This window comes from Silene latifolia, chromosome Y (assembly GCF_048544455.1).
Source record: "Silene latifolia isolate original U9 population chromosome Y, ASM4854445v1, whole genome shotgun sequence".
NCBI classification, from domain to species: domain Eukaryota; kingdom Viridiplantae; phylum Streptophyta; class Magnoliopsida; order Caryophyllales; family Caryophyllaceae; genus Silene; species Silene latifolia.
This window is the reverse complement of record NC_133538.1, coordinates 218,089,122-218,233,300: the sequence shown is the minus strand read 5'-3', so window position 1 is coordinate 218,233,300 and position 144,179 is coordinate 218,089,122. Positions and strand designations below refer to the sequence as shown.

Sequence of the window (144,179 nt, the reverse complement as noted above, 5' to 3'; positions counted from 1 at the left end):
ACTTTGTACATGTGACGAGGAATACCAAAAACATTTGACCAGTTCTTCTTTAACTGAAGATCTGAGTGAATAAATATGTTGTATAAAGATTGTTGTTAATTGGAAATGAGATGGAGCAAAGGGTAAGGGAGGTTTGGATTGTTGTTAATTGGTCTAGTCCAACTTTCTTGTGCTAGTTGTTTAGCTAAACTTTTCATCTTATTTAGTCCAATTTTTCATTTATAGAAAGCTCATTATCCTCTCTAAAGTAATTATTATTGTTAGACTACAAATTACATGTTATAAAATTAAATTGGTCCATTATACCTTACTACTTTTTCTCAGGATGACAATGTGGGCTTTTCATATGTAAGTTTACGAGAAGCTCGCCCATCGTTGTAAGTGTATACCATTGCTTACAGTTTATTGACTAGCCTCATCAATGTATAAATGTATTTGTTACCCTCACAAGTGTTACTCTGCATTGACAAGCTACCGTATTTTGCACAACCTCAAGGTCATATAACTTGTTGGCAGTAAATTATTAAGTTGTGTCTCTAGAAGGTAGTTCAGTCAAACTGGAAACTCAAGGTCAAAACTTATTGATGCAGATACTCATTAATCAGATTAAGGGAACACATTAAGAAAATGCCCACCATTAGCAACATCTGAAAAGGTTCAACAAGTTCGTCAGGGTAAGTGTGTATGTAGATGCATTTTGTTTGATTTGTGTATAAATTTCTGTGGTATTTCAATGTCATTTCTGATTCTAAATTGTACTAAGTTGTAGATTATTTTATCTAAAGACAAGAAGTTATAGAAGTATTTCAATTTCATTTCTCCTTCTAAATTGTTCAAAGTTTTAGTTTATTTCTCTTTCTAAATTGTTGTAAGTCATAGTTTAGTTAACAATTATATTGTTTTTGTTTACTGTGTGTTTCAGGTTCAGTAATAACACTTGAAGAAATGAACGAGGTTCAGGAGGCTTTGTGCTTTATGTTGTAAAAAAAATATGTATGATGTAGTGAACGGTTGATTTAGATAATAGTTAAGGGTTTATATGTATGTGATTTTGTTGCTTATACAATTCGTTGAATGGTTGTATTGGATTTGTTGGTATTGAAGTTATGAAATTTGGTTTGTTCAATTTATAAAGAGATTATCGAATTTTCAATAGCTTTTAGAAAATAAAATGCAGGTAGTATAATTTGTTTATTGGCTAGGTACAATTTTTTTTTAATGGTGTAATTGATGATTGACATCGGTTCCCAAGTTAAAACCGATGTCAATAATGCAAAAATTGGCATCGGTTCTTATGGTACAACTGATGCCAATATGTGTAAATTACCATCGGTTATGAGACGATGCCAATTGAATAAAGACCGATGCCAATATGTGCAAATTGGCATCGGTCATTAACCGATGCCAATTCAAAAAAAAGGTCATTTACATCGCCTGGATTGGCATCGGCTGGGAACCGATGTCAATCACTGTTTACAACCGATGCCAATTGCATTAATTATACTAGTGATTTAAAGTGTTTCTCTAGGTATTATTTTATTTCAGGTAATTTATTTGGTTAAATAAGCTACTCCTTTTGTTTCAGTCAATTTTTGTCCTTTGGTTTTAGCACAAAAACCAAGGAAAGAGGAGGGACCAATTACTAAATGACAAGTGGACCAAATTGAGTGTTAACGATCAAGTTGCTCATTAAGTTCATTTTTAAAATAGAAAGGACAACAATTGACTGAGACACCCCAAAATGAAATAGAACGACAAATGACCAGAGCAGAGGTAGTACTCGTCAAACATTGCCAAAAGAATAAGTTACCTGAATTTTTGGGTTTTTTTGTCAAAAACTACCTTATATTTAGGGGTAATTGTAAAAAGACTACCTTACATTTTTTTTTTGTTTTCTACTACCTTTGTTTTCTTTATTCTTGGTCAATAACTACCTATGCTAAGAATCTAGACATATTTGGTCAGTTTGTCGACTTAAACCTATCTCCCTTGTCCCTTTTATGTTTTAATCTTGCTTAGGCCCGACTTTGGGAAGTCGTAATGTGCTTACGGTTAACTTTAGTAAATCTTCGTAGTTATTATTGAAATGTGAAAACATAAATTTTGCTTATGTGAAGTTAAATTGTGGGCTGGACGCAATTGATCATTGTTGTTTGATGTTAACAAAGTCATGTGAGATAGGTTAATGTCGCTAAATTGGCCAAATCTCACCATATTTTCAGCATAGATAGTTTTTGACCAAAAAACGAGAAAACAAAGGTAGTCTAAAGCAAGAAAAATAACATAAGGTAGTCTTTTTACAAATACCCATAAATATAAAGTAGTTTTTAACAAAAAACCCTGAATTTTTTGATAAAAAAAAGCTACTTCAGTCAAAACAGGTATCTGAAAAGGCATGTTAAACAGAGCCTTATGATAAGTACTCCCTCCAATTCCTTATTATCTTCCATTTCTTTTGGGCACCAAAAAATAAGAAAGAGGAAGAAAGAAAAAATAAAGTATTGTAATTGTAAAGTTTATAGGAGAGAGATAATAATAAAGAATGAATAATGAATAAAGAATATATATAACGAGAGTTGTTGATTTTCTTAGGAGAGACAAATTAATAAAAAAAATGAATAAAACTTACCAAAAAAGGAAATATGGGAGATAATCAGACTTGTATGAAAAACGAAAGAGGGAACATAATAAGGGAGGAAATATCTTATAAAGTTATATCACTTATATGTAAAATATTTCTCACAACAATTTAAAAATGACTGAGCCCGTTTGTTCTGAAAAATATTGATTTCTTTTTTCTATTAAAGTTTTATGGAGTATATATTTATGTCGGATATAAATGTTATGGAATATATAGAAAAGCGAGGTTATAATGCGCAGAAACGGTGGATCAAGAAATCATATACCAAAAGTTTATTAAGAGTAATTTTACTTGTTTAATTAATGTCACATTTTACACGGGGCATCTTAAAATAAATGAAGATCATGTGCTCCATACAAAAATGAACCCCGAATATAAATATAGAAGTGTGTTATATACTTCAATTTTTGAATTGAATTCTATCAATAAAACTTATAAATTTGATCATTAAAACTGAAGACGCGGTTCCCACGTAAGACGTTTATCGCTAACTGATCTTAGCCGCCCCTGGAAACAAGATAAATAATAATGTAGGGTAATTTCTCATAAGAAACAAAAAAGGAACCTACATCGATGTACTATCTCAGATTTTATTTGTTTGTTCTTGAGCATATGTGTATTTTTTTTTTTGAGCTTATTACCTCAAACTTTATTTATTTTTGAGCATATGTGTATTTTTCTGAGCTTATTAAAGTTTATAAGTTAGATTTTAATTTTTTTTTCCGTCAAAACTCAAATTAACTAAGCTTATAGGTAATATTTCTGAGTTTTATTGTAATTTTTGAGCTTAATGTTTGAGTGAATGAATTCAGAAACATTACATTAAGGCCCTGTTCTTTTGGACTTAAAGTCACTTAAGTTAAGTTCACTTCAGATCCTATAAGTTCAGTTCAGTTCAGATCAGATCCTATAAGTTCAGTTCAGATCCTATAAGTTCAGTTCAGTTCAGATTCCATAAGACTATAAGTTCAGTTCAGTTCAGATCCTATAAATTCAGTTTAGAAACGTTATATACAGAGTATTATTTTTAAAAACCGACGCAAAAACATTCGATATTATTAATTATTCGATACATATATACATTATTATTTAAAAAAAATAATTATCACCCTTCTCATTATTTTTTTACCGTAATGTAACCATAGTATAATGTATAAACAAACCAATGTATATAAAGCGGAAAAATGTTATTATCTTACCTTGTGTTTTAGACTATATTTTCTTATAAGTGTTTTCTCTTAACTGTCCACTAATTTCTTGTAAAATTTTTGTTTAATCTCAATAAAAATTTGCGTTTTTATAATAATAATAATAATAATAATAATAATAATAATAATAATAATAATAATAGTAATAATAATAATAGTAATAATAATAATAAATAATACAAAAGTTGCGATTTTATAAAACAACAATAATAATAATAATAATAATAATAATAATAATAATAATAATAATAATAATAATAATAATAATAATAATAATAATAATAATAATAATAATAATAATAATAATAAATAATAATTAATTAATTTAAGTTAATTTAGATTCGGATCGTGTAAGTTCAATTCAGGTCCTATAAGTTCAGTTTAGTTCAGATCCTATAAGTTCAGTTCAGTTCAGATTCTATAAGTTCAGTTCAGATCCAATAAGTTCAGTTCAGTTTAGATCCTATAAGTTCGATTCGATTCGATCCTTTAAGTTCGATTCGAGATCCTATAAGTTCGATTCGATTCGATTCGATCCTATAAGTTCAGTTCAGTTTAGATCAGATCCGTTTCAGTCCAAAAGAATAGGGCTTAAAACCCATAATTTTTAAAACAAAACTCAAGGGAGTGTTGATTATTATGGTTGTGATGGTCAGGCTTGTTGATCCACATGGCCAACCTTTCTTCCGATTCTCCGCCTTGTCTGCGCCGGTCTTACATGCAGCCTTGATCAGGGAGTGTTCCCCTTCCCCTCGCCCCTTTCCCCACCCCCTGGTAAGGCCCTTTGTCCATGTTTTTCGTCTGTTTTTCGTGGTCGTTTTTGGTGTTGTTGGTGTCAGGCCATCTGTTGTTGAGTTTTGTCGAGGTGCTTGCTTTTCGGGTCTGTTTTAGGACCGATTGGTGATCCCCCCATTTCCCCCACCAATCGGTCCGTCGTCTCGTCTGGTGAGACCTTGTGTCAGTTGCAGTTTGGGACCGATTGGTGATCCCCCCATTTCCCCCACCAATCGGTCCGTCGTCTCGTCTGGTGAGACCTCGTGTCAGTTGCAGTTTGGGACCGATTGGTGATCCCCCCATTTCCCCCACCTTTCGGTTCTCTGCCTTGTCTGTCACTTGTCTGGTTTTAGGTAGATGTTTTTCGGGTGTCTGGTTAGTTTCTTCGTTGGACATTGTTGGTCTTGTTGCATGTCAGGTTGTGGTCTCGGGAGGCTGCCTTTGAGAATGGTGGTTTGGTTTGGGTTTTCGTGTGGTCCCTTTGTCTAACCGATCAGTTTGTATTTTTTACTCTAATCAGTCGACATAGAAGCAAAGGGTGATGTTTGCATAATTGAATTGGTGGCTAGGCTTACGTTAGCTTCTTGTCCTATTCAACCTTTGATAGTCCGTATGTGAAACGCACTGCTTTCTGTCTGCCTTGCCTTGGTTTGCCTTCCTATCAATTGGTCTTGTTGTGGTCGTTGGGTCCGTCTGTCCTTTTGTTTTGAGTCTACGGTTGGAGGTTCTTTTTGGGTATGTGAAGTGTCATGGTTGGGATGAGTAGGGGCCTGGTAGCTGTGTTGGTTTGGTCGGATGCGGTGGTCTCTGTTGCAGAATTATGGTGTGTAAATTTTCTTTAAGTTGTTTTATATTAGTCCAAATAATTTAGCCGTTCATTCAAGGATGTTTTGGGTGTCCTATCCCTGTATCCTTGGGTTTTTGGCTATCGCTGGCTCTACACGGATGTCTCGGGTGTCCTGTCCCGTTATCCTTGGGGCTTTGGTTATAGTTCAGGAAGATTGGTGTCTGGTTCGGGTTGGATCTGTCAATAGACATAGCTTAAAAGCAAAGATGGACAAAAGATTGGATGTGGTGTATTCCTTGATGTGGTTTGTGTGCATGCTGGGTTTGTTGATCCGCCGGTCGTGTGATGGTCGAGTACGTTTGTCTTGGTGTACGAGTCCATGCTCCATCGGAAGCAGCCTGTTGTCTGTTATCCACCTTTCTTTTCTACGCTCTTGTGGCGTAAGTACACCACGCAATCGTCATTTTGCTACTCACTCGCTTTGGGGGCTTTCAGGAGATGTTAGATGCTTGCAAGACGTGGATAAGGAGACTCGCTCCAACTTTTTCGTACTCCACCAACCTGATTTTGCTTCCCGACATTGTCTTTTGCTAGTTTTTAATAGTTCTATCGTTGTGATGTTTACTTACGAGTGTAATAAGGGCATTGCATGCCCGAACATTATGTAGGTTTACCTTTCTTTACTGCTGTCAAAAAAAAAAAAAAAAAAAAAAAAACTGGTGGTAGTACATCGGATGTATAATCTACTTACTGAACCACGCAAATTCTAAAATAAGATAAAGTTTGTTTATTTAATGCTAATAAATAAGTTGTCTTTTTATATAATGGAACATCTCACACAGAATTACGGAAAGAACAATAAATAAATAATACGTTGGCTAATTTTTTGGGTAGGGACAATGAATAGCTTGGATTGGAAGATTCGAATGCCAATTTAATTTGAATAGCAATGGACGTACAAATGAGTAATGACGATTGGAGAAAAGAAGAAGGTATTTTGAGACAACAATTCTCTTGTGCCATTTTTTTTCCGCGTTCTTTTTAGCAAAATTTTTACGGTATTTACCCAAAAAGTGATCACTATTTATCAAAAACTAATCACATTTTCTTAGTCGCATGATAAAGTTGCACAAAGAAGATGGAAAAGTTTTGTATTCAATTCAGTAAAGAGCACGAGGTTACAACAAGCAAATATATACATCTCACAACAACTAGCTCAACCAAACTAAGTCAAAACCCTAGGTAACCATATCCTAGTTAATAGGAGATAAAGATACCAACAAGAATAATAAACAATAAGGATAATACATTATATACACATATATAATTTCCATACTCCCCCTTAAGTTGGAGCAGTTGGTTCCCGAATGCCCAACTTACGTTGCAAATAGTGGAAAGCTTCCCGACCAAGTGCTTTAGTGAAAAGATCCGCTAATTGCTCTTTACTTCGAACATGGCTGGTAGAAATATTTTTGGTAAGCAAATGTTGTCGAACAAAGTGACAGTCGACTTCAATGTGCTTTGTACGATCATGAAAAACAGGATTCTTTGCGATATGCAAAGCCGCTTGATTATCACACAAAACACGCATTGGCTGATCATGATGAATGCCGAGGGACTGTAAAAACGACTTAAGCCAAATCAACTCGCGAGTTACAGCTGCAAGTGCCCTGTACTCCGCTTCAGCGGACGATAACACCACTGTATGCTGCTTTTTAACCTTCCTTGATATCGGAGTATTACCAAGTGAAACGAAATACCCAGTCAAGGAGCACCGTGTCAGTGGGCACCGTGCATAATCCGAGTCCGAATACCCATGTAATTGAAAAACAGAGTCCCGACTCAGCATAATACCCTTCCCTGGACACCCTTTGATGTAACGCAAGACACGCATAGCAGCATCCCAATGGTTCTTGCGCGGTTCTTGAACAAATTGGGAAAGAGTATGAACCACATAAATCAAGTCGGGTCGAGTTATAGTCAAGTAGACTAACCTTCCTACCAAACGCCTATATGCCATGGGGTCTTTTAACACGTCTCCGTCCGCCAGTGCTAACTGATGGTTCTGCTCAATTGGCGTGCTTGCTGGTTGTGCCCCTTCCATTTTAGCCTCTTTTATTATCTCCATTGCATACTTTCTTTGACTAAGGAAAAGACCTTGTGCCAAATGAGCTACTTCTATGCCAAGGAAAAATTTGAGTCTCCCGAGGTCTTTGATGCCAAATTTTGTATTAAGAAAAATCTTCAAAGTATCACAATCTTTGTCATTATCGCTTACAACGATCATATCATCAACATAAATTAATATAGCAATGAAGGAATGTCCTTTATTCAAGGTGAATAAATAATAATCCGCCAAAGATTGAGTAAAACCGTATCCAACCAATGCTTCAGTTAATTTGGCAAACCAATTTCGAGAGGCTTGTTTGAGACCGTACAAGGATTTTATTAACTGACATACCTTGTTTGGTCCGGTTGCGTTAAAACCCGGTGGCAGCTTCATATACACTTCTTCCGTCAAATCCCCGTGGAGAAAAGCGTTGTTCACGTCTAATTGGGTAATGTTCCACTTCTTAGCCACAACAACAGCAAGTAGACATCGAACGCTTGTCATTTTGGCGACAGGTGCAAAAGTCTCATGGTAGTCAACTCCCTCGACTTGAGTAAAACCCTGTGCTACCAATCGTGCTTTATACCGTTCTATCGTCCCATCTGCTTTATATTTCACTTTGTAAACCCACTTGCAACCTATAGGTCTCTTCCCCTTTGGTAACTCGACCACTCTCCAAGTGCCATTCTTTTCTAGTGCGTCAATTTCATTTGCCATAGCGATTTGCCATTCCTTTTTCTTAATGGCTTCAAAGTACGTTCTGGGCTCCTTAACACTGTCGATTGCGGCTATAAAATTCCTGTGACACACTGAAAAACAACCACTTGTGACATAATTAATTATTGGATAACGAGTACCTTTCATGGAAGACGGAGTGGAGACCTTGGACGGGTGGGAGCTGCTATTAGATATGACATGGGCTGTTTTACAAATGTAATCCTTCTTCCATGCGGGTTCAAATTTTTGTCGCTCACCCCTACCAAGTTTTGTCTCTTCGTCTACAACTTCAATCTCCTCCTGACTTGATGTATCACGTGCCCCTGTACTTTCAGCATTTTGTAGAGGACTAGCACCAATATCAATGGTAATGTCCTCTGGTTGGTCTCGGTCAGTAGGAGCTGATGATGGCTGATTAGAACTTTGGTGGGTATCCAACTCATAATAAATAATGGGGTCAATATTTGAATTCTGTCCCTGTTGGAATATGTGTCCTCCGACAATAATGCGATCACAACTGTTGATCATGATGATCACATGTTTAAGTCTCATTATAAAGAATACAATTGGGAAGTAATATTTTACTGTCAACTGATCAACATATATCGGTAATGATTGGCTGACTAGAGTTTAACATTACTGTCGTACGACGGTGGTGATCAGTTGACCCCCTAGGTCATACCTATTGGGCAACACTCTTAATTGATCATTTAATTAATCGTATAACGTTGCGAGTTAATTAAATTACTTGAAAATTGACAGACGATTTTGGAGGAAAAATTTACGTATCACATTGAAATTTGATTAAATGAGATACGGTCTGAGTAATCGAATTGTATCATTACTCAGATGAAATTATTGTTTAAGGAAACAATTAAATTTGAATGAATTATTATAAATACAATTTATTGTGATTTATAATTGGAGAAATATTTTGGTACAAGTAATTATGAATTACTAAGTCGATTTTTGTATATGACGTACTTTATTAATACGTTGATTTTTAATATGTTAAAAATACATAACAAATTTATGTAACATATGACATGTGACATATTGACAAATTTGACAAAAATAAAATGGGTTCCATTTTATATGTGTACCGAAATTAAGAGGGGATTAGGCAAAATATTGTGTTGTTTAAATTAGTGGAAAACACAATCATTTGCATTATAGACTAGCCTTGCAACCTATTGCTTATTGTAAATAACAACACAAGCATGCATTGGCTCCCCAAAATCCCCCCCTTCCACCCGGTTTTTGAGATGGAAAAACCATTATGGTTTTTCATCTTATTTACCTAATAACACACTAAATGTTGTAGTGTATCATTCATTCTTTACTCATCCAAAATAAGAATTCTAGAGAGACAAAAAAGCTCTCTTCTTCTTCTCTCCCAAAACCGAAAATATTAAGTGTTTTATGATATTTTTGGGTCATTTTTCTACAAGATTAATATTGTACTAGTAACTATAATATTAATTTCAATTAAGAGTAAGCTTTGGGTATAAATCCTTGGGAGAGATCCTATACTTGGGTCTTTGTTCATCCAAAAGGGAAAGCTCAAGAATAAAAGAGAAAGGTGATCTCTTTTGTGCCCATATTAACCAAATTTCCAATGTAAGAACAAGTTTCTTCTTTATTTTGTTTAAATGTTTGCATGCATAAGATCATTAGTTAATTTTATGACAAATTAAATTAAAACATATATGAATATGTAAGTATATAGATCTACTTTTCCTTCAATCGGTATCAGAGCCATGGTTGTTTGCATGCAAATCTGTAACACTACGGATTTTTATAAGCTAAGTACTCGACCGAGTAGAGCCTACTCGGCCGAGTAGTGTCAGGAGTGTAGTTTGTTTGAGTTCTGCTGAGGAATACTCGGCCGAGTATGGTGAATACTCGACCGAGTAGAGGATACTCGGCCGAGTATACACCTTACTCGACCGAGTATCCGGCCTGACGGGTATTATTTCCGCGATTTTGGTTATAATGATTAGAGGTTATATATTATCGTTCGTCAGTTTCTAAAAATCATTTCTCCCCAAAAACATAAACTACGTTCATTATCCTCTAATCATCTTCATCAATTCCAAGTCAAAGGTTGTCGATTGTGGGTTCTAGCATCTCATTCCGTGTCAATCGCCGTAGTAAGTGTCTTATACTTATTCATCTATTGTCATTCTTATAAGTTAGCAAACCCTAATTTGGTTAATTTGGGGATTTAGGGTTTTGGTCATCATATGTCGTTGATTGTTGATTATCGCTGTTGTAGGTGATGATGTGTTACTAGTTGTGCATTTGTATGATTGATTGCAGCGTAGCGGATTGCGAAAAGGTAGGGTTTCTCCTACTCAGTACTGTTAATTGATTGAGATTGCATATGTTTTATAATTGTTGTTATCTGCTGATCATCGGAGGTTGGGTGTTGTGGTGACGGTATTGGTGTGGTTGTGCTGTGACGATTGTGGTGTTATGGCGACACCGTGATGTTGTGTGTGTGATTGTGGTGGAGTCACTTGCGGGAGTGGCTTCACACCCTAGTTCGCCCTCCGTGGAACCCGTCACGGGAGGGGATGTGCACATTAAGGGACAGGGATTGTTAGTCGCTCGTTGATGAGCTGGACTAGGTGGGGATGGGCTGCGGTCACCCATCGGCGGCGAGGATTACTGTTGCGATGGGTAATCTGGCGGGCTACACACTTCGGTGTGTAGTCGGTTCTTGTGTGAGATCGATGATCACCTGGTTGTATTGTTGTTGTCTTATATTGATTGAGTAGTCGACCCCGTGTTGTTGTTTTGTAAAACTGCGCGGTGATCCATTCGGGGATGGTGAGCGATTGTGACAGTAATGCAGATGTTTAGCTATGGGACAGTCATGGGGAGTCATCACGTCAAGTCTAGCTTCCGTTGTTATGAGTTTAGATGTCTTGGATTTCATCTGTATTGAGACCTTGTACGTTTATTTTGAGTTGGTTTGAGATAATGTAATCTTTAACTTTTATACTTTAATAAATGTGGTTTGGAATTTGTAACTTTGATATACTAACCTCGGGAAACCGAGATGGTAACAGCCTTTCATGCTAGGGTAGTCCTTGGTAAGGTACCTTGGTATGAGGGGGTGTTACAAAATCGGTTAAAAGTTTTTCCGAGTTATAAGAATAACATATAAAACTTGAATAACTTGTGTTATTATGATATATCACGAAATTAATTTATGCATATTAAATTTATGGTCCTAAAATGTTTTAGGATATTTTGGTTAAATTTACGGATTTTTATTGTTCATATTATACAATAATGGCATTTAAATATGATTTTATGAGTAAAAATGTCATTTTCGGTCTAAAATTAGCTATACTTCGAATTTTCCAATGATTTTTGGATATGTTGTCACATATATTATTTTGAGATAACCTGTAAATTTTCATAATTTTTGGACATGTTATGCTCGAAAAATGGATTTTTCATTATTAAAATCGGTTATAGGTGAAAAATAGGTTAATATGAGATAAATTTCGAATCTGGTCATAGTAATTTAGTATGATGTCACATGCAATTTTACAAGATGTGTGTAAAATAATGGGTTATAGTGAAGTCTTTTTGCATGATTTATGGATTTTTGAAAAAAAATGGCATGAATAGTGACTTAATTAATGAAAAATTAATAAAACATACTCTATGACTAAAGAAAAACATCATATGTTGCATTTTATTATCTTTTTCAGATCTAAAATTGAAAAGTAGTCTGGAGTCGTGAACTCGGCCGAGTAGTCTCATACTCGACCGAGTAAGGTCTACTCGGCCGAGTATTCCCAATACTCGACCGAGTAATCCTTCTGCGACAATTGAGTTTGCTCCTGAGTCGAAAACTCGACCGAGTAATATAGTTACTCGACCGAGTACCTTGTACTCGACCTAGTATGTTATGTACTCGACCGAGTACCTCATTGGGCGGCCACTTTGAGTCGATGGCTATGTTCTTACTTTTGTTTTGAGTCGGTGGCTATGTTCTTACTTTTGTTTTGAGCCGGTGGATATGTTTTTACATTGTTTTGAGTCGTAGGGTATACACACATGTATGTTTTGAGTCTTAACGCATTCTTTTATATGTGAGACGGTCTTGATACGTAAGTTACCGGAAGTTATGACATGGAGAATGATGGCTTATGAGGGACATGTGTTGGGTAAGGAAGACATGTGTTAATGTGGTTGTGAAGGATAGTGGAAAAAGAAAAGGGAAGAATGATGAGCTAATCGAGGTAAAGAGCATGTTTTGTGAGATATGATGAGTGATATAGTTGTGTGTTGGGTAGTATAAAAGTAAGTCTATATGGGCAAGGGTGATGTAAGTGTAAAGAAGTATGAGAATGAAAGATTGAGATAAGGGATACGAATAGTGGCATATTTGGATGTGTAAGGATTTATTGAGGAAGACAGCTATGATAGAGTTGCTTAAGGATATATGTAATGGAAGGTTGTTGTAAGAAGATAGGAAAGAGAGGTATATAGTGAACTTAAAGGAAGTTATGTCGCGATGTGGATTTGTAGATAGTGGCTAAGTTTGGGAAGTTGGAATATCAAGGGGTGAGCCTAGTGTGTAATTCTTTGGACAAACGGTATGAAGTGAATTTTGGTTTCTAGAGATGCGAAAGGGAGATACGACTAATTGAAGAGTAACTGTTAGTGCGTGGACTTGATGGTGACAAGGGTGAGTGTGAAGTAAGATTAGAGATGATAAATGATAAGAAGAATGATAAGATATTTATATGAATTAATGGAATTAGAGTTGTGGAGCTATGGAGAAATAAACAAATTACTAAAGAGTTAGGTAGAGAGAGGAAGGCTATGAATTATTAATTAGTATTATTGAGTAAAAAGGGGGAAATAAGGATGGAAGTAAGTTGGGAGAATGTTGACCGGAGTTAAGGAGCATGAAGGTAAGAAATTATGGAAATGTACGATATCCCCACTAGAGGGTGTGAGTTAATGGTTATATAGGAGAGCAGGACGACGTGTTAGCCGTGAGTTTCGAGGTATTAAGGGAATAAGGAGCTTGTAGAGTGGTTACACGATCTGAGATTTTGGTGGAGAGTTAGGTAACGATATGATAAAGGATAGAATTGGGAATAGTGTTGAGGTAAATCTTGTTGATGGATTGGATGTTCGTTATTTGGGATGATAACCAAAGAGAGAAAACGGATTGTGATATTAAGAAGTGATAGTAAGAGAGTAGTCATATGAAGGATGTTGGTGCCATAGTATTGTCACTAGTGGTTGAGGATGATGTTACTTTAGGGAAGCTAGTTGATCTAATGAGGTTGATTTTGTAGAGACCAGATAGATATGTATGGTTGTGAGAGAGTATAAGATGTGGTTATATGAGGCGGTTGTTAGTAGATGAGTATTAATGGTATGGTTACATTTGGCAGGGGGTGATGGTTATGCGGATGGGAGAATATGTTATGAGGGGTGTACGAGTTAAGCTCGGGTGAGAGGTAACTTTTAACAGGTGGTAACTTACGTGATCAGGATTGACTGGTTGGATGTGATTACGGGTCTATGATATGTGTAAATGTTTGTGTGAGGTTCTGACCTCACAAGAAGTGGTATGGTGTGATAATTATAAAGTTGTTATATGAATGTTTTGTAATTTATGTTGGGTACGGTATACTAATGGAATGAGGTCCAAAAGGTAATAATTTGATTGATCTGGCATGGATAGTTAAAATCGTAGGTGTATTGATGATACATGTATATTCCGTGAAAAGGTATGGATGATATGCATGAGATTCTTGTATGTTTATTCCGTATAAAAAGTTGTGTTATGGTCGAGTAAAGCAGTTTTGAGTAGGGTCTCTTGTCCGGAGAGTTATACTGAGTCAGTGTTTGTGGGAATTATATGTGGGCGTGATGTTTATCGATGTGGTTGTTGTGCCTCGGGTGGTGATCCGGGCACGGTACTTACTCTTGTGATGCGGGTATTTTCGCACTGCGGTGCGGCTGTTGGTGGCGGTGTTGCGATGCCGTCACCGGTTGTGTGGAGTAGGTGAGATGACTATGATACGAGTTTTTGAAAGTGCATACCAGTTAAACATAGATTGTTATTTTGTTTGCTACTGTTCCTTGTGAGTTTTGGTTGAACATAAAGACTGTTGTTTTTGTTTGTTGATGTTTATTACCAGTTTCGGTTTGGGAATGAGGGTAGAGGATGATATGAAAGAGAGTTGTATATGTTTTCGTTGTTATCATGGTATAGTGATATTCTGTTGATGGGACACAGTTGTGATAGGTTTTACTGTAATTTTGATCTTGTTCTAGATGAGGCTTTGGTAGACATGGTAATGATCTGATATATGCAAGTGATTCGTAGAACTGTTTAGTAATGATCTGATATATGCAGATGGCTCATAATCCTTTGTTGAGACAGTGAGTGTAGGGTGTTGGGTATTTAGTGTCGTGTTAAGTTATGTATGAGTCTTGCGGTAATGAAAGAAAGGAACTTGAGGATCTAGTGTGAGTGTACGTAACAAGTGTGGATCGTGAATTATGCTTTTGGCGATAAGAGTTTTATATAGTTATATAGAGAGGTATGTCGTGTTGCGGTAATGTGGAATAGTTAGAGTGTTTGTTATGATCAGGATTGTGTGGTATTGGTTAGATGGAGTGCAGAATGAGTTGAGGTATGAGAACTGTTTAAGTAAGAGAGCCTTGGATATAGTAAGTGTTTAGATTATAGGCGAGTATCTTTCACATGTGGTGGTGATGCAGATAATGAGAGGTATAGCTAAGGATCTAGTATTAGTGAGTTACGAGGACGTAACATGGGTCTTAAGAGGAGTAGGATGCGGCAAAGAGCGTTTGAGGGTGGTGCATGTCGTAATATTATTGGACGTAGAGTGTTGGTGTAGCATAAGGAATGGATGGGTACATATAGTGGTTGATAGTGTTAAAAGGCCATGGTTGTGCTTGTAGTAGTTCGATGAGTGTGAGAATTTTTTCGATAGTGTTGATAAAAGTGGATGATGATATTTATGAGTTCGAGAGTTTTGGCAGCTGGATGATGATGTTGATGAGTGGGAGTAAACTTCGAGGACGAAGTTCCTTTTAAGAGTGGTAGAATGTAACATTCCGTTTTGATGGTTGATCTCCTTTTGTGGATTGTTTTGGTATTGAGTGCTATTGAGTGTTATGGAAGTGAGACAAGATTGGAAACATTATTTTGTGGTTATTCGATAATGTTATGAAGTCATTATCGAGAGGATATGTTATCTAGTAAGCGTGGTTAGTGGAGCTGGTGTTAGGTGTCCATGTTTTATAGGTTGGGTTGGAACTTCGGGGACGAAGTTCTTTTTAAGGGGGGAAGATTGTAACACTACGGATTTTTATAAGCTAAGTACTCGACCGAGTAGAGCCTACTCGGCCGAGTAGTGTCGGAGTGTAGTTTGTTTGAGTTCTGTTTGAGGAATACTCGGCCGAGTATGGTGAATACTCGACCGAGTAGAGGATACTCGGCCGAGTATACACCTTACTCGACCGAGTATCCGGCCTGACGGGTATTATTTCCGCGATTTTGGTTATAATGATTAGAGGTTATATATTATCGTTCGTCAGTTTCTAAAAATCATTTCTCCCCAAAAACATAAACTACGTTCATTATCCTCTAATCATCTTCATCAATTCCAAGTCAAAGGTTGTCGATTGTGGGTTCTAGCATCTCATTCCGTGTCAATCGCCGTAGTAAGTGTCTTATACTTATTCATCTATTGTCATTCTTATAAGTTAGCAAACCCTAATTTGGTTAATTTGGGGATTTAGGGTTTTGGTCATCATATGTCGTTGATTGTTGATTATCGCTGTTGTAGGTGATGATGTGTTACTAGTTGTGCATTTGTATGATTGATTGCAGCGTAGCGGATTGCGAAAAGGTAGGGTTTCTCCTACTCGATCGTTAATTGATTGAGATTGCATATGTTTTATAATTATTGTTATCTCGATCATCGGAGGTTGGGTGTTGTGGTGACGGTATTGGTGTGGTTGTGCTGTGACGATTGTGGTGTTATGACAGCTGTGATGCTGTGTGTGTGATTGTGGTGGAGTCACTTGCGGGAGTGGCTTCACACCCTAGTTCGCCCTCCGTGGAACCCGTCACGGGAGGGGATGTGCACATTAAGGGACAGGGATTGTTAGTCGCTCGTTGATGAGCCGGACTAGGTGGGGATGGGTCATGGTCACCCATCGGCGGCGAGGATTACCCGTTGCGATGGGTAATGGCAGGCTACACACTTCGGTGTGTAGTCGATTCTTCGTGTGAGATCGATGATCAGCCGGTTGTATTGTTGTTGTCTTATATTGATTGAGTAGTAAGATCGACCCCGTGTTGTTGTTTTGTAAAACCTGCGGTGATCCATTCGGGGATGGTGAGCAGATTGTGACAGGTAATGCAGATGTTTAGCTATGGGACAGTCATGGGGAGTCATCACGTCAAGTCTAGCTTCCGTTGTTATGAGTTTAGATGTCTTGGATTTCATCTGTATTGAGACCTTGTACGTTTATTTTGAGTTGGTTTGAGATAATGTAATCTTTAACTTTTATACTTTAATAAATGTGGTTTGGAATTTGTAACTTTGATATACTAACCTCGGGAAACCGAGATGGTAACAGCCTTTCATGCTAGGGTAGTCCTTGGTAAGGTACCTTGGTATGAGGGGGTGTTACAAAATCGGTTAAAAGTTTTTCCGAGTTATAAGAATAACATATAAAACTTGAATAACTTGTGTTATTATGATATATCACGAAATTAATTTATGCATATTAAATTTATGGTCCTAAAATGTTTTAGGATATTTTGGTTAAATTTACGGATTTTTATTGTTCATATTATACAATAATGGCATTTAAATATGATTTTATGAGTAAAAATGTCATTTTCGGTCTAAAATTAGCTATACTTCGAATTTTCCAATGATTTTTGGATATGTTGTCACATATATTATTTTGAGATAACCTGTAAATTTTCATAATTTTTGGACATGTTATGCTCGAAAAATGGATTTTTCATTATTAAAATCGGTTATAGGTGAAAAATAGGTTAATATGAGATAAATTTCGAATCTGGTCATAGTAATTTAGTATGATGTCACATGCAATTTTACAAGATGTGTGTAAAATAATGGGTTATAGTGAAGTCTTTTTGCATGATTTATGGATTTTTGAAAAAAAATGGCATGAATAGTGACTTAATTAATGAAAAATTAATAAAACATACTCTATGACTAAAGAAAAACATCATATGTTGCATTTTATTATCTTTTTCAGATCTAAAATTGAAAAGTTAATGAATATATTTTTCCATGTTTTTATGATTATTTTGTTAAAAACCGATAAACCGCAACATTGTTTTTCCGGATAAAATTCGAAATTTTTAACCTAAGTTTTTTAAACATTATGAGTGTCATGGTATTTTTCCAGAATGTTCATGAGTTTAAATTTCAAATTTTGTGATTTATTTGAAGTTTATAGCTTATTTTTGAAATTTTTAGTCCATTAATGAACAAATTTATAAATATGAGTTAATTATGGTCAAATTATTAGTGAAGACTAAATTTTGAGTCCTAAGAGGTTAGGATAATTAACTTATGCATAAATATGAATTTATGTAATTTTTGTGATTATAAAATGTTGAAATCACGCAAATCCGTAAAAACCGAGTAATATACGATATTGGCTAATTAAAGGCGATTTAGCATAAAATTGGGCATGTTCATACATATTATAATGCTGCATTTTCTTTATGATTGTCATAATTTAATTTATGTAATTTTTGAATTATGTAATTTTACTTAGTATGGCCTTAGTTTTTAATTGATATTTCCCGAAATGTATGGGAATATCGATTCGGTTGTAATTTTATTGTGATCTCGTATCACCGTTTTGTAATTTAATAGATTTATTTTACTTTATCTTAGTTACAAATGTATAATAGGAAATTATGTAATTTGCTATGTAATTTAATTTATCTCGGAGTTCCCAAAGACGGATTTCTTCAAGATGGCGATACATAAAGACGGTGTTACCTCGAGATGCGTGCCACAACCGAAGTTCAAGGGACCAATGGAGTTGGTTTCCGAATATGTAATAGTTAAATAGTTTTTCTATTTTAGGAAAGGCCATACTAGGATTTATTTATTTTATGCTTGCATTTTAGTTTTATGTCACATGCATCGCTAAATCGCCATAACTAAAACATGCATCATCTTCTTTCATCGAGTTTATCGACCGTGTCAATTTGAATTATCGTAGTTCACCGCTTTAGTTCACTTAAAACGTGATAGATAATAAATTGACATGACCTCTCGCTAAAACAATTAATTGAGACATAGTCTTACCAAATAGTAGAAACCATGAAAACCTATTTCGCGAGGGAGTGCACTCGGCCCTACCGGGGTACAAAACTTGTTACGTAGGGGAAGTGGGTGATAAATGTCTATCCACCGAATTCATGTTGATAACGGATGAATCGGCCCTACCGTGCCCGAGTTGATGTGGATTTGGATCATGGACACATTTATTCGAAATTTGGATTGAACTCAACAAAAGTTTTTCGATAAGGGTTTCATCGGCCATACCGTGCTCTTGTCGGATGTGTTTTGGGCTATAGATAATTATTAGAGTAATTTTATCGACCAAGAGTTCTAAAAGTAGAATCGATTAAACGTTAATCCACCGAGTTATATTGATAAAGGATGAATCGGCCCTACCGTGCCTAAGTCGATATGAATTTGGGTCTTGGAATCATTTATCTAGTTGGGTAGAGGTCACTAGAAAAATGCATAAAACTTGTTTAAATTATAATTTTTACGAGTATTATTATTAAAACGACATTTGTTTTACTCCTTCTATTTTGTTTTGTAGACCACTTTTTCATAACAAATGGCAACACCAACCCCTATTGCAACGCCTCTCGCTAGTTCATCATGGCTCCAATCCTTCATGGATCGATGTAAACTTGAAAAGAATGGGTCAAATTTCTCCGATTGGGATGCCCAACTCAAATTGGCCGCCCAAGGTGACGACAAGCTTCGTTACCTTACCGAGGCCTCTCCTCCCGAACCTACTACTAGGTCGACCGCCGCCACTAGGGAAGCATATGAGGCTTACCAAAAGGAGTCCGCCGCAATGAAAAATGTCTTGATATTTGCGATGGAGGCGAACCTCCAAAGGAGAGCCTTTAAAATGGGCAATGCTAATGAGATTTACTCCAAGCTTGTGACAATGTTTTCACAAACTCCGCGGATCGTCTAATATGAGGCGGCCGCGGCATTCTTTGATCTCGACTTCAAAGAGGGCCAAAAGGTTAGCCCTCATGTGCTCAAACTTATGGAGCTTGTCGAGACCTTGAAGATTCAAAAGGTTGAAATCCCTAAAGAACTCATTGTAGATAGTATTCTACACTCCTTGTCCAAAGTGAAAGCGTATGTTCAATTCCGGGTGAATTTTAACATGCAAGACAAGGATGTGTCTCTTGAAGAATTGCACAAGTTACTTGTGCAAGCCGAAAGGGACATGGGGTTAAATGTGAACCCACCTAAGGATGTGCTTAACATAAGCACTAAGAGTAAGGGGAAGTTCAAGAAGAATGGGAGGAAGGGTAAGAAACAAGCTCCCACATTCACCAAAGCTAGGACTTGTGAAGCTAGCACTTCAAAAATAAAGAAGGGTCCTCTTAATAAATGCCATTATTGTAATGGTATGGGACATTGGAAAATAAATTGTTCCAAATACCTTGGTGATATTAAGGCTGGAAAGATTACTCCAGTAGGTAAATGACTATCCTTTCTTTTATGTTTCTAATTCAACTATGGTATTATGATACAAAGTTGTGATAATGTATCTCCCTTTTTATTGTACATAGGGCCTCCACCAAGCAAAGACAAGGGAAAGGAAAAGCAAGCATAAGATACCATCAAGAAGCTAGGAATAGCTCTTATGGAGCTTTGCTTTTTATTGTCTTATTTTATTCATGTTATGGATTTTAGAACCTTAAGTTTCCGTGTTTGACATGGAAAGGTATTTTGGATAATGGTTTTTATTTTGGATAATGGTGACTTGGTTTGCAACCCAAGTCACCCGTTTTATCATCTTATCCTTTTGTTCTAAAAATTCATGTTTAAATGCTTACTCTTAGAAACATATAACTTAAAGTGATCTAATAGACAAATATAATGACGGGTTTCATTATATGTCCACATGCTTAAGGCTTATGTATGATCATTTACAAAGTTACCTTGAGTCTACGAAGTCTCTTAAAGGTATGTCAATCACCAAGTACACATCTAAAACTATTAGTCAATCTATGAGATAGTTCTCCTTATAACTTCAAAGATCATTATTTGTGTCTCATATGCTATCTTTGAATCTATAGTGTATTTATTCTAAAGATAGAGTGGGAGAAAAATGAGGACACAACACACGAGACAAGAAAAATTTGTGTACTTGTGTAAATGAGATCTACGCAAGGTAGAATGATTTGAATAAAGGGTATATCTATTCACATAGTAACCAAATAGATGAGATCTATGGTCTCAAGTAAGTTCTATATGACTAAAGAGACCAAGTGAAGTAATCATAAGAGCATATTCTTAAGATAACTACACGAGGAGACCAAAAGAAAGTTTTGGAACAAAATGACTAATGTAAAGTCTTAACTAGAGTTTTGACTAAGTTTATGAATTTTTGACCAATAGTTTCAACCTTGAGATTTACTTAAGAGCCTAAATGAATCAATGTAACATCCTAGTAATAAGCGATATTTATCACTAGAAGTTGCAAGGATTGATATACCGATATCTCCAATAGCCAAAGTTTTAAACCACGCAGATGTCATTACTCAACCTCATTATGAAAATGAATTGGTTAAACATCCTTCTAAAAGGGATATTTTGAAGGATGTGTATTAGATATTACTTATATTTAATAAATGACATTGCCACACATCATTATGACATGAGTGTGTTAGAGATTTATAATCTCTTTCCATAAGGTTAAAATGAGACCTCTTCAAAATAGGAATTTTGAAAGGATATGATGGGAACATATATGGTTTCATCTTAATAACTTTGCAAAGCAACATACATTCCAAAATTTTGAAATGTGTTCAATTGAGTAATCAATTTCGAAACATGTGGAATTAAGTGGGAGTTTACAAATTATCATGTGAAGACATGGGATTTAGTGGGAGCTGTCATCCTCTGAATGTTTACAACTCATTACTCATTAGGAATGACGAGCTAATATCTTCTTTCATAAAGAAGTATTTGAGTTTTCAATTCTGGATGAAAATGGACTATGATGAATCCAATTACATCAAGGGATGTTGGATTAGTATTAAGAGATACACATCGTATCAACATTCACATAGGTTATTCATGTAGATGAAAATGGAATTGCCATTAGCAGTCATGGTCGTTCATTGAACCTATGAACGGTTGATCTCATGATTATTAGTAACTAGTGTTTCCGCCATTAGAATAATCATGTACATGTCCAATTATGAATCATATGCATAAGAGCATGATGATTGATTGGTAAGCCATAATAGAAACGTCATGAATTCTCAAGTAGAATCCGATGAGCGATTTCGGTGTTTAACAGAATACTCTATTATGTGTTAAGTGGTTGCACATATTATAGAAAGTTCAAACACACGTAAAGATTTATGAAAATCCTAAACTTTTCAAATCAAAAGGATAAATAAGAGGTTATTGGAAAGATACTTAGTTGAATAAGAAGTTATTCAAAACTAATCCTTCCTAATATGCTAGAACTTGTGAGAAGTGCTAGACCAATCGTCTTGACAAATTGTTGTAAGACTCTACAAAACATATACCTAGTGCATTGTGTGTGGATGGAGTACTTGATCAGTACAAGTTATATCATTCACCACAAATTCGTTCGTTATGTGATAATCGATAAGGAAGTTCTTTCAAGATAAAGAACCAAAACCGAGGTCGGGAACCTTGATGTGTACTTGGTAAGATTCATGCTATGAGAGAGAACATGAATGTAAAGGAAAATGCGATTATAAGAAGTTTGAACACATGGACACATGGCATGTTAAACTTCTATTGCAATCAATAAGTGTTTACACTTACGATATACATCACAAGGTTGTAATATGGTATTGACTACCCGAGTGTGATGTCGACATTTGTCGTTTGAGTTATTATTAACTCACCTTGTACATTGTTATATCCAAACGGGTTGTGGAGACAATTGAACCCCGTTAAAGTGAACATGGATTAACATTGTATTTGCCCATAGTTACTTACATAAGGTGACGTCTCAAAGTGACTAGAGTGTGATGCGATTGATGGCAAGTTCAAGTGCCATAGAGTCATGTGAGATGACTAGTCGATCACATAGGCAGACGGTTAGGAACATTTTGTCGGACCTAATGACCGCTTATAGAGTTCTGGCAAATTTATATAGCCTGGTCATGGCGAGAGCTGCTATAGTATTCAAATGAGTCGATTCTTTTGACTAAAGACTATTCGCCTAAGATGTCACAGTTTCAGATTAACTTTGATTTGTGTTACTACGACCTTCGTAAATGGGGTCAAATGGGCATATTTTGGGTTATGATGGCTGTGGCTAGTCGAAGGGAATGAGTGCGATAGGAATTGTCCATCCCTAGTCAGGGTTATAACAATATCTCAGGGCCACTCAAGGAGTAATGAACTGGAAATGCGTGGCCACGCTCGGAAGGTATCTATGATAGATAAATCCGGTCAATCAGTTATTCTCCAGATCGAGGAAACCACTCTCGATATGATCACTTGCAAGTACGACCTGAAAGACACCTTGCATTGAGTGGGAGATAGTAATAGGACAAGAGAATTGGTGACGCACACTTGTCGAGGACAAGTGGGAGATTGTTGGAATATGTGTCCTCCGACAATAATACGATCACAACTGTTGATCATGATGATCACATGTTTAAGTCTCATTATAAAGAATACAATTGGGAAGTAATATTTTACTGTCAACTGATCAACATATATCGGTAATGATTGGCTTACTAGAGTTTGACATTACTGTCGTACGACGGTGGTGATCAGTTGACCCCCTCGGTCATACCTATAGGGCAACACTCTTAATTGATCATTTAATTAATCGTATAACGTTGCGAGTTAATTAAATTACTTGAAAATTGACGGACGATTTTGGAGGAAAAATTTACGTATCACATTGAAATTTGATTAAATGAGATACGGTCTGAGTAATCGAATTGTATCATTACTCAGATGAAATTATTGTTTAAGGAAACAATTAAATTTGAATGAATTATTATAAATACAATTTATTGTGATTTATAATTGTAGAAATATTTTGGTACAAGTAATTATGAATTACTAAGTCGATTTTTGTATATGACGTACTTTATTAATATGTTGATTTTTAATATGTTAAAAATACATAACAAATTTATGTAACATATGACATGTGACATATTGACAAATTTGACAAAAATAAAATGGGTTCCATTTTATGAGTGTACCGAAATTAAGAAGGGATTAGGCAAAATATTGTGTTGTTTAAATTAGTGGAAAACACAATCATTTGCATTATAGACTAGCCTTGCAACCTATTGCTTATTGTAAAGAACAACACAAGCATGCATTGGCTCCCCAAAATCCCCCCCTTCCACCCGGTTTTTGAGATGGAAAAACCATTATGGTTTTTCATCTTATTTACCTAATAACACACTAAATGTTGTAGTGTATCATTCATTCTTTACTCATCCAAAATAAGAATTCTAGAGAGACAAAAAAGCTCTCTTCTTCTTCTCTCCCAAAACCGAAAATATTAAGTGTTTTATAATATTTTTGGGTCATTTTTCTACAAGATTAATATTGTACTAGTAACTATAATATTAATTTTAATTAAGAGTAAGCTTTGGGTATAAATCCTTGGGAGAGATCCTACACTTGGGTCTTTGTTCATCCAAAAGGGAAAGCTCAAGAACAAGAGAGAAAGGTGATCTCTCTTGTGCCCATATTAACCAAATTTCCAATGTAAGAACAAGTTTCTTCTTTATTTTGTTTAAATGTTTGCATGCATAAGATCATTAGTTAATTTTATGACAAATTAAATTAAAACATATATGAATATGTAAGTATATAGATCTACTTTTCCTTCAGTCCCGTGGCTGTGCTACTTCCCGGTTCATTTCCCGAGACATCAAAAGGAAAAATATGTTCGTAAAACAATACATCACGTGAGACAAAAAACTTTCGGATTTTTGGGTCAAACAATCTCCATCCTTTTTGTGTTTTCGGATACCCTATAAATATGCATCGCGTCCCTCTTTCCTTAAACTTGTCTTTGGGTCGTTGTTTATTATGAGCATAGGCAAGGCTACCAAAAACCCTTAGATTATCAAGATTTGGTTGATGACCATGTAACATTTCGTAAGGTGTTTTGCCTTCTAGAATTTTAGTAGGGGTATGGTTTATTAAATAAGTCGCTGTAAGAACGCACTCCCCCCAAAACTCAATAGGTAAGTTGGCTTGAAAACGAAGTGCACATGCTTTTTCCAAGATGTGACGATGTTTCCGTTCTACCCTACCATTTTGTTGCGGGGTGTCAATAGTACTAGTTTGAAAAAGTATGCCATTTTCCTTGTAAAAATGTGTTAATGGTCCCGATAAGAATTCCGTACCATTATCGCTCTGCACAATTTTAACTTGTTTTCCAAACTGAGTATACACCATCTTACAAAAATGTCTCATTAAATCACCAACTTCTCCTTTATCTTTCATAAGATGCACTCAAACATTTCGACTATAATCATCAACAATAGTTAAGAAATAATGTGCCCCAGAAAAGGAACTAGCACGATATGGCCCCCAAACATCACAATGAATTAAATTGAAAGCAATAGTTTGGCGTTTATTATTCAAATGAAAACTTGTCCGGGTTTGCTTGGCACGGCAACATGGGTCACAAACATAAGTATTATCAAAGCACAATTTCGAACCAACCAGAGTTTGCAAAAATGGAAAAACATTATTAAAAGGGTGACCTAATCTACGATGCCAAAGTCGTCCTTCATCAAGCATCGTCCGTGCAGCCATGTCTCGAACCCGTGTCATGTAATAAACTCCATCACGCTGTCCACCCCGTCCAATCTCCGTCTTCGTAGATTGGTCCTGAATTATACAACAATTAGAATCAAAAGTCAAAATGCAATTGCTTTCACGAATTAATTGTTGAATGGAAATTAAATGGCATGTTAAATTGGGAACATATAAAACGTCATGTAAAGTAAATGATTTGTTGAGCATGACTTTCCCATGTTCCTGTGCTACAATAGTCGACCCGTCTGGTAACCCGACAAGGGAAGGCTCTCCTTTCCAAATATTTTATAACAATTCACGACATCCTGTCATGTGGTGCGAGGCACCACTATCGAGCATCCATTCACTTAATTTAACTTGATTCGTACCTGTGAGCTTCTCGTTACCGTCAGTTTTGGCACTAAGAAGAACACGCAACTGCTCAATCTCCTCAGGTATTAAGTCTCGTTTGGACGATTCACCAATTTCAGTTGTAACAGTGGCGTTGGCTGTCTGTTGCGGTGAACCAGTTCCCCTGCCTCCACCACGACTACTTCCTCTTCCTCCGCGACGACCCCTGTCGCGTCCACGACGATTGATGCCAAGTTTATCCCAGCAATTCTCTTCTTTATGGAACCATTTATTTCAGTAAGTACAGCGAGGAGGAATGTAATCCTTCTGATCATCAGTTGACGAGCTTGCTTTCCCACGGCCTGCACCAGTGGTCGCAGTCATGGCAATATCCGTCACATCAGCACGAATTCTAGTGACTGTCGTGTGACGTTCCTCTCGTAACACCAGGGCATAGGCACGAGACAAGCGAAGTCAGATTGTCTTCCATCAACAAATTAGAGCGGACATGATTATAAAGCTCGGTGTTTAGGCCCATTATAAACTGATGTACCTTCTCTTCTTCCTTTTCTTTGGCAATGGCTGCTCCGTCACCACAGGTACAGGGAGGGACACGGCTGTAATTAGCGAGTTCATCCCAAATAGTTTTGAGATTTGTGTAATACTCGACTACAGAACGACTCCCTTGCTTACACTCATTCAACTCGCTCTTGAGTTGATGAACACGGGGGGCATTGCCGGCAGCATACCGTTCTTCCAATTCCTTCCAGATCTCGACCACACTTGTGGCTGAAAAAGCAATACCTGGATGCAATTTTTCATCAATAACACTTCGCAACCAAGATTTGATCATGGCGTTACATTGTCGCCATGCCACGGCTTCGATCGAGTCTTCTTCAGTAGGTTTCTTGACAGTACCGTTGATGAAACCTAACTTGTTTTTAGCGTTGAGTCCATTACGAACGGAATCAGCCCATAGATCGTAATTCTCGCCATTGAAAAGTGTCTTAGTCAATTTGAGACTCGGACTATCGGGGGGATGTAGAAATAAGGGTGACGAAGGTAGTATTTGATCACTGTTACTACCAGAACCTTTCTTCTCATCTCCACCGTTTTTAGTCATTGTAAGTGAATAAAATTATTTGTGTGTAAACTTGTGAATTGAAACGATGACGGAAACTAGGATCTAACCTGCTCCGATGATACCATGATAAAGTTGCACAAAGAAGATGGAAAAGTTTTGTATTCAATTCAGTAAAGAGCACGAGGTTACAACAGGCAAATATACACATCTCATAACAACTAGCTCAACCAAACTAAGTCAAAACCCTAGGTAACCATATCCTAGTTAATAGGAGATAAAGATACCAACAAGAATAATAAACAATAAGGATAATACATTATATACACATATATAATTTCCATATCGCACATGAAATGTTGTGAAGTATAATGGAATTTGCGATTTTGAGAAAGTGGCGGAAGCACAATAAGTTTGAGCAAAGTCCCCATGCACATCATCAAACATAGGAGTTAACCCTAAGTTAAGAACCTAAACTATCACATTTATTCCAGATAAGGACCTTAACTATTAATGTTTACATTTAAGGACTTCAAATCCAATTTCCATCCATTTTTGCCGTTAACCTCTAATAAAATGTCAATAAATTACTTTGGAAATCAAATAGGAAATAATTAATTAACCCAAACACCTGATTCTATTTCTCTCTTCCTCAATTTCTGGATCTCTTCACCTCTCTTGCACTATTTTACCATGAACATTTTGCCACTGTTTCCTCTTGTTTTCACTTTTCAGAGTTCAAACCATTGCTTTCAAGAAAATGTCATCTGAGTGCATGATACACACCTTTAATGAGGAGTAAGGGTGCTATGTACCAAAAAAAATGAGGAGTAAGGGTGCTGGTTCAGTAAAACTCTGATTTATTCTTATTGCATGTGTCTCTTCCATCACATTGGTATATTGGTATATAAGCACAAATATGAAATATCCCATTAATGTAAACTAATCGGAATTTGCTAGAATAATACGACATCCATCATCTCCTCCCTTTTATTCATCTATTTTCCTTTGACCAAGCTATAATCTCAAATGGTCATCTCCACCCAAACCCACTGCACAATATAGTCGTTGGCTCGTTGCAACTAGACCTGACCATGGGCCGGGTTCGGGCTTAAAAACAGCCCAATACATGGGCCGGGCTGGGAAGGCGGGTCAGATTTTCAGGCCCAAACCCATACTGTTCGGGCTATAATTGGCCTCGGGCCAAAATGGGTCAAAACGGGCCAGAAAAAAACAACCGTGAACAACTAACAAAATGGATTTGTCAACAAACTATTAGCAACGAAATAAATTTGTAAGTCTTATGTGTTTGACTTCCAGCCATGAGAACAATACCATAGTACCATATATATAACTCATGAGTTAACAAAAAGGTTATTTAATACACCAACGAATTAAAGTTGTACGATAAAAATAGCAAAATATGGAAATAACAACCAACATCCGCAAAGTTCTACAAAGTACAACACAATAAATAAAGTAGCAATAGCCACTTGAAAACAAAATTTGGCTGCACAATGCACCCTTGTTTCAGGTGGAGCCTCTGGAGAGTAGTAATATAAAGACCCATTAGCTTCAAATTTCAAGAGCATCATCAGCATCATCGTCAATTTTGCCAAGAATAGAAGACCCTAAATAGATAAACGATAAACAAATTCTCATCAGATTAACAAGTTGATAAAAATAAAACTTGCGTAAAACATTTTTTCGTATAATCAACTTAATAAAAATATAAAATACTTACTAAGAGAGAAATTCTTTGCTCGTAACCAATCTTCGTAGCAAGCAAGTGACTCAATAGTGTGTGATGTAAGTGAAGCTCGCCATGGATTAATCAACTTTTTTTCCCATACTAAAAGCCAATTCCGAAGGAACGGAAGAAATTGGAATAGCAAGAACATCACGCGCCAAAGTGGCAGGTTGTGGAAATTTAGACGATGCGCCTTTCCAATAATCCAATATATCAAGTGGAACATTATAGTCATGATTCTTTTCCTCCAAGTATAGATCAATTTCAGATTTCTCAACCAATACTTTCGGCCTCTTACTCATCCAAGAATCAAAACTCTTTAACCTCTCATTTCTCCCAAGAGGGATGTCATTAGCACCCACATCGTTCACATTACCAACACCACTTTGCTTACCCACCTGACTGTAATCCTTAAGTAATGTAGACAATGTTTCTAGCACTTCTTTTGTCTTCTCCTTGGCATAAGTATCGTCATCGTCAGAAAGAGTAGTGTAACAATACTCAATAAATGATATCTTATAGCGAGGATCCAAAACACAAGCACAAGACAACAACAAATTGTATCTATTCCAATATTTATTAAACTTCTTTTGCATTGGTTTAACCATGTCAACCAAATATGCATGCTGTCCATTTACCACTTCCTTTAATAAGCACTGTATTTCCCATACCCCTTTAAAATACACATTTGTTGTTGGGGTTTTAGATGCTGAAAATTCAGTAGTAATATCATAGAAAGTTTTCAAAAACCCATGTATAGTAGACACTTTATCCCACTCTTCATTGCTAAGAATATGTTGCATAAGATCCTTATCTTTTTCAATCACATGATCAATAGGACGTCTAAAGTAAAGAGCACGATCAAGCATCAAATAGGTAGAATTCCATCTCACACAACAATCACCACAAAGTCTTTTTTTTTTGCATCAAGATGATAAATGTGTTGAGCAACTTCATAAAATTTCTTTTTCTTTGGTATAGAATGCCTAAAATGCTTACAAATGGCTCTAATCTTATTAACAACCCCATCCAAAAGTTTCAAACCATCTTGTATGATGAGATTTATAATATGACAGCAACAACGAATTTGAAAAAATTGACCATCGAATAATAGATCACTTCCACTTCTAAGGAGTTGTCGTTTAATTTCCACAATCATGACATTATTGTAAGTAGCATTATCTAATGTAAATGAGGTAACTTTATCGGCAATATTCCAGTTATTCAAGCAAGTAGAAACATCATTTTCAATATTAACCCCATCAAAAGGAGGTGTCAAAGCGCCAAATCTAAGTATTCTCTTTTGTAATTTCCACTCACAGTCAACCCAATGAGCAGTTATGCAAATATACTCGTCTTGAGTACTATCATTTTTCCAATTATCGGATGTAAAAGCAATTTGAACCGTTGCTTTTCTTAGATCCGCTTCAACTAATTTTCTCTCCTCATCATGTAGTTTAAGTATATCTCTTCTGACAGTGTGCCTACTCATCACTGTATAAGTAGGACACATACGAGAAGCCATATACTTAAACCCAGGATCGTGAACAATAAAAAATGAATGAGCACCAGCAGCAACAAACATACAACTAGCTTTCTTTATCTCATCGAAATCTATAGTTTGGTTTTTTAAAGCCATACTTTGTGTTCCACCAGGTTCTATTTTGGAGCCAATGCAAAAATTCCTAATATCTACATTACGACGCGCCATACATTTTTTTATATGTCTCATCATATGAGAAGTCCCATTCTTAGGATTTGTAGAGAAAGTCTTAGAGCAGTAATTACACTTAGCTAACTGTTCAACGTTAGGAGGCGACAACTTAGTCATATGATTCCATACCTCAGACCGCTTATCACCGTCAATTTCAGGCTGGTTAACTTGTGTTACTCCTCCAACATCTTCCTCTAAGTCAAGATCAATATCATCACCCACAGCCTCATCACGATCTTCATCATTAACATCGACAACCAGATGAACAACATGTTCTCTTGTCCCCATTTCAACAGAGACTACAATTAAAAAGAAAAAAAAATTACATTAACAAATTGTACAGTTATAGTGTTATACCCAATAATCGTGATTGCTTTAAATTGAAGAAATGATAATATTTAACCACAAAAACGAATAGAAACTGCAAGGAAATCAAATGCAAAATACTCTTGTATAAAATTAGATAAAGCGAAAGACAAACAAGTTAACAAACCTGAATTTTATTGGAACTTTTGAGTGCCACTGTGAGACAAATTGAAAGTAAAGATGAGATATTTATAATCAAATAATGATGGAAGGCTAATAGTCGAACAAGTTGTGCCGTTGAATTGAAAAATCGAAAAAAATGATGGTGATTTGGGAAATCTGGAAAAATGAAGAACCTAGGTAAACTGGTAAATGAAGAATTGAAGAGGACGTTGGGGACTTCAGTTAATGTATTATACAACTGGTTGTATATACAACTTATTTAATGTAGTTGAGCTTTGTTATAAAGTTATCGAAATTTAAACAAAATTACGAAATAAACAAAAAAGTTATTGAAACAATGAGAATAATTATTAAAACTCAATAACTTTGTAAAATAGCTCAATAACATGTAAAATAGCTCAACAACTTTGTGTAAGAGCTCAACAACTTTGAGGCGGTTGTATAATGCTACTATACAACTGGTTGTAAGATAGTATTTGTGTTGGGGACTTGGGAATGTGGAAAGTAGTGGTGGGGTTATATTTTTTTGAGAAAAGATCATTTCATTGATAAAAAGTCATACGACATCTACAACATATGCCAAGCTCAATCGGATACAAATCGATTACAACCATAGTAAATAAATTCTTGTTCAAAGAATGAAACACTACAACAGAGTCTCTATCATCGATTCGCCGCAAAAGGCTTTCATTCATAAGAGGGTCTCCGAATCTTCTTTGACGAGTATCCATTTCTTCTGACTTGATTGATTGTAGCCATGAATCGGACAAAATATGTAGATTTTTATTAAATTTGATCTCTTAATATTCCAATGCATTAGAGTGAGTCTGATATTTTTCCAACTTTCGGCTTTCGAGCTATTTTTTTTATTACTAGATTTTGTGCCCGTGCGTTGCACGAGTTTCAAATTTGTCCTTCCTCTTATTGTTTAGATTTCATGCTCGTGCGATGCACGGTATTAAATAATGTCGTCTCATAATATAATTAGGATATGGTATATAGTAGTGATAATATTTAAGAACCTACTGTATTAGTTTGATTATGATGGCAACTATGTAGGATAAAACATAAAATACTTTGGATATCTATAATAATTTATATATTGTGTTAGAATTTGTGTGTACTAAGATAAAATGTGATAGAATTCGAGGTGTCTAGCTAATTTGTTTATGCATTCATTTAAAATATATTTGAATGAGTAAATGAATCACGACATGAATTTTGGTTCAGTATTTGTCATTAGATAGCAATATGCCATAGATAGCGACTACCAATTGATTCTTTGTTCGGGTTAAATCGTTCGATGGACAAATTTGGCAGAGAAGATGCCCCTATTAAGTAAAATGATATTTGTTTTTACACTAGTATACTAATTTTTATCAACGGTAGGATTCTACTTATGAATATTTATATCATAAATGATTATTTGGAATAAGAGAAAGTATAGTTATATACTTATATGCTAGAAGTTTCGGTTGATTAAAATTAAAGTGGAAGGAACATAATTGAACAAGCAATCGTAAATTGATCACCGTTTGACATGCAGTTGGAGTATTTGCTCACTAAGCCCTTGATGAAAGGTTTATCAAATACTATCTTTCGGTTATAGCTAAAAACAGGCCCTTGCATCGTGCAGCTAGAGGAGCTACACATAGGATGGCTTCATTATTGTTAGAAAAAGGGCTTTCAGCCAATTTCCGAACCAATTTCAAATCCCCGCATATTTGTATGAAGAATGCGCTTCCACTCAATATTGCACTCGAATACAGCCAGTATGTATTATCTTTGTTGTCATTATGCGGGTGATAATGAGCTTAATCTTCTTCATTACAGTAATACTTTTGCACTTTTTTGCAGACCAATTAGTTGTTCATATATTCAAGAAGTATATCACTGTACTTTCATAATTTCATGTCCCCCATTCTTTCACATAAATTTCTAGTAATAGTTTTAACAATTTTTATATGCTAGGTACGTAAATAGAATCCAATAGTAAACTTAATGGCATTCTTCTCATATGCAAGTACCGTAAGAGATTCCATATTAAGGGGGCGTTTGGTTCAATAACATGGAATGTAATGGATTGGAATATGAAAGAATTAGCATATGGGCTTTTACAATATTTGTGTGAAAACTAAAAGGAAACAAAAAACTTTGGTTAGAATACTTGAGAATAAATGTAAAAAAAATATGAAAGTACACAAATTATGTTGAACACTTACCATTACTTCGATAATATTAATCCTTATGTCAAGGTGTTTACAATTAAAATAGGAATTTGTTATTATCTCAATCGCTTCTTCTAATACAATTTGTACCTGCACCATGATTTTGTATGAGAAACATTATTATACGGAGTAATAAAAGTTTGAAAAACTACCAAAATCATATATATTATAATCTACATGCATGAAACAATACAAAATAAGAAACAATACAAAATAAAAAAAACAATGCAAAATAATGGTGTTAAAACGTGAAAAGGTTATTTGAGGGAAAAGAGATGAGACATTATATATATACTTTTCGTTTTGTGTGGAAAAAATTTTTTGGAGTGTTTGTGTTAGAGCAAAACAATGAAATATTAGACCATCCCCAAGCAAGGTCGTGAAGGAGGTCGTGACCTTGCTTGGGTCACCTTAATCATGATTAAGGGAAAAATTAGCGTGACCCAGGTCGTGGCCAAGGCAAGTAAAGGTCAGTTTGTGACCTTCTCTAGTGACCTCGACCTCTTCCATGACCTGCTAGGTGTCATGTTCTGTTTAGTTACAAGGACACAATTTAGTCTTGTCTGCAAAAGTAGCTGTTACTTTCCCTCAAATGCCTGCAATTTTCCCAAATAAAAGAAATATATGAAGAACTAATTAATAAGAAACTAAATGGAAATTATACAGTAAATCAAAACAATAAAAAATATGAGCATATAAAAAAAACTATATTTTTAAATTGTCTACTAAATGAGCTTAATTTTGATATATTTTGACTCACTCGTTTTTTTTTCTATTTTCTCAAATACACCATTATATTTTTAATATTTTTATAAATAAGAAAATCAAAACAACCTCAAAACAGAAAAATAAATAAAGATAAATACATGGCTACCTGACGGTGTTGTGAAGGTGATGGTGAAGACGGTGTTGATCGACGACGGTGATGATAATCGTTCAAGATGACGGTCGTGAGACGTGACGATCTGAATAGGAGATGTTAACAGTGTTTGATTGATTAAGAAATAGAAGATCGATGATGATGAAGATCGGCTATGATGGTGAAGATCGAGTATGGTGATGCACTGAAGATGGTGATGATGAAGATCGGCTAGGATTTTTTTTTAACTAGGATTCTTTGTATATTTGGGTTGGGGGTAATGATTTGGGAAAAGGGGGATTAATTTTAGAGTTTGGTTTGTTGTGTCTATGTGGTCTGACCACGTCAAATTTAGGTTTTTTTTTTGTTTTTTTTTGTTTTTTGTTTTTGAGTTTGTTTAATACTCCGTATTAAAGCTATCATATTGACTCGATTATTATACGGTTCAAAATAGTAATATGATTATTACATTGAATAGATTTTCGTTAAAATACAACTATAAAATTAAATTAATATTTTTACTAATATCCGAATTAAAGATAAAATATTTATCATCGACTCGTAATTACTATTTTAAAATTAAATTATTTATAAAATTATAAAAATAAAATTAAGTTATATAAATTAAATGATAATTGGAAAAAAATGAGAATATCTTTAGTGGGGTGATTATGTGAGAAATGATTGAAATTGTTGGAAAGTGGAAAATGATTGAGTTGATGACCTAGGTCGTGACCTTCTGCTTGGGAGGGTAAAAGTGGGTCAAGGTTAATAAGGTGAGATTAAGAGTAAAACCGGGTGTCCGGGTCGCGACCTAATTAGCGCGACCTTTGCTTGAGGATGGTCTTATGTGTAGAGATAAAGTTTTGGCAACTAACACAATGACGTAGGATTGCATAGTTGATTTGAAAAGCCTATAGAATTCCAATTTGTTAAGTACTCTCAATTATCACATAAAACTAACAATATAAACATGATAAAATTTTTATTAACCCGATTAAATTAGTTTTGTAAGATAGAATTTGCATAAATATTGGGATAATTATACATAATATTATTTTAAATAAAATTGCGTCATTCTTTATTTCTTTTATAATAGATATTTAACAGTTTCACAAGAAATCCCATTTGACCAACTTAATGAAAAACTTTTGTATAAATATTGTTAATCAATTAGCTAAAGTTCAATAATTTTTCTATTAATAAATGTACCTTGTACTATGGAAGTGCCAATAGTCGTAAAACAAATTAAAACTCATTACATCCACTTAATTTTACACCTTTTTTTTGTTTTCTTTTGATGAGTACCCTTCTCTTTTGGACGTGTAATATCCAGCAGGCTATCCCACTTAACTCACCTCCGTCTTCAACCTGCCGAATTACGCATCACCACCCATCAACCCCAATACAACACTGAAATCGCAGATTAATCTCCGTCAATCTCCTCCCCAAACTATGATCTATTTACATCCTACCTCCCACTTTCAGTAGCCTATTATTGAATCCTCATCCTCCATTTTTTCCTTTCCGATTTCGATTACTCCAACATCTATCTGCTATCTAAGTTTGTTTGCATATGTACGATTGTTTGAATCTATCTTTTAATTTGATATAACTGTTGTATTTAACTCTCGATTCGACTTGCAAAACCCCAAATTAGGTATTTTCAATTCTTCGGGGTTGATGTATAGGGTTTCATCAATCGGGTTTGCTGTATAGGGGTTTTTATTTGCTGCTGGTGCTCCGTTGTTCAACAACAACGTTACATAAGAATTGGCGATTTGATGAAGCCGATGTTACCTACCCTCGTTCCTGACTTGCTGGTTTCATATCTTCCCTTAAAGGCTCGTCCAACTCAGTTATGTCCCCCTTCATTATCTCCCAATTCTACTTTTTCTTCTTGGTTGGGTCTATTGTTCTTCTATGTGTAATCTTAATTAGCTGGCTTATGGTTGTATGTTCCGGTTTATCATGTTCGACTCTTGCATTAGAACTCTACTTTGATGACATAAATTAAGTAAGCTAAAGCCACATAGTTGGCTTCTTCAGCTGCATGATCAAGACAACATAATAGAAGTTGTTAAGAACCTGTGTGGACGATGTATGAACTATGAAATTAAAGCTGCTTGTTCGATTTTGACGGAAATTCTATGATATTAGTCGTTAGTTACTTGTAATTGATTCTCTGTGTCGTGGAAAACTACTTGTTTTTCTATAATTTTTCCACTTGTTTTTCTATATTTAGGGGTATTGTGATGATTGCACAACTTAAACATCATTTGAGGTACTTCAAAATTGTGCATAAAAGAAAAAAATCTGATGCTTGCTCTACAATTTGGGTATCACTTTGACATAAGTACTGGTTTTTTCTCTCTAAATTTTTTTTATACGTGCCTTCTCTTTATTCTCAGTTTGTCTCACCAGTGCATATTACTGAAAATGTTTGTTCCACGGTATTCAATCTCTCTTTTTCGCAAATCACGATAACGTACTCTAAAGTTATGGTCTGTACTGTTTTTTTGTTTTTTCTTGTTTGGGTCATAGTATGCATATCTGTGTAATAGAGATAATATTGTGTTCTATGTATGTTCTCAAAATTAGAGCTTTTATGTTTGCTTAACTTGTACATCCTTTCTATAAGATTACACGTAGATTGATTTTTTGCCCAAATAATCTTATTACTGCAATTGCTTGTATAAATATTTTACTAAATGTCGGACTTACGGTTTTAAATATTATAGGTAAATAATGGAAAGATTATTATCTAAAAAATGTACTTCAGTAGTGTGCAGACTTTATATGCTTGAAGCTGTAACATGACTTCGGTATCCAGGAGTCTATACAACTGTCCAAAAAACAATAAACCTGCATAGAATGGACCCTTCAGGATAGTGAGTGTAGATTGTTAAATACTTCTTTATAGACGATGTTCCTCGTGTGTCCTTTGTACTCTTGTGTTGAATCGTCGATGAAGAATTTTAGACCTTCTGGGGAGGTCGTCCTTGAGGCTACTACATATAATTGTCCATGACTAAATACGGGCCTTGGCAAATAAATTCCTACATGCTTTAGGGTCTGTCCTTGACTTTTGTTAATTGTCATTGCATAACATGGTTTTAGGGGATATTGCCTTCTCTTAAGTACGAATGGGATTTTTATGTCTGATGTAGTCATTATTATCCTTGGTATAAGAACTTTTTCACCCAGCTTTGAACCCGTTATTATTTTCCCCACGACTATAAACTTTCCAAGGTAAGTTATAATCAGACGTGTACCATTACATAACCCATGTGACGGGTTTATGTTTCTCAGCAGCATTACTGGCATCCCTACTTTAAGCTTTAACTCATGGTGTGGCAACCCTTGTAAGTTGAGGCTGTTTAAGTACTCTCTTGGATAAGATGCAAACTGGTCTTCAGATTCAGTTGATGCTGTGCAGACCTCATCACAACTCCGATAGAGCACCTCCTCACCCGACACCAAGTTTGCCATGTGGTTGTTTATCATGTCTGCTGTCTCATTTAAGGGAGTGAGTATTGCTCTTTCTCTTAGATAATCTTCGTTTTTATGGCTGGTTGCAAAATCTGGGTACATCTGATTAACTACTACCTCAATGTTTAATGTTCCCTTACTACCAATGTATTGTTCTGGTATCTCTATCCATGTTTCTTCCGTGTCATTCTCTTCTGCCTTGGCCTCTAACGTTCCATCTCCCATGGCTAGCAACCATTCATTAAATGCTCGATTTCTTTCTTGCTTTTCCCGATCACTGTTAAGCGTGTATACCGTACATTCATTCCATATGTACGATCTGCTAATCGATGCTTGTACTACATCTTGCCTTCTTCCCTTGGTTATTATAGGCAATACTTGGCGGAAGTCCCCGCCAAGTAGGATCGTCTTCCCGCCAAATAGCTTAGATCTTGCTCCTTTATCTTTAAATGCAACTATGTCTCTCATTGTACGATCTACTGCTTCAAAAACAAATCTGTGATCCATTGGTGCCTCATCCCATATAATTAAAGACGTCTCCCTAAGGAGCTATGCAAGTTGGCTCTTTTGCCCTATGTTACATGTAGAGTCGTCGAATAAGTCAATATGGATGGCTAGTCTGCTATGAGCTGTCCTTCCTCCCGGCAGTAGTAATGCCGCAATACCTAATTTAAGAAATTTAAAACATACCGTTTTTGTTAGTGCAATCTTTAATAATTTCTCTTTATACTGAAGGTTTTATAATAAGTATTCGCGTACTCACCTGAAGATGCGACGTTCAGGACTATCTTACCCTCTGATCTTACCTTTGCTGAGATGGCCCTGTATAAAAACGTCTTTCCTGTGCCTCCGTGTCCGTATAAGAATATTACTCCTCCTGTCTCTGTCTCATTCTCTACTGCCGTTATTACTTTGTCATAGACTAACCGTTGTTCAACGTTGAGTTGCTGCACTTTTTGTGTCCACTCACTGGCCATTTGCTTGCGGTCGTACAGACGTTCATCTCGAATTAGCTTGTTTTCCAATCCATTTATATCTTCAAATTTTGGAAGAGGCATATTGGTAATGTCTTTCAGTGTCTTCCCATACCTTAGAAGTATTTTCTCGACCTCAATTAATGTATATGATTTCTTTGCTTCCTCCGTTAGCTCGAGATTTGGATGACAGAAGAGTCTTCTCTTCTGCCTCTCGATGTCCTCTGAGAGCATTTTATAACTTCCATTCCATAGTTGCAGGACGTCCGTTACTTCACAGAATAAGAGCATCGTGACGAATAACTCCCGAAGTTGTGAAGGCATTGCCCAGCGACCTGGCCAAGGCGTCGTGCCATTCTATATCATTACTTAGTAGGCCGTGTGCAAAGAATGCTTCCTTGTAGGTTGGGTACACGCGGTCCTTCACAGTCCTTATGTCCTCGAAATTTTGGGCACCTTTAACGATATTTAGAAGCAAAAGAAGATAATAACGCTCTCCGACGGTGGGATGTACAAAAACAATCCTACCTATGCTCATCCCCTGTTTCCTTTTTGTCCATCCCTTATTCCACACATACTCTGTGGGTAATTGTGCATATGTTAGAGCTCTTGCTTCCGGATTTAGAGTATTTGTAGACATCCACGCTGTTAGCATTGTCTCCTTCTCACTGGCCCGTTCTATGACCACTTCTAAACGTTCATGATCCCTTAGCACTACGGCTTGTTCTCCCTCCAAGTGCACTGGTAATCGTATCACACTTGGGTTTCTCTCTAAAATGTCAAACTCGAAGATTCTCCATGCACTTTCGCAGGCTGATAGGTATCTACAATCGAGATATGATTTAATCTCATCATCTTGACCTCCTGTCAAGACCATAGTTGCCTTATCCAGGCCTTTGAGAATGTACTTAAAGAGATACTTAATCGCACGAGCGGTGTTGCACCATTCGACATTTAAGTGCGCTTCAAACATTAAAAGCAAACCCGGATTGTAAGGCACGATGTACCTATTGTCTAGGTGGTGGACTCCCTTTTGTATGTACCTGAAGAAAATGCCAGTAATCTTTATACGTTGAAGTTTGTTAATAAAGGTTATATTTAAAATTGAATGTAGCGTACCTGTCATTTTCTCGCCTTCTGTATACCGGGTAGCCATTGTTGTCTAGCACCGTTTCCTGATTAGTCTGCTTTGGGAACTTCTTACCGCACGTGTTATTGATCATACACGAGCAGTTAGGGTTCATCTTCCCGCATGGTCCATGAACCATATATCGAGATACTGCTTTATACAGTTCAGGTTCTTTCTCTCTGTCAGAGATTTCCACACAAATAATATTGTCGATGAATTTTGTGGTTAGATCCACCTCCTCTTTCTTTATCCATAGAAGTATGTGTGCATGTGGTAATCCTCTCTTCTGGAACTCGATTGTATATACATCTGCTTAGGTGACAGAGAAGTGCTGTGTTATTGATAATTTATATTGATATAATCTTCAACAAATAATTTATTAAATAAAATAACAGTTGGTTGCTTTGTGTATTAGTAGTTTTGTTAATCGAACAGGTTTAGTGAAAGGTCTACCTGCAATAACCGTCCCGAAATAACGTTTTTTTTTGAGATAATCCATTAACTGTCTGAGTTTAAGCTTGAAAACCCTTGCTACAGGTCTGTCCTCAGCTTTCTGTCCGTCTATGTATTTTAACATACTCTCCACTTCCGGCCATTTCGGATTTGCAGTTAAGGTAATAAATAAATGCGGATTACCAAACCACCTGCACTTTGCCATTTCGTCCTGATAATTCTATTGCATATACCTTACGCATCCTGTGAATGTCGCTGGTAGTATTATTCTGGTTCCAACCGCCGCCCCCACATGATCACCTTTGTTAACAGCATCACAAATGTTGTTTAAGAGGTCACAACGTAGAGATGGCTGGTTATATCTTATGAATAAGAGTCTTTCAGATTCAATTGCACAATAAATATCAACAATGTATTGGTGTAGTAACTTCCCTCCACGAAGCAAAGCATACCCTTCTTTCACTCTTTGTTGTATCCGATAAGCATAATACTCCCTCATTGTTACACACTTCCGTTTGCCTGCCTTTTTTTTTTTATTCCCATCCTCATAATACTCTATGTCAAGATGGAAGCTATCCTCTCCATAGGGAAATAGAAGAGGGTACTGTAAGGCCATGAAAGATGGATGAAGCTCAGTTATTCTTTTTAAACCCTTTTCTTTGTGCTCAACTATGATATCTCTTCCAGCATTGGCGCCTCCTGCATCGCCCACAATGAGCGCAGCGACTTCTGATACAGTCGGACTGTTATATACTCTGTCTTTAATGGCTTTGCTGTCTCTGTGACCGAGTATCCTTATGGATACATTAATATTCCTGTCCTCCTTAATCCTTTGCTGTGCCATGCGGAATGTTTTTGCTAGTGGGTTGATCTCGTCGAGAATATTCTTCAAACCAGAGAGAATATTTTTGTCTAGTTGTATGTTGCTCGTGTCTTTTCTAACCACGTTTGCACGCATATCTAATTATGATGCTGTGTCATAGATATAAAGTTGCAAAAAGGAAGGTGGCCTTTCCCCGACTGGTAATAGAGATCCAATGAAGTGACTGTTCTGACCGCTGATTCTGAATGTGTAGGGGCCTGGAGTGTTATAGACTGATCTGTCAATCTTTGCATCCATTGACGTGAATGCAAACGAAGAATTGTACATTCGTATGTTCTCTCTAAACTTTCGCGATTTTGAATCTTGGTTATACTCCATTAAGTTTTTTAAAAAGTCTGGCGGATCTTTTATCTTCAATAGTCGCACGATTCCCTCCCTACAACACATATTGAAACTTATTTGTGTCCTGTTACTGTTCTTTTTCATTCTTTCTTCATACCACATGATTGCCTCACATATTCCACAAAGATAGATCGGTTGGCTTAAGCTGAGATATTTTGTGCTTGTTTGTATAGTTTCAGAGTCTACGAATTAGAATTAATATTAATAATGGTTAGTATTGAGTGATCATGATAATGTTTGAGGCTTCTCTGATTAGAAGGCTGACTGTTAATCAACTTAATTGTTATTCGAAAGTTATTAATTTCGGTTGGATTAGTGAGCTTACCATATTGTTGTTGTGAACCCCCGCAGTAGTATAAGAAAATAAATACATAATAAGCAGCAGAAATACGTTTTATTTTTTTTTTTTTTTTTTTTTTTTGAAACTTTTTGAGGCATACTACGGAGATCACATAGACCGTCTGAAAACACACCGCAACGTAATTTATTTACAACATAAAAAAATATATACATACAATACACACGTATGTACAAGGGATTCTCGAATCCCTCAAAATGAGCTACCGTGTCTCAAAGTACGAGCACAGACGTTACAAAATGGGGTACGTTGTTGCCTCCGCAACACTCGCTAGCACTCCTTTGGTAACCCCCAACAAAATAACCGATCTACAACCTGACATTCATCAACAATCAGTGAGTCCTGGCCATATTACAAGGTAATAACACAAATAGAAAATAAAACTGATTGAATTACCAAATACTCAACATGGTATAATAATTATTTTGTGTAATGACATAATACAAATGCTAGATCAATCAATTATATAAACAATAAAAGACATGTACAATTAAGAAACTCAAGTAAACAAATGATTCCGAATAACGTCATAATAACGGGTGCGGGAAGAACCTAATGGACTACATAGTGGACTGGTCCCAGTGTACTAATGCTAATCAACCATAAAAAAAAATAACCAACGATCTCCCGGTAAGGCCACGATTATATACGTCCTTAGCTTAAGCCGATATTGAACCTCCGGAGGTTCACCACCGACTCTCAAGACCAGAACAGATACTTGATTCAACGATTGCGATACAACCCGCAAACCCGAGACCCGAAGCCTGGCACATAACCGTACCGGGGTCGAGTAACCTCGTACCCAACACTTAGCACATAACCGTACCAAGGTTCAAATACGAGACGATCGTGACAAAAGAAGGTTAATTAGCATTAGAACGACACACACCTTGTTTATTTACCAAACATAGAATAACTACACAACCCAATGACCAAAATCCACCGTCAAATATAGAAATCAAAACACATAAGTATAGGATATGAACAATCCCGAAATCAACCCCAAAACAAAGCAAAATCAGTCTAGAACAGCACCAAAACAGCACTTTAAAAAAAAACAGCAACACTAATATTACAGCAACAAATGAAACAGCAGCAAATAAAAAACAGCAGCTCCAGAACAGCAGCAACATGACAGCAGCAGCAGAACCAGCACAGCAGCAACAGTACAGCAGCAGCAACAATACAGCAGTAGAAAACAGCAGCAACAACAGCAAAACAGCATAACAACAACAATACAGCAACAACAAAACAGCATATAATGAAATCGAATGACATACATGCCCATATATTCCATTTCCATCAAACTACAAGAAAACAAACATCCAATATATACCACCTTATTTAAATTATAACCATTCATATTTATTGCTAATTAAATTCATCTATTATAAGTAATATCGAGTAAGTCGTCATCGTTACCTTACCCGAGCTCCTTAATATTTAACAGCGTAAGGATCCTCCTCCGGATTGTCAAGTCCCGCACCTACAACCGTCTTATCATTAATAGAACTCAAATCATGATTACCCATGAACTAGGTTTATGAAAAACCTTAATAAAAACTGATTTTACTTACTGTAAACTGAAGGAGACGGTGAGAGGATCGTTAAGGAATGAAAATCGTTGAAAACCGTCGCGAAACGAAGCAGCGGGATCGATTTAGAGCTAGGGAATTGAGAGGAAATAAAAAAAAGAAATAAAGGAAGATGGTGGAAGGTAAATGACGTGAGGAATGAGGGAGTTGGGTGGGTTTTAGAATCGTTCTCACACATTCTTCGTCATTAAGCAATTTAACTAGTTTCTAAAACCGTCTCAAGTTAATATGATAGTGAAACGGAATTAATATTAAATGAATTTAATGAATGAAAATAAAAATAAAAATTAATTCAGCTAGTTACGTAAATAATACGTTATTAGCCAATTTGGAATTATAAACGTAATTAGCAGATTCTGACAAATTTGCTAATTTAGCCGAATAAATTCAAAATAGCAGATCTAATTATAAAATTTTCGGGTGTTACAGTTGTTCATATGAATATATTGGCATGTCTGAGTTAAAATCCTGGTGTAGCAAGTCGGGAGCTGTTAAAGGTGCCGTTTGTGCGTTGCTTGGTTCTCCATGCTGCACAATCTCTGCAGATAATGGATGTGTCTTTGAACATCCTGAAACTGTATTGGGAATGCAATTTTAATTGATATTTTAATTTTATGTTGTATTTCTGGAAATAGCTATCGAATTTGAGTCTTACCTGTTTCTTGAGCTTCGTGAACTTGTTTATCCTCATGCAACTGTACGGACCTGTCTTGAATTTGGCGTCCCAAATCCACTCTTCGTGTGCTGTAATGTGTAAATAGTTGTTTTTTAGAACCCACGGTTTCTCGTGCTGACTCTATATTATTTGGGTGTACAGTTGTTGGGTCGGTGAGAGTGACTGGACTTGGGATTCGGTTTTGACCTCTATCGGTATGCAGATGAAGCTGTGGCTGTCCTGAAGGTGTAGGAATGTCTTCTTGAGACTGCGCAATTGAGGTATGATGCTCATGTCTGTCCTGACCTAATCTCTGTCGTTTCTTAAGTCTTTGTTGTAGCATACGACTTTTTCTATTCTCCTTGGAATTCGAAACGAAAGAAATATTATCAGACATCTTCTCTGATCTTGAACGTTTTAAGAAGGCAATGTGTTTTTGAAACTTGTGTAGGGATTAAAAGGTCGATCTCAACTGTATATATAGCTTTGCATAAACTGTGGGAGTTAAGTTTGGATTCTATTTTACTAATATGAATAGAAATCGAAATTGAGTGCTTGTAGGTTTGCAACCTATGGTTGGGTTAGGATTCTATTATTATACTAATAATATTTTTAAAATCGGTTTAGGAAAATATACTAATATTGTGAAGATGGGAGTATAAGTTGATCTGAAATTCTTTAATTTTACACTCAGTTTGGGAGAGGAAATTGTGTTATTGTTAAACACTTTTTGAGATTAAACTCCATTTGTTTAATGTTAAATCAAATTAATCTCATGAAGGGGTTGCAAGGTAGAATTCATATGTGAACATAGGTTTGCAGGAATAGACAGATTTTCACACGTTAAAAAAATTAGGGTTAGATAATGTCTTTACTATACTATTACAGGTGTTATTATTACTAAGAAAGTTGGAGTCGGAATAGGACTGTCTATCCCTTCCAATACAGAATAGAATGCAATTATTATAGTCTTATACTTTGTATAATCCATAATGAAAAACAGAATGTAATAGTGAGTCAAATCAAAATAAGATTCATCTTTTTAATAGTCAGTCTGTGATAGGTATTTTCTCCTGTAGCTATTTTATTTTTCGTGTGTTGCTGGTGGTAAAGTCTTTTGTATGAAATTAACGATAATTATTGTAAAACTTCGAGACTCACAAATCTTACCTTACACAATTCAAAGTACTCCGTAGTCTACCAAGATTGAACCCTAATATATGTGATTACTTGTTTGTTTCATTGTTACAGCAAGGATGAGGAAAAAGCATGGGTAAGATTGAGATTGAGATTGTGTACAGCTTCAGTTATGGGTTGGTAAGATTTTTAATCGATGATAAGCATATTAACGGAAAGTAATTGAGAAATATAGAGGAAAGGTAATTTAGAAATATTATAACTGTCATAGTAAGTAATGGAAAATGCTGATAGTATTGAAATGGTTTGAATACTACATGATAAGAGTCTTATTTCACTAGAACATGAATAAATATTTAAACTAACTATTTCAACTCTACGTAAAAGAGTCTTATTTTTCTAGAATATATGAATACTAGTTTAAGACCCGTGCAAAGTTGCACGGGTATATAATTAAGGAAATTTCGGAACAAATTATAAGAAGCTTGTAAAGAAGCACAACATTACTTTAAAGCACTTCTTAAGGATTCCGTAATTAGTAAACTAACGAATCTTTAGGCATGTGCTTAAGAATAATTATGAATAGCTTGTGGAAAGAAAAATAAACATTTTTACATATCAAGATATTCTTTAAACAATTGTCCGAAAATAATGGAATTAGAACCCTTGAACTAAAGTTAAGATGTATCAAATAGCCTTTCTCAATAAGTTAAACAACCAATTTGCGCTAGATATTCCCACTTCATTACAAACATATTCAACCACATATAAAGGGTGGTCACATATAGCTACTTGTTCGTGAACTTTTCCTTGCCATACAACAATGCGAGAACATTGTCTTGAGACGCTTCTCATAAATCATCATCCATAAGAGCATAACTGATAACTTATACGATACCTCTTCCACAAGAAAACCTTTCGTCCTACACACATCATTCCTTTTCTTGCAAATGATCTTGTGATCTTGTGATTTTGAAGTCAAGGTTTATGTAGCTCTCATCTTGATGTTTGCCTTCATACCATGATTACTTAAACTGTATTCCTTGGCTTCTTTTAGGACCTCTTCCATTTCCACTACTATTGTTAGGTGCCTCCAATCCTAAACAATAAGTCAAGAAAACAATAGTTATTCAAAATGTTCTCCAAAATTCCTAACGTAACATAACAACAAAATGATGGTAGTCGAGATGGAAAATTTAGTATATAAGGAACATTTAATTTAAGAAAAAATAAACTCAAATTCATTGAAATTTAGTAAAATACACATAGTACATGTACATTCATGAATAATAATATCACAGCTCGTAATATAAAAAACCTGAACTATGATATACCTCGACATAATTAAGTTGGGCCAAGTCAACTCATAAATGTGACGCTTTAATAAAGCATCATAAAAAAACAATAGATGTTCCCCAAATTTTTAAGGGCCGGCATATTAATCTCCAAGATAGTAGGCAAATTCCACTTAACCTTTTAAGTTATGTTACCAAATTCCATACCATTGAAAGCAATCGGAATATTTATTACCAAATCAGACGGCTAGAAAACTTCGTAAAGCACAAATATTATGAAAACTCAAAAAACATCAATAATAAAATGCTATTATAAGCAAAAATGCTGACAAATATGTCTCATGAGCTCAAATTTCCTTTTCAAGATATATATGTCTCGCTTAAGCTTCATCTTTTTATGCATTCGATTATTCGTTTCTATAGTTTTACCATTATAGAGAAAAGAGGAATTGAAAAAAAAAAGGACAATAAAAAAGGTAGGCACTATATACTATACTTATTCGTCTTAATCATTTGTTTACCTATTCCATTGAGGGCGTCTCAATCAATTGGTTCGCTTGTCAGTCAATAGTTGGCCCCTTCCCTATCCTTGGTTTTTGTGCAAAAATCAAAAGTAAACGAATATCGAGAATCGGGACAAAGGGAGTATTATTACCTAATATGGAGTATATTTTTTCATCTATTAAGCCTCTCATAAAAGGAAATTTGTCTGTAAACCTCTCAAATACAAAGTAGTGGACAAACCCCTTTAACAAACCTCTATTACAAATGCTCAAATGATGACACAACCACCTAAAAGAAGATTATACTTATGGTATTAAAACTGCAAGTTACTCCCTTCTATTCACCATTTTCTTCCCTATTTCCTTAAACGGATTATTCAGGTTTTCTTCCCATTTCTTATTTTGGAAACTTTTACTCTTATTTTATTCATTCCTTTCTCCTATCATCAAACCCCACCCAACTCTTTTACTCATATTTTATTACTTTCCTTAATTTGTGGCCCCACAATTCCTTATTTAACTCATAATTATTCATCCATCTCTCCTATCATCAAACCCACACAACCCTTTTACTCTTATTTTATTCTTTTTCTTAATCTTTGAGCCCTTAGCAAAAGGGAACAATATGGAGAATAGGAGGGAGTATAACATTTTAGTCTCATGCAACCTTAAAGAGATATACTAAAATAATTGTCTGAAATTTTCCACGCTCGATAACGCTATAACGAAATAAAGGTGAAAAATCTGAAAATAAAGGTTTATAAAATTTGCAATTTGCCAACAACGAATCCTCTTGATGATCAGCTAGACACAATTTTAATTGTGGTTACCTCGGTTATAAGTGATGGTGTTTGTGTTCTTCTATTCAATTAGAGAGCACCTCGTCAAGGATAATAGAAAGCATCTACAATGATATTTTGTTAGAAAATTGTACACGAACTGAAAAGACAATAATGAAAACCGCACCGAATCGCTATGCTTTCCTAATAGAACAATTCGACCCTTACTTTAGTGCTTGGGTTGTATCGAACTTTCTATTGAGATAAGACGGTTGCCCTTGTATTCGGCACAGAATACAGAGATATAATTAAGAAGTATTTTTAAGTAGTTTGTTATTTTTTGTTCAATGATGCAGAAGATGAGATTGTCTATTTTTCCAAACATCTTGAACCCCATTCTATTTATATAGATATGAAAAGGTGTAGGGGGATGTATTTGTGAAGAGTAGTAACTTTTCACAAATTCCGACATATTAAATGTCTATTGTGGGAATTAAAACCCGTCAAAGTTTCCGGGCATTGCCCAAAGCCCCTGTCATAGTTGTTCAAATGAAAACTATTAAAGTAAATTCATAAATAATTATGCAAGTGTACACTCCGTACTACCCGAACTTACATTATATTATAACGAACTTACCCATCTACGAACCAAACCTGAGTACGCTAAAATGAACCGGTAATTACACTTAAATTACCAACATTCCTCCCCCATTTAAGCGTAATTCAAGATTTTAAATAAGTTAACAAACATACAAATTTATGCATAAATGAAAATGTCACGAAGATTGAATTTCCACATAGTGAAATTACACATTCCAAATATTCGAGTATCGGGGTGTGACTAAGCATTGAACCCTTTCTACCCATTTTGAATACATGAAGATAACTCACACATAAATTAATTTACTTCTAAAATTACGAAACTGACACTTATTTACAAGCCTAGTGTCCCATATCTATTCATGAACATATCGAGTCAAACCCATACTCCTTGAAGCAATTTGTACTTCATGTTCATATAGGTTGATTCTTTTCATCGTGTCCTTGCAAACACACTTTTTCAAAAGATCAACCTTACAACATGCAAGTCTAAGCACACACCTCGGGATATAAATTATTGTGTGCTTCAATCTCTTAACAATAGGCCTTCCACATTGAATTCAGCCCCTAACGTTGTATTAGAGGGGAATTGGGTATCCTATCGCCAAGGATCTTATACGAGTTTTAGTCTCATCCCGTCAAACGACTTTATAACCAAGTCCCTAATTGATCCTTTATGCAAAGTGATCAACTAAAAATTGAGATCTCACAAAACAACCAATATCAATTCCCATTTATGATAGTCCATAAATCGTGTTATAACAAACACCCCGGTGCGCACCGTTATTCACTATCAAAATTATATGAATGAAATTGGTCAAAATATATTTTGGAACATCGTAGATTATTTTTCTAAGCTACTTAGCCTTTTAACCAGCTATATGCTAACACTACGCATACCAACTCCAATGTCAAATTCTTAAGACAAATCCGCTTCTTGGAAACCATAAGCTAATGGTGCCTCCCATAAGCAAGAACACTCTAGCACTTGTAGAAATGACCATCTACATTAGTAATTCAATTTGCATAACATTATCCCTCTAAAACCGAAGGAAGACCGACATAGGACAAACCATAATTCTGGTTTACTTTATACATTTTCACACTTGCCTAATCGCTTGCCAATGATGAATACTAGCTATACTAGTATACTTACTCAACTTGTCAAGTCGCAACAATTAGCCCTTGTAAAAACCCGAGTTATGACTCAACTATCACTATTTAGATAAAAGCATAATACTTGACCCTTGGGAGTATTAACCGGAAAATAATAATCATACTCTTACCCTTGACCCTTACACCAAGGATCATATTACCTCCCCCATGTCCTTCATTGAAGAACACGTTGATAGAACCACCTTTTACAAGCTAAGTCATCTTTGGTTTATGCCAAAGACCGACTAATTATTAATTCTACAACAAATGATAACTTCCATAACTGGACTTGTCAAATAACTGTACATTCAATGCTACTATTGATTTACCACTTAGATGAATAAACCACCATGAGTCCATAATCTCACCATGGTAATCACAAATCATCATTCCCGAGATTATATAGTAAAATCAATTACATATATAATAAAACTTTAAAAAGCTTTACACAAGATATTAACATGTTAGACAATCATTACAAAACAATTAGTACACTAGCAAAACATATTAAACAACCGAATGTGAGGTTTAACACAACTTTCAAAATTTATATCCTTTGGGTGAGTTTCATTTCCTCCTTGAAAATTAGGCTACCTAGTTACCATTTACGGGCACTTAATACCGCCTTATATCAATACACCATGATATTAATCCACATATGTATACCTATATGTTACCGCTTAATATCCACATTTTCTTGTATTACATTCAAGGAACATACATAACACACTCATTCCCAGTCTATAGGACTCATTTTCATACATTATATAACATATAATAAAACTTATGAAAACAATACTAGTATAATTACTAGCAAACAAGCATAGTGAAAACACTACAAACATCTAAATCCATATAAATTTACATCAAATAAAATTGTCACTGAACTACAACATAGTCAACACATTATGATAGCTCATAAACAATTTTAAGATGATCATTAAAGCATTTGATGATAAAAACATCATAAATAAAACATTATTCACTCAAACATCCATGTGAGCATAAAATTATTGAATATTAACCACAACAATAACCATGATCATTTTTAAAACAATTGATCAAAGAAACATACTCAATATGATATATTACATATATGATCAATTAACAACTCTTGATCAAAAATTGATATTAATATACCCATCTCATTAAACGTGTCCTAAATAACTTATAAGGAATAACAATTAGACGAAAATTGACATAAAATATGTCTCTTTTCACGGGTAACTCTCCAACTTCTCCTTTGACCAACACATGGTGTCTCAAGTCATTATTAATCGGAACTTGACACCTTGCAAAACCAATACACTATGCATCTGAGCCATACAAGCACCCGTATGATACCACTCAATCACGCATTACCGTGTATCGTATCAAGGAAGATTCATTAGAGATTTCACACTGCATCTTTTGGATTACCATAATCAAAAGCCAAATGCTAAATTCTTGTCATGAATACTCATGTATGCCATATTGCATGATCTTTGGTCTGTTTCTTAATTTGCGCATGCTCCATTGAAAAGCAATGGCGTTGTGTTGTTAGAAAATTGTACACGAACTGAAAAGACAATAATGAAAACCGCACCGAATCGCTATGCTTTCCTAATAGAACAATTCGACCCTTACTTTAGTGCCTGGGTTGTATCGAACTTTCTATTGAGATAAGACGGTTGCCCTTTGTATTCGGCACAGAATACAGAGATATAATTAAAAAGTATTTTTGAGTAGTTTGTTATTTTTTGTTCAATGATGCAGAAGATGAGATTGTCTATTTTTCCAAACATCTTCAACCCCATTCTATTTATATAGATATGAAAAGGTGTAGGGGGATGTATTTGTGAAAAGTAGTAACTTTTCACAAATTCCGACATATTAAATGTCTATTGTGGGAATTAAAACCCGTCAAAGTTTCCCGGGCATTGCCCCGAAGCCCCCCGTCATAGTTGTTCAAATGAAAACTATTCCGTAAATTCATAAATAATTATGCAAGTGTACACTCCGTACTACCCGAACTTACATTATATTATAACGAACTTACCCATCTACGAACCAAACCTGAGTACGCTAAAATGAACCGGTAATTACACTTAAATTACCAACATATTTCACACAAACAAAAATCTACTGCATATAATGAATTGAATTAAATTGAACATATATAGGATAGAATAAAAGGAAATGCTTCGTAGAGGATTTCATATGCGAAACAGATACGAATTGAAGTGTAAGAAAAGGTCAAGATTAGCAATTAATAGAGAATTCCCCTCCCAAAACATAATACTTTCCTTTGATTTATTTGAGATTGATCTTATCGCATCTCAGAGAAAGGAAAAAATTCAATGTTCAAATCCAATAAAAGTGATAAACATTATTGTATCATTAATTTATGTAAATTATTTCAATGACATAAGAATGAAAAAAAAATCGTGAAGAACTTACCGTGTGATTGGAATTAATGGCCAAACTTTACAATATCGGCGACTTGCTACATCTTCGCATGCTTCATCTAATGATCACGTATACAAATCTTAAAAAGGATGAAAATATCAATAATTACAAAGGAAAAAAATCATTCAAAAAATCGACTTCATGAGAAGTACGCAGAAAATTCTACCCACGTATGTAATTTTTTAGTACATAATCAAAGAAATTTAATTTAGACAAAAAATTTCAAATGATCGTAATGAACCTTTTCCCCTAATCTAACAGCACCACGGATTAAAATTGTGAGAAATTTTTATTTGAACAAATAGCAATCATATAGTGAGAAATTCTATATACACAATAACTTGTTTAACTCCGTCATATAGTGTGCAATTCCATATAAGCAAATTACTTGAACAAATAGAATAGCCTTATAAATCACCTAGTCTTCTAATTTTGTGTTTTCTTTAACTCCATCATATGGGGAGTAATTCATTTTTTGTTGAAGACCGTGGCATTAAGGCAAAGAGAGATTGTTGTGTATAAGAAAAGTTGAATCTTTTGGTTTAGGCGGCTAGCTTCAGTATTATCATTAGGGTTAGGGTAGTTAGAATTGTGTTTGTGTTATTTCCTGTTAATACGGTGGGCCTTTTTTTTTTTTTTTTGAGGCCATGTATAAAAATTAGTAAAATTGTGTTTTGTTAGAGGTATGTTGATTAGGCGGGAAAAACATCTACTTGGTTTCTGTATTATTATATTATATATAGATAAGGGGAAAAAAACTACTAAGTGAAAACTATATATTGGAGAACTGTCTTCTCATCCTTCCACTAATGTGCCACTTTACTCTTCCTGTTAATCTCGTACCTGCGTTCACAAAAATTAATGTAAGGACTTCAGTGAATAATAGGTGTACAAATAAAATGGTTATACATCACTGTTTACTGTACCTTGAGGTTTTTGCGGTTAATCGTGGTTGTTGATGAGCTTGACCCTTCATCATCGGATGAGATATATTCAAGTTGCCGTTTGCGGGTAGGTGTTTGGGAAGTTTTTTCCATCTTTGATTCCTCAAATGAGTTGCTGTCTAATACTTTCATGACGGCAAATGTCTGCTTGTTATTCTTTCTATTCTGATGATTGAATTTATCAATCTTTACTTTGAACGTAAATGTTTTTTCTTCAAAATTATTTCGAAGTAAGCTTGGGATGAAATCATAGTCCTCAGATGAGGGATCCTGTACAACACAATAATTTTCAGGAGTTGATTATATAACAAACCGGTTTTCTTGATGAGAGGAACGTATAAAGTAGTGAAAATGATGTACCTGTTCTGGATGGGAGTCAAATAATGTGTTTGCATCTTGACCAACCATCCTGTGAGAACTTCCGGTTTGAGTCGTAGTTGTTCTAAAGTTTTGAATGATACAAAGTCAAACCTGTGTCTTGGGATTGTGCAACTTTCGGATGTAATCTTTTTAATGTAAGTGCTAAACTGAAACTTTAACATAATCTTGCTATCACTAACAACACGATACGGTGATTTGTTCGGTTCAATAGCAAAGTGGTTCATCACATAAACGTCGCCCTCAGTGAGACTTGAACGGAACCTTTCAATTAGAGAATTGCCGTATATGGCTGCATGCACGTAACCGCCCTATGGAAGTAAACATTAACGATTTAAGTAGTGGTTCTGGTTAAGTTAGTAGAGCAATAATATATCATGAATTAATATTACGTAAAGAGTGTATTCAGTATACCTCTTCGTCTATAAGAACCATGTCTATGCAGATTAGCTGGCCAGCGACATAAGGATTAGTTACTTCCCAAAGTCGAGATACACGGGCTTTGATTTTTCCGCTTGTCTTGCGTTCGTTCAGTTCGTTGATAGTTGAGTTAGAACTGAAACAGAGAAAATAAAAGAAATTAATATCAATGACTTAATATCAATGTAATGATGAGTATTAGAAAAGCGAGATAAACCTAGATTTGGAAGGTGCCATTGTTGTAGGTAGTTCAGATGGGATAGTTGGTGTGTGGAATTTGAAATACAAAAAGAGCTGTATATATAGTGTGTATAATTCTCCTAACATGAAACTAATTTTATGTTATACAGGAAACTGTTTGGAATTGGGAATAAGCTCAAAAGTGAAGGTTTTATAATAGGAAGAGAATTGCAATGGCTGTACGGACAGCTTTTCGACTATACGGATAAACTTTTTTATTTGATTTTCCCTATTAAGATTTAATTTGAATAATTTAGTTGGCTGTACGAATAGCTTTTTGACTATACGGATAAACTTTTTCTCAGTTTTATGATAGGAATAGGATTGCAATGGCTGTAGGGTTTATTTTTTTTAATGTCTTGTGAAGGGAATAGAAGTGCAATGGTGTACGGAAGAGTTTGGTACTACAATTTGATTGGATATAGTTGGTGTCATTGCACTGTACGTTTAGGTGTTTGTAATATTTTTTATTTTTTTTCCCAATTAAGATATAAATTGAATAATTTAATAATCTTAGGTGATTGATGTACAGTACGGTTGGTTGTCTATAGAGATTTTTTTTTTGTTTTTTTTTCCTAATTGATTTAATTAGATAGATTTATTAACTTTAGGTGTTTCAACAATGTTGGAGACTCTAGAATTGCTCGAAAAAAGCTTCCTTTAATAATATAGATAGATAGATAGATAGATATTGATTATTTCGGGTCGGGCCAGGTCAAAATCCGGGCCTTGTGGTTGGCCCAAACCCTGCCCTATATTCATATTGGGCTTTTTTTGGGCCGGACCACGGGCTTTTTGGGCCAAATTACAGGCCCAAGCCCGAGAAAAAATCGGGCTGGGCCGGGTTCGGGCCTGGGTCATCTGATCAGCTCTAGTTGTAAGTTGTAACCTATCAATAATTTTGAGAATCGAACAGTTGTAAAGGGCAATTCTAAAATTTAATGACATTTTTGAGACAATAAAAGCAACTGCAATATCTTGCTTGGTTCATCTGTTTTCGAAAGTGTTTTTGACGTGATTTTTCGAGACGAAAATAACAAAGTATGAACCATCTTAATCTCCACACGTATATTTTTTTCCCTTCAGAAACATCAACCGCATGGATTGTTTAATCGGCCATTCATATATTTATTTATTAAATATTTATTAATTTTTATATACCATATAATCAATCAATCAATATCTATCTATATTATTAAAGGGGGCTTTTTACGAGTGATTACAAAGTCTCCAACCTTTGCGAAATATCTCAATCAATAAATAATGCTAAAAAATAAGAATTATTGATAAAAGATAATGATGAAATCATATTCTGATCTTAAACATAGAGTTTGCATCCGAATCAAATTGAACACGTACATTGCTCATATATAAAAAGTATGCGTTTAATTCTTAATTACTAGAATTTATGCCTGTGCGTTGCACGGATCTCTAAAAATATTATAAGCATATTGTTTTATTAACATTGACATTTTAAAGTGTTTTTTTATTGGTTGAGATGAATCTTGCAAGATGAAAAATAGTTTAAATTTTAGGTTTTTTTTTATATTGGGAAGTTCATAATTGCAAGAGAAGTACCTCTAGAATTATATGGACTTTTTGGTTATTCTCAAGAAACAATGAAACTACCAAATGTTTTTTCTAGAAAACATATCCACTTTATTGCACTTCTAGTACCCATATTTCTCTTTAATTCATTTGATGTTAAAACATTATATAATGATATTGTGTTGACTAATTTGATCATATAGTAATTTTTTTGGTGAAATATATTTAACTTGCGCAAAATATAATTAACAGAATTTTTGGGTCGATGGTGGAAAATTTGATGTATACTTTATTTTCTCGTGAGTTTTAATAGCATAGCCGCAAATTATACACTCCATCGTTAAATACGTTGACTTTAGGATTTGAGTTGGACTATAATTAACACGTCTTATAGTTTCATATCAACCCAAATTTATGTATTCAGTGAACTATTTATTCAAATCTTTATCTTTTATTTTTATAGAATAGGTATGATAAAGATATGATAAGTTCTCGTATCATTTTATGATTATATGCATTAAGAATTTATCTTCCAGGTAGATTGATATGGATTACTGCATCACTTTTGTCAATTTGTTATAATCATCATGTGAAATCTGTTAAATCAATAGCAAATTCCGTGGAGAGGATGTAAGATGAATGCTTGTTTTACACAATACGTAGTTTTGTAAAACATGGAAGTGTCTCTCGTTGATTGCAAAGGAACTCTTTGGTAAAGATATAACTTTTTAACCAGTTTCAAGACTATACAACTGGATGTACAGTGCTATTGTACATCCAGGGATATAATTTAGTATTTTTCAATTACTTTTGACCAAAAAAAAAAAAAGAGAAACAAGAGTAACGTAATCTTAATTCCCCTTCTCTCTCTAACTGCTTCCACATTTTTCTAACTCCTCCCATCTTTCCTCCATCTCTAGTAAATGAATAATCTTCTCCCTAAAATTGTTATATCAACCATTATATCTCTCTTCCTTCAATCAAAATCGGTAAGGATTTAATAAATTTTTATCATCAATGGCGGATGAAGCTTCGATGGCGGATGAAACTTCAATTGTATCGTCATCAATGGAACATGGAACTTCGAAGGAGCATGAAACTTTAATGGAAATTGAAACATTTTCCTCTGATTCATGGTGTTGGAAAGATAAATAGATATTACGTCTCCCTCTCAAGGTAAATTTTTAAGCTCGTAATGTTTTTATAAAAGCTCGTATTTTTAAGCGATTAATTTGTGTTCTTGTATTGTTTTAACAATAGCTCGTATTCTTATCTTAGTAAGTCGTATTCTTATGTGCTTGTTTTTTTAAGCTCGTGTTCTTTTAGTAATAGCTCGTATTTTTAAGCGATTAATATGTTATCAAACTTTAGCGTCTTACAAGTCTGGTTTAATACGTTAAGATCGATAAGTGTCTCAATTAGCTCGTGTTCTCGTATTATTTTAACATTAGCTCGTATTCTTATTACGATAGCTCGTATTCTTATGTGCTTGTATTTTAAGCTCGTGTTCTATTTATAAAAGCTCATATTTTTAAGCGCTTAATTTGTGTTCTCGTATTATTTTAACTTTAGCTCGTATTCTTATTACAATAGCTCGTGTTCTATTTATTAAAGCTCGTATTTTTAAGCGTTTAATTTGTGTTCTCGCATTATTTAACATTAGCTCGTATTCGTATTATAATAGCTCGTATTCTTATGTGATTGTATTTTAAGCTCGTGTTCTATTTATAAAAGCTCGTATTCTCCATCTAATCAGCTTGCATCGACAATTCCACATGTAAATCAGGAATATATTCTTACTAACCCAATCTATATTACAGTTTAATTAAACATCAGAAACTCGGTAATTATCCAACTTAACTAACTCGGTAATTATCTAACTTAAATAATTGCTCAAAAGTTGATTCTTTGAACTCAACTTGATCGTAAAACAAAGGTCATTTTCTAAGCAAATCAACCATCGAAAGAATTTATCTGCCTTATCCTTACTAATTTAGCTTTTCAAGCACCTTTAAATTAGGGTCAAAATCACAGTATTTTAAGCTCGAGAAGTGTTTTAATTAGCTCGTGTTCTCGTATTATTTTTTACATTAGCTCGTATTCTTGTTATAATAGCTCGTATTCTTAAGTGATGGTATTTTAAAGCTCCTATTCTTTTAGTAATAGCTCGTATTTTTAAGCGCTTAAATTGTGTTCTGGTATTATTTTTACATGAACTCTAACAAATCTGGTTTAATATTTGTAGCATGGGTTGAATGTGTATTTGATATGCTTCTAGGTACCAAAGATGTATGGGTTGAAGCTGAACAATCAGAATTGATTGGACTTAAAGTTGATTCAGAGAATGCTGCTTATGAAGCTTATCGTAGATATTCATTTATTAAGTGCTTTGGTATCAGACTTTCTAATTTGAGGAAAACTAACAAAGGTGATGTTTTTTTTTGAAGGAAAGATCAATTCACTAATAAATCGCCAAACGACACTTACAAGAGATATGTATAATCGAAAACAACAAATCTAATAGAAGCCAAAGGACAAATTCCTCTCTTAAAACTTGGGATCTCAAAACATGATATTACAATTCAACTCGTCCTTGTATCGCTCTCTTCATGTAGCTTTTAAGGGGATCCTTCGTTTGATTCATTGATGGAGAAAATTTACCTTTTATCGGCACCATAGATCGTCGGGGAATAACACGTATCAATTGTAGAGTCGTATGACAAAACATCAACAAATTGCTCTTATCTATATTTCCAATAAAACAAAACCCTAGAATGATATAAAGCACAGAAAAAACTCCGAAATTGGAGAGAGACAAACAGATCTCACCAAAAGGTAGACTTTTATTAATGGATTCATAAATTTTCATACTAATAATTGATAAATAAAACTTTTATGGGGCTTACCATCGATTAATGGTCGACGGAAGCCCCAAATCTGATTGTTGGAGGTTAGGGTTTTTAGAGAGAAAAAGGGGTGAGAGAAAGTAAAGAGAGCTGTTAACAAAGGTGATGTTATTGGGAGAGAGTTTTGTTGTTGTAAACAGGGTACTAAGGCCAAGAAGGGAGTTGTGGGTAAAAAGTATACAAAGTTGGATCGGAGGACTCATTGTAAGGCAATGGTGTATTTTAAAATTATTGATGGTAAATATGAGTGTGTACGACATGATATGATTCATAATCATGAGTTTTGTCATCCTAATGAAGTTCACCATTTAAGATGTCACAGAAAGGTTGATTCTATTTCAGTTAAATACCTTTTGCATTTGCGAAGCAGTGGTATTCGTTTAGCTGATGGGATGAGGCCATTGGCAAAGGAGGCGGGGGTGTAACACCCCCATATTCAGAGGAGCCTTAACTAGGCCTTCCTTAGGATATAAGGGCGTTACCATCTCGGTTGCCCGAGGATAGCAATATTCAAATGCCGATAAAAGAACTATTAAGATATATTACAAGCGATTTAAACCAAAATACAATATAAAGGTACAACTCAAAGACTATTCACTATGACCGCCATATCTCGTGAGGACTCATCCCCTTAGGACTCCGGCTATCAACAACATCAACACCTGCTAAGACCGACTGCTCACCATAAGGGATCACGACAGACACATAACAAACAAACAACCATACAAGGTCAGTACTGAGATAAGACACAGTAATAACAACTACAACCAACAACACAATACGATGCTATCAGTCTCACACACACAGTCACGACAATCCAACCAATCTCTGTCACTGACTGTCCACTGGACCAGTTCTGCCAGTGGGGGACCGCAGCCGCACCCACCAAATCCCCGCTCATCATACCGAGCGATAACCATGTCCATTAATGTGCACATCCCCTCCCGTGGCGGGTTCCACGGAGGGCGAAACTAGGGCGTGAAGCCACTCCCGCAAGTGACCCCACTCAGCCGAGACGCATCTCGAGAACCAGAGACAACAACCACAACCTCCATCACAATCGTTGCCATACAATTACGACACTAAGCAAACACCAAACAATCACAACAACTGACACGCTAGACCATCTACAGAAACTGAGTAGGCGAACCTACCTTTAAGCCACCGCAACCAATCCATGCCGATAGATAACATGTCCAGCGACCAAGTAACGCCTATAACCAGAATACCATCATCTATTACTAACAGGCAAACCCTAACTAAAAGAACAAGGACACGGATGATGATTATGACATACCTATTAGGGAGAAAACTCAGCAAGAGACCGCTACCCGACACCAGTGACGCCCTCCTAAGGTTCAAGGATCTTCAAAAAGGCTTCCATGGAGGTTTTGAGGTGAAGGGGAGGGAAAGAGGTGACTGAAGGATAGAAGGAAAGTGGCGGAAGTGATTTGCGGATTTAACAAAACGCGATATAAAACCCTCGCTGAAAACCAGGTACTCGATCGAGTACCCAACATACTCGATCGAGTGGCCCCCTACTCGATCGAGTAACCTAGATACTCGATCGAGTAGCCTCTACTCTATCGAGTACCACTCTTAACACGCAGCCCAAGATGGTTTTGGCACACTTTTCTAAGACTAATCCCGCTCCCATGGTCAGTCAACGCTGGTCAAAGGGTCCCTAAAAGGGCGGGTATTACAGTCTTCCCCCCTTAAAAAGAACTTCGTCCCCGAAGTTCAATTCACCTATCTCCCGCTCGCGGCACGAGAATAACACGACCTCACCACTCTTTCCGCTCAAACCATAACTCCTTGGAAATACCATCCCCCCCCATGTCATCATCATCACCGTCCATATTTATACCTATCGATTCTTACTACTGTCATGCAAGCGTTATCACCGTCAACCGTTATTCTATATATATATAAAACATCAAACTCGCAATGCGAATCACCACCCACGATCACCCAACATGCAGTAACAACTATCAAACTATCAATCTAGAACATGTCTCATATCAACTTTCATGTGGTACAACTAATGCCACCATGTTACTCGGCCACGTGATTCAAATACGATTCATCGCACTATAACTATTTCTTCATGACCGTCTCTTGAAACATACAACCACATTCACTTTAAAGAACTAAAGTAATCCGTTATACTTCAGAAATTTTTGTAATTAAAGCAAAACATAATACCAACAACATTATAAACAAGCAAAACATTATTCAAAAACAGCCTTTTTATTTCGCGACATTACTCTTCCCCTCTAAAAAGGAACTTCGTCCCCGAAGTTCACCACCCAATTTCAACGCATATTACTTATTATCTGATTCATGACATGGGTTAAAACATATTATTTATTGTAGACATTACTCGCTAAGCCTAAACTCGTTAAATTATAAATCATACATAACTCTCCGGGACAACTAGTCGCCAACGATAAAGCACGTTAACATTGCACGCACAGCGTATGAAGAAATGTAACTTCAATGAATAAATGGTAAAATGACATATTGTAATATTAAAACAACAAGAAACCGTCACCACTTCACTAATCGTTATCAAGATGTATATAAAACCGAAACTTGACTTCCAACATATAAAATTAATGGTTCAAAGGTGTAACTACGCACTAATAGCCACATTAAACATTAAACTTGCAATTATAAAACAATTGGACATTTTAATTTTCGAAAACCTCCTGTAACAGTGCTACTCGATCGAGTATGTAGCGATACTCGATCGAGTGCCATGCTACTCGATCGAGTGTCTTGGCTACTCGATCGAGTAGCCTACAGGTCATAATGCTTTTTATCCCGTCTTCTTGCAGCTACTCGATAGAGTACGGGGTACTCTATCGAGTACCTACAGGCCAAGTTCCTTATAAAACCTGTCATAAACTAACACATATATATATATAGCCGTCACATAACTTGGGTCGAGATGATTTCCCGACCCCAAAGTCAATCCTGAAACATAGGTAAGTAATAAATCCGGCCTTATGGCCACAATACAAGTCCAAAATCAAGTCTCAACGAAATAACTACTAAAGTCTAGCAATACTTCTAACCACTAATACCAACTACCATCAACAAGGATAAAACAAGGAGTATCACTCCTGCTGCTGCTGCTGCTGCTGCTCAAACATCACCTCATCATCACCACCACCAGAAGTACCTGCTCCCGATGACCCGATCCCCGCATCCACTCCTGCTCTTGCTCCTGGGCCCACGTACCATGGAGTCAAGCCACCGTAAGGGAAGGACTGAGGTGCCCTCCACGTCGACTGATCCACCCCGTAGGAATGGAAAACCCCTGAGTAGTCCCCAACTCCACTCCACCAAACTGGATGCGGTCCTTCGGTCCCTATCCCCTGAGCGTACGCCATCTCGTGCATGTTCCGGAGTGTCAAGGTAGATGACACTCTATCTGCCAAGTAGCTGGACCGCGTCTCTGGGGTGTCGAGGTAAGGGTAGCACGGAAAAGGATGCTGCTGCTACTGTGGCGCTACCGGCTATGGCCTAGTCTTCGAGGCCCTCTCCCTCACTCGACGGGGTCCCCTCCCCAATCTGGGTCTCTCCACCACCGCAAATCCCGCATTCTCGCCCTTCGTCGGCTCCGGCATTACCTCCAGGATGCTGTCGTCGATGAGATAGGTCTGCAGCTGTCGGGGTCTATCCTCCTCCTCCTCATCATCGGAGTCCACCGCCACTACCGTCGGCTCCAAGGGCTCCGTCGGTGGGAGGTGCTGAGGAGCTGGAATTTTCATCCAACTCATGCCCCACACCCTCCACGCTAGGCTACCGTCAGCCAAGGTCCTCAACCATTTCGGTCGAGATAGTAGTCACGATCCATTGTAGGCACTTTGGGTAGCTAGAGGCACGTACTCGAAGAAGCCTCAAAAGAGGTTAGCTTTTCCTAACCGAGGGTGGCGATAGCGCCACAACTCGTGCGGGAAGAGGAAGAAGCCATCAAGGCAAGGGCAGCACAAACCATAGAAGGAGCATTAAAGACCACTTTCTGGCCCGCTCCGGGTTGAGGTAAGACATCGAAGTAAGACCTCATGATTATTCAATTTATCGATATCCTTTCGTCATAGAGGAGGTTCGAAAGAGAACGGAGAAAGACCCTCAAGGTAACATGCTGAACGTCATTAATCAGCATGTTGCTCGAGGTGGGAGCTTGCTTCCCAGTCAAGCAAGGCATTAGGCGGCAGACGCCGCACTCAGCTGGGATGTCGGTGATAGAATTCTTGGGAGGTTTGGCCAACCCAAGGTGAGAGGCAACCAAATCCATAGTCAACAGAAAGCTGGTGTTCATCAATCTAAACTCAACGATCGGCCCCATTTGGTCATAGCTAAAAGAGCTCATGAACTCCAAGGTAAGAAAAGGGTAAGTATGCTTCCTCAGCCTATACAAACCCGTAAAACCCAAGGTCTCGAATATGTGACGGACATCCGTCTCTATCTCTAAATCCTCCAACACAGTAGTGTCTACACACCTCGTAGGTCTCATTTTGCGTTTTTGTAAAGCTACAAAACGCTCCCTCTGCTTGAAATCAACAAAAACAACTGAAGGGTATTCGGGAACTGCGGGTACCACAGGTCCACTCCCCTCCCCCATCTCAGGTGGGTTACCCCTCCCCCGTTTACTTTGGCGGATTCCAAGGTTCAGTCTCGGCATCTGCTTTAGGCATATGTTCAAGCAACTTGTATAAACATGCAAATATTTATTTCATGTAATTTGAATTCACATACTCAGTTAAGTACACAATTTCACCAACAAATTTGACATGTGAAGCACATAATTCATGCTATTAACCTTGAATATCACACTATGTACACACATTCGTCAACGGTTTCCAAATTTTGACATACAAGCTCAGTTTACTACTACTCATAGGTCATAGTTGTGGAAGAATTTATCATGGTGATTACGTATGCTCAACAAATTCGAATATCTTAGCATGATTCTAAGGTTATTCCAAACACACTTCTAATCACATGTGATGTATTCTTACTAGTTCATGGACAAGAATGACTTAGAACATATCATTATCACCCTTCACTATTATGAACAACAACTCAATTAGAATTTTCAGACGGTCTTTACAGCTGTGATAATCTTGGCATATTTTCATCAATTATCGTTTCTATTATCATATTGAAGTTTAACTTATACTTATAATGTCATTCACAACATCAATTTTCCAATTATAAATCACGAATTTCCATTTGAGGCACTTTTAAGACGGAGTTTTAAGGCAACTTTCTAAGGTGAAATCATCAAAATCTATCCTCCAACATGACATAAACAATATTTAAGGCTCAATTCTACCATCTAATCATTGTAAAACAACCAAAAATCGATTTCAATTTTGGAAACCCTAGAAATTTCGATTTCAAATTTTGCAATTTCTAATCTAATTTACAGCAATTAGTCACCAACAAACATGGAAAGAAGGCATGTGAATCATGTTTCAACAATTAAAAGCACCAAATTGATCATAATAATCGGAATTTCAGATTGTTTCACTTCTCTAACACATTCAAAACAATAAATCGTGTAAACTAAGAAGAATAGCATACCTTGATTGATTAACAAAGTAAAGAAACGAAATTAAGCAAGGAAATTAACCCAAGAATCACCACTTAACCCAAGAGTATGAGAGGATTTGAGAGGAAATAAGGAATTTGAGAGTAGTTTAGGTTTAGGCGTGTCGAAATATAGGGGAAGAAGAATAGGAAATAGAAAGATTAGGGGTTTTAGAAAACCTGTAGGATTCGCTGTACAGTAACCTACTCGATCGAGTGCCTGGGGTACTCGATCGAGTACCACCCTACTCGATCGAGTAGGAGCTAAATCATCGAGTATCTGCAGGAATTTTTCCCACATCCCGACATCATAGCTTCCTAACTAGATCGAGTGAGGTCTACTCGGTCTAGTAAACACCCGCACTCGGTCAAGTATAGTTAAGCACTCAGTCAGAAGTACGACGTAAATCAAAGATACCTGCAAAATAACACCGCGTGTCGATTCCAAACTAAGTTCGGAATTCGGCACTAATTATCACTTCGATCACGTATTACAATCATTAGTCACGCACAACGTATCGCCTTACTAACAAGGCGTATGCCACCTTACGCTACAACAACTACCTAACTCGGTTCACCTGCTACCGAACGTTCCATAAACATATTCACGTCATCATATTGTACTTGAACTTACTATACATGTTACTACTAGACTCATATTCACTCCAATTTGAAGCATATAATTCACCTCAATTCTTTCTTTCACTTATCACATAAATACACACTTTTCAAACAATTGTTCAATCATGTCTTACATTCTATCCTAAGCAATTCATCTTGCACTAATCAAATATTACGCAGCGGAAAAATTTCAACTGATTAGCAAAGCATATACACATTGCCATATGCTATGATTCAGATTATTACTCAACTATACTATAACTATTATCAAAGTCATTACGGTAGGATTTATAAACTCGCTTACAACTTCCGTCATTGTTAACTTTTAGCAAACACCTACATGTTCACTCTTCATGTCACGACATTCGATTCCACATTTTCACGCATCACTATCACTTAAACCTTCATCACATATCTCATAACCATCCTATAAGCTTGCTAATCATTCAAAGAACTTCAATAATCTCATCAACAATTATCCTACACGGCCCAAATTCTACCATCACACCCCTACTAACTTCTAACAAAGACTTAACCAGAGGTAGCTCCGGCACAGTTAACATACATATCACACATAGACACACGGACTCCATATTCCCATACCATGTAACTGGCCTAAGTGTCATGAGGCCAAGATTTTGAAATGAGGGCGCCTACTCACCAAAAATCTAGCATCAGCTGGGGCTCCCATTACACATACACCAAGTTCATTTTATTAGACTCTCTACGTTCATTATGTTCATTTGTTACAGGTTCCAAAATCGTCACTCTGATACCACTTTGTAACACCCCCATATTCAGAGGAGCCTTAACTAAGCCTTCCTTAGGATATAAGGGCGTTACCATCTCGGTTGCCCGAGGATAGCAATATTCAAATGCCGATAAAAGAACTATTAAGATATATTACAAGCGATTTAAACCAAAATACAATATAAAGGTACAACTCAAAGACTATTCACTATGACCGCCATATCTCGTGAGGACTCATCCCTGCCCGGACTCCAGCTATCAACAACATCAACACCTGCTAAGACCGACTGCTCACCATAAGGGATCACGGCAGACACATAACAAACAAACAAGCACACAAGGTGAGTACTGTGATAAGACACAGCAATAACAACTACAACCAACAACACAATACGATGCTATCAGTCTCACACACACAGTCACGACAATCCAACCAATCTCTGTCACTAACTGTCCACTGGACCAGTCCTGCCAGTGGGGGACCGCAGCCGCACCCACCAAATCCCCGCTCATCATACTGAGCGATAACCCTGTCTATTAATGTGCACATCCCCTCCCGTGGGGGGTTCCACGGAGGGCGAAACTAGGGCGTGAAGCCACTCCCACAAGTGACCCCACTCAGCCGAGACGCATCTCGAGAACCAGAGACAACAACCACAACTGCCATCACAATCGTTGCCATACAATTACGACACTAAGCAAACACCAAACAATCACAACAACTGACACGCTAGACCATCTACAGAAACTGAGTAGGCGAACCTACCTTTAAGCCACCGCAACCAATCCATGCCGACAGATAACATGTCCAGCGACCAAGCAACGCCTATAACCAGAATACCATCATCTATTACTAACAGGAAAACCCTAACTAAAAGAACAAGGACACGGATGATGATTATGACATACGTATTAGGGAGAAAACTCAGCAAGAGACCGCTACCCGACACCAGTGACGCCCTCCTAAGGTTCAAGGATCTTCAAAAAGGCTTCCATGGAGGTTTTGAGGTGAAGGGGAGGGAAAGAGGCGACTGAAGGATAGAAGGAAAGTGGTGGAAGTGATTTGCGGATTTAACAAAACGCGATATAAAACCCTCGCTGAAAACCAGGTACTCGATCGAGTACCCAACATACTCGATCGAGTGGGCCCCTACTCGATCGAGTAACCTAGATACTCGATCGAGTAGCCTCTACTCTATCGAGTACCACTCTTAACACGCAGCCCAAGATGGTTTTGGCACACTTTTCTAAGACTACTCCCGCTCCCATGGTCAGTTAACGCTGGTCAAAGGGTCCCTAAAATGGCGGGTATTACAGGGGGGTTCTGCTATAGTTGGTTTTGAGTATGGTGATGCTGCGACTGCTATAAAAAAGGCAGGGAAAAAGAAGTTTGATGTTACAGATTGTAATACTCTTATAAATATTTTGAAGTAGAGGGCCGCAAGTGAGGAGGATTTTTATTACGATTTCGAGTTGGATGAGAATAATGCTTTAGTAAGTGTATTTTTTAGGGATAAGATAATGAGGCAGGATCATGAAGCTTATTATGAGCTTCTTGGAAATGATGGAACCTATTGTACGAATAAATACGATATGATTTGTGCGCCATTTGTTAGGATTAAAAATATACTCGAATTTGTTTGTTCGTCGTAGGATTTATGTTGAATGAGCGCACTGAGTTGTTTGAGTGGTTGTATGGTACTTTCTTGAAGTCAATGGGAGGTATTCAGCCCAAAACTATTATGACGGATCAATCTAAAGCAATGTCAAATGCTATTAAAGAGTGTTTTCCACAATCAAAGCATAGATTATGCGTGTGGCATTTGTTCAAGAATTCAGCAGCTCATCTTGGACGATTAAAAGAGAGCCTTGGTTTTAACAAGTTGTTCAGTCGTATCTTGAAAAGATGTCATACTGAAGAAGAATTAAATCATGGTTGGAATAGGTACTTACAATAGCTCGTATTCTTATTACAAAAGCTCGTATTCTTATATACTTGTATTTTAAGCTCGTGTTCTATTTATAAAAGCTCATATTTTTAAGCGCTTAATTTGTGTTCTCGTATTATTTTAACCTTAGCTCGTATTCTTATTACAATAGCTCGTATTCTTTTGTGCTTGTATTTAAGCTCGTGTTCTATTTATAAAAACTCGTATTTTTAAGCGCATAATTTGTGTTCCCGCATTATTTTAACATTAGCTCGTATTCTTATTACAATAGCTCGTATTTTTATATGCTTGTACGAATACTGGTAGGTCGTATTATGTTCTCGTATACTGGTAGGTCGTATTAAATCATTGTTGGAATAGGTAATTAGTTAACATATTTGTCAAATAGCTCATATTGTTTGAATCTTAAGGCGAAATATTTTATTTTTTAAGAAATTCAACTTCTTTATTAATTAGCTCGTTTTCTCTATCATTAGCTCAAGTAGTTTTATTTATGGCTCGATTTCTTAATTGACTTTCTGTATTTGTGAATTGTTTTATTTTTGTAGAATTTTAGCGTATTTGTAAATTCGCTCATTTTTTCTTATATCAGCTCGATTAGTTTTATATATAGCTCGACTTCTTAATTAACTTTCTAAACTTGTTTAATCGCTTGTTTTTTTATTACTACTAACTTGTTTTTATTTATTTTTTTTTTCTTTTTTACAGAATGGTTAGCGAATACAATTGTGAGAATCATCCTTGGCTGAGTACACTTTATGAATTGAGGGAAAAGTGGTGTTGTGCATATGGGAAAGATTCAACGGGTGCCTTATCCTCTCAAAGGAGTGAGTCAGCAAATAATTCTCTAAGTAAACGGGTTAGTAAGACAACTACACTCTGTGATTTTTATGAGATATTTGGAACCGTTGTGAGTGATTGGAGGAGTAATGAACGTAAGGACAATAGTCTTTGTTGGGAAGGGGTGCCTGAGGTTCTTATCCCATGTTCTTTATTTGATTTTGCGGCTAAGAATTATACAATAGGTGCTTTTAAGCGCTTTCAGAAAGAGTTTACGAAAGGCATGTCCTATAAGCATAAATTACAAGAGATCTTCGAGAACACACTTTCATATTACGTCTATACTGAACGTAGTGACGAGTTTGGCCATGTTGTGACATTTGATTCATCATCAAATTACACATGTTGTACTTGTAAAAGGTTTGAAGAGAGTGGGTTTTTGTGTCGTCACATTCTAAGAATCTATCATTGTAATTATGTTGATGAGATACCTAATATTTATGTTCTTAAGCGTTGGACAAAAGATGCAAAGCCAAAAGATGACGTTGTTGAGATATCAAGGGAAAAGGTTGCAGGACCTGTGTGGAGATTGGATATGTATCGCAATTTTCATAAGCTCATTATTGCTAGTAGCGAAAATGAGATCACTAGAGGTATTGTTAATGATTGCTTTGAGAAGGCGAAAAACGACATTGTGGCTGTATTAGGTGGCCTCCAATTATCTGATGTAGAAGAGGATGTTGTTGATGTAATCGAAAATCCAAAGGGGAGGACAAAGAAGGGGGGGGGGAGATTTAATAGGAAGAGGAGTTTGCTGGATATTCAAACTAGTCGAGCTCGTGGGAAATTCAAGGCCTCTAGGACTCGTGCACGTAAACACGCAGAAAATATTGCAGAGAAAGAGGGAGGTAGAGTTGGAGTTGTGAATCCTACTAGCCATGTGGGTCTTTGCGAAATTCTGATGACGCCGGAAGATTATCACTAATAAATATTTTTACTGTTGATTAGTTGCATTTTAAACTGGTTTTATAGTAGTGCTGCTCATTTATTGTGGTTTTTTATTTGTAATCTGAATATATTCTTTGCAATGGTTGGAAACTTTAATTGTTAGCTCGAAATATTCCGTACAATGCTAAAAAAATCATGTCTTTTGTAACTCGTACGTATTAATGTAAGCTAAGATTTTCGATGGTTTATTTGCAATGTCAGCATATTCTATGCGATGCTCGAAAACTTTAATTGTTAGCTCGGAATATTTATTAATAAGCTCGAAACTCAAATTAATTTTTTAGCTCGGATTATTTCGTACTAAGCTCGAGAACTTTATTTGTTAGCTCGAAAAATATGAGGAGATGCTCGAAAGCTTTAGTTGTTAGCTCGGAATATTTCTTACTAAGCTTGAAAACTCAAAATTTAATTGTTAGCTCGGAATAAATATTACGTACTCAGGATTTGATACAAAAGAATGTCAAAAAACTTCACTTGTAAGCATAAAATATCTCATAAAAAACTTGGCAAACTGATCGTTTACTTAGGATTTATCGTAAAAAGCTCCATAAATCTACTTATAAGCTAATGTTACTATAAAAAGCTCAAAAATTTACAAGAAAGTAACTGATCTAAGCTAAGGTTTGTCTTAAAAGAAACAGCCTAATCATTTACATTAATCAATCTTTGAAATCTAATTTCTCATTTGGACATTTTTTTAACTGGCTGAGAAACCAAAGAAAATACTTTTGATTTGACTTCGTTTTCCTCAAAGTTGATAATCTCGTATGCGTACTTGATTCTTAAATTATGCAGAGGCATGAACTGTTGCATCAAAACAAAATATATTACTAGAGAATTAAATCAAAAAATAACATTAATATTAAATTTAAAGTGTCTTACTAAAAGGAACTATGATACCTACCTTTGCTTTCTGGAGTCCTACGTCCCAACCATCCAAGCCATTCCCTTGATATGTCTCCATATGTCGCATTGTGTATATAGCACAATCATTTCCATTAGACTGATCACGCCATTTCATTTCGAGCCTTTTAGCATTAAGGGAGCGGATAATAGCAGCTTTGTTGGGTAAATTTTTACTAGTTAACCATCAGGCAAAGAATTCTTGCTGAAATATTAATATAAACAAGTAAAACACAAACACATATATAATAAAAATGTATAAAATACAGAAAATTTATTAGAGATCTCATAAAAGTAAGTAATGTGTTTCATACCAATTTTGATGGAAGATTTCCATATTTGTGCAATGATGTTTGTCCCTCGGTCTTATTGTCTAAGAAATCATATCTTTCCTTATTTGCTTGGAGATTGAAGCATGCCACAAAAAAATGTTCATTTGCTAAGAAGGGAAAGAAAAAGAGACGAACATGGTCTGCGTCCTTGAAACTGCTCCATTGATCAAGGTATATATCCACGTCTCTTTTGAAAGCCTCATAGGATTTTGCATCATCGTTGAAGAACACTAGTTTAGACTATTGCATGAAAAAATTGAGTTATTATTAATCCAAGCAGCATAGAAATGAAAGTTTCAACTATAGCTCGGGAATTTTCCAACATAGCTCGAGAACTTTCAAACGAAGCTCGAGAACTTCCCAATATAGCTCAGAAAATTTTCATCAATATATTAAGTTTTCAACATAGCTCGAGTGCAATGTACATGTAATACTCCGTATTTATAAGTCTTGGGGTACTCTATCGAGTAGCCCTTACTCTGTCGAGTAAGGGTAAGTTGCGAAATAAAATAGTTTCTGACCTGTTGGGTACTCGTTCGAGTAGCTGGGGCACTCGATCGAGTAAGGGGGTACTCGATCGAGTACCTTGGGTACTCGATCGAGTGTCCGATTTTACGGGGAGTTTTCTCGGGTTTTGTTAATTATGCGATTAAGGTATTTAAGTTCCGTCGTCATTATTCTAAACCACTTTTACAAAACCTAAATCCCTGTTTACGAGAGAAAGCAACAAGTTCATCTTCTTAATCGCATTCTTAGCAATTCCCGGAGTTCAGACGGTCAGTTCTTGTCGTTGTGTATACCGTTGAGTTCCTTGCGTCAAGGGTAAGATCTACGTACCCTTTTTATTGTATTTCCTTTGATTTGGTTAAACCCTAATTTAGAGATTGGGGGTTTTTATGTGTAGTATGTGATTGGTAGCCTATATGTGTTGTATGATAGGAGGAGGGTTCATAGAAGAGGCTTTTTGACTCAGCGGTAGAGAGACCGTCGATTGTGTGCATACCAGGTAGGATTTCCTACTCAGTATTAGTCCCATAATGGGATATTGGTTGATGTATTGTATTTGGTTGTTTGCTATAATAATTGTATTGTGATTGTGGTTGTGATCGTTGTTGATGGTTCGCGAGGCATGGCCTCGGCTGAGTGGGGTCACTTGCGGGAGTGACTTCACGCCCTAGTTTCGCCTTCTGTGGAACCCGCCACAGAAGGGATGTTCACATTAATGGATAGGGTTATCGCTCACTATGTGGAGCGGGGATTTAGTGGGTACGGCTGCGGTCCCCCACTCGGGGGCTAGTCCAGGTGGACGGTCGATATTGAGATGATGGGAATTGGTTGGTTGTGTGTGTGTGTGTATGACGATTAAAGCATGTCGTATATCTTATTGTTGTTATACATATTGATTGTGTGATTAGTATCTTGACCGGTGTTGTTTTGTAAACCTGCGGTGATCCATTCGGGGATGGTGAGCAGATATTGAGCAGGTATTGAGATGAGTACTGGGATAGCTGGGATGCCACGACATGATGATAAGAGTCTTCCGCTGTAGCCTTTAGTTTATTTACATTTCAGTTTGAATAATCAGTTTGAGATCATGTATCGTACTTTTGGTTTGGTTTTGAGGATTGTAACTATTCACTAAATTATTTATAATAAACGTTGTTTCTTTATTGTTGTTTGATTATCATTACCTCGGGTAACCGAGATGGTAATGTCTTCATACCTGAGTGGTCCTGGTAAGGCACTTGGAGTATGGGGGTGTTACAAATGGTATCAGAGCGACGATCCTGAAACCTGTAACCAATGAACCTAATGAACATAGGGAGTCAATTAAAATGAACCCGGGGTAAAAGTTGTAGGAGCTAGTGCAAAGGCTTGGGAGACGTCCTAAAGTCGCAGGGGTCGCCCTACAACTTTGAACCGGTCACATGGGGGAAGTGTTTGTCGAGTCGTATGTGTGTTTGGTTAACTTGTGTTAGAATGTGGTGAAATGTGTTAATTGTTGGGTGTTGAGGTAGAAAGTTGAGCATGTGAAAGAAAATGGTGATATGTGGGAACTTGTTGATGAGATGATAACATGTTGGATGATTTACAATGTGGCATTTAATAACATGATGAAATGATCTCGTAGATAGTAGAAAAGATGCGTAGTATGTTTATCATGATATAATGTGATCTATAAGTTTAGCATGTTAGCATATGACGTATCATACGGGTAGTTTTTATGTATTAGCATGACTCGATCGAGTGGGACTGACTCGATCGGGTGGGTTTTTAACGATTTTGAGTCCAGAATAGCGTTTTTGGGCACTCGATCGAGTAACTAGGGTACTCGATCGAGTAGAAATCATCACTCGATCGAGTAGCCTAGATACTCGATCGAGTAGGTAAGAGATCGGAAGGTCCTGTTTGGGGTCGAAGTTTGGGTACTCGATCGAGTACGTGGGGCACTCGATCGAGTAGCCCGTTACTCGATCGAGTGTGTTTGGGAACTCGATCGAGTGGGTTCTGGGTGGCGTGTTTGCGTGTTTTGAAGTTTAGTACGTGTGTTCATATTAACCCTTTCTTATATATGTATAGTTTCAAGATGCCGCCCAAGAGAACTGCTTTGTATGCGAGAGCTGAGCTTATGACCGTGGATGACATCGTTAAGATGTTAGAGCACCAGGATGCTCTTACTGAGACCCTAAAGAAAGTGAATGAGGATAAGAATAAGGATAAGGAGAAGGAGGTTGACCATTCAAAAATCAGCCTTTACATAGCGAGGTTTAACCCGAAAGAATACAAGGGAGTTGGGGAGCCTAACCTACTTGATAGTTGGCTGAGAGAGATGGAGAACATATTAGATTTGGTTCACTTTGTCCCGATGAGATGAGGTGGAACAGGCTGCGTTCTATCGAGGGAGGCGGGCAAGTGGTGGGATTCAATGAAAGTGAGTGCTAAGGAGATATATACAAACCAAGGCTTACCTATACCTTGGGAGGAGTTTCGTAGGGTCGTAAGGGAAGGAGTTTGTGTGCCGGAACACGTGAGGAGTAAGATGAGAGAAGAGTTTGATGGTTTTAAGATGACCGCCGAGATGTCCGTGGCTGAGTACTACAGGTTTCAATGAGAAGTCTAGGTATCTTTGAGGATATGGGTTTGAGTGAGGAGAATCTGGCATTGAGGTTTGAGAGGGGTTGACCCCTAAGATTATGGATAAGTTACCCGTGGGAATCCTTACCGATGTTAAGGAAGCTTATGAGAGGGCTGGGAGAGCCGAGAGGTTGGTGGAGATGGCTCAGGAGAGGTTAGGTGGTGAGAAGAGGAAGTCCGAGAGCGAGGGTGGTGGCCAATCTAATCACAAGAAAGGCAACCACAATCGATCTAAGGGATTTTCTTCCGGTCCGGGTTCGATCTTTGGGGCTTCCTTTGGGCGTGGCCGTGGAAGTGTGAGTAATAGTTGGGGAGTGACTGCTATAGCTTGTGGTGGTGTAGGCCACAAGAGACATGAGTGCACAAGTGCACCGGATCTTTCTAGAGACTGCGCAGAGCTTCGCGAGCAACAGACCGGCGGATCATGGCCAAACCGGGAAGTCGAGTTACAGTGTGGAGGCAACCGCAATGGCGGTAATTCTTATCGAAACCACCGGCAACAACAACAACAATCAAGGGTCGGGTGCTAAGCCGACCACCTCGGCAAGATCTTGTCCGGGGAGGTGGGCGAAAAACCGATGGCAAGTTATTCATGATGGAGAAGAAAGCAGGTGAGGAAGATGCGCACGTTATCACCGGTACATTCCTTGTTAATGGTATTCATACCTTTGTTTTGTTTGATTCGGGGCTTCTCGATCGTTTGTGTCTTGAGTCATGTCAAACAGTTGGGTTTGAGAGTATATGAGTCTGTTAGTGAGCAAGTTTTCATACCTTCGGGTGAGTCTGTATCGTGTGGGAGATTGTTCGGAGATGTATCTTTGATAGTTGGGCAAGTTGATTTCACTGTAGACTTGCTAGAGTTTCCTTTTAACGGTTTTGAGATGATAGTTGGGATGGATTGGTTAGGAAAGTATAAAGCTAAGATAGACTGTCATCAAAAGAAAGTGTCTTTAAGAGGTCCTAAGGGTGTTAGTGTGTCTTATCGTGGGTTTCTAGTCAAACCCAAAGTTAAGTTGATTGCAAATTATCACCTTGAAGTCTTATCTGAGGAAGGGATGTCCTCTGATCTTGTGCCATGTGAGAGATGATCGGATAGAGAGTCCGACGGTAGATGAGATACCGGTGGTGGGGAGTTTGCGGATGTTTTTCCGGAGGAGATTCCGGGGTTGCCACCAAAGAGGGAGATAGATTTCACTGTTGAGTTGAAGCCGGGGACGGGGCCAATCTCTAAGGCACCGTGCCGTATGGGTCCAAAGGAGATGGAGGAACTTAGGAAGCGGTTTGATGACCGATAGAGAAGGGATACATTAGACCAAGTGTATCGCCGTGGGGAGCACCAATTCTTTTCGTGAAGAAGAAAGATGGGAGTTTGAGGTTATGCATAGATTACAAGGAGTGAACCGTGTGACGATAAAGAACAAGTATCCTTTGCCAAGGATAGATGACCTGTTTGATCAGTTGAGCGGTGCAACAGTCTTTTCTAAGATTGATTTGAGGTCGGGGTACCATCCGGTGAAGATTAGAGAGGTGGACATACCAAAGACAACTTTCACGTCGAGGTATGGCCAATATGAGTATGTGGTGATGCCGTTTGGGTTGTCTAATGCGCCGGCGGTGTTTATGGATTTGATGAATAGAATCTTGAGACGAGTTCTTGGACCGATTTGTAGTAGTGTTTATCGATGATATCTTAGTCTACTCTAAGACTAAGGAGGAACATGAGGAGCATCGAGGATCGTGTTGCGGACTTTGAGGATCATGAGTTGTATGCTAAAACTGTCCAAGTGTGAGTTCTGTTAGATAAAGTTGCTTTTAAGGGCATGTAATCTCTAAAGATGGGGTAGCTGTGGATCCGGCGAAGATTGAGGCGGTGACAAAGTGGGAAGCACCGAAGAATGTTGCTGAGGTTAGGAGTTTCTTGGGTTTAGCTGGATACTACAGACGGTTCGTGAAAGATTTCTCCAAGATAGCTAGACCGATGACAGTGTTGATGAGGAAAGAGAACAGGTTTCGTTGGGATGAGAGTTGTGAGACGGCGTTCCAAACATTAAAGGAGCGTTTGACCACGCTCTCCCCGTCTTAGCATTACTGAAGGGAGCGAAAACTTTGAGGTTTATACAGATGCCTCGAAGAATGGGCTGGGATGTGTGTTGATGCAGAATGGCAAAGTGATTGCCTATGCTTCTAGGCAATTGAAGCCTTATGAGGAGAACTACCCTACTCATGATCTGGAGTTGGGTGCAGTGGTGTTTGCTCTCAAGATTTGGAGACATTACCTTTATGGAGCAATCTTTAAGTTATTTTCTGATCACAAGAGTCTCAAGTACATCTTCACGCAGAAGGAGTTGAACATGAGACAGAGGAGGTGGATGGAGCTGATTGGCGATTATGACATGGAAATCATCTACCATGAAAGGAAAGCCAATGTTGTAGCTGATGCTTTGAGTAGGAAGAGTGTACATTCCCTGTGTACATCTCTATCTTTGATGAGGCTAAGGGATGAGGTAGCGAGTTTTGGGATACATATGATGCAGAAAGGAGATGCCATGGGTGATATGACAGTACATCTTGAGTTTTATGATGATATTCGGGATAAGCAGGCTTTGGATCCTAAGATAGTGGAGTGGAGAGTGGAGTAGAGAAAGGGACAGGTGTCCGGTTTTCTATTCATACAGATGGCAGTTTGAGGTTTGATGGTAGGTGGTGTGTTCCTAATGACGAGGAGTTGAAAAAGACTATCATGACAGAGGCACATTGCACACCATATTCAATTCATCCAGGTGGAGACAAGCTATACAAGGATTTGAAGAAAACGTTTTGGTGGCCTGGGATGAAGAAAGATACAGCTGAGTTTGTGTCCCGTTGTTTGACATGCCAGAGAGTTAAAGGGGAACAGCGACGACCACAAGGTAAGATTCAGTCTTTAGAGGTGCCTGAGTGGAAGTGGGAATCCATTTCCATGGATTTCATTGTGGGTTTGCCAAAGAGTCAACAAGGTAACAACATGATTTGGGTGATAGTGGATCGTCTGACCAAGTCAGCTCACTTTGTTCCAATGAAAGATACATGGACTAAGGCACAATTGGCTATGGCCTATCGAAAGAAAGTGCTTAAGTTACATGGAGTCCCTAAGGACATAGTGTCTGACAGAGATGCGAGGTTTATATCGAGGTTTTGGAAGGAGTTGCAGGAATCGTTGGGAACAACTTTAAAGATGAGTACAGCATTTCATCCTGCGACAGACGGGCAGACTGAGAGAACAATCAAGACTCTTGAGGATATGTTGCGAGCTTGTGTGATGGATTTTGGTGTTAGCTGGGAGCAGAGGTTGGACTTGATAGAATTTTCTTACAATAACATTTATCACACCAGTATAGGTATGGCACCGTTTGAGGCTTTGTATGGGAGGAGATGTAGGAGTCCAATCTGTTGGGACGATAGTGCTGAGGCAGTGGTTTTAGGACCAGAGATGGTGCATGAGATGGTGGAACAGATTAAGATGATCAGGGAACGGATGCGAGCAGCCCAGGATCGACAAAAGAGTTATGCAGATCTACATCGTCGGGACATAGAATTTCAAGTTGGGGACAAAGTTCTTTTGAAAGTGTCTCCTATGCATGGAGTTATGAGATTTGGGAAGAAAGGTAAGTTAAGTCAGAAGTTTATAGGGCCTTATGAGATCTTAGAGCGAGTTGGGGAAGTTGCTTATCGTCTGGCTTTACCAGCTGCGTTAGAGAGAGTGCATAATGTGTTTCATGTATCGCAGCTGCGGAAGTATGTGAGTGACCCGTCACATGTGTTGGAGGCAGAGAGCTTAGAGCTAGATGAGTCCTTATCATATCTTGAGGTGCCTAAGCAGATTCTAGACCGAAAGGTTAGAAAGACTAGGAGTGGTGAGACAGTTTTGCTTAAGATCCTGTGGTCTAACCACGAGACCGAGGAAGCTACATGGGAGCCAGAGGAAGCTATGAAAGAGCGTTACCCTTTCCTTTTTGATCAGGTATGTATGGTTACGGGGACGTAACCTTGTTTCTTTTAGGGGGGTAGGAGATGATCGCGAGCAGTTTTTAAGAGTTTTATACCCCTTTTTATATGTTGTGTCGGGATGTTTGTCGGGATGAGTTGGGTTAGTATCATGTTTTATGTTGAATTTTGTTTTGGTTCTTTGAGTCGGGAATGTTGTGGGCGTACCTTTGTTTAGTAGTGGTTTGAACTTCGGGGACGAAGTTCCTTTTAAGGAGGGAAGACTGTAATACTCCGTATTTATAAGTCTTGGGGTACTCTATCGAGTAGCCCTTACTCTGTCGAGTAAGGGTAAGTTGCGAAATAAAATAGTTTCTGACCTGTTGGGTACTCGATCGAGTAGCTGGGGCACTCGATCGAGTAAGGGGGTACTCGATCGAGTACCTTGGGTACTCGATCGAGTGTCCGGTTTTACGGGGAGTTTTCTCGGGTTTTGTTAATTATGCGATTAAGGTATTTAAGTTCCGTCGTCATTATTCTAAACCACTTTTACAAAACCTAAATTCCTGTTTAAGAGAGAAAACAACAAGTTCATCTTCCTAATCGCATTCTTAGCAATTCCGGAGTTCGGACGGTCGATTCTTGTCGTTGTATATCTTTGTTGAGTTCCTTGCGTCGAGGGTAAGATCTACGTACCCTTTTTATTGTATTTCCTTTGATTTGGTTAAACCCTAATTTAGAGATTGGGGGTTTTTATGTGTAGTATGTGATTGGTAGCCTATATGTGTTGTATGATAGGAGGAGGGTTCATAGAAGAGGCTTTTTGACTCGGCGGTAGAGAGACCGTCGATTGTGTGCATACCAGGTAGGATTTCCTACTCAATATTAGTCCCATAATGGGATATTGGTTGATGTATTGTATTTGGTTGTTTGATATAATAATTGTATTGTGATTGTGGTTGTGATCGTTGTTGATGGTTCGCGAGGCGTGGCCTCGGCTGAGTGGGGTCACTTGCGGGAGTAACTTCATGCCCTAGTTTCGCCTTCTGTGGAACCCGCCACAGAAGGGATGTGCACATTAATGGACAGGGTTATCGCTCACTATGTGGAGCGGGGATTTGGTGGGTACGGCTGCGGTCCCCCACTGGCAGGGCTGGTCCAGTGGACAGTCAGTATTGAGATGATGGGAATTGGTTGGTTGTGTGTGTGTGTGACAGTTAAAGCTGTTTGTATATCTTATTGTTGTTATACATATTAATTGTGTGATTAGTACTGACCCCGGTGTTGTTTTGTAAACCTGCGGTGATCCATTCGGGGATGGTGAGCAGATATTGAGCAGGTATTGAGATGAGTCTTTGGGATAGGCTTGGATGCCACGACATGATGATAGGAGTCTTCCGTGTAGCCTTTAGTTTATTTACATTTCGATTAGAACGATCAGTTTGAGATCATGTATCGTACTTTTGGTTTGGTTTTGAGGATTGTAACTATTCACTAAATTATTTATAATAAACGTTGTTTCTTTATTGTTGTTTGATTATCATTGCCTCGGGTAACCGAGATGGTAATGTCTTCATACCTGAGTGGTCCTGGTAAGGCACTTGGAGTATGGGGGTGTTACAGTACAGTGCATAAATTTACGTACTGTAACTTCTATAAGAAATAATGCCCTTGCTGGAGATGTAGAAGCTTTATATCTCTCATTGTGGTTGAGCATTAAGCAATATGTACTTATCACATTTGTTGTTACAAATGAGCCTTTTGTTACAAGAGAACGTAAATTCTCTTGTGTTGCCTTAATATCCCCGTATTCGAACAACCAAAAGCTATAGAAAAGAATTGAATAAGAGTATAAATTAAGTAGTATATACTAAGAGTGACATGAATGAAGCTTAATAATAGAGAGACAGTGAGAGAAAAAAAACAGAGAAATTAAGTGTCCTTACATTGATTTTTTGTCCTTTGACAATAGAAAAGATGCCAGATCCTTCTGCTTTTTCGTTGGCAGGATGTTTGGGTCCAAACACCTCAAAATGTGCGGAGATTTGACATATCTTGCAGGTTGTCGATGACATCTCCTTTTTGGTGTTATCTCATTTCCTTTTTCATTTCTGTCATCGACATCCCCTCCACTTGCATCCTCCTCTCCACTTTCCTCGTCTTCTCCACCTTCTTCATCTTCTCCACTTGTTTCCTCGTCTTCTCCACCTTCTTCATCATCCCCACTTGGTTCCTCCTCTCCACTTTCCTCATCATCTCCACTTTCATCATCTCCAGTTCCTTCCTCGTCTCCATTTTTTTCCCTCCACTTTCCTCATCTTCTCCCTTGTTTTTTTTGCATCATTATAAGGTAGTATATGTGGTGAAAAATCTTGTGTCAAGCCAAGTGAAAAGCTTGGTGGCTCAACCTCATTTAGTGTCTGAAACAAAACTTTAGCTCACGTCTGTGCATCAATAAGATCCAATACTGATGGACTCTCGAAGAACATGTCTTGACTTAAATGTGGAATGGTTGCATTGTCAGATCCATCAGTACTAGGTCTTTTTTCAGATTCAATAAAGGTAGTGTCACCGTCATCTAGACGGGATAGATTGCAGGTAACACGAGAATCCATGATCAACCTTTTAATGCCTTCATGATTAGGCATGACTGGCAATAACTTTCTACTTTTCTCGTCAACCTCAGCGTATGCATCAAAAAGCTTTTGTATGGCGCGCTTAAGATCAGGTAACAAAACCAGCATATTTGGCGATTTAAGTTATAAGGTAATGATTCCATTTTAGGTTTAATGTACTTCGACCTAAAAAATAAGTTCATCTATATTAAAGAAGCAAAAGAATAAAGATTTATTAATCTTACCATCATAACATTTCCGTGGTCTTCATGACTTTCTCCCTCTGGTTTCTTGATGGTTTGATATGGGGTCTGTTTGAACATTCAAATGATAAAACAAATTATTAATAAGACTAATATGTTTATAATAATGTTCATAATCTTTATGCGATATACATACAATTCCATAAGAGTGTAATACATATACTTTATGAACAATATCGTCTAAATTGATTCCTAAAAATTACTTACACTTGAGACAATTAAAGGATTTTTTTTCAACGAACCCACAACCAAAACCACCTCTTTTTTCGCCCTTTTTTGTCTCTTGTTCAGATCTTCGGTAGTCCAACCAATAAGTACAGGGCTAGTTCTGTCCACATCCCTTCTCGAATCGACAACGGTGTCCACAAAGTGTAGCTGCACATATAAATGAAGTTTAAAACCTTAAACTTTTACTATAGATGGGGTTTGTACACAATTACCTATATGAGTTACTATGTAGATAAAATGATCTAATAATCAAAGAAAATGAGCTAATACACAAAGAAAGTGAGCTATTATACACAAAAAAGTTAAAACACAGAAAAAATGAGCTAGTAACGAAAGAAAATGAGCTATTACACAAAGATGATGAGCTAATTTACAAAAAAAAAAAAGTAAATAGAGAAAAATGAGCTAATAACCAAAGAAAATGAGCTAAACAAAGAAAGTGAGCTAATACACGAATATAGTGAGCTAAGTTTCAAAAGAAAGTGAACAGAGAAAAAATGAGCTAATAACCAAAGAAAATGAGCTAATACACAAAGATACTGAGCTAATTTACAAAAAAAAGTAAACAAAGAAAAAATGAGCTAATACACAAAGTAATTGAGCTAATATACAAAAAAAAAACAGAAAAAAATGATCTAAAAATGAAAAGAAAGTCAGCTAATACACAATGAAAGTGAATAAAGAAGCTAATACACAAGAAAAGTGATCAGAGACAAAGTAATACTGTTTATTATAATGCAACATAAGTAAAATGATATCATATAAATGTAACGAAATAATAGAGGACCACGGAATTGCTTTTTGGGAGACAATTTTTTCTTGTCTTCAACAATTTATCATGGACGAACTCGCACCAGTCTAGCTCGTCTAGTTTATCTAAGTTGACTAACCACGGAAATGCATCTACATACACATGTTCATTCCCGTAAGAACATATCACAACTGATATGATAAACAATAAAATGTTGCTCTTGAACATTGGTCCCCCATCTTGCTTATGGTTTTCTATGTATTTTCCTAGCACACTCATCTTCACCAATTTTCCTTTGGCATCATTACCAAATTGATCTATCCACTCTTTTAAAACCGGTTGCATCTCCTCAACTGAATACTTTGGTACACTACCTCCATTTGCAAGACCCAATACTCTGTGAACGTCTTCTTTGGAGACATCAACTGACAGTTTTGTTCTGTCCCACACAGCTTTATCGATAGTTTTGAATGACTTCAAAATGGATACCAGCTTAATTTTAACATATGAGTCGGTATTAATGTCTTATAATAATTTTACCATACCATCGATCGTATATAAAAATTGTGTTACAACTAATGAATAATTTTTAAGTTATCTCTTAATCAATACACTAAGTATACAATTTATAAACTCATAAAAAAAACGTGTGCACGTCACTTTTTTTGCCCCTAAGAGCATTTGATTTTTGTAATTATCATAAAATCCCCATTAAAGCACCATGCCAGTATGCCACCATCACTATTCACTTGACGCCAACACAAATACTAACATAAGTCTTCGAAATTCATCATATTGCTGGTAATTAACGGCCATGTCGGAAACTCGAGCACGAAAAACCAATTACTCAGCCAAGATAAAGTTATTGTTAATTTCATATAAGTAAGGAAAGCAATAAAAAAATTCCAGACTATGTCTTGGAAATTTTAGACGGATGGGTGGACATGGATGAAGGAGTCAGTCGGGACTCGGGAGTTTACATATAGAAACTTTGTTCTAATGGTACTTGTTTTGGTAAAAATTTACGGAGTTATCGATTTAATTTGTGAGTGATAGTGATTAATCTATGGCCGATTAAGACTTGAATGCGACGAAGACAATATACGTATGAACGATGAGATAAAAGAAGGACACGGAGAATTTTTGGTGACGCGGAAAATCCGGTGTGCGAACAACCGCGGGAGGAGTCGGAATCCCGCCAATTTGCACTATAATCGAGATGAAATATTCAAGTAAGGAAATACAAGGATAAAAATTTCTAATGGAGTATTATTGTATGGCAGAGGAAATTGGGCGAGTAAGAGTGTTGAAGTTGACGTTGAATGGGATACCCTTGGTTTGCTCTTCCTTGGCTTTATATAGCTGCTGGGTCTAGGTCTAAAAGTCCACCAACTTCCCTCCTACTTTTGCTGCTAAGTACTTGGTAAACCCCAAAAATAGGAAGTTGTTGCCTTTTCTCTCACGTGGGATTTTACCAAAATAAATAACTTTGTGTTTGTTTGCCTTTTGATCTTACGGCCCTTCATTTGCCACGTCAGCGATCCCTTTCCCTTGCTTTCCTCCAACCAACATCTGCCACGTCATTAAAGATAAAAGATGTAAATTTCATCCCTAACAATTGCCCCCAAATTTCTGTCTCAATGTATTTTAGGCGGGAATTTCTGGTTCTAGATGCTATGTCGTCTGATATGTTGCTCTGCTTCTGCTTTATTTGTATTACTGCTGCTGCTGTTTCTTATATTCTCACCTTCTTCCAGGATCTGCTAAGCCAAAGGCTAATTTGAAATTGATCCTGACTCAAAGAAGGAAAAGGGGCTACTGGGCTCCTCCTAAGCTTTCTTTGAGAAGAGAAAGCGGTCTGTTCGGTTACGCATCTCGATCTAGTGCCAGAAATAGGGTTGCTACTGCTTCGGCCATAGTCTACTTCTATTGATATTACTTCACTTGCAACTATGCCCCCAATCTGTGGGTCTACTCCACCATTTGGGTGTGTTTCTGCTTCTGGAAATGCTTCTGTTTCTGGATATACTCCGGCATCTTGTTCTCTTGCTGCTGAGTTTCCCTGGAGCTTTTGGCAAGTTCAGATTCTCGAGAGATTTAAGTTTCTATGATGCTGAGGGTCGCACTTCGATCTTTGAGATTCGCCTCTCACGGGCTCGATACTGAAGCTTCTCTAGCCTTCAAGGTGCAGTCTTTGGAATGCGAAGCGAAGAGAGAAAGCTGGTAGCGAGAATTTCCTAAGGGTCCGAACCTGGACGTCCTATCATCTGTCCGGAGGGGGAAGGTGCTCTGTTGACGCACTTTTGATCCGAGGAAGAAGTGACTTCTGGCTGCTCCCGGTATTCGAACTCATGTCTCGAGACTTTCTGTTTAGGGTCTAACTCTGCATCTGGATCCCACGCTGCTGGTGAATGATGGATCCAGCTCATGGATGCTAGGTCCAGCCTCCTCCTTACTCTACTGATCTGCGTCTGGTCGGCATAGGTGCTTCTGGTGTTGAGAACCTCTGTTAAAACTTGCTTGCGCAGTTTATATGCAGCTGGTACCTGAGAAATGTTAGTAATGCAACCTAGGTTTATGCGATGACCTTCTAATGCATGATCTACCGATCTAACCAATGTAGACACGTTATGAACCTATATGTCGGGAATGCAATGTTTATCAATGTGTCGTGAGAATGATCATGTTTAAGCGTGTGTTGCGAGTGTCGTAGGTGTTCTATCGTTTGCTTTGTATCTTGCCGTTTCTGGCGTACTTTTGATTTGTGCATGCACGTTTTACACTGTATGTTTGGCCATCGCTGTCTGATTGCTGGCTAAGGGGTCTAGTACGCCCACTCGTTCAGAGAAGCCAGGCTTGCGTGGGTGCTAATGCATCGCGGGAGACTGATTGTCCCGGTTGTACGTGCTTAGCCACGGACACACGTCTTCTGTTGTGAATACAGACCCTGTCAGATTAGTTTGCATTTTTATTCACTTGGTCATTTATTTGAAAGATATTTATAAAAAGGAACTTCTTCACTTAAAATATTAAAGTGGTTTACTAACTTGAAAAACTTTCAGAATCAGGAAATAACAGGGTCAGAATACATGTAGGGTCTTTTCAGAACCAGAAAATATTGAGATTGAAATACGTGCAGGAAATTTTCAAAACCAGAAAATGTTGAACTTAAAATATATGCAGAAAATTTTCAGAACCAAAAAATGTTGAACTCAAAATATATGCAGAAAATTTTCAGAACCAGAAAATGTTGAACTCAGAATATATGCAGAAAATTTTCAGAACCAGAAAAATATTCAGAACCAGAGAATGTTCAAAGCAAAATCTAGAACTTGACTGAGCTGTATCTGGTAGACTGAGTACCCAGTTGCTGACCACGCTGGTGGCTTATGTTAAATGCTTTTTCAAGTGGGTGATGTTCCAGGATCTGGGAACCATTTGTCCTTCCATAGTCATGAGTCGGTAAGCTCCATTTCCAACTATGGTTTCTACCTGGTATGGCCCCTCCCAGTTGTAGGCGAATTTTCCTGCTTGCCGGTTCTTGGTATTCTGGAAGACTTTTCTCAGGACCAGATCTCCGACCTACAGGGTTCTTACTTTTACATTCTTGTTATAACTTCTGGCCACCGTCTGTCGGTAGGAAGCCATCCTGATCTGGGCGCTGGTTCTGAGTTCATCTATCGTGTCCAGGCTACTTGCCATCTCAACCTGGTTCCGGTCCTCTGTTATGCATCCATACCTGTGGGTTGGGACCCTGACTTCGGATGGGATGACTGCTTCTGCTCCAAACACCAGGCGGAAAGGAGTTTGTCCCGTTTCAACCTTGGGTGTGGTTCTGTCAGCCCAGAGAACCAGAGGCAACTCATCTGCCCATTTGCCCCCAATCTCTTCCAGCTTCTTTTTCAAGTTTTCAACGATAATCTTATTGCTGGATTCGGCTTGTCCATTGGACTAGGGGTTCCTAGGGGTAGACTTTTGCAACGAGATATTCCACCTAGCACAAAAAGCTTATGTCTTATTTCCAATAAATTGAGATCCGTTATCACATATAATCTCAGATGGAATGGCAAACCTGCATATGATATTGCGTTTAAGGAAAGATATAACCTGGGTTTCTGTAACCTGGGAGGATGACTATGCTTCTATCAACTTGGAGAAGTAGTTTGTCATGGCGAGCATATAGATTTTGTTTCCTGGTGCCCTGGGTAGTGGTCCCACGATGTCCATTTCCCACTTCATGAAGGGCCATGGTGAGGTAACCTGGTGCAGAGGCTCTGCTGGTTGGTGGCTGACGTGGGCGTGCCTCTGATAAGAGTCACATCTTTTTGCGAACTCTATGGCATCTTTGCGCATTGTGGGCTAGAAGTATCCCTGCCTCAGTGCCTTATTGGACAGGCTCCTGCCCCCTGCATGGTTTCCATATTCTCCACTGTGGAGTGCATGCAAAACAGCCTGGGATTCTTCCCGATCTAGGCATCTGAGGTAGGGTCCAGCGTTTGATTTCCTGAACAGGACATCATCAATTAGTATGAATCTGGATGTTTTCATTCTGAAGCTCCTTACCTCCTTTTTATCTTCTGGCAGGATATTGTTCTGCAACTAGTACAGGTACGGTTTCCTCCAATCTGGAGTATTTTCTCCACTGCTGGTGCTGCACAACACTTATGCTTCCTGCTCAGGTTTTAGTATTGCTGGTTATAGTACGTGGACAATCGGTACTGTGGAGATCGCTCCTGCTTTGAAGGTTGCCCCCAAGGTGGCAAGTGCATCTGCTTCTGCGTTCTGGTCCCTGGGGATTTGTTTGATGTTGAACGTGGCAAATCTTAGGGTTAACTCCTTTTTTATATCTCGATATGCTATCATCCTGGAGTCCTGGGCTTCATATCAATCATTTACATGGTTAACTATGAGTTTAGAATCACTGTAAACCTTGAGGTGTCTGATTTTCAGATCCAGCGCCAGCTTGAGACCCAGGATCAACGCTTCATATTCTGCTTCGTTGTTTGTGGCCTTGAATGCACATCGTACAACCTGGACTATGAGGTCTCCCTGGGGCGACTTGAGGACCAAATCTACTCCTGCACCTTTTGCGTTTGAGGCTCCGTCCACATGCAACTCCCACACTTGATCTCCTTTATCTTCCTCCAGGTTCAGGATGTCTTGTTCTGCCTGGGTCTGAAGAGCCGGGCAGAAGTCAGACACAAAATCTGCCAGAGCCTGAGACTTTATTGCCGTACGAGGTTCGAATTTTAGGTCATAACCGCACAAGTGCACGAACCACTTAGTCATCTTCCTGACAATTCTGGTTTTCTCATGATAGTCTTAAGAGGATAATTAGTTATCACAGAAATGGTATGAGACTCGAAATAAGGACGCTGTTTATAAGATGTTATAACTAGTGCAAGGACAAGTTTTTCTAGTGACGTGTACCTGGTCTCTGCTGGAAGTAGAGACTTACTCTGCTGGAAGTAGAGACTTACTGACGTAATACACTAGATGTTGCGATCCTTCCTGCTCACGTACTAGTACTGCACTTACTGCTGCTTCTGTGACTGACAGGTACAAGAATAGTGGCTCTCCTGGCTCTGGTTTTGACAGGAGTGGCGGGGTGCTATGATAATGTTTTAGCTCCTGAAATGTTTTCTCATGCTCCTTTGTCCACTCAAATATTTGAATCTTCTCTTGGGGGTAGGTCTGTGTCGTCCTTCCCTACTGTGCTTCCAGACACCTTATTCTCGCTTCTGATGTAGGGTCCTGGTCTTTCGTTCCTCTTTTCTACCGGAGCTTTTCTGGATTCTGAGTCTAAATCATAAGTGTATCTTCTGGGTCAAGAGTCCTCCTCCAGCCTCATGACAGCAATCGCCTTTGATTGTACTTCCTCAAAGGTAATGCACGGATGCATGGTCATGTTCTTGTACAGATCTGAATCCCGGTGCAATCCCCGGCGGAAGGCTTGTATAGCAGTTGCTATATCGCACCTCAGAATTGCCACTTTCTCCTTGTTGAATCTGTTCACGTAATCACGAGTAGATTCCTGAAACCCTTGCACTATCCGATAGAGGTCGCTGGTCTGCTTCTCTGGCATTCTGCTGCTGGCGAGCTGTTGGTTGAATGCATTAACTAGGTCGGCGAAGTTGGCTATACTTTTATTGGGCAGGCCGACGAACCACTGCAGGGCTGCTTCAGACAAGGTCGATCTGAATCCTTTGCACATAGAAGCTTCCTTTAAGGACCCGGTCGCGGTTATCACCATCATTTTTTGCTTGTAGTGGTTGACGTGATCAAGTGGATCTGTGGTTCCGTCGTAGAGCGTCATGGCTGGTGGGACACATCCTTTAGGAACGCCGATAAGGGCTATGTCGTCCACGAAAGGTGAGTCTGCATAGCTGTCTTAAGCTGCTTTCTCCAGTGGACGTACTACGCCTGGTATCCTATACATCAGGTCCCTCAGCTCCTGGTACTACTGCTCTAAAGAACTACCTGCTCCTGCAAGAGGGTTAAAAACAGGCGGGAAGGAACCGATAGGTGTACCTCCCAACCAGGGTTCTCCAGAAAATTGGTCAGATGCTGGATGACTTGTCATTGGCATTGTACTGATTATAGATCCTGGCTGCCATCCAGGTGTCTGCTGCATACCTCCGATCCAGGCTCCACTGGTGAACTGGCTGTATGACGGATCTGCTGTGTTGATGACAGCTCCAGATTGCCATCTGGATGTCTGGTGCAGGGGTGTTCCTGCAAAAGGTGGATAGTCAGATCCTGACGGAGTGCTAAGTAGTGCATTAATTGGTGTTTGCGGCAGGCTGGGTGGGTTGTCAAATGACAAGCATCCCAATCTTCTGGGCTCGACTGGTTCACTGGGTGCTACTCCTACAAGGTCTAGTCTGGTGACTAGTTCTGACGGAATTGACCGACTTGATCCTCCGGTACCGTCGGGTTCGGGGCCTCGGTGCGTCTTTGGTTTGGGCTGAATCATTGTCACGATCTGAGCAATGAGGTTCTGGTTGTCTTTCCTCAGATCCTCAATGGCCTGACGCAGAGTATCCATCACTTGAATCATCACCTGCATCGGGTCAAGCACTAGAGGTCCTCTGCTTCTGAGAACTTCTGCACCTGATCCCTCTTGGGTCGGTGCTCTGGACGCAGCTTCTCCTCTGTTGGGACTGTTTTCCCTGTTGGATCTTGATTGGCTGGGTGCGCCTGTTGCCTTGGGTATTTGTGGCAGTTTCAGAGGCAGAGGCAGAAGCATGGTTCTGGGTGACATGCTGACGGGAACCATCTGGCTGGATGCTGGAGGAGCGCTCACTGATCCTGCAGACGCAGTAGAAGGTCCTGCTCCAGAGGAAAGGCCTGACATGCTTTGGCTGCTGGAAGGATTCTGGCTGGTTCCGGACATGATGACGGCTGGTTTAATTTTGCGATATTTGGCTATAGAAAATGATCACTATGCCCCTCGGTGGGCGCCAAACTGTTTTGGTAAAAATTTACCGAGTTATCGATTTAATTTGTGAGTGATAAGGATTAATCTATGGCCGATTAAGACTTGAATGGGACGATGACAATATACGTATGAACGATGAGATAAAAGAATGACACGGAGAATTTTTGGTGATGCGGAAAATCCGGTGTGCGAACAACCGCGGGGGGAGTCGGAATCCCGCCAATTTGCACTATAATCGAGATGAAATATTCAAGTAAGGAAATACAACGATAAAAATTTCTAATGGAGTATTATTGTATGGCAGAGGGAATTGGGCGAGTAAGAGTGTTGAAGTTGATGTTGAATGGGATGCCCTTGGTTTGCTCTTCCTTGGCTTTATATAGCTGCTGGGTCTAGGTCTAAAAGTCCACCAACTTCCCTCCTACTTTTGCTGCTAAGTACTTGGTCAACCCCAAAAATAGGAAGTTGTTGCCTTTTTTCTCACGTGGGATTTTACCAAAATAAATATCTTTGTGTTTGTTTGCCTTTTGATCTTACGGCCCTTCATTTGTCACGTCAGCGATCCCTTTCCCTTGCTTTCCTCCAACCAACATCCGCCACGTCATTAAAGATAAAAGATGTAAATTACATCCCTAACAGTACTCCAAAGTAATTATAGGTATACGCAAAAGTTTAATTTAATCAAAATAATCAATCTTTATCTTTTATTTTTTATCGTATCTGATTTAATATCACTTTAATATATCTGTTTTCATAGTAGTGTAGTGTAGGATAAGTAAAACTCTTAATATAAAATTGTGAACAAAATTAATAGCCAATGAAATCGCTCCAAAGCAATAACCAATGAAATCGCTTCAAAAGTTCCTCTTTTAAGTATATACTAGATTTAATGCCCGTGCGATGCACGGGCCGTTTGTAATACTATGTTATGTAAACAACGGATAAACATTGCAGTCTAGACTCTAGAGTTGAGTAACCTATGCATTCTCATATATTTTATCGAGAGACATGAGCAATTAAACTAATTTTTAGGCACTATAAATTTATGGAAAATGATAAATACAACCCTTAAGGTGCCAAAAAAGGAATGAAAACCTTAAATCAAGCATTAATAACATCAATTTATGCGTAATTGTGTCATAAATTCTTAATTTAATTCCATTTTGGGAAGTAATTTAGTTCTTAAATACAGCCCTTAGGGCTGTATTTATCATTACCGTAAATTTATTAGGTTTCTTTTACATGAAAACTTTTTTTCTTTAATTCTATGTGGTGCCTTTTCCTGTAAAAAATAAAATAAAATAAAATTTAAAATAAGTTCTATGAATAGCTAAGGCGACCCTTAGTGTTAATTGCATCACTTTACTTTGTTTATGTAGAACACACTCCTAACTCCTTTGATCTTTATTTTTAACGTTGACTTTAATTGTTGAGATACTTTATTTCGAAAACATAGTTTGCATGTGACACCAAAATTTAATCAAAGTCGTGATTAATCCAACCTAGTTACATTAAGTGGATTATACGTTTAATGTACTACATTAGATGGTGCAGACTCAGAAACGTATTAAGTGTGAGGCAGTACAGATGTACACCCTATTAGTTAGATAAGCTTGTATTTTCTAGGTCTATTAGATTTGCTAATACCTTCAAAATTTATTAATATATGTAGATTAAGTGGAATAATTGTGTAGTTGAAATGAAATGTACAGGGTATTGAAAGATATTTCAGAAACAACAAAGTATTAAAATGCAAAAGGTATTTTTTGAAACGGATCCTAGAATAATAATAATAATAATAATAATAATAATAATAATAATAATAATAATAATAATAATAATAATAATAATAATAATAATAATAATAATAATAATAATAATAATAATAATTAGTTGCGTATTATTGGACTTTTATTAGGAAACAAATTGTTGTTAACTTTTCACTAATTAATGAACCTAACAATCTTAATGCAACAAAACCATATAATTATTACCGTTTCACTCAATTAAACCAACTTCTTCTATTGACATTAGCAATTATCTCTTTGGCTATACATTTATTTGATCCATTGATCATTCTATTACTATTGGAATGTTATAGTTAGGGCGTCTTATTTCTACACCCTCCATCTCGGTTAATTATTAACTATTTAATTTCGGGGAATCTCAACTAATTGTTTAACTTTTTATTTTAGGAATACATTTGATGTGTAACTTGATCTTCCACACTCAATTTGTTCTATTTGTCATTCAGTAATTGGTCCCTTGCCATGGTCTTTGTGGCAAAATAAAAGGTAAACAAATAATTGGGACGGAGTTTGTAGGTTTCAGTCTAATTCCTTTGGTATATTATATTTGTGGGAGTCTCTTTCACCGCCCAAAACTCATGCATACATAAAAGAGAGGTCTCTTAGGAAAATTCTCCTATGACTCTGGTGTGCCTCACCCTTATTTCTTAAAATTATACTTCAAAACCTCCCTTGCATGTTTTGGATAACATACGTATTACACAATCAAATAGAAAAGTGTAAATATATATTCCTGTTAACTCCTCTTGAACCAGATCCACAGACTTCATTCTCACAATTGCACATGAATAACACTATAATCAAGCATAACTAATCTGTACATTCTTAATGTTAACTCCTCTTGAACCAGATGCCAAATTATGCTTGCCAATTCTCCATTGCACTGGGATTCATATAATCACAATATCTTTTGTAACAGTGTAGTGCATATTCTAACTAAGATACCTCAATATTTAATATCACAGAGTGATAGAGTTTGTGAGAATATGTACTTACAAAATCTTTGATCATTGTCCAAGTAAAAGAGAAGGAAAAAAAAAAGCGAAGCAGTATAAAAGAATAAAACTTTTCTTTTTAAATTTACTGTAATTACCTATAATATTTTCACTCTTTTAAAACCCACATGGCCACATCAACCTGTATCGATCGTTTCAGCTTGCTGGAATTATTGATACCGTACACATTATAAAAAAAAAACATAGATCAGTTAACAAAATTAGGAATATAAAATAAAACAAATAGCACAAATGAACAAAAACTTGTTAAATAGACAAAAAACTAAACAATAATGCAAATTCATGAAACGAAAACTAAAAAAAAATGTTTCAACGTGATATTAATTGATTGTATATACTCCGTAGAACAATAAATAAAGCAGGTAAGATGATGAGCAACTGAATATGCATGAAAAACCTATCTATCTATAAATATGGGGTGAAGTTTAGGTTTGGTCTGTTAACCATTAAATAGCATCAAAGATATAAGGTTAGAATCCAACTTGGAAGAGAAGTCTCCATGTCTTTGATTTTCCCTTTAAACCGTACATCATATCTTGTATTTTTTTTATTTCCGTATACAAATTGAATAGTTAATAAAAAAATTGTTGATAGTTTACAAATGTTGGACTCTCTATAATCGCTCGACAAAAGCTTCCTTTAATAATATAGATAGATATTGATTGATATTGATATTGATATTGATTATGATTTCTCTCCTCCCCTCTTGATAACCATGCTTATTTGCTTATTGATATTGTTAATCTGATACATACACGTTTTTTTTTTTTTTCCTATAGTCAACTTATTTATGTAATTCGTCACTAATTTTCTTTTGATTTATACATTCTAATAGATTGACTTTTGTTGTAATATTTTCCGGAACTGGTATACACAAAAATACTCATTTGGTGAAGTCATCAACAACGACAACAATTTGTTTGTAAATTTTGAGATTAACATATAATGCTATGTTTGGGAACCTTGAATTGGAATTGAATTATGGAATTGAGACATTTCAAGTGTTTGGGAACTCTTAGAATTTGGAATTGGAATTGACTCAATTCCTTATCAATTCCAAGCTAGTTTAAATTTGGGGTTCTCAAATACCTACCATATACTAGTCATTTCAATTCCATGACTTCTTACGTTTTATTTTGTGACGCAAATTTCATCACAATTTTTATTTATGATATTTTTTCCGATGGCAAATATTTTTCGAGACAATATTTTTTTTTTCAAATATAAAACATCCAATGGCCTCAACCCATATCCGTCTCGCCCAAATTCAATTCCAATTCCAATTGCACGGGTTTACCAAACACAATTTTGGAATTGGATTTGGAATTGAATTCAAACATTTCAATTTCTACAATTGAAATCATGAAATTGAAATCAATTCCGTGTTTCCAAACACTACCTAAAGGTAATTCTAATTAAGATATGAAATACACAAATAAATTATAGAATAAAACCGTCTTACGGTGTAAAACGATCTTTTACTACAAAAATTCTTTCATTTATTGCTAACAACAAAAGAGTGATTTTTTATGTAAATGGATCGTCCTAGCATGTAGGACTATCTCACATAATAATTATAGTATAAAATAAAGGACACCGTAATTGGATGTTCTCTAATCAAATTTAAATGAAGGCAACTAATGGAATCAATTAGCTTACTTATTTAAGGATGCAAATTTTACAAGTACTGCATATAAATTTGCTTCACTAATATCACAAAAGGCTACACGTACACGAGGTGTATGGAAAAGCCATACACAACGAATGACATCGCGACACGTGGCAAATTAGAGTTAATTTCTATTGGTTAGTGTAGGGTTAAATTAGTAATTTTAGATGTGTGGTTAACTTGTTAAGTTACTCTAATTAACTATATTTGGATAAAAAATATTGTTGATGAGGCTCAAACCCATGACCTTTCGATGCACATACACTAGTTATTACCATTGTGACACATCTATCTCTTTGCTAAATATGTTACTCTTTTGTTATTTGTATGTTAAAATCCGAGTTAAAATAATATTTACTTATAATAATTATTAAATATATACTTCTAAATTACATTTAATGTAATTTATTTACTAAGTTAGTTTACATTAACTAGGTTTGGTGTCCGGCCCCACCGGGCTACCTCTATTTACCATTTAAATTTTATTTTTTTATTAAATATAATTGCGTTAGTATTTTTTTAACGCATACATTTACGATTTACAATATATTGTTCTATGATATATCTTGAAATTATGATGAGATTAAAATTTATCAACAAATTATATGAGACACATTCACTTATTCTCCAGTCGTTGATATTGTTACTTCCATGACATCCCCCTGTTAATACAATTACGTTCACTACTCCTTCGGTTACTGTTGTCTATTTGACTATTCCCGCTATTTTTATAGTTAAATTCACTATTACCGTTGTTCATACTGTTACTTTTTTTAACATTTGTTATCACTACTGTTACTTTCACTACTCCCACCATCTTTATTTATTTATTTTCACTACTCCCGCATTTAATACTGTTAATTTCACTATTCTCATTCATGCTACTATGACTTTCACTACTCTGACTGCAATTATTGTTACTTTTACCACTCAAATGGGTTATCACTATCATATTTACTACATCAAATATTGTTACCACTATTTTCACTATTAATAGAGTTACTTTTGCTACCTACACACTTTTATCAGGCTTATATATTTAAATTAGATGTGGTCAAATGCAGACTTGAGCCGGATGTGGGCCAGGCTAGCATGATTTTTTGGCCCACAAACATGTTAGCGAGTTTTGAGGGGGTTCGTGGCCGGGCCTTTGTTTGGAAAATATGTTGTCGTCCATGAACAGCTCTAATTTAATTAAATATATCAAATATTTGTTAAATATTTCCTCTTGCTTAATTTTATCAAATTTAATTTTATATTAGTTTATTATCTTAATTTATTAGAGTTATATCTATATCTATATCTATCTATATTATTAAGGAAGTTTTTTTCGAGCGATTACAAAGAGTCCAGCTTTTACGAAACACTTACAATAAATTAATATCTAACTGTGAATTTTTTTTATCTTAAATACTCCCTCCACATTTTAAAGTTCTTCCCATTTCTCCATTATATGTGAGTAGTATTATAATGAAATGGGAAGAACATAGAAATGTAATACCCCGTAGTTTAGTGAAGTTTATATAACTAATTTACGTAATTCGAATAATTGATTATGACGGTTATAATTAAAAATTGTGAATAAGACGGAATGACATAATAAAATAATAGAATGATAGAGTAATGGGTCGGAAAGGTAATTGGGTAATAGTAATATACGATAATTTATATGGTAATAGTGAATGATTATTATGTTATAATAATAATAATAGTAGTAGTAGTAGTAGTAGTAGTAGTAGTAGTACTACTACTACTAATAATAATAATAATAATAATAATAATAATAATAATAATAATAATAATAATAATAATAATAATAATAATAATAATAATAATTGAGAGGAGAGAGAGAGGGGAAAACGTGCGATCAAGGGGCGATCACCAGCCGGCTGCTGCTACCCTGTCCTGTTCCGTCACCACCACCTTTTTCACCGTCACCACCCTAGTCCTTCTCCGACCATCTCATCGTCGGCGTCTGTTAGGGTTGTTGGCGGCTGTAGAGGTTGTGAGATTAGGGCAGTGTGTTATTAGGGCATACGATCGTGCAAATTTCTCCGTCTTTACGCCACCGTTAGCGGCCAAACACCATTCACATCGCCTTTTAGACCTCACGTCGCCGGGCCAGGGTGGTTGTTGTTGGTGTTTCATGCGGTGGTGGGTTCATGTGTTTCTTCTCTGGCGGCTGTTTTTTTTGCGAGAATCATTGTCGCCTCATTGTCGACGGTGTCTCTTGCGCCACCACACACTGACTTTTAGACCTCAAGTCGCCGGTCAGTTTAGTGGTGGCTATTGGCCAGGTCATCTGCTCCCCTACGGTAAGTTTACTGGCTGTTTGCGGTTTGTTTTACCTTTCGTGCTTTAGGGTTCGTGCTTTAGGGTTCCGTTTTCTTTTCATTTTCTGCTGTGTGTTGGCTGCTGGTGGTGCCGTTGGTGTCTGCTGGTGTTGTAACCGGCTGCTGTTTGCCGTAGCTGCATACTTGTGGTTGTGGTTTGTGGTGGGTGTTACGGTTTCCTAGTGCCTTGTGGATAGGTTTTTCGGTTGGATTGTCAACCACCATCGAAGTGGGTGGTGTGTTGGTGGTCTGCTCCACCAGGGGTGGGTCGTGCCTTTTATTGCTCGAACGGCTACCGGTTTAGTGGGTCCAGTGCGAGTGATTGTTTGGGTGGCTATATTGGTGTTTTTGTGCTTGTGGTGGGTTGATTCTTCATGCCCGAGCTTGTGCGGTACCATTGTCCTTTTTCGAGTCTTCATGGGTGTCGGGATGGTTTCGGTAAGGGCCTTACAAAGGCAGCTTGGAAGAAACATTTGCAGGACCGACATTGTCATGACGGGGCGTTGGACCTTACGCGACAGACTCTTTCTGATAGTTTGACTGTTTATTCCAATGCCGAGAGTTCTTTGAGACGGATGGGGCTCTGGTTGTGTGGGGTGTGTTTTATGACCCATACTCTTGGTGCTAGATGTCGGCATAATCGGGGTGATATTGTGGAGCATCCGGGGTGTGTTGATGGCATTTACACCTTCCATATTCATGGTATTCCGAGACCTATGGCTCCTTCTACTTCGGTTTCTTCTGATGATAGTGTGGAGCTCGTTCAGTGGTCTATATCTTCGTTGGATCGTTTGCTGTCTTTGGGCCTTCGCACTGTGAAATCTATTCCTCCTAAGTGCCGTCTTGGGTTTGCTCGGGCTTTGAAAGGGGCCTTGGATGCGGTGTTTGATGCCCCTAGTGATCTCTCCCGCTGGGTTCGTTTGCTTGCTTTACCTCTTTGTTTGCTCAGGACTTTCGCTCCTCGGAGTAATCATGAGTGTCGGACTGCTATTCGGCGTCAGCATCAGGAGGAGAGTATTGCCAGGGCTATTCTTGCTTGGGGGACGCCTGGGGGGGGGGTTTGCAGTTGTTACAGGAGTGCTTTGATGAGGGTCCTTCTTCTTTTTCTGTGGATGAGGATCTCGATTTGAGTGACCTTAACCTCCGCCAATGCCGGCGGAAGATATCAGATGGCCATTATCTGCTTTGTACGAGTGCTTTCTTCCTGCGGGGTCGCCCCTACTCCGATGCCACTCTCGTGGCCCTGCGTGAGAAGCATCCTGTCGCCCCGCCTCCTTCATTGCCTCCTCTGTCTGGGGATCATCATCCTCTGGTTGCCTCGTCCGCGGTGGTCTTGGATATGATTCGGAGCTTCCCTCGTGGTACTTCTTGTGGGAGGGATGGTTTTCGTGCTCGGCACCTTATGGATTTGTTTGAGTGGCGGCTATTTGTGGCTATCTCCGATGATTTGATCACTTCTATTACTAGGGTGGTTAATCTTTTTCTTGAGGGTCGGTGCCCTCTTCCTCTGGGTGAGTACATTGCCAGCGCTCCTCTCACACCACTCGTTAAACCGGGTGGTGGAGTTCGTCCTATTCTTTGTCGGTGCGGTCCGGAGACGGCTTGTCTCTAAGGTTGGTGCTTCTATGGTTGGCCCGTCTTTATCTTCTTATTTTGATGGGCTTCAGTTCGGGGTGGGTGTGTCCGGTGGAGGAGAGGCTATCTTGCATGCCTTGAACCGGCTCATTGAGGCTCGGGGGAACAGTGGGGCTTTCCATGTTGCTGGTTGATTTCCGAATCGTTCAACCTTGTTGACCGTTCGACCATGCTTCAGGAGGTCCGCCGTCGGTGCCCAGCTCTCTCCCGTTGGGTGGAGTTTTGTTATTCCAGCCCGGCCCGCCTTTTTATGGGGAGCACTTGCTTGTGGTCTTGTCGGGGTGTTCGAGGGTGATCCATTGGGGCCTTTGCTTTTCGCGTTGGTTTTGCATCCCTTGGTTTGCAAGATCCGGGACACTTTTGACCTCACTTTGCATGCATGGTACTTAGATGATGGCACCATTGTGGGAGATACTTTGGAGGTGGGGAAGGTGTTGGACTTGATTAGGTTGGATGGCCCTTGTTTTGGTTTACACCTAAATGTCTCCAAGACGGAGGTCTTTTGGCTGTGAGGATCCACGGAGCCGGCTTCCGGGGTTTTCCCCACTTCTATTTCTCGGCCATTGCGCGGTGTTACAGATATTGGGAGGACTGTCACAAGATTTTGTCCTGGTTTTAGAAGTGAGATTGTGGCGACGAGAGTAACTAAGACCATTGAGCTGATGGACTTGGTTGCGAAGATTGAGGACCCGCAGTGTGAGTTGCTTCTTCTTCGAGCTTGTACTGGTATATCTAAGCTCTACTTCTCTCTTCGTACTTGCTCCCCTAGTGTTTTTGGGTCTGTCCATCTTCCTTTTGATGCCGCTCTGCGTTCTAGCTTGGAACGTATTGTCACCGCGTCAGGGCCGGGTTTTGGGGATTGGCGGTGGCGCCTTGCTACATTCCCTTTTCATCTGGGTGGCCTTGGTGTTTATGCGGCCGGAGATGTTTTGTTCTATGCTTTTATTGCGTCCCGCTTGCGATCTGGGTTTGCGAGCTAAGCTCCTCGGCCCTTCTCGTGTTGTAGTCAGCTGCGGCCCCGCTTTTGATGATGCCGCACATGTGTTTACTGCGACTACGGTTCTCATATATTAGGTCGCCCTAGTGAAATTGCGCCCCCAAACTTATGAAGAAATTGCGGACATTTATTTCACGACGGTTGCTCTTTTGCTTGATCTGTTTTTTCTTTGACACCTCGCCGGATCGCTCTATGGCGGTCTCGGCGGGTTCTCACTCCTCGATTGGTTGCGTGCGGTTCCTATCTCGGGGTTGGGGCGGCGACTATGAACGGGAGGACTTACCGTAGTGTCTTTGGGGTATCGTCTGGTGTTCCGTTATTCTCGGTATCTAGGCCCCGTCCCCGCTTGCTCGCGGGTTTTTGCTTTGGGATGTTTTTGGGGACCACGCTGTTTCTTGTCTTTTGGTCTGTGGGCGTTAAACATCGGCATAACCTTGTCCGGACACTCTCTTCGACATCTGCTATAGATCCGTATTTGCGGGGAAGGAGGTTGATATCGGTTTGGTTGATGGGCATGGTGGCTCTCTTCGTCCTGCGGATTTATTGCTTTATTCTTGGGACGGGGGCGTGATGTGTGCGTCGACCGACGGGTTCTTCACCTTTGACTCGGGACCGGGTTGGCGATTTTGTGCCGGGCGGGTTGTCGGCCGATCTTTGCTCGGCGAAAGTGTGCTAAGTATGGGGATTTGTGCGCGGTAGCGGGTTATGGTTTCTTACCTTTCTCTTTCTCTTCACTCGGGGAGTTGAGTTCGGATGGTGTTGCCTTGCTCAAGCGGATCCAGAAATTCTCGGTATCTCAGGATGCTGGGGCTCGGGTAGTCGCTTACATTTTTACTCGTATTAGCTTTACTATTGTTAAGGGTGTGGGAGCCTAGATTGTGTCTCAGCTCCCCACCAATTTCATGTAAACCTTTTATTTTTATTATAATGAAAGCTGCGCGCATTTTATAATAAAAAATAATAATAATAATAATAATAATAATAATAATAATAATAGTGCTTGTATTTATAATAATAATAATATTTGTTATGAGACGGTAATTAAATAAATAAAATAATAAAGAAAGACGTGATTGGAGTTGGGTCATGTGCTATAGGGCTTGGGTCGACTATATATGTTGCGTAAATTGGTTGATTAATTGTCGGGATCGGATAGTTACTAATAATAATAATAATAATAATAATAATAATAATAATAATAATAATAATAATAATAATAATAATAATAATAATAATAATAATAATAATAATAATAATAAAAATATATTTTATATTTTCTAATTGGTTCCTTATAACCTTAGTTTACCAATATAAATAGAGATGAAACCTCAAACAATAGTCCTTATTATTCATCAAATCTGAAAAATAATTTATAATGAGGGAGGGAGAATTAAGAAAGGGGAATAGCAAGGAATTTATCGTCTTTTATCGTCTCAAGGTAATATTCTCAGACCGTCTTATGTATATACTTTCACTACAAAAAAAAACGCGGGAAACTGACGGAAAAATTAAGGCCATACTGACGGAATTTCCGCCAGTCTTCCAAAAAACTGACGGATCTTTGACGGAAAATACCTGTACTGATGGAATTTCCGTCAGTCTTCCAAAAAACTGACGGATCTTTGACGGAAAATCCGTCTTTATTTCTAGGTCAAAAGTGACGGAAAATCCGTCAGTTTTCTGCCTTACTGACGGAATTTCCGTCAGTGTTATCTGACACGTGGCATTCCACGTAATTTACTGAATTCACAATAACAAGAGGGCAGTGACGGAATTTCCGTCAGTAGTTTCTCTTTACTGACGGAAATTCCGTCAGTTGGAAAGACACGTGGCAGGTCAGTGTTAATTTTGGGGAAAATGATGAAGAAAAACAATGACGGAAATTCCGTCAGTTTTTCTAAATTAATGACGGAATTTCCGTCAGATCTATTAGAAAACTGGAATGGAAACAGCAGCCTGCTGCCCAGCCACGATGAGTTTTTTGCATCGTTTCAAATACAGCCTGCTGCCCAGCCGCGATGCCTATTTGCATCGTTTCTAATATAAACAAAACCTGCAAAACACATCCAATCGTCGACCGCCAAGCGGGAATCCATTTTCACGTGGACCGCTAATGCGGGAATCAATAGACAACAAAAGAGAATGGGACGCAAATTGTTTTACATAAAAACATAGTCAAATTTGTACATTGTCTTACAAATTAAACTCGAAAGAGAATTGTCTTACCATGTCTTTCATACTTACTAGACGACAATACTAACTAAACTAAAGTTCTAACCTAAAGGCTCTAACTTAAAGGCGCTAAGTGTTTATAGGCTCAATAAAACTACCACCAATACCTCCAAACCCGTCATCACCACCCCCAAAGTCATCCCGTCTATGTGGAGTAAATTGTGAACACGTGTTTGGGGGTTGAGATGCTTGCATATCAGCCCAAGCCTTTCTCATTGCCGCCATTTCTTCAGCCTGTTCACGAACCTGTCTTTCAAGAGCAACTCGAGCGGCTCGCTCATCATTCATTTGGGTGGAAAGCTGTGAAATCATGCTAGGAGCATAAGATAAAGACCGTCGGCCAGCTTTGTTAGGAGGAAGATCATACCATATTTGGGCCCCTGTATCTCCTGTCCCAAACATCCGGTTCTTCTCGTCAAAGCCTCCTACAGCCTTGTAGTAGGCCTGAATCTCGTCGGGAGACTGTCCAGGTGGCAATGGCTGGCTCATCTCCTCTTGGAAATCACGCTGAAAAAATAGAAAATCGTCAGAAATGATATATATATATATATATATACCTATCTTTATAAGAAAGAGATTATCGTTCTTTGTAATAAAAATAAATATTAAATTAAATTCAAGAATTTACCTCAATATCAGCCGCTCGAGGGTTAACCCACTCGCCCTTCTTATTTTTCTTCGTCTTCATGAACATCTTGTGGGGGGTGGCCTCTTGACCCTGAAATTATTATGGAAACAAGTAAAATCAAATATATATTTGTCAATCATATATATTAACCACTTTTTAAAAGCAATATAAACAATACTTACCAATTCCTTGAAAGCATCGGAGCAACTCTTCCGACCAAGAGTGTGGGTGCCCAATGCTTTCCCATCTTTCCCACCCGACTTCCTATTTGCCGTGTTGATTTTCGAATGTTTGGCAAAAGTAGGATCATTTGTCCTATTCCTAAGGTTATCCAACCAAGAAGCAGGCACCCACTGTGGCGGTTTCTTGTTATATTTTAGTCCATTAATAAGAGTGGTAATCCGCCTCGTTACCCTCGCCTGCCACTCATGAATAGGATCATACTCAGGATCGATGGATCTTACATGAGTCTGTTTCAAAAACAACTGTGAAATTAGTTATATAAAACTTTGGAAAATTCTTATAAACTTAAGAAAAATATTATAAACTTAAGAAAATTATTATTGAAAAACATAATTACCGCAAAGTAATTCCACATCTTCCGAATGACGTGCGTTACTCGCTTCACCCCACCTAGTGAAGTACTCATCTCCTGTGTTACAGGTGAACGACCAAGTAACATATTTCTTGATTGGTTCGTCATCCCACCTGAAAAACACATAAATATTTGAAATTAAAACTGTAAATGTTAAGTTTTTTAAAAATTAAAAAATTAACATAAACTTACCAAAAATGATCTGGCCGAGCACGGGCCTCTGAGAGAGTCACCTGCATGTTCTCCTGTCTATCTGTTGGAGGTTCAGGATTTTCCTCATTCTCAACCTCGTCGTCCTCCCGATTCCGTTGAGATGCATTTGCCTTACTATTGCTCCCAATCATATGGCAAAAAATGTTCGGCATAATCACTGCATGTAAACAATTCAAATTGTTAGTTAAAAAAAAAAATCGTTAGTTCAAAACAACCATTTCTGCAGGGTATATATAAACAATTGAAAAAAACACTATGGAAAACTGTGAACTAATTACCATTTGCCTCTTCTTTAATGCATTTTATTGGGTGAATTGAGAGGTTTCTTATAACCAAACCTTGAAAATTGAAACACACTATTGATGTTAAGCTAAAACGACATGTATAAAACAAAAAACCAAATAGCTTAGAACGACAAGTAATAAAAAACGGAGGGCATATTTTATTGAATGTTTAATAATTGTACAATTACAACTAGTCCTCCTCACTATCACTATCACTACAAATCAAAACAGGTTCATCTTCTGAAAAAAGCACTCCTACTTCTTCCTCTGATTCCTCATTTTCGTATCTAATAAGTTCTTCAACTTCATCTTCATCCCCTTCTTCTTCGACGTCTCTGTCATATTCCCCTTGACCTCTTTCCACTGTCACTTCATATACATCTTCATCCACTATATCTTCCAACAAAATCGGTGAAATTGAGTGATCATTCACAACCACATCTTATTGAAAGACACTTTCTTCAATAGGAGCATCAACTTGTGATCTTGCCTTGGTTTTAAAAATCGCGGACCACTGAATACCTTGATTACCTTTCTTAATGGTTGGATAAGGAGCATAACAAACTTGATCGACTTGAAAAGCTGCCACAAATGGGTTATGTCCACGAAGTTTCTTTTTCTCGTTTACATCTACAAGTCCATAAACCTTATGGATACTAAGACCTTGTGGGGAATTATCAAGCCAATCACATTTAAACAATATAACCCTATAAACCCTTTGCCCGACATAATAAGAAAGCTCAATTACTTCATTTAGGGTTCTTTTCAATTCTTTATCAGAAGCATCAACTATTTTAGGCAAGTCTTTTACGGATTCCCACACTTTATCACCCGTTAGTTTCGATGCGGCTATGCGATTCTCAGTTTTTCTGTTTTTAAGAAAATGCTTACAATTGTCGCGGAAAGGATGATCAGGTGTTAAGAACTCACGGTGACAATCAAACCAACAAACCTTTTTGCTATTTTTAAGCCAAAAAGATCTATGATCATTTTCTGGACAATAAGGACAGGCACGATATCCACTTGTGGACCAACCAGAAAGTATGCCATATGCCGGAAAATCGTTGATCGTCCACATTAATGCAGCCTTTAATTGAAAATTTTGTTTCTTAGAGACATCATAGGTGTCCACGCCGGTTTCCCAAAGTTGTTTCAACTCTTTGATCAACGGTTGGAGGAAAACATCTAAATTTGACTTCGGGTTCTTAGGACCGGGAACTAGTACAGATAAGAACATAAATTGTCTCTTCATGTATAACCAAGGAGGTAAGTTGTACGGAGTCACAATCACGGGCCAACAAGAGTATTTCGTCCCAAACTGCCCAAAAGGTTGAAATCCATCCGTACACAAACCTAGCCTAACATTCCGGGGTATTCCGTCAGTATTAAGAGATTACTGACGGAATTTCCGTCACATCTTTTTTGGCGCCTTTGACTTGGTCAACGCGCCAATAGATACTGACGGGATATCCGTCAGGAAACGTTACTGACGGAATTTCCGTCACAAATCCGTCAGTAACCCGTGTTTTCTGACGGCCTCTTTTTTTCGTCGGTAGGGCCGTCGCTAACCCGCGTTTTTCTTGTAGTGTTTGCGATATTATAACTTGTTATCTAGACCACCATATGACGAGTCGTGACCGTGACCATGACCATGGACCACCAGATATTGACCAGGACCCACCGTTGACCACCAGGGACCTCGGGAAAGGGGAGTTTCAGGCGGGTTTTGGGTGGTTTTTTGGGTTTGCTGTTAGGGTATGTCGAAAGGGGATTTATTGGGATTCGACCCATGAAACTTAACCAATTGAACCTGGGCTAGGATGGGTTAAGACCAGGGGTGAGTTTCGACCACCGTGGTGGTATCGTGGTGGTCGGAGGTGGCGGTTTAGGGTGGTTTATGGCTGGAAAACGCGAAAACAGGGGATGTTGGGTTTGGGATGTTGCTGTAGGGTTTGTGTCGTGGTGTAGAGGGAGAGAAGGGAAAGGCAGGGCTGCTGGTGGTAGTAGGTGGCTAGGTTGCTGGCGGCGGGGGCCACAGGCTGTTATAGTGGTGGTAGAAAGGGTGTTGTGTGTTTGTTGCATTGTTTATGTCGGGTTTGAGGGGCTTGTCTAGGGCGTAAATTTGCAGGCTGTAGGGGGCGGTTGGGATGGTGGTTTGAGGTTGTCTAGGGGCGTGGTGGTGTAGGCTACTGGTGGTTGGTGACGTGGTGTCTCTAGGTGGCTGGTAGGGTGTATATGGTGGCTGCAAAATGGGTGTGTGTATGTGCTATATACAGAATTGTATACACGGGTGTTTGGGATTGTTCATGGGTACGTGGGTTGATTAATAGGTTGGGTTGACTTATTTGTTTATAGACGGGTTGACTCGGGTTTTGGTGGGTAATCGGTTTTTGAATTTAATAAATGAGTTTTCATATTATAATTAAAACGCGATTAATTATACGAGATTATAATTAACGTAATTAATTAATTAATTAATTAATAATTAATTAAATTATTTATACAAAGTAAATAGTTAGTAATTGTAAATATTATAATATTTTGTTAGGTGACGATTTGTGAAGAATTTATAATCGAATTCGTGTGCTTTATTATTGGGTCGCTTGAGTTGCTGTTGCTTGCCAGGTAAGAATTTCCTACTCAACTCGGGTTTTATTGTTAAGTGAATGAATATATTTAATTGTGACGGTTGATGAGATTAATGTTAATATTGTGATTTATTATTGGAGACGGAGTATATGTGTAGTTGTTGACGGAGCTGTATGACGGGATTGTTATTGAGTTTTTGTTGTTGGTTATATTTGATTGTTGGAGAGTTGATTATTCAGTTGAGCATAACACGGAGGGTATTACTGCCAGTTGTGCATAACAAGCAATCGTTACTGCCAGATGTGCATAGTAAGTAATTACTACTGCCAGTGATAGTTGTGCATAGTAAGTGATTACTACTGCCAGTTGTGCATAGTACGGAGGGTACTACTGCTAGTTGAGCATGGTATGAAAATACCACTTCCAGTTGAGTTGAGCATAGCACGATGTTCAGGGGGTTGTGCTACTGCCATTGATGTAAGTAAGTTGTACGGATGAAGTGATGAGAATTTGATGAATATATATTTTGGGTTGGATTATTATTGTTGTTTAGTTTATTCCTACTCAACCTCGCGGTTGACTGTGTATTCGTGAACACCTACGGTGAACCGTTTTATGGGGAGCATATTTGATATGTACTAAAGATTAGCTGACTTGGGAGCATTGGGATGAGAGCTTGACTTGGACCATATTTGAAGTCTAGATCACATAGAATAATTATATCACTTTATTTATTTCCGCTGCGAGTTGTAATTATTTTACATTAAGTTTAGTTGGTTAATTTGTAATGAACATGTAATCATTAAAGTTTTAATTAAAGTACTTTGGTTTATTGGACTTTGTTATTCACTACCTCGGGAAACCGAGATGGTAACGGTCCTATTTATTTGGAAATGTCTAGCTAAAGGCTCCTAAATAAATGGGGGTGTTACAAGAAATCTGGAGGGGGTATCTGTTTTGGTATATTTCTACCAAATAGGGTTAAAGTAGTCTTAGTGCCTAATCAATATTACAATTTATGTTTGATGATTTTTTTTATGTTGCAATATGTTGTATGTGAGTTTATGCAAGTATAAATAAAGAACACAAGGAATTTTGGTTACGCGGAAAACCCGATATGGGAAACAACCGCGGGGGGAGACGGAATCCCACCAAGATTTTTACTATAATATGGTTAGGAGTACAACGAGGAATGCAGCCAAAACGGTAGAATTTTTTATGCTAGGGTTTCTTATGCATATTTCTGAATGAATCTTTGGTCTTGCGTTATGGCACATATAGGGAAGCTTTGGATCTAGGGTTCTTTACTTGCACCCCAAGTCTTCGGAATTTGGTAATATCTTGGACTTCCTTATTCGGAATTTGGTAACAATTTGGACTTCCTTATTTCACCCGTGGTCTTTTCAGCACCTCAGTCCAAATCAAATTCTCCCTCGCCTGTTGACTCATCCAGAATCATCCTGCTTCCAGGCCTGCTTCCCTGGCTCAGCCCATATCCAGAAATTGGGCCTAACAGTTTGCCCCCAATTTTTCGCGATAATCATTTTTTTGTAGTTGAGCGGAAAATTGTAGAGTATCGTTGAGTGACTTCCCGTATACTCCTCTCTAATCCCTAGATTCTCTCATTTATACTCCAACCACTTTCTTTATTTACTCTCCATTCGTCTCCCCCTCATTCTCTCTCATCAGTCATTACAAACCCCTCAAATCTCGCAAATATCCTCGATCTTCCAAACGCCTTCCCCGCCTACTTTTGCTGTCAGCGCCGCCTCAATACCACCGCCTCTCAGGTACTCCATTTCCTCCTTCTTTTCAATTTATCATGGCCAAAACACGCCAAGCCTGCTCTTCATCTGGCCCAGTCGACCTTGTCGCAGACGACACTTTCCCTTCTCAGGATATTCTTAAAAAACACACTTTTGTGACTCCTCCCTCACCCAAAACGACATTCCCAGAATCAAAGCATTTCTGGGTCTGGGTGACGATGTGGTGGTTCATATTCCTGGCCCCGGCCAGAAAGCTGACGCCAAACGCCAGGGGTGGATCTGCCTATACACATACCCTTTTGTCCTTGGTCTTAAGTTTCCTTTTTCGTCCATGATTCAAGAGTTCATTCGTCTGAACTCTCTTCCCATGGCTCAAATCGCTCCATACGCACGGCGAATCCTTCTGTCCACCTTCCCCCTGAACAAAAATCTGGGTGCTGAGATTAGGCTAGCAGATCTGGCTCACAGATTTGAGTGCCGATCCTTAGGAAATGGCCAGTATACCTTCAGGGCCATGGAGAAGACTGCAAATTTCCTTCAGTCTGTGGCCAAGGGCAAAGATGACGATTGGTATGAGGGATTTTTTTAAATCAGGCTTGACTCTATCCCCCTGCATGCTGACTACCTCTTTGAGCGCTGGATCCAGATCAAAAGTAAGTGTGATTGCAAGTCTTTTTCCTGATTCTATCTGCTACTTATGCCCCTTACCCTATGCTTTACTGCAGAACTCAAGAATCCTGTAAAGTCTGCGGATGAGGACACCTCAGTTGCTAAGCTATTTTTCATTCCCGAGGAACAAAGAAGGTTCCCTAATCTACTTTCTGGTCTTGTCGCCTCTGCCACCGAAGAAACCATGTCTTCTGGTAAGTATTCATTTTCTACTTCATGCTTGATCCTGGTGACTCTTGACTCTGAGATCTCACAACTGCCTTTTGGGGCTTACAGAAAGTACCCGACCCAGTGCTTCTGAGATCGTGATGCGTCAAGCAAGAAAGAGGGTTTCTAAGTCCACCCTATCCCCTGCCTCCTCGAAAAGATGACCTGCCCCGAGGCCGACTCCTGAACAGATTGAGGTCACCTCTATCTCCCATACCCCTGGCTCTCCAACTCGAGCTGCGGAACACCTGATTCGTCTCTCTGTCGGCTTTGGGGACGCAGAGCATGTCAACAACTGGCCCTCGATGGAGCGCCTCCTAACGCCAGCCTGCTCCCAGATCTTTGATGAGACTGACCCCTAGGAGATGACTGATCTGGCTGCTAAACAAAGCTTTGCTGTAAGTCTGCTCTTGTTCTCTCTATTCCTTGCTTTCATTATTTTGATGTTTCCTTACAACCACTTCCCATGCACCTTAGACTTTGCAATCTTCCCTTTACCTCAGCAATATGGTGAAGAGAGCCAAGACTAAATGCTTGGCGGCAGTTGATAAGAACAAGCAGGTAACGGCCACCTGTGCTAAGCTGAGGGAGCAGCTTTATGTAGCTACGAGGGAGAGGGAGGTGGCCAATGAGAAGCTAGCCAGGACGCAGGAGGCTAACCATGTTCTGACCACTGGGCTGACAAAGGCTGAGGCTCGCGCCGAGGAGATGGCTGAACTGGCCAGGAATGTGGGAGCCTACACTACTTTCGAAGGTAGGATCGACTGCATCAGGGCTTTTACCGAGGGGAGGCACACCACTTGGAACCTGGAGAAGGAGCAGGCCGAATTTGCCCGTGCATTCCCCAATGGTATGGACTTGAGTTCTCTGTGCCCCCCTGATGCTGAGGTTGCTGACCCTTAGCCTGAATTTCTTGCCATGGATATCTCTGAAACCATCTCTGAGACGAATGCTGTAGAGGAGATCCTGGCACAGGCGGCTGGTGGCGATGCTGTGGTGACTCCTAGAGCTGATCAGGTACCTGCACTGAAGGAGCAGAGAGAGCATGGGGGGCAAGGCAAATATTAGGATGCTGTTATTGAGAGGATTGACCTCTCTTAGAAACTTTTAATCATGTTTCTGGGGACTTGGCCCCGTGTGGTGCAAGTTTATAATTATACTTGACACGGCTATTGCAACCCTATCAAAATTAAATCAACTGGCTCAACTAATAACTATAGCAGAGGTAAGTCGGGTATCGTATCCACATGGAGGCTATTATATCTATCTGCTAGTGTAAGTCCGTCAGGTAACAAACTGGGTGTTTTGAATTTGTTTCTAATTAACTAAATGAGATTAAAAGAGAGAAAAGAGCAATTAAAATAGTAAAGAGAAATAAGCTGTGATCAAATTAAGAGAAGAATGTTAGGAAGTCGGTTCACCATAGCAATTAATAAATTCAGTCATAAATAGCTCAGACGGTCTAGTGTGAGAAGGGTAAGGAAATGGTCCTTTCGGTCCGCTATCCGCCCTAAAATACTAATAACTTAACTTTCATCCTCGTTAGTGTAGTCTACTGTTCATAACAGGTTTGTTCATTCCAATCTTTCAATCTAGGTCTGAATTTAACCGAATTAACTGGTTTAGAAGCGTGCACTCAACTAAACGATTACAATTATATTGTCATAAAATAGTTCTCATAATTCAACTATCTAATCTATTCATAACTTCATTTACTCACCAACTTGGCTCCCCTAATCCTAACATAAAGGGACTTAGCTACTCATATTATTGATGAAACAAGCAACAACAATGAATGAAATAGCAATAAACATAATATAAGGATGATAAAGGAGAAATAATATAACCCTAATAACAACGATAATTAAAACAGAAATTAAGAATAGAGATTAAGGGAATGCAAAAGAGAATTAAATAGAATTAAGAGAGTAGAAAGATTACAAAGTATTTAGAATCCGACACAAGAACAGAGAGCAACGAACGAACGAAAGGGAAGAAATTAAAGTCTGCTTAAGAGAGCAATTAAGAGAATAACAGAATGTAAAAAGGTGTCTTTAACCTAATGATGTCTTCACCTTATATAGGGAAGATTTTTATTAACTAAACTAAGATACTAATTAAGTTACACGAAATAGAAATCCCGTGTAAAACAGCAAACCTCTTGATCGAGGAGTTCCATTCCACTCGATCGAGCAAATCTTCAGCCAAGTCCTTCGATCGAACAGAAACAACATTCGATCGAGGACCTTCAAATCAGCTATTTCGACCGAGTTCAGCAGGGACTCGATCGAGCACTTGTGACCACCAAAACCACTCGATCGAACAAAGAAGCCTTCGATCGAGTGCCCAGCTACTGAAACAGCTCGTGTTCTTAACTTGGTCAGCTTCCGAGACTCCTTCACGCTTCCCGAGGCATAGCATATCTGCTCAAAACCTTCCATCTCCCTAAATGCATGCTAAAGGACTGGAAACAGGTACGATTCTACTACTTTCGGGTATATTCCTGCAATTAAGACAAACCAAACCAAAGTAGTCTATTCGGGGCATTTTGCAATACAAAACTATGAGAATGACATGGAAATGTGTGAATAAGAGGCCAGAAAGGACTATATAAAATGCACGTATCAAATCTCCCCAAACCGAACCTTTACTCGTCCTCGAGTAAACTATATGAAAACTAATGGAACGGATAAGAAAACTCAGAGCTAGCTACAACTTATCCACTTAAACCAGTTTAATGCAAACAAAACTGACACTTATAGCCACAATAGTCAAGTGCAAACGAGTTGTATGATGTCTATAAATAAGCTGAACTGTCGACCTTGCAAGACCTTTAAAAATGGACTCTCACGGGTCACTCTTCTCTCATGAAGCAAAGGGTAAGTATATAGATGTAAGAGAAGAAGAGAAATAGCCACTCACCTAAACTACGACCCACATTAACATGCTTGCAACAAAAATGATAGATAATTCTAATCACCATACATATATTCCAACCAATCGAGGACCGTCACAGCCGAGGGCTTACAAAAAATTATGGTAAAGTGAGGCAACGGGTAAGAAAGGGCAAAACAATTATGGGATTGTGAGGTAATATTCAAGCTAGCTACCTAACGGAACCATACTAAGCAAATCCGATTCTTACTCAATTAGAAAATTAAACACAAGTGCCCTTCATTTGGCACAAAAACTCACTAACCAACACAATAACTCCTCAAAAGATATAAATAGAGCATAGGAGTGAAAACAGTCTCATCAACCAAACTTTTTTTTTCACACGGTTTCTTTTTTTTGTTTTCCTTTTTTCTTTCACGTTTTTTTTTTCTTTTCTCATTTTCCTTCTCACATTTTTTTTTTCATTTTTCAACTCTTTTTTTTCAATTCTTTGCATCCAATCTCCTTTCTTCTCTTTTCTACCAACTCTACGCAATACAACATAAACCAAACTCGTATCAAAGTACCGAATACCACTATAACACACTAAACTAGCTTGACAGACAGGCTTAATTTGGGTGTAATTAAAGGTAAAATAAGGCTAAGTTTGGATAATAGTGGAGTTATATGGGTGAAAATGAAAGAAAGGGAAAAATTGTAATCACCTCCCTGCATGTGACACCAACCACAAACCCGAATGTATGCGAGCAAAAAGAAATTGAATTTCACAAAAGTGCAAATTAGTGAACATGTTGTGCAAGGAGTATTTTACTCTCAATTCCTACATTAACTGGTCACAGATGACACCAGTTATACGACTCTAAAAACTTAGAAATTTTAGGTAGTTTGCCAAATTTATCAGGTCAAGTCTATATGTTCAGCTGTATTTTCAACATTAACTCGTAGATATGCACATGACAAAGCTAATAAAATGACAGTTTAATGCAAGGCTTAAGTGAAATGACAAATTATAGTGCAATATCATCACAGAAATCTACCATTCCGACTCGACCTAAATGCAAAAATAAACGTGAAGTATTTTTAAATTTTTTTGAATTTTATGATTTTTATTTGATTTTATCATAATTTATTGAAACTAAACACAATGCGAGTAGAAAATAAACGTTAATGAAAAACAAATGCAAATGAAGACTCAAAGGATGCAATAGCTAGTCCCGGCAAAACGGGTCAATGGATCGGGTTCGGGTCGGGCCAATTCGGGTAGGGTCAGTTCGGGTTTCTCATTGATTTCGGGTTAATTCGGGTCGGAACGGGTCATTTCGGGTTTCGGGTCTGTTTCGGGTTTGTTGTCGGGTCAGTTTTGGGTCAAACGGGTCGGGTTGTTTCGGGTCAATAAATAATAGAGAATTAGCCTTTTTAAGTCATTTCAGTTTAATTAGATTTATATTTTGTCGGGTCATTTTCGGGTTTGGTGGTTTCGGATCTGGTTATTTTTGGGTCGGGTCAGTTCGGGTCAAGAAAGTTTGGGTCGGGCCGGGTCAATTCGAGTTTTCGGGTCACATTCGGGTGATGTAGTTCGGGTCACTTCGGGTCTCGGGTCAGCCTTTTCGGGTCGGGTCAATCGGGTCGAGTTGCTTTTCCCAGGTCTATGCAATACCCTCCCTAAAACCAAAACGGATAACGCCCTCGTTGTCCTCCAGCATACACCATCAGTATAAATGGGGAACGGAAAAAATACGACCGATAAATGAATAAATGAAATAAATAAATGAAAGGAGATGAAAAATAAATAAAAGTAGAATACTCACAATATATACGAAATTCCCCAAACCAGCCAGAAAACTGGGAAAGTGAGTAGACCAGCAGCTACGCGTCTCTCCTAAGAGACGGAGGTAGTAACGGGCTGGGGGAAGGTGGACGTGAGTCACCTTCCTCTGGTCAAAGGGAGTCTGTGCAAGAGTCGGCCAAAGTAAAGCAAGGAGCTTCCTAGGAGGATCCGAGGGACCGTCAGTAGCCAAACCCAACCGCCTCCGAAACTCAGCTAAGGTCAAGGTGAAGGTCCGATTAAACAGTCTAAATGAAATACAAGAACTCCCTGGGTCAGTCTTATACGCAGTGGGTGAAAATGTGAAAGAGCTAAAGAATTTGAGGGTCACTTGTTCATATGTTAGCTCTCTCATCGAGGTCAAACCCGTCATCCCTGTCCCGTTTAACAACTTAGCCACGGGTTCCAAAATTCTTAACTTTTCTAATGAAAAACGACATAGAAAACGGGTAGAAGTAACGTCACATCCCATCAAATGCGTAAAACGAATACGATGAAGCGGGTTAATGAAACGTACCTCAGAAAACTCCGGTACAGGATCCAAAGAAGTGTCAGCCGCAAACCTGGCGGCGGTACGTACAGCTGCTCTAGGACCCGCTCCCCTTCCCCGTCCTCGTGAACCTGAAGCAGCGGCGAGGCCAGAAGCACGGACAGAGGGTGGTCTCAGTACCAAGTTAGAGGGCATGACTGTGACGGATGGTGTCAACACAGCAGGGGTCGACACCGGGGAAGGGACAACAGTGGTAGCATTAACAGTGGCAGCGGGAGTAACAGTAGCAGTAACAGTGGCAGTGGTGACGATGGTGGTTGCAGGGACCACCTCCCAGCAATAGACGGAACAGTAGTAGAACTAGAGGTAGAAACATGGGTACTACTATCCATCTTATCAATCAAAGTAAGTTCCTCAATTAAAAACAAGAAATCATAATCGAATTTTCCCCTAAGTTGAAAATTTCGAAACCCTAAATTTGAAATATCATGCACAAAACGCAATTAAACAATAAAGAAAATGGGAAAGAACTTACTTGACGATTACCCAAGAGAAAATGCAATTAAACCAATAAATAAAGCGCAAAATCAATCGAAATGACTTCAATTTTTTGAACCCTAACCCCTCAGAAAACCCGCAAATAACACAGAATTTCAAGGGGAAAATAAGGGGCAATTGACGTTAAGGGAATAATTTGGGTAATTATATTGGTGATTAGGGGAAGAAAAATGGTGATTTGGGGTTGATTAGGTTTATCGCAAAAACAAAGGAGGAAGAAAGGAAGTTGAATAATGAAAATAGAATAAGGAATTAGAAACTCCCTCGTGTATTATCAGTGCTGTCACTCGATCGAGTGATTTGAAACCACTCGATCGAGACCTTTCCTCGACATTCCACTCGATCGAGTAAAAGACTACTCGATCGAGAACCCTTCAATTGTGACCCTTCGATCGAGTACACTAAACCACTCGATCGAAGGCTTTACCTGGGCAAACTGCTCAATTGAGTACAAGAACTACTCGATCGAGGCCTTTTCCTTTGGCACACATCCCAATGGTAGCATATCTTCCCCAAACCTGCATAAAAACACAGAAAATGCTTCCCGAAAATACCAAATTCACAATACGCAGTCTATATTCGGTCTTACACTATTTAAAACTAACTACACTAATGTCTAAAAAGCAATTATAAATGTGTAACAAATAAACAAATTACAAAAGTTTTTACAACGGGACAGCTCCCCGTTTATCTTCCGAAGCACTTCAATAGCCCACGGGAGGGCTTCTGACTGGTGGAGGTCCCTTCAGCATCACGGACCGTCCTTCTTGATCTCCATGAATTCGAATTAACTGAAGAAGAATAGTTTGCGTCCACATACGCCTTCACTTTCTTCTTTTCCTTGTTCCAACATTTCTCTTTGGCATCTTCTTTGGCATCATTTCCATCAGTGAGATTTAATTTCAATGTACCTTTATCGACGAGATCTCCAATTTTCATTCCGTTTATACCTTTTACAATAGAAACAACAGAATGGTCCTCCATACTGCTCTCAATCGGAGGCGGAGGTGTTAATATAGCAGCGCATGACTCAATATTATCAATTGGAGAATCTATGTCAGGGTCTATAGAGGGTAGTGTATTGCAAGCCTGAACCTGCATAGGGGCCCTACGAACATTGGACTGATAGAAAATCAGCTCCTCATCACCTACCTGAAAGGTAAGAGTCTCCCCCCGACATCTATTACTGCGCGAGCAGTAAACAGAAATGGTCGTCCTAATATAATAGGAGTGTAAGAGTCTTCGGGGATGTCCAAGACTACAAAGTCAACGGGAATAAAGAATTTCCTGATCTTTACAGGTATGTCCTGTAAGACACCTAGGGGCCGTGATAAAGTACGGTCGGCCATCTGCACAGTCATGTTGGTACACTGAAATTTAGTCAAACCGAGTCTCTTAGCGAGAGCAACGGTAAGACGCTCACACTAGCTCCCAGATCACATAACGCATTATCAATTAAATGGGTCCCTATATGGCATAGAATAGAAAAGCTACCCAGGTCAGACAATTTAGGTGGCATCTTATTTTTAATTAGGGCAGTGCCCACTTCAGTCAAAGCTACCGTTTCATGATCATTAAAATGCCTCTTACGTGCTGATATTTCTTTCATAAATTTCATATAAGAGGGTACCTGGGTTAGCAATTCGGCGAAAGAAACGTTGACATGAAGGCTCTTTAAAATATCAGCAAATTTACCGAATTGTTGCTCGACCTTTTTGTTCTGCAATCGCCTCGGGAATGGGACCGTGATGGGAATAGATAGTCCTTCATTTCTTTTTGCCAAAGAATTCTCGTAATCATCACCATTTTTACTCGATCAAGCTTCAATTCCTCTCGATCGAGTAACATTCTCAACAATTTCATTCGATCGAGGACTTTGTTTCACTTGATCGAGAGCTCCTTTTTCCACAGTGCTCGATCGAGCATCATCATCATTTGATCGAGCAACTTCCACAACAATTACTCTCGATCAACCACCTGTGATCAGTCGATCGAGTACTTTCTTCGGATTCAGCACTATTTCGTCTGATGACGACTGTTGATGTTAAGGAACTGCAACTTCCGGGTCTGATTTATCACTTTCAGACAACATTTTAGGTCCTTCATAGGAAAGACCACTCCTCAGATTAATTAAATTTACCGTCTCATGACGTTTCTTATCAGGTTGGGACGGGAAATGACCCGGCTGCCTCGAAACTTGATTGGTGGCTAGTTGAGCTATTTGTGATTCAAGTGACTTAATTAATGCATCTTTTTTTTGGTCACACTTCTGCAATTGAATGGTCAACGATTGTATCATTGACTTCAACTCAGCCACATCACTTACACCACTAGAGGAAGCACCTTGTTGCGGCGGTGGGAAAGATGGAAGCTTCTGAAAGCCTTGTTGAGCTTTATGGGGTGGCACGTAAGGTTGTTGCTGCTGCGGTGGAGGTGTCGGATTCAACACATTTTGACTTGTCCATCTGAAGTTAGGATGGACTCCACTTTGATTGTTGTAATAGGAGCCTCCTTGCCTGTATTATTGAAAAGCAGAAACCTGCTCCTTCTTAGCTAGACAGCCTACAGCAGTGTGACCATCATTACTACCACATCTCTCACATTAGAGAGTCTCTTGTCTAGTCAACAAATGAACCGTTTATTGATCCCCCGTAGCCTGCAACTCAAGTTTATCGAACCTGGCATTCATGGCTTCCAGCTAAGCGACAAGTGCACTATCAACAAAAGAAACCGTTCTAATTCCTCCTCTTGGGTTCCCATATTCAGCACAATGGGTGGCCATATGCTATATGATTCCCAATCCTTTGTCATCATCAATGTTCTTTTGGAATCGACCATTGGATGCAGCATCCAAAATAGCACGGTGATCGTCATACAACCCATTATAAAATTGGTTGCACAAAAACCACTGATCGAAACCGTGATGAGAGACGGACCGCACCAGTTTCTTGAACTGAGCCCACGCTTCATACAAGTTCTCATCTGGAGTTTGCTTGAAAGTTGTAATCTTTCCTCTCAATTGATTAGTTCTCTGCGGAGGAAAGTACCTTTTATAAAAGGCAAGGGCTAAAGTCTCCCAGTTGGTAATCCCAGCTGCAGTCCTATCAAGATCAGTGAGCCACTCTCAGTCTTCATCGGTCAGAGAAAAAGGAAATAGAACCTCCTTAATCTTATCCTGCGTCACTCCCTTAGTAACGGGAAGGGTAGAATAGTAATCTGCGAAAACCTCCATGTGCTTTCGCGGGTCCTCACCAGCTACTTCATGGTACATATTTCTCTCGACCAGATTGATGTAAGACGGCCGAATGTCGAATGTACTCCCATCCTCTGTTGCAAGGTTGAAACCTTTAGGAGTAGAAGCAGCTGTAGGCTCAGAATAGCTCGTGATGTTAGGCATCTTCACAGAATTGGCTGCAGAAATAGAAGTATCTTGTTCAAAAGACTGGTCTTCTGCAAATAGAAAATGTTCAAGATCGGGTTCAAAAGTACTCAAGGCTTCCTTTTGACGATTCTTTCTCAACAAGTTCTGTCTATAGCGAAAAGTCCGCTCCGGTTCAGGATCAGCTGGTTCTAATTCTGACCTGTTAGACCTAGGCATACACAAAACTAAGAAAGAAAAATAATAAGAACAGCCCGGAATTGAAAATCCCTTGAGACTAAGATAGACGAAAATAAACAGATAAATAGGCTAATTGCCTCCCCGGCAATGGCGCCAAAATTTGACACGGCTGTCGCAACCCTATCAAAAGTAAACCAACTGGCTCAACTAATAACTATAGCAGAGGTAAGTCGGGTATCGTATTCACAGGGAGCTATTATATCTATCTGCTAGTCTAAGTCCGTCAGGTAACAAACTGGGTGTTTTGAATTTGTTTCTAATTAACTAAATGAGATTAAAAGAGAGAAAAGAGCAATTAAAATAGTAAAGAGAAATAAGCTGTGATCAAATTAAGAGAAGAATGTTAGGAAGTCGGTTCACGATAGCAATTAATCAATTCAGTCATAAATAGCTCAGACGGTCTAATGTGAGAAGGGTAAGGGAAAGGTCATTTTGGTCCGCTATCCGCCCTAAAATACTACTAACTTAACTTTCATCCTCGTTAGTGTAGTATGCTGTTCATAACAGGTCTGTTCATTCCAATCTTTCGATCTAGGTCTGAATTTAACTGAATTAACTGGTTTAGAAGCGTGCACTCAACTAAACGATTACAATTATATTATCATAAAATAGTTCTCACAATTCAACCATCTAATCTATTCATAACTTCATTTACTCACCACCATGGCTCCCCTAATCCTAACATAAAGGGACTTAGCTACTCATATTATTGATGAAGCAAGCAACAACAATGAATGAAATAGCAATAAACATAATATAAGGATGATAAAGGAGAAATAACATAAACCTAATAACAACGATAATTAAAACAGAAATTAAGAATAGAGATTAAGAGAATGCAAAAGAGAATTAAATAGAATTAAGAGAATAGAAAGATTACAAAGTATTTAGAATCTGACACAAGAACAGAGAGCAACCAATGAACGAAAGGGAAGAAATTAAAGTCCGCTTAAGAGAGCAATTAAGAGAATAATAGAATGTAAAAAGGTGTCTTTAATAACCTAATGACGTCTTCACCTTATATAGGGTAGATTTTTATTAACTAAACTAAGATACTAATTAATTTAAACGAAATAGAAATCCCGTGTAAAACAGCAAACCTCTCGATCGAGGAGTTCCATTCCACTTGATCAAGCAAATCTTCAGCCAAGTCCTTCGATCGAACAGAAACAGCCTTCGATCGAGGACCTTCAAATCAGCCTATTTCGATCGAGTTCAGCAAGGACTCGATCGAGCACTTGTGACCACCAAAACCACTCGATCAAACAAAGAAGCCTTCGATCGAGTGCCCAGCTACTGAAATTGCTCGTGTTCTTTACTTGGTCAGCTTCCGAGACTCCTTAATGCTTCCCGAGGCATAACATATCTGCTCAAAACCTTCCATATCCCTAAATGCATGCTAAAGGACTGGAAACAAGTACGATTCTACTACTTTCGGGTCTATTCCTGTAATTAAGACAAACCAAATCAAAGTAACCTATTCGGGGAATTTGGCAATACAAAACTATTAGAATGAGATGGAAATAATTGCATAAGAGGCCGAAAAGGACTATACAAAATGCACGTATCAATACTTTTGAAACTCATTTTTTTTTTTTATGTTTGCTTGCGCGTGCCGGTGTGCAGGCTGAAACTCTTGGCGCCTGCTCTGGGTAGTAGGTGCCTTTATTTTTAAATGCCCTAGGCCTGGCTCACAGGCCTCTTTTGCTATACTTTGCGCTGATCTGTGGTATGTCCTCTTAGTCTTGGGTTTAGTTCCCACTTATGATTTTTCAGGTGACTGCCCTGGTTCCAGGCATACAGTCTCTGCCCCTGCTTGCAGGTGTTTGATAAAATATTTTACCCCTGACATAAAATACTTTATCAATAGGATGGCTAGTTAAAGCATACCTCTCATTGTCCTTTTCCGGTCAACAGGGGATGTTGCGTCCCCTGTGGTTCCAGCATTTGTATTGAGTGCATGCAATTATGTATATGGCCCCGGGATTCTAGTACCCACAACGTAGCTACGCTTTTATCTAGGATTAACGCTGAGATGCAGGTGGTCTTTGTATCGCCGTGCCCTGCCATCTCCAAAACGTACGCCCTCCATATGTTTGACTTCGCAACGTCTTGTTACCCCACATGGCAGGGATTGGACCCTCAAAGTTTACTATGCTTGACAAACAACTGATGTTAGCACTCCAAGCCTTTCTTCCTAGAAGCATAAAATTTCTAAGTAGCACAAATTACCTGGTGCTATCTCATGGTGTTCCAAGGCAACGACTGGATCCAGGAAGCCACACCTTGCACTACTCGTTTTTTAAAGTGACTCAATTTTTTTTTTAAAACAAAAAACAAAAATAGTTAAAAATGAAAACAAATAAGAGAATTAACCAAAACTTAATAAGTATATATTACCCCCACCCCCCTTTTTTTTTTTTTTTTTTTTTTCTGTTTTTGATTTTGATTTTTTTTTTTTGCTTCATGGACTGTTGAAAGGTCCTTTGCACACTAAAGTTTCAGCACTTTGTCAGACAAAGTACTGTTTTAGATGGCGAATGTTCCAGGGTTTGTGCAGGATCTGACCTTGCATGGTCATCAACCTGTATGGCTCATTCCCAACAATGCTTTCGACCTGATACGGTCCTTCCCAGTTGTAAGCAAACTTTCCTGCCTTGTGATTCTTGGTATTTTCAAACACCCTTCTGAGTACCAGGTCCCCTACTGCGAGGGTCCTTATGTTGACATTCTTGTTATACGTTCTGGCTATAGACTGCTTGTATGATGCCATGCGTTTGTAACCACTTTCTCTTAGTTTGTCAATTGTGTCCAACTTCCTGGTCATTTCGATCTGATTCTGCTCTGCTGTCTAGCACCCATACATGTGCGTTGGTACCAGAACTTCTGATTGAATTACGGCTTCTGCACCGAATACTAGGCTGAACGGCGTTTGTCTTGTTGCCGTGTTTGGCGTCGTTCTGTCTGACCAGTGTACTAGTGGTAACTCGTCTGCCCACTTACCCCCAAGTTCCTCCAGCCGTTTTCTGAGGTTCTCTATTATTGCTGGACTCTGCTTGCCCGTTTGTCTGTGGGTACCGAGGAGCATACTTTCTTAATGTTATGTTCCATCGTGAACAAAACCCTTAAGTGTTATCAGATATGAACTGGGACCCATTGTCGCATATGATTTCAGATGGTATCCTAAATCTGCTGATGATGTTACGCTTTATAAAAGAGATCACTTGAGCCTTTTTTACTTCTGTCATTGCTTCAGCTTCGATCCATTTTGAGAAATAATCTGTCATGGTAAGCATGTATACTCTGTTTCCTGGTGCCCTGGGTAGTTTCCTTACTATGTCCATCCCCCACATAATGAATGGCCATGGGGAGATGATCGGATGCAGCGGTTCTGCTGGCTGATGTATTGCTGGAGGTGCCTTCTGACATGAGTCACAGCGTTTGGCGTGGTTCACGGCATCTGCCCTCATGGTATGCAAGAAATATCCCTATCTTAAGGCTTTGTTGGATAGACTTCTTCGCCTAGCGTGATTCCCACACTCACCGCTGTGTATATCCTGCAGCACCGTGCTGGCTTCTTTCTTGCTCAGGCACCTGAGGTAAGGTCCTGCCAAAAATCTCCTAAAGAGTACATTATCTATTAACAAAAATCTGGAAGCCTTGATCCTGAAACTCTATGCTTCTTTCCTATCTTCTGGAAGTTTCCCATCTTTCAGCCATTCCACATAAGGTTTTCGCCAATCTGGATCGATCTGTTGGTTTTCATTTGATACCAGGATTCCAGCTCCGTTCACGTGTTACACGTGAGCTGCTCCATCTTGCTGATTCTGCTCCATCTCCTGCTGTATAGCAGGAGTTAACACATGGGTAATTGGTATAATAGATAGTTCTGCGGGCTTGAAAGTGGCTCCCAGCGTGGCTAGGGCGTCTGCTTCCACGTTCGGATCCCTTGGGATCGGAGTGATCTTGAAAGACCGGAATTTCAGTTTCTGCTCTGTGGCCACCTTTAGGTAAGCTATCATTTTAAAGTCACGCACCACGTATTCATTGTTCACATGGTTCACCACAAGCAATGAGTCACTATATACTCTCTGGTTCTTAACCTTAAGTACTCGCGCCATTTGCATCCCGAGTATGAGTGCCTCGTATTCTGCTTTGTTGTTAGTGGCCTTGAACTCACACTTCACTGCTTGTACCATCATATCTCCTTTTGGGGATCGGAGGACCAGACCCACAGCAACTCCCCGAGCATTTGAGGCCCCATCAATGTATAAGATCCAAGTTCCACTTTCCTGGTCTCCGCATAATGTTAGCATCCCTTATTCTACCTCCGCTTGGGTAGCAGGACAGAAATCTGACACAAAATATGCAAACGCATGGGACTTGATTGCCGTCTTGGGCTAAAATTTTAAATTGTAACCACTCAGGTGTACTGACCACTTGGTCATTCTTCCAGACAATTCAGGTTTTCTCATGATCATTTTTAATGGATAATTAGTTACTACGTGAAAAGTAGGAGACTCGAAATACGGACGTAGTTTATACGAAGCAGTGACCAAAGTTAGAACTAATTTTTCGAAGGACGTGTACCTGGTATCTATAGGAAGCAGAGACTTACTGACGTGATATACTGGATGCTGCATCCCCACTTGTTCCTTGACCAGGACAGCGCTTGCTATTGCTTCTGTAACCGACAGATACAGGAACAGTGGTTCCCGCTGCTTCGGCTTGGCCAGCAGTGGTGGTGTGCTTAGGTAGCACTTGAGTTCTTTGAATTATCTATCATGCTCCACTGTCCATTCAAACTTCTGGCTCTTTCTTATTATATCATAAAACAACTTGCACCTATCTGAAGCCCGTGAGATAAATCTGCTTAACGCAAACACTTTTCCCGCTAGCCGTTGCACGTTTTTTGGCCTCTGCGGCGACTCCAACTGGAGTACTGCCTTAATCTGCTCCACACTGGCTTCAATTCCTCTGCTCGTTACTATGTTCCCTAGAAATTTACCGGAGGACACCCCAAATGAACACTTGGATGGATTAAGTTTCATCTTGTATTCCCTTAAGGTCTTGAAGGTATCTGACAGATGTTCCATGTGCATGCCAGCTTCTTGTGAATTAACCACCATATCATCTATATATACCTCCATGGTTTTCCCTATTTGTTGTTTGAACATCTTGTTTACTAGCCGTTGGTAGGTGGAGCCAACGTTTTTCAGACCAAAGGGCATTACATTGTAGCAGTATATACCTCGCTTTGACATGAACGCCATCTTCTCTTGATCTTGCGGGTGCATCTTGATCTGGTTGTAACCACTCCAGGCGTTTAGGAAAGTGAGTATTTCGTGCCCAGCTATGGCGTCCCCCATTGCATCAATATACGGAAGTGGAAAAGGATCTCTAGGGCAGGCTTTATTTAGGTCCGTGAAATCTACACAGATCCTTCATTTTCCATTCTTTTTTGGGTACTACTACCACGTTAGAGAGTCAGTCAGGATAGCTGACTTCCCTAATCTTTCCTGCTGCCAGAAGGATGTCTACCTCCTTGTCCGTGATGTAACACCTCCATCTACCAAGGAGTCTTAACAAGACCTTCCCTAGTAGATAAGGGCGTTACCATCTCGGTTGCCCGAGGACAGTAATAATCAAATGTTGATAAAAGAACGATTATATTATATTATAAGTGAATTATAAACAACTGACGATATAAAAGGTACAACTCAAGACTACGATCAACCATGTGAAGCTATATCTGCCATGACTTGTGGTAAACTCATCCCTCCAAGCACCCAGCTAAGATCCATACATCAACCTTCTAAGACTGACTGCTCACCATAGTGGATCACGGCAGACACAACACAAATATACAACACAACAACATCAGACAAGGTCAGTGACTGAGATAACACGTATACAAAAGCAGGCACAACACAACTATAACAACACACACACTACACCTCCTCCAACCAACCACACATCTCTGACTGCCCGAAGGTCCAGTCCTGCCAGTGGGGGACCGCAGCCGTTCCCACCTAAGCCCCGCTCATCTATACGAGCGATAAACCCATGTTCCTTAATGTGCACATCCCTTCTGTGGCAAGTAACACAGAAGGCGAATCAACGGCGTAAAGCCACTACCGCAAGTGACTCTACTCAGCCAAGGACGCACCTTGAGAACCACAGACAAACAATTGTAACCAGCTGCACAAACAACAATCACCAACTACAATCCCAACACAATATTAATTAATCAACCACAACCAACCAACCAACAAAGACACTAAACTAGCCAAACAACCGCAATAAACTCTCTAGACAATCAAGAGTACTCAGTAGGCGAACCTACCTTTAGCAACTGCAGCAATCCCGCACCCGATCACAAGATGCCACTCAGCCATGAAAACCACTTATACAACCATTATAACCATCTATTCCTACCACTATAAACCTAACTGAAAACTATGATGACGATAATGATGACGACATACCTATACAAAGCAATCCGGCGTCAAGACCGCTACCCGACTCAAGTATCCCATCCCCTAAGGTGTACTCACTCATAAAGGCATCAAGGAGGTGAACCATGGTGAAGGATAAGAGAGGTGACGACATTTAGGTTTAGGAATAAGGTAGGGAAATGATTTGGGGTTTCACGATTTATGATTTATAATTCCCCGCTGCAAACCCGTTACTTGATCGAGTAATCAACTTACTCGATCGAGTGACCTCTACTCGATCGAGCTCCCAAGCTACTCGATCGAGTAGCCTCAGCTAGATCGAGTAACAAGCTCACAAAGACTCACATCGTCACAAGTCATCTCTCGTAAGGTTTCCGAAGGTTAAGACAGGTGTCTAAGGTCAGTCAACGTCGGTCAATGGGTCCCTAAAAGGACGGGTATTACAGATGACCTCATTTCGCTCTACCGCGAACTTCCTTCTTCTCTGTTGCATCGGGGTGCAGCCTGGGTTCACACTTAACTTATGCGTGATGATGGATGGATTTATGCCGACCATATCATTGTGGGACCAGGGAACGCAGTCCATGTTATCTTTAAGAAACTGAATTAGCTGGTTACGAAGTTTTTCAGTACAGGTTGCTCTAACTAGTACTGCTCTGTCCGGGTGTGCCTCGTCCAAGTGAACCTGATCTAGTTCCTCTAAGGGTGGCTCTTTGTATTCCTCCGAGGTGCACTGGTTCTGTAATTTCTATGAGGGGAGCTTGGTGATGGCTTTTAGGGCCTGCTTGTAACAGATTATTGATTCCTCACGATCTCCCTTCACTTTGACTACCCCCCACGGAGTTGGAAACTTGAGACATTGATGTTAAGTTGAAGTGATAGCTCTCATTTGATGCAGCCACGGTCTTCCCAGGATGACGTTATAGGTGGCTGGGCTCTCGATAAGTAAGTACCTCACTAACTTGTGGAATCCCTTTATATAAGTTAGAATAGTTATCTCGCCTAGTAAATGCGCTGTCTCACCGCTGAATCCCACCAGTGGCACAGATTTCTTTACCAAATTTTCCTTATTGAAGCCCATTATTTTGAGGGTTTCAAACATGATGAGGTTCACGAAGCTTCCAGTGTCCACCAATACCTTTTTTACGGTGCAGTTCCCAATAGATAGCGTTATGGCGAGGGCGTCATGGTGCTGCTCTGCTTCGTTTTCCGCATCAGTCTCGTCGAATGTGACAGTAGAGAGATCACCTTGGCTTACCTGGCATGACGTTTCTGGGTGGTCTCCCTTGCCCTCTATAGCTCATCTTGGCCGCAGAGTAAGTTAACCTTGAAAACTCGGATCCACCTATTATCACGTTGATGATCTTGGTGCAAATAGGTGAAGCATAAGGGAGTACCTGGTATGCTCTTTCTCTCTTATCCTGCTTGCCCCTACGTGATAATAGGTGGTGCAAACTCCCCTTCCGTACCTGGAACCGTATCACTTTTCGAAGCCTGAAACAATCCTCTATCTTGTGCCCTATGTCTCGGTGATACTCGCACCACTTGCTGGGGTCCCTATCGTCATTGAGCCTATCCTCTGTTGGTGGTTTAGGCCACCTCACTTTATCGCCTAATTCCCTCAATGCCTTCAACAGGCCTTCAATACCCGTATTGAACCCATATTCAGCTAACCTAGGTGGGTATTTTGAATCATCTCCTTGCTGCGATTTTTCTGCCACTTTACTGATGTTGGGCCTGTTGTATGGCTTAGTTTTCTCCTCTTTTTTCTCTGTGAGAATTTTCCTGCTCCTTCTATCGAAGGCTAGTGTTCCTTTCCTGGATAGTATATCTTCCTCAAGCCTCAGTGCTGCTGTTGCGCGTTGTTGAACTTCCTCGAATCTTTCACAGGGATGCATAGTCAACTTCTTGTATAAATCTGAATCCTTGTCCAAGCCTTGTCTTTAGGCGTTAATTGTTGTTGACGTGTCGCAGCCTTTGTATCGCCACCTTTTATGTGTTGAACCTCGTGACATAATCTTTGATTGACTCCCCAATTTCCTGTACGATCTTATAAAGATCGCTAGGTTGCTTTGGAGTTCTTCGACTGCTTGTGAACTGCTGATTCAAGGCATTGACCAAGTCGACAAATGAGGATATAGACTTGTTAGGGAGGCTAACAAACCATTGTAGTGCTGCTCCAGACAAGGTTGACCCAAATCCTTTACACATACATGATTCTTTAGAGGCCCCCGTTGCTGTAGTCACCATCATCTTTTGCTTGTACTCGCTGATGTGATCACACAGATCCGCGGTCCCATCGAAAAGATTCATTGTTGGGATGCTGAATCCCTTTGGCAAAGCCATAGTAGCTATGACATCAGTAAAGGGTGAATCAGCGTAGCTATCTGGTGTTGCCATCTCCATAGGTGGTGGCATTCCTGGGACTCTCCTGAGAAGGCTGGGCAACTCCTGGTACTACTACTCTATATAGACTTCCCTTCCTGCTGGCTGTCTGTGCACCAGTGATTGTGGACACTGGGTTTCCATCAGGTGCTGATGTCCAACCGTCGGTGACTCAAGTAATGGTGGTGTTTCCACTCCTGAGTTGCTTACCCATGCATATTCTGGCCTACGCAAGACTGGCTTCACAGCTGATGGGGTTGCAGATCCCAACCGACCTTCTGAGTGATGCGGTGCCCTATCACCTGCACTAGAGAGATTGCCAGAGTGTAAGAGATTATCCAAAGGCAGAGTACCTGATATGGGCGTTGGTTCTTGGCGGATTAGCTCGTCATCTGGTGTTAGTGCCCCCAATCCTGTTGGAATCAGGCCTCTTCCCTACTGCGGTGTGGTGTCCCTATCCAACCGTGTTACCATATCCTGGGGTAGCAAGCGAGCCTGCCTTCTAGGCTCAGAGGAGGTTGTTATCTGCTTCCACCTAAGACCTCATGTATCTATTCTCGCTTTGCATTGTCCTGATGGTTCTTGCAAGGGTGTCGAGTCCGCTTATCATAATACTAGTAGGACTTGGTGGAGCCAGATCTTAATGTCTGGGTTGTGCTTGATCATGATGCCGAGGTTGCGCTCTTTTCTCTGGTTGTCCCAGCTTCTGCTTACCCTGACTGATACCTGGATCCCTGGCATGCGCCTTTCCTGTGTGCGGCTGATTGGCCACTGCCTGGGAACTATGGCTTTGCTTAATAACTAGTACTGAAACCATTCCCTGTATAGGTACAGCGTTCGGTGGCTGCGTCGGTGTGGCGGGTGTTGTTGCTGTGGACTGAGGTGGTGCTCGTGTTGTAGGTGCGCCGTTTGTTCTTCCTGGATTTGCTTCCGAGTGCCCTGCCATACTGCAGTCCTTAGTATATTGATTAATGGAGATGACCACTATGCCCCACGGTGGGCGCCAAACTGTTTTGGTATATTTCTACCAAATAGGGTTAAAGTAGTCTTAGTGCCTAATCAATATTATGATTTATGTTTGATGATTTATGTATGTGGCAATATTGATGAGAGGGTCGTTGGGGCTCTCAATCAAACACATTTATAATTCTCAACAAACAACTAGTTAGTGGTTAAGTCGAGGTCGATCCATGGGACAGTGTGCTTTGGGTTCTAAGTCTATCTATCTCAACTTATGCTAGTGTCACAATTGATTTAGGTTTGTAGTTGGTGAGTCTAGACTAATGCAAGCAATGAAGTAAAACAAACAATAAAGATGTAGACAAATAATAAAGGATACTAGGATGTCATGGGGGCATATGAGATTCATGGGAGTTGATCATACAAACATGTTCTCAATTATATAGCAAGCATTTATTGTTGTGATGGGATCGAGTTGGTGTATATCTTACAATCCCTAAGAAGGTTTGGGTCTCGGAGCCGAATCGATTAGATTGTACAACACCTACAAGTCGACTTAGTCCTTCCTATTCAACTATATGCATGGTCTAATGAGAATCGAGTTAGTTTATGTCTTACAAATCTCATTGAAAAGATAAGTGATGGGTAAAAATGCAAGGATTCATAGGCTTAGCATTTCATGAAATATAACATGTGCATAAGTTGAAATCACAATAGGCAAGCAATTTAATTATGAAAACATATTAGATTAAGCATGAATCATTCCCCTTGTTTGTTTCCCTTAATTACCCATTAATCCTAGCTAGAAGATTACTCACTCATTATCAAGTTCAACATGCTAATAAGGATGTCAATCATATTAACAAAGCAAAACATGATGAATAAATAATGTGATTAACAATGATTAAACAAGGGTAAAAGAGAATTATACCTATGAAGATGATTCCAAATAATAAAGCAAAGAATAAAAGAAGAGAACTTGATTGATTGATGAAGAGTTGTCAATTCTCCAATAATAACCCAATAATCTTCAATTACCCAAAAGTAATAAACTTGAACAATAATTAAGGAGAGATTAATGTGTAATTTGTGGAAAGATTAAAGATTAAAGATTAAAGATTAACGTTTCGTTTACGTATAAACATCAAATATAAAACGAAAATACTTTACTAAGAGGCCCGTGCATCGCAAGGGGATTTAATCTAGTCTAGTCTAGTATATAACTAAAAGATGCTTTTTTTTCCGAGTTTTCAACTTTTACAAAAAACTACGTATTATTTATAAATAATTATTTATTTACAATTTTTCAATTAGAATTAGAAAAGAATAATTATTTACAAATTTTCTATTAGAATTAGGAAATATTTAATTATCTACAATTTTCCTGTTAGATTTAGAAAATTATTCATTAATATTTGTACACTTATCTTTTTCTACTTTTCTAATAAAATAAAAATGAAATTGAAAAACGGGAAGAAAAGATCTAACTCAATTAGTCTTCCTTAAAACGGACCTCTGTCCTAACATTAAAACTGGTTAAAAATCATCCACATAGGCATATAAGACAAATCTATTACTTTTCCTTATAAATTATTCTATTATCTTATCCATATTACATGACTTTTCTTATGTTTAAAATTACTACACCCGTCTTGATTAAGAATTTGTGGAACTAATAATGAAAAGTGTTTAAGGTACTTAACTCTATACAAATTCCTGCCTAAAAGAAAAATAAATGTCTGCGATCAATGACAACATTTGACCAAGTTAAGAGCAACACTACTATTTTTTTTTTCAAGAGCAACATTATTATTAAAGTGGATATTATACACTTTCTTACTTATGAGAAGCAAATGAAATTATTTTTTTATTAAATTAAAAAAGGAAATAAGACAAATGCCAAATATATTATGTTTTAGATAAATTCAAAAGATGTTAAATTACGATTTAGGGAGTATAGATATAAACAATAAAGACTACAATGTTGATGTGGGTGAGTCAAGTGGAATAATTGTATGGATGAGATGAAATTTAAGGGGTTATTTTTGTAATACCACGGTTTTCTGAGTTTAGTTCACTCGGCCGAATAGGAGGAACTCGACCGAGTAGTGTGTCGTGTGTTTTCTGGTCAGGTTACTGCCCAGGAACACTCGATTGAGTAGTGTGATACTCGGCTGAGTAAGGCGTACTTGGCCGAGTACTCTAGGTACTCGACCGAGTAATCGGTCTGACGGGATTAATTTCCGCGGTTTGATTAAGGGTGATTAAAGATTATATAAACCTTAACAATTTCTATTCATTTTAACAAAACCTAAATTACGTTCTTCACTTCTCTAATCACCTTTGATCACTCTCAAGGCAATTGATCGTTCGTGAGTCTTTCGTTCATCTCTTCCGCATCAAATTCGTCGGTAAGTCACTAGTATTGTGTCTTTTGATTAGAATTGTCTTTTAGGGTTTTGCCCTAATGATTAGATTTGGGAAAAAGGTAGATTGACATGTTTGTGATTAGAATTGTTGTGATTGTTGTTAGATGAAGGATTCGTAGAGGAACGATTCTAGCTTCCGCTGTGTACTTGTGACTCAGATCAGTGATAAGGTAGGGTTTCCTTACTCAGTTCCTTGTTTAATTGATTTAAGATGATGTTGATTGTTGTATTGGCATGATTAGTATTTGTAATACTACGATTTTATGTGTCTTAGGGTACTCTATCGAGTGGGGCTTACTCTGTCGAGTAAGTAGCTTTTTACGCAAAACAGTAGACTGCCTGTAGGGTACTCGATCGAGTAAGTTTGGCACTCGATCGAGTAAAGGTCACTCGATCGAGTGAGTGACTTACTCGATCGAGTAAGTGCGTTGACAGGTGATTTTTGACGGGTTTGTTAATAATGCGGGATTGATATTTAAGACTTTCGTCACTTTTCTTAAAACACTTTTTCAACCTAATAACCTTCAAGTGAAGATTAAGAAGTTACGTTGAATCGTCCTCGCCGCATTATTAGCAAATCCCGAAGCTAGGAGTGTCGTATTTCATTGTTCTTTGCACCGTTGTGATCCTTGTGTCGAGGGTAAGCTTTACATATAAGTTTTATAATGTTTTGTTTAAGTTGGTTAAATCCTAATTGGGTGATTTGGGGGTTTTGGGTGGTTTATGTGAATATGGTTGTGATTGTATGTATGTATGTATAGGAGAAGGATTCGTTGAGGGGAGATTCTAACTTAGCTGCTTGATCGTCTGTCGGTGTTTGCATTTCCAGGTAGGGTTTTCCCTACTCAGTATTAGTTACATAATGTGTGGTGATTGTTGTTGTGATTAACGGTTAATTATATTGTTGGTTGATCTTGTCGGTTGTTGATTTCATATTGTTGATTGGTTTGTATCTGTCTGTGATCTTCGGGGCGCGTCCCTGGCTGAGTGGAGTCACTTACGGGAGTGGCTTCACGCCCTTGATTCGCCTTTTGTGGAACCCGCCACAGAAGGGATGTGCACATTAATGAACTTGGGTTTATCGCTCAATGGAGATGAGCGGGGATTTGGTGGATACGGCTGCGGTCCCCCACTGGCGGCATGGAGTATTTGTTACGATGGGTACTCTGGCAGGGCTACACACTTTAGTGTGTAGTCAGTTATATGGAGATTGGTGATGGAGACTGGGGTTTTGTTGAGATGTTTGTGTTTGTGTTTCATTGTGGCATTGTTTTATGTAAATAGTATTGACCCCGTTAAATGTTTTAAAAACTGTGGTGATCCATTCGGGGATGGTGAGCAATTGTTGAGCATGTATGATGACGATGTGCTTGGGTTAGCTGGCATGAGTCACCACGATGCAGTCTTAGAGTCTTCCGTTTTTTTTGGACTAGATGTTTCGTACTTTTGGCTTGAGAACATTTGTATTTACTTTAAACAGTTTTGGAGTTGACATGTAATCACTTTAAACATTTATTACTATTTAAGTATGTTTCTTTATTGTCATTTGATTATCATTGTCTCGGGTAACCGAGATGGTGACGTTCTCATACCTTAAGTGGTCCTGGTAAGACACTTGGAGTATGGGGATGTCACTAAGTGGTATCAGAGACACGATCTTGAAACCTGTAACCAATGAACTTAATGAACATTGGGAGTCAAACTAAAATGAGCCCGGGTAGAAGTTGTAGGAGCTAATGCAAAGACTTGGGAGACGTTCTAAAGTTGCGAACTCGCCCTAAAATTTTGAACTGGTCACTAAGGGTGTGTGTGTCTGTCGGGATCGCTATGTGTTTATTTTGTGCTTTGAGTATCTATATAGTAATGTGTGGTATGAATCGATGGATGCATGTATATGGAGGATAGGAGGTATGAAGTAAAAGATGATGACTATGTGATTTGTATGTTAATTGGTTGAAAGCATGATGTTTGATTTATAACGTGGCACGTTAGAAATACGGAAGTAAAGTTGTTTTGTTTGAGTATATAAAGAGTTGCGTATATATATATATATATATATATATATGTTGTTGTCATTTTGCATAAGAGTATAGAAAGTTGGGAGTGTGAGTTGAACATGTGGGTAGTGTATACGAGTTTGCATGACTCGATCGAGTCGGGGGCACTTGATCGAGTAGGTGAGAGATTCGATCGAGTGGGTGAGACTCGATCGAGTAGGTAGTTTTCCGTTTCTGGGCAGAAGTAAGTTTTTGGGCACTCGAACGAGTAGGTGGTGGCACTCGATCGAGTAGGGTCAGCTCGATCGAGTGGATAGTGAGCTCGATCGAGTATGTTTTGGGGAGATTTTTGGTCAGGTTCTGGAGTCGAGGCACTCGATCGAGTAAGTGGGCAACTCGATCGAGTGGCCTCAACTCGATCGAGTGGGTTAAGGGGCTCGATCGAGTAGGTTCTGTACAGGTCGTATACGTGTTTGAGATGTGGGATGTGTGTTTATATTTACCTTTCTCTTATATAGTTTCAAGATGCCGCCAAAGAGAACCGTGTTGTATGCTAGAGCAGAGAGTATTGTAACACCCCGTAATTTCGAACCATTATTATTTTGCGGAAGTAATTCATTAATCAAGTAAAATTTGATATTAATGTATTTGAAGTAATAATAATTCAAAGAAATATAATTTTATTATATTTTGAAGAAAAGTATTTATTTTGATAGTTTCGAAATGTTTAAAAATAGTTTAAACCGTGTAAAAACTTTTTATTTCGAAATAAGGGCATATCGGGGAAAAATGACAACTCTATTGAAAATTGGGCAAACGATTTTGGAAATGGGTCGTATGAGTATTCAATTTTCTTGTAATCTCGTGTTTAAGAACTTTGGTCTTGTCGGAATTTGCAATTGACAAGCGGTTCTAATTATTATCGAAACGAGCCAAACCGACTCGTAAAATCCCGACTAAAACCCGCTCCCTTCCTCCTTTCCTTTCCTTTTCCGCGGCACCTCCCTTCCCCCTTCCTTTTTTCTGATTTTTCTCACCTAACTTCATCTTCCTTAACATTCTATCCTATTCTAAACTAAAATACACCATTTTCTTACCTTTCTAAGCCAAATTTCACCATAACTCACTCGTTTCTTGTCTGATTTTCGCAAAGTTTATATTTTCGGAATCCTCTCTTCGAGATCTACGTCCTAGTATGTTTTAATTTCAGTTTTCTTGATGTTGATTTAAGACGAATTTGGGCATATTTCGGTTTTTATACTTATTATTGTGTTTTTATTGTTTATTTAGGTGAAGATTTGGAAGACGAGTTTGGGGACTCGTATATTGTTGAAGATAGTGGCTAGTGTATGTTAGGGTTTGGTATTCAAGGTGCTAATTGCTCATTTTCTAGCTTAAGGTAACATATTTCGAGTTACTCGACGAATAATCGTCACATTCTTTGCTTTTTGTATGTTTTTGTGATTTTTGTTTGAGTAGTAAATTTTCACATGATAAAATGGGTTGCATGCATGTCTAATGCTTGTCTTTTGTTAGTTTAAGTTAACATATTAGTATAGGAATGATTAATTGATGTTTCAGACGATGTTAAAACCGAACAAAAATGGAGAAATGGAGGGATGGGGGTGGCGGCCACAGCCCGGCGAGTCGAGTCCAGCAGCCAACGGCGCCTTTGGGGTTGGCCCGGTTGGCCCGTTGCTTGTTTCGCGGATTTTCATGCATTACTTGTAGTTTCGGGTTTATTAATGATATGTTTAGTAAAAGTAACATGTGGGTAGTCTTAGGAAATGAATAAGGTTAGTAGTAAATAAAATTTTGATGATGAAGTATGCTTATTATGGTAGTTGACACATGTTAGGTTAGATTATAAAATGAAATTGTAATGAATAGGCTCAAAATGAATTTTATAGCGATAATTGTAATGTTTGGATGATTATGCCGAAAACTGAGCCTTGGTCCCTTTGACTGAATCGATGTCAGTCAATTGTGTGATTGGTCAGCCGCAATTTAACTCGTACCTGTCGCAGGACTGGGGTTGCGGGTAAAAATTCGGTTGGATGAAATTTTATATGAATTGGATAATCGGCCTTTTTCTTGTTTTAGGCCATTTATTAAGTCTTAGTTCACATGTGTTGTTGGTTGAATTTAATAGTTTCTTTTATTGTAGAAACGGCCCTAGATTCCCTGAAACCTTTAATATTGTTATTATTGCTAGAAATGGTATTGGTATTAAATACTTTTTGCAGGTTGTTGTGTTTGTCATAGATAGGTCTTTATAGTCTTTGACGAGTATATGTTCACTGCTTAATAGCCTTTGTGTTCCTGACTTGGTGGTATTATATCCAAGTTGGGGCATGACCTCGTTACTTATTTTGATAGTAAGTGGTCAGCTTAAGTACTAGCCAACCCTTTGGTGGACTCCTTAGGGTACTCACTTTGTTTTAGAAAAATTGTGGGTCTTGGGTGCGGTGGTGTGTATCCACATGTCTAGGTCTGCAGATTTTTAGGCTAGGGTTGTGTTGTGTCTTGGCCATGTTTTGATAGAACCTCTGAGCCAAGATACCGGTTCGATTACCTTCCCTACCTCGTGGTATAGACTCGAGTTACAGAGTGACTATTGACGGGACTAAGAACTTATGCCTGTCTTTGATATATTGTCCTTTCTTGTATGGTGATTTTATGAATTGTAATATGTGAGATGTAAGCCGGTTACAATTGATAAAGTTTGGATTACTATTTGTTATATGTTTCACATGATAGTTTAATTTGGTCAGTTTAGGGGTCATAGGTTAGAATACTTGGTAATTAAATTGTTTATCATATTGTTTACATGTTACACTACATGTTACATTAAATATGACATTTCGTGGCTGGGAGGACTCGAAGTTACTCCCCACTGAATTGTGGCTTTCGTGTTTGTATAAAATACGATTGACAGGTTGATGATGATTAAATGGGGTACACTGACGAGCTAGTGAGCAAAAGAACCTTGGACTTAGTTTGGTTATATTTTGTAGAAACCTTTAAACTTTTGGTTGTGTATATATTTTGAAGGGACATATGTCTCCCTCTTCTATTTTGGTTTGTATCACTATATTCCCGCGTCTTTAGTTATGTTATGTAAATTAGTTGTTAGCATTTGCAGGTTTTGAGCACTCTTAAGTTGGAAATGTTTGTGAATGGTTTAGGAAAGTTTTAAAAATTACAGGTTTTATCTAGTTGAACCAATTACAAACATATCCTGTCAGTTTTTCTGTAGAATTTACGTATTTATTTAACGCTATATACAAGGGTGTCACAAGTATGACCATTGATGATATCGTAAAGATGTTAGAGCACCAAGATGCTCTCACAGAGGCTTTGAAAAGGGTGGAATAGGATAAAGATGTTGATCACTCCAAGATCAGCATTCACATAGCGAGGTTCAACCCTAAGGAGTATATGGGGACAGGGGCGCCAATATTACTGGATAATTGGCATAGAGAGATGGAGAATATACTCAATCTGGTTCATTGCCCAGATCAGCTTCGAGTGGAACAAGCTGTGTTCTACCTGAGGGAAGCAGCTGGTGAGTGGTGGGACAAGGTTAAGGTGAGTGCTTTGGAGTTGTATATGAAACAAGGGTTACCTGCGATACCTTGGGATGAGTTTAAGAGGGCGATGAGGCGTGAGTTTGTACCTAAGCATGTGCGTAGTAAGCTGAGGGAGGAGTTTGATGATTTTAAGATGACTTCTGAGATGACAGTTGCTGAGTACTACCACCAGTTTAATGAGAAATCGAGGTATGCTGAGGACATGGGACTGAGCCAAGAGAACTTGGCATTAAGGTTTGATAAGGGGCTGACCTCCAAGATCTTGGAAAAGTTACCTGTAGGAGCTCTTACGGATGTGAAGGAGGTCTATGAGCGTAATGGGAGGGCTGAGAGCTTAGTTGAGATGACCAAGGAGAGCCGTGAGAGAGCTTCAGAGAAGCAGAAAGCTGAGAGTGAGGGTGGTGGCCAATCTAGTTACAAGAAAGGTGGCCATAACCAGGCAAGAGCGTACTCGTCAGGTTCAGGGTTTAGTGTTGGGGTTTCTTACGGGCGTGGTCGTGGGAGTGGTGGTAGCAGTTGGGGTATGACATGTTATAACTGTGGCGGTATGGGCCACAAGAAACATGAGTGCACTAGTGCTGTGAGTGGGGGCTTTCAGAGACTGTCGCAGGGGAATTTCCCTCAGGGTCCCTCGCAGAGCTATGCTAGTAACAGGCCGGCTGGGTCGTGGAACAACAGGGGTGGCCAGAGCAATAACGGTGGGGCTAACTGCAATGGTGGTAATTGATACCAGAGACCTACGACGAACAACAACAACAACCAGGGGTCGGCTGCTAAGCCGGCTACTTCAGCAAGTACTGTCCAGGGAGTTGGGCAGAAGACCAGTGATAAGCTTTTTATGATGGAGAAGAAGGCAACTGAGGATGATGCTCACGTTATCACCGGTACATTTCTTGTTAATGGAGTTTTTACCTTTGTTTTGTTTGATTCGGGAGCGTCACAGTCGTTTGTATCGTCAAGTCATGCAAAACGGTTGGGTTTGAGTGGGTATGAGTCTGTAAGAGAGGAAGTTTTTATACCTTCGGGTGAGTCTCTATCTTGTGGGCGGTTGTATAGAGGCGTGTCCATGATAGTTGGGCGGTTGACCTACCAGTGGACTTGTTAGAGTTTCCTTTGGAGGGTTTTGAGATGATAGTTGGTATGGATTGGTTGGGTAAGTATAAGGCTAAGATAGATTGTCATCAAAAGAGGGTTTCTTTGAGAGGTCCTAAAGGGATTAGTATGTCTTATCGTGGGTTTGTTGTCAAACCCAAAGTTAAGTTGATTGCAGCAGTGACCTTGAAGTCTTATCTGAGGAAGGGGTGCCTGTTGATATTATGCCATGTGAGAGACCATAGAGTGGACAGTCCGTCAGTTGAGCAGATAACAGTGGTGGGAGAGTTTCCCGATGTCTTTCCAGATGATATTCCGGGGTTGCCACCGAAGAGAGAGATAGATTTCAGTGTTGAGTTGAAACCGGGGACAAGGCCAATCTCTAAGACACCGTACCGTATGGGTCCTAAGGAGTTGGAGGAGCTAAAGAAGCAACTGGATGATCTGATTAAGAAGGGATACATTAGACCTAGTGTATCACCGTGGGGTGCACCAGTTTTGTTTGTGAAGAAGAAAGATGGGAGTTTGAGTTTGTGCATCGACTATAGGGAGCTGAACAGAGTGACAGTAAAGAACAAGTATCCTTTGCCAAGGATAGATGATTTGTTTGATCAGTTGAACGGTGCAGCAGTCTTTTCCAAGATTGATTTGAGGTCGCGTTACCATCAGGTGAAGATTAGGGAAGAGGACATACCAAAGACAGCTTTTTCATCGAGGTATGGTCATTATGAGTATATTGTGATGCCGTTTGGGTTGTCTAATGCACCTGCAGTATTTATGGATTTGATGAACCGGGTCTTCAGTCAGTTCTTGGATCGGTTTATAGTGGTTTTTATAAATGAAATCTTAGTCTTTTCTAAGACTAAGGAGGAGCATGAGGAGCATTTGAGGATAGTGTTGCAGACTTTGCGAGAGAATCAGCTATATGCAAAGTTGTCCAAGTGTGAGTTCTGGTTAGAGGAGGTTGCCTTTCTGGGGCATGTGATTTCAAAGAAAGGGGTAGCTGTGGATCCTGCAAAGATTGAAGCAGTTACTAAGTGGGAAGCACCAAATAATGTGGCAGAGATCAGGAGTTTTTTGGATTTAGCAGGGTACTATCGACGGTTCGTGAAATATTTCTCCAAGATAGCTAGACCTATGACAGTTTTGATAAGGAAAGAGAACAAGTTTCGTTGGGATGAAAGTTGTGAGACGGCGTTCTTGACATTAAAGGAGCGTTTGACCACAACTCCAATCTTAGCATTACCTGAAAGGAGTGAGAACTTTGAGGTGTATACAGATGCTTCAAAGAATGGGCTGGGATGTGTGTTGATGCAGAATGGGAAAGTGATTGCCTATGCCTCTAGGCAATTGAAGCCTTATGAGGAGAACTACCCTACACATGATCTCGAGTTGGGTGCAATTGTGTTTGCTCTCAAGATTTGGAGGCACTACCTTTATGGGGCGACCTTTAAGGTGTTTTCAGATCACAAGAGTCTCAAGTACATCTTCACTCAAATGGAGTTGAGCATAAGACAGAGGAGGTGGATGGAGCTGATTCAGGAGTATGACATAGATATGTCTTTGATGAGGCTGAGAGATGAGGTGGGGAAGATGGGGATACATATGATCCAGAAAGGGGATGCTAGGGGGGATTTGACAGTAGAGCCAGACCTTTATGATGATATTCGCAGGAAACATGCTTCGGATTCCAAGATTGAGGAGTGAAGAGCTGGAGTAGAGAAAGGGACAGTGTCTAGATTCTCTATTCATACAGATGGTAGTGTGAGATTTGATGGGAGATCGTGCGTTCCTAATGATGAAGAGTTGAAGAATATAATCATGACAGAGGCTCATTGCACACCATATTTGGTACATCCAGGTGGTGACAAGCTATATAAAGATTCGAAGAAGACTTTCTGGTGGCCGGGGATGAAGAAGGAAACAACTGAGTTTGTGGCTCGTTGTTTGACATGTCAGAGAGTGAAAGAGGAGCAGCGACGAACACAAGGTAAGATTCAGTCTCTTGAGGTACCTGAGTGGAAGTGGGAGTCCATTTATATGGATTTTATAGTTGGTTTGCTGAAGAGTCAGCAGGGTAATAACATGATATGGGTTATAGTCGACCGACTGACGAAATCAGCTCACTTTGTGCCGATGAAAGATAATTGGACCAAGATACATTTGGCTTTGGCTTATACGAAGTATGTGGTTCGTTTGCATTGGGTGCCTAAGGATATAGTGTCCGATAGAGATGCGAAGTTCATATCACGGTTTTGAAAAGAGTTGCAGGAGATGATGGGAACTACCTTAAAGATGAGTACTGCATTTCATCCTGCGACAGATGGCCAGACGAAGAGGACCATCAAGACTTTAGAGGACATGTTGCGAGCTTGTGTTATGGATTTTGGTGGTAGCTGGGAACAGAGGTTAGATTTGATTGAGTTTTCTTACAACAACAGCTATCACACCAGTTTTGGCATGGCACCATTTGAGGCCTTGTATGGGAGAAGATGTAGGAGTCTGATTTTCTGGGACGATAGTGCTGAGGCAGTTGTTTTGGGACCACAGATGGTACAGGAGATGGTTGAACAGGTTAAGCTGATTAGGCAAAGGATGAAAGCGGCCCAAGATCGACAAAAGAGTTATACAGATATACATCACCAGAACATGGAGTTTTAGGTTGGGGACAAGGTTCTTTTGAAAGTGTCTCCTATGCGTGGGGTCATGAGATTTGGTAAGAAAGGTAAGCTGAGCCAAAAGTTTATAGGACCATATGAGATCTTGGATCGTGTGGGTGAGGTTGCTTATCGGTTAGCTTTACCGGCTGCCTTGGATAGAGTGCATAATGTGTTTCATGTATCTCAGCTGCGGAAGTATGTTAGTGATCCATCACATGTGTTAGCGGTAGAGAACATCGAGCTGGATTAGTCGTTGCCTTATCTTGAGGTGCCCAAACCGATTCTTGATCGAAAGGTTAGGAAAACTAAACATGGTGAGACAGTGTTGCTTAAGGTTCTTTGGTCTAACCATGAGGTTGAGGAGGCTACATGGGAGGCGGAAGAGGCTATGAGGGAGCGGTACCCGTCTCTTTTTGATCAAGTATGTGTGATTACGGGGACGTAACCTTGTTTCTTTTAGGGGGGTAGAAGATGGTCGCATAGAGTTTTTGCATGTTTTATGTTGGTTTTGGTATAGTTAGTCGTTGTCTTGAGTCCGGTTGAGTTTTGTTTTAGGAGGTGTGTTTTGGAGTTTTGTGTCGGGTTTTGTTTATGTCGTTGTGTCGGGATGGTGTTAGTGTGTTTTGTTTTTTTTGTGGTTTGAACTTCGGGGGCGAAGTTCTTTTTAAGAGGGGAAGACTGTAATACTACAATTTTATTTGTCTCAGGGTACTCTATCGAGTGGGGCTTAGTCTGTCGAGTAAGTAGCTTTTTACGCAAAATAGAAGACTGCCTGTAGGGTACTTGATCGAGTAAGCTTGGCACTCGATCGAGTAAGGGTCACTCAATCGAGTAAGTGACTTACTCGATCGAGTAAGTGAGTTGACGGGTGATTTTTGACGAGTTTGTTAATAATGCGGGATTGATATTTAAGACTTTCGTCACTTTTCTTAAAACACTTTTTCAACCTAATAACCTTCAAGAGGATATTAAGAAGTTACATTGAATCGTCCTCGCCGCATTATTAGCAAATCCCGAAGCTAAGAGTGTCGGATTTCTTTGTTCTTTGCACCGTTGTGATCCTTGTGTCGAGGGTAAGCTTTTTATATAAGTTTTATAATGTTTTATTAAAGTTGGTTAAACCCTAATTGGGTGATTTGGGGGTTTTGGGTAGTTTATGTGAATATGGTTGTGATTGTATGTATGTATGTATGTATGTATAGGAGGAGGATTCGTTGAGGAGAGATTCTGACTTAGCTGCCTGATCATTTATTGGTGTTTGCATTTTCAGGCAGAGTTTTCCCTACTCAGTATTAGTTTCATAATGTGTGGTGATTGTTGTTGTGATTGATGGTTAATTATATTGTTGGTTGATCTTGTCGGTTGTTGATTTCATATTGTTGATTGGTTTGTATCTGTCTGTGATCTTCGGGGTGCCTCCCTGGCTGAGTGGAGTCACTTACGGGAGTGGCTTCACACCCTTGATTCGCCTTCTGTGGAACCCGCCACAGTAGGGATGTGCACATTAATGAACTTGGGTTTATCGCTCAATGGAGATGAGCGATGATTTGGTGGGTATAGCTGCGGTCCCCCACTGGCGGCGTGGAGCACTTGTTGCGATGGGTACTCTGGCAGGGCTACACACTTTAGTGTGTAGTCAGTTATGTGGAGATTGGTGATGGAGACTGGGGTTTTGTTAAGCTGTTTGTGTTCGTGTTTCATTGTGGCGTTGTTGTATGTAAATAGTACTGACCCCGTTAAATGTTTTAAAAACTGTGGTGATCCATTCGGGGATGGTGAGCAGTTGTTGAGCCGGTATGATGACGATGTGTTTGGGTTAGCTGGGATGAGTCACCACGATGCATCTTAGAGTCTTCCGTTGTTTTTGGACTAGATGTTTAGAACTTTTGGCTTGAGAACATTTGTATTTACTTTAAACAGTTTTGGAGTTGGCATGTAATCACTTTAAACTTTATTACTATTTAAGTATGTTTCTTTATTATAATTTGATTATCATTGCTTCATGTAACCGAGATGGTGACGTTCTCATACCTTAAGTGGTGTTGTTAAGCCACTTGGAGTTTGGGGGTGTCACAGTATTGTTTTTGAAATTTTGATTTTTGGATGTTTGTATTGGTTGTTGTTTGTCTATGGTTCTCGAGGTGCGTCCTCGGCTGAGTGGAGTCATCTTCTGGAATGTTTTCACGCCCGTGATTCGCCCCTTGTGATTCCGGTCACAAAGGGGGATGTGCACATTAATGGACATGGGTTATTGCTCGTTGCGATGAGCGGGGCTTAGGTGGGCAAGGCTATGGTCCCCCACTGGTGGTGAGGATTACCTATTGCGATGAGTAATCTGGCAAGGATACACCCTTAGATGTGTAGTCAGTTATTGGTTACTGATGGAGTTTGGAGGAATGTGTGTTGTGTGACTTGGATGTTGTTTGGTTATGTTTCTTATCTTGATTATAAAGTTGACTGACCCCGTTTATGTTTTCTAAAACTGTGGTGATCCATTCGGGGATGGTGAGCAGATATTGACAGGTAATGATTTCATGGTAGCACCGTTGAATATTAGGGTGGTCCTTGGTAAGGCACCTTGGTATATGGGGGTGTTACAAAGTGGTATCAGAGCAACGATTTTGGAACCTAAAACTAATGAACAAAATGAACTTAGGGTGTCTAATCAAAATGAACCTGGTTAAGAATTGTTTGGAGCTACCACAAGGGTTTGAGAGACGTCTCGAAACCGCAATATTTGCCCTTACAACTTCGAGCCGGTCACTACAGGGTGTGTCAAGGGGATCGTTGCGTGTGTGTGTGTTTATATGTGTATGAATAGAGTGGTGTATGTGTATCTTGGTTGGAAGTTATGTGGAAATTTTACTATGTGGTAGTCTATGTGCATTAATATGGGTATGTGGACTAATGTGGTGATCTTGACGACATGATTGGCCTGGGTGAGTGGAGGAACAATGTGAATAGTACCAAATTGTGATATGTTTGGTTTGAATTTCATTAATGATGAGATGCGATGCGTATTATTCGTTTTGGAAGTAAGGCATGAATGTGGTAAGAAAGAATGAACGTGACTTCTAGCATGTTTATTATATGAATGTTGTGTTTAATTTAAATGTGGGCATGATAAAAGTTCACCTATGTACTGGTTTTTGGAAGTATCGAGTTGCTATTGTTTGCCTTATTCATGTTTAAGTTGTTTTGTTAAGAAAAATTGATTTGTATGAAGACCGATTATGGAAGGGCTGTCTTAAAACTGTCATAAGTTGGGTTCTAGAAATGATATTGCTGTGATTCCAATTTGAGGTTATCTTCTTACGATTCTAACGATAGGTCACACGCCTAAAACGACCAAGTAACGAGTGATATATGACTGTTTTACGAAAACGGGACGTTGCTGAGAACTGTGTAGGAACTCGGTTGAGTAGGGCCAACTCGGCCGAGTAACTTGCGTATTCGGCCGAGTAACCCTATTCGACCGAGTAATCTTTTTGTGATAATTTGGCTCAGCTTCTGGAGTCGAGAACTCGGCCGAGTAGTATAGTTACTCAACCGAGTGTCCTGTACTCGACCGAGTACGTCATGTACTCAACCGAGTACCTCTTTGGGCGGTTGTTTAGAGTTGGCGGTCACAATTGTTTTGAGTCGCAGGTTATGCGCACATGTATGACTTGGATCTTAAAGCATTCTTTTATATACGTGACGGTCTTGATACGTAAGTTACCAGATACTATGATGTGGAGAATGCCAGCTTACGAAGGATATATGTTGGGTAGAGAGGACATGGGTATACGTGATTGTGATGGATAGTGGAAGGAATAAGCGAAGTTGACAAGCTATTGAGATAAGGAGCACACTTTGTGAGCTATGGTGAGTGAATTAGTCGTTGGCTAAAGTGGTGTAATGATGACCGTATATGGTCGATTGATGATGAGAGTGGTAATGTAAATTCGAGAAATGTGAGAAAGAAAATTTGAAATGAGGGATGCGAAAATTATGGTAATTTGGGATATATAGTGATTTCTGGAGAGAGATGGTTATGACGATGTTGGGTGAGGATATGTGTAATGGAAGGTTGGGAAGTGAGCTTAGATCGAGGGATGCCGCAATGAGGATTTGTATGTAGTAGTTGTTATGGAGATTTATATTACTAGAAGGTGAGCCTAGTGTATAATTATTTGGGAGGTCACGAGATGAAGTGAATCTTGGTTTTCTAGAATTATTAAAAGAATATTTAATCGATTAAGGATAAATCATTGAATGGGTGGATCTATCGGTGGGGAGTATGAGTGAGAAGCATGATGAGAAGGATTGTGGATAAAAACTGAATGAAAGATAATGATATAGGCTAATAGAATTTGATTTTTGGAAGTAATGGGAAGAGAAGGATGACGGTAAGTTGAGTAAATGTTCACAAGAATTAGGGGACACGAAAGTAAGGGATCATGGAGTTACGCGATGCTATCATGAGGGTGTGTGTTAAAGGATATATATAAATTGCAGGACGACTTGTTAGTCATGAGTTTTGAGGAATTAAAGGAGTAAGAAGTTGGTAGAGCATTTGCATGGTATGAGACTATGGTGGTGAGCTAGTTGACGAGATAATCAAGTATAAAATTTGAATAGTTGTTGAGGTAATTTTTGTTGATGGATTTGATGTTCGTTATTTGGGATGATAACCAAAGAGAGAAAATGAATTGTTCTATTTAGAGGTGATTGTAAAAGAGTAGTGATACGAAAGATGGTGGTGTCATGGTATTGTCACTAGCGGTTACGGGTGATGTTAAATAAGGAAGTGAGCCGTTCGAAAGAAATTGAGTTTTGGTGTGGAATGGATTAGTATGTCAGGGTGTGAGTGTAGGGTAATATCCGTATAAAACCCCTTAAAATTAAGGACTATAGCGCAATTTATCATGTGATTAATTGTCATAAACGAAAAACAAGAGAAACGATAAAAGAATAAGAATCAACCTCGGGTCCTTTGTATAAAACGGCCTAAGAACAGAAATCAACGTAGATTTCCTCCTAATCGTTGCACCCAAGATCGTCTGAGACTATGCCCCTTGTGCTAGAAAGTACTCTCTAATTGCCCTGCAATATTGAGAGAGTTTTTGTGAGTTTTCTGATGTGAGATCTAGAATTTCAGAGAGAATGCCTCCAAAACCCTAATTTTTGTGCAAATGACAATGATTAGGTCAAAAGGAGAGAAGGCCTCTCCTTTTGTTTCACTCGTCCAAACCGTGAGCTCAAGGGGGGAGTGGGCTTTCCACTTTCTCCTTATTTAACTCGTGGTCCGACTCGTTTTGCTAGAATGTATATTGTTGGGAAATGTGTCCTCAACAATAGTGCGATCATGTGATTTAAATATCATTATTAAATCTCATTTTAAAGAATACAATTGGGAAGTAATTTTGTTATCACAATCGGTCAACATATATCGGTAATGATTGGTCGACTAGAGTTTGACATTACCTGTCGTGTGACGGTGATGGTGATCGATTGACCCCTAGGTCATACCTATAGGGCAATACTCTTAATTGATCATTTAATTAATCGTATAATGTTACGAGTTAATTAAATTACTTGAAAAATTGACGGACGATTTTGGAAGTAAAATTTACGTATCAAATTGAAATGTGATTAAATGAGATACGGTCTGAGTAATTGAATTGTATCATTACTCGGATGAAATTATTGTTTAAGGAAACAATTATATTTGAATGAATTATTATAAATGCGATTTATAAACGATAAAATATTTTGGTACAAGTAATTATGAATTACTAAGTCGATTTTGTATATGACGTATTTTTACTAATACATTGATTTTTAATATGTTAAAAATACATAACAAATTTATGTGACATGTGACATGTGACATATTGACAATTGACAAAAATAATATGGAATCCATATTATACAATGTACCGAAAAATTGGAGGAGTATTAGTCTTAATATTGTGTTTGCAATTAAGTGGTAAACATAATGATTAAAAAGGGAGAGTAGCCATGCAACCCTATTTACCTTGTGAAGGCAAATTAATGCATGCATTGGGTCTTTTTCTTCCCCTCTCCTCTCCTCTTACACGGTTCACAAAAGAAAAGGGCAAAGGGTTTTGTCTTTTATTTTTAACATACACTACATGTAATAGTGTGTAAGATTTCATTCAT

The 144,179-nt window shown here is 38.6% G+C and overlaps 5 protein-coding genes and 1 long non-coding RNA gene across 10 annotated transcripts; 2 read left to right on the top strand and 4 right to left on the bottom strand.

The window, feature by feature from the left end:
* The first annotated feature begins 35,105 nt into the window (after nt 1-35,105).
* Nucleotides 35,106-54,054, top strand: LOC141633043 (uncharacterized). Of its 4 annotated transcripts, XR_012537846.1 has the most exons (6): nt 35,106-35,410; nt 35,552-35,690; nt 40,957-41,032; nt 43,876-43,994; nt 44,965-45,030; nt 53,723-54,054. It is a non-coding gene; the product is annotated as an uncharacterized LOC141633043 (long non-coding RNA). The 4 variants fall into 4 exon arrangements; XR_012537844.1 differs by having other exon boundaries at nt 35,110-35,690; XR_012537845.1 differs by lacking the exons at nt 35,106-35,410; nt 35,552-35,690 and adding an exon at nt 39,952-40,041.
* Nucleotides 45,444-53,716, bottom strand: LOC141633042 (replication protein A 70 kDa DNA-binding subunit E-like). Of its 2 annotated transcripts, XM_074445539.1 has the most exons (6): nt 53,590-53,716; nt 53,367-53,508; nt 52,935-53,263; nt 52,557-52,844; nt 51,622-51,688; nt 45,444-45,949 (listed from the first exon to the last, which is right to left on the bottom strand). In XM_074445539.1, exons 1-4 carry the CDS (start codon nt 53,697-53,699, stop codon nt 52,763-52,765), a joined length of 663 nt encoding a protein of 220 aa, XP_074301640.1. In that variant the 5' UTR covers nt 53,700-53,716; the 3' UTR covers nt 45,444-45,949; nt 51,622-51,688; nt 52,557-52,762. The 2 variants fall into 2 exon arrangements, 1 of the variants encoding a protein (XP_074301640.1); XR_012537842.1 differs by having other exon boundaries at nt 52,049-53,716.
* A 2,123-nt stretch (nt 54,055-56,177) lies between the features above and the next one.
* Nucleotides 56,178-68,755, top strand: LOC141630085 (protein FAR-RED IMPAIRED RESPONSE 1-like). The gene is made up of 4 exons (XM_074442963.1): nt 56,178-56,298; nt 57,406-57,588; nt 66,695-66,986; nt 67,699-68,755. The coding sequence occupies exons 1-4, from the start codon at nt 56,178-56,180 to the stop codon at nt 68,753-68,755; spliced, it is 1,653 nt and encodes a 550-aa protein (XP_074299064.1).
* Nucleotides 68,756-86,795: 18,040 nt separating this feature from the next.
* Nucleotides 86,796-87,284, bottom strand: LOC141630084 (uncharacterized). Its single transcript, XM_074442962.1, has one exon. The coding sequence runs from the start codon at nt 87,282-87,284 to the stop codon at nt 86,796-86,798; it is 489 nt and encodes a 162-aa protein (XP_074299063.1).
* Nucleotides 87,285-119,562: 32,278 nt separating this feature from the next.
* LOC141630083 (uncharacterized) lies at nt 119,563-119,907 on the bottom strand. The gene has a single exon (XM_074442961.1). The coding sequence runs from the start codon at nt 119,905-119,907 to the stop codon at nt 119,563-119,565; it is 345 nt and encodes a 114-aa protein (XP_074299062.1).
* A 327-nt stretch (nt 119,908-120,234) lies between these two features.
* LOC141630082 (uncharacterized) lies at nt 120,235-120,753 on the bottom strand. Its single transcript, XM_074442960.1, has one exon. It carries the CDS (start codon nt 120,751-120,753, stop codon nt 120,235-120,237), a length of 519 nt encoding a protein of 172 aa, XP_074299061.1.
* Between the last annotated feature and the right edge of the window lie 23,426 nt (nt 120,754-144,179).

What these genes read in the sequence shown, in the direction of transcription:
- LOC141630082 (XM_074442960.1), bottom strand. Translation starts at nt 120,753, where the DNA reads ATGCTAACATTATGCGGAGACCAGGAAAGTGGAACTTGGATCTTATAC.
- LOC141633042 (XM_074445539.1), bottom strand. Translation starts at nt 53,699, where the DNA reads ATGTTAGGAGAATTATACACACTATATATACAGCTCTTTTTGTATTTC. An exon ending in ATGGCACCTTCCAAATCTAG is followed by an intron (nt 53,509 to 53,589) that starts GTTTATCTCGCT and finishes TCTCTGTTTCAG; the next exon opens with TTCTAACTCAACTATCAACG. An exon ending in TTGACTCCCATCCAGAACAG is followed by an intron (nt 52,845 to 52,934) that starts GTACATCATTTT and finishes TGTGTTGTACAG; the next exon opens with GATCCCTCATCTGAGGACTA.
- LOC141630084 (XM_074442962.1), bottom strand. Translation starts at nt 87,284, where the DNA reads ATGACGCTCTACGACGGAACCACAGATCCACTTGATCACGTCAACCAC.
- LOC141630083 (XM_074442961.1), bottom strand. Translation starts at nt 119,907, where the DNA reads ATGAGGGCAGATGCCGTGAACCACGCCAAACGCTGTGACTCATGTCAG.
- LOC141630085 (XM_074442963.1), top strand. Translation starts at nt 56,178, where the DNA reads ATGGCGGATGAAGCTTCGATGGCGGATGAAACTTCAATTGTATCGTCA. An exon ending in ATTTTCCTCTGATTCATGGT is followed by an intron (nt 56,299 to 57,405) that starts GTTGGAAAGATA and finishes TAATATTTGTAG; the next exon opens with CATGGGTTGAATGTGTATTT. An exon ending in TTAAATCATGGTTGGAATAG is followed by an intron (nt 66,987 to 67,698) that starts GTACTTACAATA and finishes TCTTTTTTACAG; the next exon opens with AATGGTTAGCGAATACAATT.